We start from the raw sequence: 136904 nt of genomic DNA, 5'->3' as shown, positions 1-136904 counted from the left end.
TACCTAACTAAGTAAAGGTTTGCGAGGAAAAAATGTATTATATATATAATAGATTTTTCTACTTAGAATAGATTTTAAGGAAGTAAGCAATTTAATAGTTTTATCTATTTAACTACTACTACTTATTATTACTACTTATTACCTATTATTACTATTATTAGTATTATTTCTTTTATATTAATAATAACTATTTATACTGGCTATAAATGGTTATTCTTAATTATTAGGAATTTTATTATAATAACCAATAAAACGAAAAGTTTCCCCCTTTTTGCAATATTATCTAATATTACTACCCCTAATAATATTACTTTAATTATATACTCTTTTATAATATTTAACTATTAGAGGCTTACTAAAAAACCTATAGTTATAACTAAATACTACTATAGTAAATAAAAAGCCCCCTATATAAAATAATAATAATATAGCTATAGAGGCTTAATATATATAAGAGGATAATAATAATAATAGTATATAATATATATAAACTTAGAGCTTAAAGATCCTACTATTTATTATACCTATACTTATATATATATAAAAATAAGACTATATATTACTATTTAGAAAAAAGACTAAATTTACCTATTTAGAGAAGAAAAAGATTAATATAAAACTAATAAGCACTATTTTATATCTATTATAAAGCTTATAACTATAATAATTAACTAGCTATATATATATAAAATAGTAATAATAGTAATAAGATATTATATCCCTAAGCTATAAATATATAAATCCTACTTATAACTACCCTAATATATATTATACCTATAGCCTCTAGCTATTATATTAGTAAACACACTCTTTTTATTATATATAAAGAAAAAAAGAAAAAATAGTAAAGAGGGTATTAAGTACCCCTTTATACCTATTCTAAAGCCTAAAACTATAAGTATATATAACCCTATATATATAAAATAATAATAATAATAGTAAGATATAATACTTATAAACTTTAACTATATAAATCCTATATACTACTATATATATATATATATATACTTACTAACTTAAGCTATTAATTAGTAGATCTATACTTTTTATTATATATAGAAAAAAGAGAAAAAGAAGCTTATAGTATAAGGGATTTTATCTTTTATATATATAATAGATAGTTTCTATAGATAGAAACCTATAAAGAAGGGGGGGGTACTATTATAGCGTTAGCGCTATACCTACCTCAGAGCGTATTATATACTTAAGTAAATAACTAGTAGTAAGCGCGCTAGGTGTACTTATAGAGCCCTCACACGCTTATGCCCCCTACTTCTAACTTTTCCCTTCTACAACTTAATGTTAATTAATCTAGGTTATCTATTAATACGTATTAGCTATACTTTATAAGCCTGTCGTTATAGTTAACTTAGCTTATTATAATAGTTTAAGTTAAAGGAGTATAGAAATAAAGAAGATATCTAAATCTATAGTTATATAACTTAAAGGTTATTAATAGAGAGCGAGGGGACTAGTTTAGCTTTTATAGTTAATATTAGTTAAATTTTATAATATAAAGCTAATAGCCTTTATTTTATTTTATTAATAAGTAATAATAAGTAATAGTTTTTTTATTATTATTTTATTAAGTATATAGGCTACTAGCCTTATATTATGGAATTTGACTAGTATTAACTGCGAAAGCTAGACTGGTCCCCTTGCCCTCTACTAACAACCTTCAGGTTATATAACTTTTAGACTTAGATATCTTCTTCACTTCTACGTCTCTCTATTAGACTTTAACTATTATAATAAGCTAAGTTAACTATCTTCCTCTAGCTACCTCTATCTCTATTAGTCTCTTCTATCTCTTAAGGCTCCTCTAAGCTATACCTGCTCTTTATACTATATTTAATCTACGCTTATTTTCCTCTCTTCTACTATTTAGATATCTATACTGCTTTATTAGGTATAGTAGCCTTAAGGCCTCTATGCTATCACACTATTTAGATAATATCTTTTACTTTACTATATAGTCTTAATAGCCTTATTACTATTAGCTATACTTTTAATATTAGATTTACCCTTCTTAACTTATTAAGCTTTTAAACTATTTTAGCTATCTTAAGGAAGTTTATAAAGTAGTTATAAGTATTAGAATTATTATTAATAGCTTTAACTATCTCTATATTAATCTTAAAGTTATATAACTCTAATATATTGTATTTATTAGCTATCTTAAGTAAGTATTTCTAAGTGAATTTAAGTAGAGTTTTCTTATTAGTATAAAGAAAGTTATTATATTTAAAGCTTTTAATTTTAATAACTTTAGTATTATAGATTAAGTTATTTAATATAGCTTTACTTAGCTTATATATAGTTATAATAAAAGGGAAAAATATTATAGTTATTATATATATAAGAGGATATAAAGAATAAGCTTAAAACTTTATTTAAATAGTTAAGTTTTTATATTATAGCTATAAGAACTTTTTTAGCTATATAAAGAGTTATATTATTAAGTTTATGCTTTTAAGTATAAGTTTAAGTTATCACTAAGTTCTAGCTACTATAAGTGCTATTAGCGTTTTATATTATAGATAATACTTTTATAATATTATAAATAACGTTCTTATGAGTAATAGTATTATAAATAATATACTTATAAATAATAGCGTTATAAATAATACTCTTATTAGTATATTTTGCTACTTTACTGCTTACTTACTTACCTTCTTTTACTAGGGATAAGTTAAGCTAAGTATTAATAACTAGTTATATTAAGATTTATTTATTTGCTTTATTAAGATTAAGTATAAGTTAAAATACTACTATTAGGTTTTAGTATTATGAAAAAAAGTATAGAGTGAATTATAATACCTACTTATATAGGTTAACTAAACTGCTAATATTTTATTAAGTATATAATAATTAATATATAGTTATAGTTTTCTATTTTTCTTTAGTATAAATAAGACTAAACTTCTTATTATTAATATTAAAGGTCTAATATATCTTTTTTTAAAAGTTTCTTTAAGATATTTATTTAAAACTTCTATTTCTTTAAAGTTAAAGCTATAGATTTTATTAAATTATAGTTTTTTTCTTTCTTTAAGGGGGATTTTATAGTTAAAGTTTATATATTTAGGTAGTTTAGTTTCTTACTTAGCTATAAAAAGTTTCTAATAGATTTTATATTCTTTTAGAATAAATAGAAGTAGATTATTTTTTTTACTTAAGATTTTTTATTATTAATAGTTATAATATACTTTTCTTTACTTTAAAGTAATAGATATACTATTTTACTATTTTTTATTATATTAGCTTATTTAAAGCTTAGTTTTTATAAAGCTACTTAAGGATTAAGTTATTATAATTTTAATAAAGTTAGTATAAAAGAGTATATAATTAAAGTAATATTATTAGAGGTAGGAATATTATATTAAGTTTATAGTTATAATACAGCCTCCCTATAAAAAAACTATAGCAAAATTCACCCTATATATAAATATAATTTTAGAAACACTATATAAGCACTTTAACTTATACTCTCTACTAATTAAGGAAAATAATATAGAAACCCTATATATTCCTATTAATAAGTAAGCCCTTATATAAAGTTAAACGCACGCCTTAGCTAAATAGATTAATAGAATAATAATAACGCTAGCTATATAGCGTAAAGCTAGTAGTACTATATATAGTAAGGCTAAATATATTAAGGCTAAAGAGGTTACTAAGGCTCTTATAGCTTAGTAATAGCTATACTAAACCTTTTAATAAGGTGCTATAAATACTACTAAATAGAGATAACTCCTCAACTAAAGAGGTTATTATAAGAGGTTCTTATAGCTAGAAGTATAAAAGGTTCTATATATAAAGCTTTATACCCTTCCCTCTTCTTCTTCCTTACCTTTAAACCTATATTAATAACCTATTTTTATAACCTATAATAAATCCTTTATAATATTAGCACCTAACCCTATATATAGATACCTTAAGCTTTATAGCATACCTATTAATATAAATAATATATAAAAGCTTACTATAAAGTTTAATATTAATTAGATTAATAAAACCTACTCTTTCTTTATATAATCTAAAATATATAGAGAGTATATAATTAAAATAACACTTAAGAGAGCTTTTATTAATACCCCTATAGGGGACCTTAAGATATATAACTTAATTAATAGTAAGTATATAAACTTAGCTATAGAGGTAAATAAAATATTTATATACTTTATAGAGTAGCTCTTCTTTAAATAAGCTCTCTATAATACTAAAATAGAGGTAGCTCTTCTTTAAATAAGCTCTCTATAATACTAAAATAGAGGTAGCTCTCTAAAGTTTAAATATTAATAAGTACCTCTTATACTAAATAGAGAGAATGTTACTAATAACAGTATAGCTATTATTAAGCTTATTAGCTTAGCATATTACTTTATTTATAAATAATATAAAGTATACTAAAGGTATTAGCTAGCCTAATTAAATAAAAAAAACTATAATAATAGTAATAAATAATAGATAGTAAAGTAGTAATAGGGATAGTATTAATAGTATAAATAATATATAAGAGAGAGGATAGGTTAATAGTTTAGTAGTTAGTAATTAAATAATTAAGTAATTATAAACTATATTATTACTAAAGTGAAGTTAAAGATAGTAAAGTTATATATATATATAAGTACAGCTAAGGTTAGGAGAGTTATAATTATATAACTAAAAGCTATATATATTATTAAGAGGTATAGAGTTAAGAGGTTTATTGCTCTAAGCAGGTAAAAATCATAGTAAATAGCTAGAGGCCTAGGAATATTATATAACATAGTAAAAAGGGGAAACTTTTCGTTTTATTGATTATTATAATAAATTCCTAATAATTAAGAATAACTATTTATAGTATAAAAGAGTATATAATTAAAGTAATATTATTAAGGGTAGGAATATTATATAATATAATAAAAGGGGAAAACTTTTTATTTTATTAGTTATTATAATAAAATTCCTAATAATTAATAATAACTATTTAAAGCTAATATAAATAGTTATTATTAATATAAAAGAAATAATACTAATAATAGTAATAATAAGTAAAAAATAATAATAATAAGTAGTAGTAATTAAATAGATAAAACTATTAAATTACTTACTTCTTCAAAATCTATTATATATATAATATATTTTTTCTTTATAAACTTTTATTTAATTAAGTAATTACTATAATATGTAATTAACTATAAAAACCTTACTATAAAGTTAATTATTATAGCTTTATTTAATCTAATTTAATATTTTAGATCTATAGTATTATTATAGTTATAGTTTATAGATTTATTATAGATTATTAGTTTCTGTTGTTTTAGTTTTAAATCTTAACTTAATAGTTAACTTTTATTAATAATAACTGTATTATTAACTTTAGGGATTATTAATTCTATTAATATATGCTTTTTATAGTAATTAACCTAATAAATAGTTTTTATTTATTTTAGCTAATTATAGGAATTACTATAATAGGTAACTTATATAATTATATTTTTTGTTCTAATTAGATAAAGTTATAGTTACTTTATTCCTTTTAGTTATATTAATATATAATTAATAGTTATAAGGATAGTTATTTAATTATTAAGTATAGTTTTACTAGTTATATTAGTATTAGTAATTTTAACCTTATATCTTTTTTATAGCGCTAGTTATATTTAGTTTTACTTAAATTCTCCTTTAGGGGGTACTTAGTTAGGACTTAGTAGTTTTAGAAATATAGAATAATATTATTAATATCTTAATAAATTAAAATACTCTTAGTAGTTTTAACTTATATATTTTATTTATCTTATAGGTTTTATATTATTCTATATATTAAGTAACTTTTTATTTAAGGTTATATATAGAGAACTAATAGACTAAGGAGTTATATATTTATTAGATTTCTTAATAATAATACTAATTATATACTTTAGTAATAAGGGTTTAATCTACTAATAATAATATATATAACTACTACCTTCTATTAAATTTAATAAAATATAATAAGTTACTATTAAATATAAAAAAGATATATAGATTATTAGTAATAAACTTAAGTTACTTAATAATTATTATCTATTTAGTATTTATTATATATATTTTAATAATTTTATTCTTAAGAGGTTTATCTATAACTACCTTTATAATATAGTTAATAGTTTTATTATTTTATATTTTATTTAGCTTACTTTTATCTTTAATTAAATCTTCTTCTTTAAGTAACTTAGATAATATATTAGCTATAATATTAATATAGCTTAAGATATAGTAATATACTAATTAGAACTAGCTAAAGTATTTTAATACTAATATTAAGTCTAAGTTTTTATATTACTCCTAAGTTATAAATAGTAAAACCTATTTTATAATTAATAAAGTAGTAATATAGTTAGTAAGTATATATATAGGATTTATTAATATTAATTAAATAATAGTTTTTATTTTATAAACTATCTATATTAAATATATAATCTTTAGCTCTATTAGCTAATACTTCTACTCTACTTAGTTAATAACTTTACTAAAGTATATTATAAGAAGAATATCTATTTTAAGGATTAACTTTATTAATTATTATTTTAAACTATCTTTAAACTAGAAGAGTATAGTATTAAACTTAAGTTTATAGGATATATTAAATTAGATAAAGAATAGCTTAGCTAAGTTATAATAACATAATATTATTTCCTCTATAAAAGTAGTAATAATATTATAAAGTATAATTAGCTTTTTATTTATTACTATAAATATAGTATTATAATTAAAGTATTTTTTTATTAAACTTAAGTATTTACTTTTTTCTCTTATTTTAATAAGAAGTTTTATTTTCTTTTATTAGAATAATACTATTTAAATAGAATAGCCTCTAGCTGTTCACTATAATTTTTACCTACTTAAAGCAATAAACCTACTAACTCTACGCCTCCTAATAATATATATAGCCTTTAGTTATATAATTATAACTCTCCTAACCTCAGCTACACTTATATATATATATTAATAACTTCACTATCTTTAACTTCACTTTAATAATAATATAGTTTATAATTACTTAATTACTTAATTACTAATTATTAAACTATTAACTTATCCTCTCTCTTATATATTATTTATACTACTATTAAATACTATTTTTATTACTACTTTACTATTTATTATAGTAGCTTCTTTAGAAGTAAGTTATTACTATTATTATAGTTTTCTTATTTAATTAAGCTAGCTAACACCTTTAGTATACTTTATATTATCTATAAATAAAGTAGTATACTAAGCTAATAAGCTTAGCAGTAGCTATATTATTATTAGTAACACTCTCTCTATATAATAGTTAGTATAAGAAGTACTTACTAATATTTAAGCCTTACTAAGCTTAAGCTTAAGTTACTTCTACTTTAGTATTATAGAAGGTTTATATAAAGAAAAGCTACTCCTTAAAATAGCTAGAAATATATATAACCTCTATATAGAAGTATATAAAGCTATTATTTATTACTTTAATTATAATATATAGAAAGTTCCCTCTAAAAATATTTATAAAGGTTTTAGATATAGCTACTTTAATAATATACTACTAATTAGTAAAAAAGTAATTACTAAATTTAAAAGCTTTATTTAGTATATAGATATTATTTTATATAGTAATATTTTTAGCTATTTATTTATAGAAAGGTATACTTTATAAGAAGTTAATATTCTTATATTCTTTATATAATATAGATATTATAAAGGATTTATTATAAGTTAGTAAAAAAGAAAAAGAAAGAAAAATATAAAGCTTTATATATAGTAGTAAAGCTTTTTATATTTCTAGCTATAAAAACCTCTTATAATAACCTCTTTAGTTAAAGAGTTATCTCTATTTAGTAGTATTTATAGTATCTTATTAGAAAATTTAGTAAAGCTATTACTGTAAAAGCTTTAATAACCTCTTTAGTTTTAATATAATTAGCTTTACTATATATAGCGCTACTAGCTTTATATTATATAGCTAGTACTATTATTATTCTATTAGTCTATTTAGCTAAAGTATATATTTAACTTTATAATATTTAGAGGGTTTACTTATTAGTAGGAATATATAAGGTTTCTACACTATTTTCTTTAATTAATAGAAGGTATAAGTTAAAGTGCTTATATAGTGTTTCTAGAATTATACCTATATATAGGGTGAATTTTGCTATAATCTTTTTATAGGGGGGCTATATTATAACTATAAAATTAATTTAAATAGAATAATAAGGGATTATAAATTCAAAGTATTTTATTATTTTTATTTATTATTTTAGTTCTTTAAAGTTCTAATATATTTTTATCTATATTAAAGCTATAATTTATTTTTTAATATTAGTTAATACTAAAGTATCTACTTTAAAGTTTAGTAGTTAAACTAATAGGAATCTTAAGAATAATTTAGCTTTTAATAAAGAAAGACCTTTATTAATAAATAGCTTAAAATAATATTTAGATATATAAAATATTCTTCTATTATATTAGATATAATAATAATATTATTAATAAAGATATTTATATAATCTTTATAAGAGCAAAATAGGTTATTTATATACTATTAGATATATATAGGTGAGTTATAAAAACTTATAAAGGCTACTTTTATCTTTTTTTATCTTCTATAACTAATAATTATAAAACGCTTATAATAAGGTTTATAGATTAAGAATAAATAGAAGAATAATCTTATATTTACTATTAAAATAAATTTCTTATTATATAGCTTCTAAATAACTTCTAATTATAATAATATAAAGTATATATTTAATATTATAACTTTATTAAGAGTATAAAAGTTAACTACTATTTAGCTTTTATATTTATTATTAATAGTATATTATACTATAAAAATAAAAGCTCTAAAAAGTATTAACTATATAATAAACTCTACTTTTCTTTTAGTATAGAGAGTTTAAGTTTATAGTTATAACGTAGCCTCTCTATAAAAAGACTATAGTAAAATTCACCTTATATATAGGTATAATTCTAGAAATACTATATAAATACCTTAACCTATACTTTCTACTAATTAAGGAAAATAATATAGAAACCCTATATATTCTTACTAATAGGCAAACCTTCTAAACATTATAAAGTTAAATATATACTTTAGCTAAATAAACTAATAGAATAGTAATAATACTAGCTATATAGTATAAAGCTAATAATACTATATATAGTAAAGCTAATTATATTAAAGCTAAAAAGGTTATTAAAGCTTTTATAGCTTAGTAATAGCTTTACTAAACTTTTTAGTAAAGTGAATACTACTAAATAGAGATAACTCTTTAACTAAAGAAGTTATTATAAGAGGTTTTTATAGCTAGAAGTATAAAAAGCTCTATTATATATAAAGCCTTATACTTTTCCCACTTCTTCTTCCTTACTAACCTATAATAAATCTTTTATAATATTTATACTATACCTATATAGCGTAGTAGTATGCGCCTAGCAAGCCTATATATTACCTAAACGTATAGGTGTCAGTTTAATCCTAGCTATAGGAACCCCTTTTCCTCTCTTCTAATTAGTTAAGGACCTGCTATAAAATATAAGTCCCTCTCTCGAGGGACCTATATACATAGTAGGGTACTAATAGCCTCTAGCTAATTATTATATAGTATAGTATACGTATTATCTACTTTATTATGTACTACGCTTATAGCTTGAGTTTTCTTCCTATAAAGGGTTTCTTAGCAGTGCGTAGCTTAGTATTGAGTATTAGTATAGAGTATTAAGGCTATAAGCCCTATAGTATAGATTAAATAGAGGGGGAAGTACCCTCATACCTACCTTTAATATTTATACTATATAAAGAATATAAGAATACTAACCCCCTATAAAGTATACTTTTCTATAAATAAATAGCTAAAAATATTATTATATAGAATAATATTTATATACTAAATAAAGCTTTTAAATTTAGTAATTACTCTTTTACTAATTAGTAGTATATTATTAAAGTAGCTATAGCTAAAGCTTTTATAAATACTTTTAGAAAGAACCTTCTATATATTATAATTAAAATAATAAATAATAGCTTTATATATCTCTATATAGAGGTTATATATATTTTTAGTTATTTTAAGAAGTAGCTCTTTTTTATATAAACTTTTTATAATATTAAAGTAGAAGTAGCTTAAACTTAAGCTTAATAAAGCTTAAATATTAATAAGTACTTTTTATACTAAATAGAGAGAGCGTTACTAATAATAGTATAGCTATTATAAAGGTATTAGCTAGCCTAATTAAATAAGAAAATAATAATAGTAATAACTTACTTCTAAAGAAGTTACTATAGTAAATAGTAAAGTAGTAATAGAGATAATATTTAATAGTAATATAGATAATATATAAGAGAGAAGATAAGTTAATAGTTTAATAGTTAATAATTAAGTAATTAAGTAATTATAAACTATATTATTACTAAAGTAAAGTTAAAAATAGTGAAGTTATTAATATATATATATAAGTGTAGCTGAGGTTAGAAGAGGTAGTTAGAGACTTAAGAGGTTATTAGGTTATAATTATATAACTAAAGGCTATATATATTATTAGGAGGTGTAGAGTTAGTAGGTCTATCGCTCTAAGCAGGTAAAAATCATAGTAAATAGCTAGAGGCCTTTAGTATAGAGAGTATTTATTACTTTATTAACTACTTTTTAGTTTTTAATCTTAATAGGATAAGGTTTTTAACTAATATTATAGTTTTACTATTTATTAATAAGATTAATATATATATAGTTTATTAGGTCTATTTTAATAGTTCTTTAATCTTTCTAAATAGTAGAGTATTTAGCTATAATAGCTTTAAGTTTAGTTACAAAGTTCTTATTCTTATTAAATATATAAACTCCTTTAAGTATTTAAATAGTATTAGCTATTAGATCTTATTTTAGCTTAATTTTACTATTTTAAGTAAGGCTTTTTAAGAAAATATTTAATATCTAAAGTAGCTTTTACTTAGGATTATTTTTAGTTAATACTAAGAATATATAGTTTATTTCTAGAAGTATAATATATTTAATCTTCTAGCTTCTTTAGATATAAAGTAGTTTTATTATAATATTATTAATAATTATAATTAGTTACTAACTTATAATAAAATTTACTACCTCCTCTTATTTAGGTTTAAATAAAAAGGATTTTATTTTAAACTTTTTAATAAGGTTATTAAGATTATATAAGAGGTTTTAAATAGAATAATAATACTTATATTAGTTTTTATATTATAAGCTATAGTTAGTTTTTTAGTATAAATAGTATATAAAACTTTTATATTATTATAAGATTTTAATATAATTAATCCTTTAGAGTTTAATATATTAACCTTATTTAAGATATTAAACTCTTATTTTAAGAGAAATCCTATTTAAAAGCTCTTTACTACTTATATACTAATATAAATATATATTATTATATTAATACTATTAATATATCTTTTAATTTATAGAGAGAAGGTTAATTATTCAAGTGTTTCTTAGTTACTAACTTTTATAAAAATAATCTTAGTTTTATAGTTTAAAGTATAATTAGGAATAACTTAAAATAAAGCTTTAGAGATAATATAGCGCTATACTTTTAGGTCTATATATCTTATAAAAAGTATACTATTAAGTATAGCTCTAAATATAATTTTAGTATATATAATACTATAAAGTTTTTATTTTAGATTATAAATAATCTATAAAATACTAGCTACTATTAGTTCTTCTTAGTTATATTTAGTTACTAAATAAGCTTAAAAGTAATAATAAATATATAAATACTATATTATTTTAAATCTTATATTATAGCTATTATAAATAGCTATTAAGCTATATATATTAATATATTTATTAAAAAAGAAGTTTTTTATAGAAAGTAAAATATATTTAGTAATAATATTAATATATTTATTATTAAACAATTTAAGGCCTCTAGCTAGCTACTATGATTTTTACCTAGAACCTATACTATAATAACCTCTAACTTCCCCCTTTAGCTAACAGCCTACTAGTTATATAATCATAGTTCTATAGATCGCTATCTCTAGCTTTAGCTCTATTTCCCCTACGCGCGCTAAGGTGCACTATTATTAATAATCTTATTACTTTTAATATCACTTTAATAATAACTTTATAACTTTAATTAAACTTAATTACTATAAACTTTCTATAACTTTTTAATCTATCTTCTAACTCTTATATATACTTTTTATTACTTAGCTTTCTTTTTTACTACCTACCCTTTTATAGTTATTAGTAATATCTATAATATTATTCAGCTAAGTTAGCTTATTAGCTATACTACCCTACTAAGGATATTATTAAAGTAGGCGTAATAATTAAGATTAGTAGTAAATATAGCTATATCTTTTAGCTGAGGTATATAAGTGTTTTTTATAGCTATGCTACTAATATTAGCTTTTAAGACTATTAAGTATAACTTAGCTATAGTTATCTTATCCTTAAAGCTTTATAAGTAGAAAGGTATTAACTTACTAATTATAGTAAGCTTAGCTTTATAGTTAGTATTGATTATTATATCTTAAGGTATGCTTTAGGTAAAGCTTTATAGTATAAAGCCCTATAGATTAAGTAGGATAGAATATATTATAAAGGAATTTAAGTAGTTTATTTATAGGATAAGGGATAGGCTTAAAGCTTAGTAAGTAGTGTTTTAAGTATATAGCTAAGATAAGCTTTTCTATAGTTAAAAACCTTATAAAGCTATTACTACGTAGTATAAGTTATATAGGTGAGGCTATTAACCTTACTAGTAATAAAGCTATTATTAATAAGGCTAATAGCTATAATAGGTAAGTTAAGGTTAGCGTAAGCAGTTGTTTTGGACTTTTAAGTATATATACTGTGAAGCTACTAGACTAAGCACTAACTGAGGTGCTTTTACTGCTTTTTCCCCTACTGTGAAAACCCCTATTAGGTAGGCTTAAAACTTCCTTAATATTATTAAATAATTTACTCTTAGAATTTATATATAGTTTATTATTTTCTTTATTATTTTAATAATTTTTTATAAAAAAGATTTTAGTAATTTAATACTTCTTATTAGTTATTAATAAGTAAGTAGTAAAGTTATAATCTTTATTATTATCTTAAGCTTTAAAAATAATATTTCTTATTACTAAGTTAGATAAGTTAATACTTTTTTTTAATATATATTAATAATATATTTTATTATTTAGGCTTTTTCTTATTAATAACTAATTTACTATTTAAGCTAATAGCTAGCTATTTTAATCTTAAGTATTATATATTAATAACTTTTAGCTTTTCTTATTAATAAATAAGAAGTAATTAATAAGTTTCAGTTAGATATCTATCTTAGTTTAACTAACTAGCTAGTAATTTTATTATTAATTAAATACTAAAGTAGCTTAATATATATCTCTATATTAGCTAAAGCTAGTTATTTAAAAAAGCTTTATTATAGAACTTAAATATAGCGCTTTTTTATTATAATATATTAGGTCTTTCTATTAGCTATCTTTATAATTCCTCTACTATCCCTCACTCTACTTATAAAATATTTCTATAAATTTTTTATAATTAATAAATAATATTAGCTACTTTATATTAATTATAAATAGTAATACTAGCTTATTATATATTATAATTATATATTTAAATTATAGTTTTTTTTAGCTATTTTAATTAAGTATATAACTTATATTATAAAAATATATATATTATACTTATTTAAGATATCTTTTAAAATATATTATTCCCTTTTAAAATAAATCTCTACTTCTTTATAAAATAGTTAAAATCTTTTTTTAAAAAGGTATTTTTAGTAGTTAATAGCTATATTTTTATAGTATAATTAAAAGTATATAAAGTTATTTAGATCTCTATTATATTATTTTATAATTAATCTTAGAAGATATTAATAGAGGTTTAATACTAAAATATTATAATAATTTAATTTATACTCTATATAGTAACTAATAAAATTTAAAAATATAAATACTTCTTATTAAACTATTTTTATACCCTCTATATATTAATAAGTTTTATTTTTAAAATACTTTAATAAGTTAAACTATTTTATATTTTCTAAATAAAACTTTACTTATTTAGTTTAACTTATAAGTAGTAAAATAAAAGTTACTTAATAACTATATATTTTTTAGTTAAGAAGTTAATTTAAGTTTTTAAAAATAATAATATAAAAGTTTAATATATTTCCTATATTACTTTAGTTATTTCTATATTATAAAACTTCTTTAGTTAAATAGTACTTTTTATTTTATTATAAAGGTTTTATTACTTAGTTACTCTTATTAGTTTCCTCTTACTATTTATACTAATTAAGCTTTTCTTATTAAGTATCTATAATTTCTATAATAAGTTATTATAATATCTAATTATATCTAAAAGAGAGAAAGTTAAGTAAAATTAAAATTATAAATAGTTAAAGTATTATAAACTTAGCTAACTATTAAAATTTATATAGGAGATATAAAAACTAATAAACTTATTAGTATTAAGAATAAAGAACTAAATTTATAAATAAAGAAACTTCTACTAAGTATAATAAGAGGATTCTTATTAAAAACAAAGTTTTTATATTAATAATACTAATAATTTTAGATCTAATAATATTAGATTATATTAGTTTACTTAGTATCTCTTTATCTTTAGTTATTAACTTAAATATATTAAAACTTAAGTATATAATATATATTAAATTAAACTATATCTAATAATTATAACTTATATATAATTTAAATAAGATATCTATTTATTTTTTAAAGGTTTTAAGCTTTCCCTTAGCTTTTAACTAAACTATATAGTTAATATAGTTTATTAACTATTATAAGTATAAAGCTTAAAATTCTATTTTAATCCTTAAGTATACCTCTTAATATATATAGTAGTATACTACCTCTAATAAGGTCTTTTTATTTAATAATAATTAGTTAATAAATAAGCTTAAGTCCTTCTATAAAGCTATATAAAACTTTATTATTTAATTTAAATCTTTAAGTTCTAATAGCTAATAAGCTAAATATCTAACTATATAAGAGATATTACTAAAGCTTATAATTTTACTAACTAGTTAGTAAAGAGTTTAGTATTTAATATAACTTAGTTAGGGTTATATTCCTTAAGTTAGGAGGGATATATAAATAGGGGTTAGCTATATATATATAAAGGCTTCTAGTTAAGAGAATTAATATAGCTATAGTTTTTAGGTTATACTACTATTTAATAAATCCTATATTATAAATTAGATTAATAAGTATATATAAAGATACCTTCTTAATAGCTATACCTATAGCTATAGAGAAGGTTATATTTATAGCTATACCTATAGCTATACTTATAGCTATACCTATAGGTATACTTATAGCTATACCTATAGCTTTATTTATAGCTTTATCTATAGCTTTATCTATAGCTTTATCTATAGCTAATATAATAGCTATATTAATACCTATAAGTAAGGCTATTAATTAGGCGTATTATTTATATTCCTATTATTATTACTTACTTTTTTTATATATAGTTTTAGCTACTACTATTATAATCTTTAATTAGTAGAAAGACTATAATAATTTTAAAGAAGTAAGTAATTTAATAGTTATATTTAATTAATTACTACTACTTATTATTATTACTTATTATTATTATTATTATTAGTAGTATTATTTCTTTTATATTAATAATAACTACTTATATTAGTAATAAGTAGTTATTATTAAATATAAGGAATTTTACTATAATAACTATTAAAATAAAAAAGTCTCCCTCTTTTATTATATTAAATACTACCTTTATTCTTAATAATACTACCTCTATTATATATACTTTTATAAGCTATAAGTTTAAAAGTATACTGTTTTTAATAGAATACTACTAAATAGTTTAAAATCAGCTAGTATTTATTTAAAACTAAAATATTTTTTTATAAAATAGACCTAACTATTATAAAATACTATAATTCTATAATATTTTACTTTTATTAGGTTTTTATTAGCTATTTTAAGAAAAGAGACTTGTTTCTAGTTACTACTTAGCTACTAAAAAGTAAGCTAAAATTCCATCTTTATTCAATATAGACCCTAACTGCGTTATTCTCTTAATCCTAGATGCTATCCTATGACATAATCTAGGTTCTACGCCGGATAAGTATTTCCCTTCACATCTACACCCAGGTCTAGTTTTCATTAGTCGGCTCTGATTGCACACTGCCTGATGATATCCGTTGAGCATATATTAGTTTGAGACGCTGCAATGTCAAAATTGTCTATAGATTTGAAATGACGTTTCTTAGTTGGCTCTTATCAGCACCACCTCCGTTTTCGCACGATCCCGGTTGAATTGAGATAACCCCCCCTCGCAGCATAAATCAGCGATCGAATTGTGCTTGAACCCGTTAATCTGCAATCCACATCATGGACATCCTTCTAGGACTGACTTGGGCCTCCTGTAGTGCCATCTCCATCGTAAGCAGTCAGCTATCTCACGTTGACGCCGACCCCTGATGTTGGCAGGTCATTTTGTATACTGCTTGGGCATGCATATACAATGTCTTTATCCACCCTCTTGCTAGATATCCCGGGCCCTTGTTGGCGAGAATCTCACCAGTAGGTAGTCTCAAACACAGTCTTGACACTTCAGATTGATCCGGGTATAGGTATATAGCATCTGGGGGCTTTTCCGCGGACGGTGGCCATTCGATGTCCACCAGCTGCATCTGAAATATGGTCAGTTACGTACCTGCATGATCATGGGAATCAGTCTTGACAATTGATAGGCCCAATCGTCCGAATCATGCCAAATGAGCTTTCCTTCACGGAGCCACAAGCATGGAAGGACATATATGGCCACCGCCAGGGGCACCCCCAATTCCATAAAGACCGTACGTCAAGTTGAGGCACCACATTCGTCCAGAACCTAGGAAACTGGAGAACTAACATTCGGTAGCTATCCAGTGAGATACCTGACGTTGACCTATGCGGGAAAGGCTGACACGGGACGCGTGCGCTAATCAGTTCCACAGCGTCGGATCTGTGCAGGACATACCGGGATCTACAACATTGACCATGGCTGATGATACAAACCATACCCGCCAAAGGCGAGCGCTCTCGCACGCCTTTAGCCAGAAGGCATTACTGGAGCAAGAGAGCATCATCCGCGGCTATGTAAATCTCTTCGTTGATAAGCTGAGACCGTTCTCTGCCAGCCACACGGCGATCAATATTTGCGACTGGTTCAGTGGGTTTTCATCGATTGATTCCATGGAAAAATCCGTCTAATCGCCTGCGTTCAAGACTTCACAACGTTCGATATCATAGGTGACATGGCTTTCGGCGAACCATTCGGGTGTCTCAAAGACGGTGTCTTCCATTCATGGGTATCCCTCATCACACAGACCATCAAGGCTGGGGCGTACGAGCAGGCTACGAGGCGGATGTTCAAGACCGGAAGTCTTCTGCAGAAGGTACTTGTTAATCTCATTCCAAGTGACCTCAGGGAGAAAAGGTTCCGCCACTTGGAGCTGAGCAGAGAAAAGTGCCTCAAGTAAGGAACTTCCCAGACACCTGCCACTATAATTGCTGACAATAATGGTAGGCGAATCGACGAGGGCCTCCGGAGAGAGCACCGAGATTTTCTATATTATATTCTCCGCCAGAACGAAAGGGGCGGAGTCAGCCAGAACGAGATCATCCTCAACAGCGCCCTGTTCATAGTTGCTGGTTCCGAGACCACAGCTTCTCTTCTCTCGGGCCTGACGATGTGGCTTATGCGCACCCCACACGCGTATAAGAGACTCACGGAAGAGATACGATCCAGTTTTGCATCTGCCGAAGACATGAAGTTCCTGGATCTTCAGGAACTTCCTTACATGAATGCGTGTATTGACGAGGCGTTGCGCATCTTTCCACCTGTGCCGACGGGTCTCACGCGTACTGTGCCGGAGCATGGCGACACCGTTGCCAACCAGTTCCTTCCTGGCGGAACTACGGTATCTGTATACAGCTGGGCAGCGACTCACTCGCCCTACAACTTCTCCCGCCCCAATGACTTCGTTCCGGAGAGATGGATGGAGTCTGCTTTTGCTAGCGAGAACAAGGAATCCAGTCAGCCATTTTCTCTCGGCCCACGAGGATGCATCGGCAGACATCTGAGCTACCTGGAGCTCAGGCTGATACTCGCGAATTTGCTGTGGCACTACGATATCCAGCGCGCGCCTGTTCCCTTGGGAGAAGAAGACATGTGGGATGCAGATGGGGATTTGAAACATGTGAAGGCTTTCAACACATGGAATAAGCCCCCTCTTATGTGCACACTGACCCTTGCACAGAGGTAGTATAGCGTAATATCTTCAATTGAAAGCCCACCCGTACCTTTCGCGCAAACTCATAGTCTCCAAGCGCGCCCTCCCCATTTCTGGTTTGACGCAGCACTGCACTCATAGAGCAGTGGGGAGTATTCTAATGGATCACTACGAGTGTCTCTGATAGACTGCCATGTCATCCATGGTCAAACGCGTTGGAGTGATGGAACACCGCCGTTAGATGTGTGCTGCCGGAACCTGGATATCTTCGCACGGATTATCTCCCCGGAATAGGTGGCCTTTGCCTCCCTTGCAAGCATAACTTCGACGCCAAGGTTCCCGGACTACTCTCACCGGAAGATTCGTAGAAACGCATGTGATAGCGATGGGCCCGAATACATGCAATGCTACAGTTCCGAGAGTCAAACTCAACGCACGATCCGGTGTGTTTGGGTGATCATCCCGCTTCAAACCACAGTGATCTCACTGGATCATGAGATACCTGCAATGACGAAGCTCGCTTTCTGGCAGGGAATATGGAGATGGAAACGAGCGAAATGCTAGAAGTTCATCGAAATGGACCCAAGCCTGCTGGAGGGCAGGTCCGAGGCATTACCATCACTAGACAATTGTGTCAGCCCACGTTCTTCACGATACGCATGTTCTTTTGTGGAAGGGCCATGATTCGGAGCAGCGATCTGGAAGGGCCTCTAAGCCACGCTGTGAACGCATGAGTGCAGATAGCCAGATTGATGCCACCCTCGATAGTGGCACGACATAGATGGAGTTACGTCGTTAAACTCTCTGTGCCGCTTGTATGTGACCAATGCCTTGACCGCGATGCGCCTCATTTATGCCTAACCCTTCCTATGCAAATGTACGTAATGTCCAGTGTCTGTTAAACTCCTCGTCAAAGAAAAAGGAAGACGACTACATGGTAAGCCGTACCCAGAAACACGCACAGAATGTGCTGGCTGAGGGATCGAATATGAATGAAAGAAGTCGAAGCAAGTGCCATGTAATAGTGCTGTACCAACACTTTTGGGTATATTGTACCGGTCTAAGTCTTCTAGTTATGAAAAATGGTATCAAGATTGATGAATTTGAACAACAATGAAAGCCGCAGGAACCCCGAGCACGTAACCGTCAATCATCACCTTTCCATACGCTCGTCATGGATAAGGGTCACATTATACCGCTCCTCTCCTCTCCATACCCTACTCACTGAGTTGCACTTCGAGACCGCAACACGCATGTCGGACATCAAGCCACCAGGGCCACTGGCAAATACGGCCGTTCTGCCAGAGGCAGTATTATCCACGAAGTTCCGAACAATGGTGTCCAGCTGGGGATGCCCAGAGGCTTCGCCGCTCATCGTCTCCGTCACAACGCGTGATAATACTCGAGCCTGCTTCTCATCGGAATCAGCTGCGTCTTCCGACGTAGATCCAGATTCGGAAGCCTCAATGGCCTTGCTAAATCGGCTCGGGGGTTGACTGCGAGCATCGCGCGTTGCAAAGATGCGGATAACCACCTTTGGACCATCACTGGTCTCTAGGGCATCAAGTTCGGGTTTGATCCAAGCAACGTCGCTCATGTGTCTTACGACCCAGACAAGCTCGAGCTTCCGAGAATTCCCCGAGTGCCTCTTGAGGCTTATCAAAGCCGGAAGAACGTATGTCACTCCAGTACCACCAGCGACGCAGAGAATGTTGACATCCGAGGTAATATTTCGAATGATTGGGTCTCCGTATGGCCCCGTCAGTATCACTGGCGTCGTGGGCGCAGCATGTTCCTTGTCGCCGGAGAGGGCGGCAAGCTTTCGTGCGGCGATCTCGGCCACCTTTCTGGTCTCGCCGCCCTTGGCACGGAAAATGTACGAGTGCTTCGTCTTTCCGTTCACCGTCAGGGGCGCGTTAAGAGGAGTGAACGGGTGAGACTGCCAAATACTGCTTTCGGAGAAACACAGATAGAAGTGCTGGCCGATGTGCCATGCGTCATGAGGATGTTCGAAGTCGAGTCGGACGACATCGCCGTCCTCCGCGTCCGGGAAAATCGTCAAGGCAGCCTGGGCAGCAGAGAAGCCCATGCCCTTGCCCTCGATGAAGTTATGGTGTAGTAGAGCCGTTCTGATACCACGGGCAGCGCGATCCAGGAACCAAAGAACGAGAGATGGAATCATAAAGCACTCGAGATTCTTCCAGTGACCGATACAAGCTCCAATGTATAGCATTGCAAGAACATAGTGGGACTTCCGGAAGAACTCATATCCTGTCAGGCGAATAACCGGAGGCAGACTTAGGACGTAGAGTGCCATGAGGAAGAACAGGGCGATGCAGCCCCAGATCATGTATAGCTGGGAGATCCACTCATTTGCGACGGACGGTTGAGGCTGGTACAGTCGAACCTCGACCACTAACCACGCGATAGTATGCAGACTTGACTGAATGACAATGATGTATCCTAGCCAGCGGTGAAGGAAGTTGAAGTTCTGGTAGGGGACTCCGGTGAGAAGAGAGAGGATCGACTCTCTGGTAGCAAAGAGAACGGTCAAGGGCGTGAGAGCGTAAGCAAGGATTCCGAGACGATCAGACCAGGGGCCGAGAGTAGTTCGAGTGTTGTAGACCCCTGGCATTTTCTTGACGGGCGTTACCCAAGTGGTGTAGATCATGCCGACGAAGGAGAAAACCAGAAGGTAACCAGCCAATACGGTCAGGATTAATACCTGAAGACGCGTGGTGCGTCCAAAGATGGGTCGGACACAGTCGGGAAGGAGATAGCGGTTGACCGCAGACGAGGTGGCTTGGCGGAGGCGGTGGATGAAGCTCTTGCTCGCGCGTGTGTCTTCTAGGAGGGCAGCACGAAGGACGTCTTCCTCGGAGAGGGATGGAATGGCCCGTCTTCCAATGGCCCAGATCAAAAGAATACCGCCAATGATGATCCATAGAATACCAACGTATAACATACCCCGGTCGTGGGAGCCGTAAACAAGATCAAGATATGCGCATGATCCAGCATCGTTGGTACAGGGGACAGCTCGGTCTGCATAACCCCAATGAGGCTCTAAGGACGAGGCTTCGCTCAGGTTCTGGATATGGCGAGCTGCCAACTGGCTCCTAAGATGATAGTCCATTCTGTAAGAGATGCCTAGCTTGTCGGTAGGTCGACGCCTGAAATGGGGGCAAGCTTGCGAGACGTCAGCGCTCAGCGCCGTCTACGTAGGTTGACTTCCAGCGCAATGTAGGGTTGCATAAAGAACGAGGCCGTTCGCGTGTCGTTCTGCCGTCGCGAAGTATTGCCGAGGGAAGGAGGCTTGATGGCGAGATAGTGAGGAAGTAGGATGACGATAATCGAGCGAGGACTGTGCTGTATTGCCGATGATGGTCGTGGCGTGGGAAAAACCTAATACGGAAGCTGTTGGTCGTTCTGGGACGAGAGACTTTGAGATGATGGTGGACCAGACAGCGACATCCGGCAACGCATTTCTCTTAAGGCCCAGGGGACGATGTGGCAACGGTACTAGGTAAGTATCGTCGCATTCTCTGCATGGGAAAAAACGGGACGAGGCGGGATTTGAGAGAGTTTATGGGGTTGGTCAGTTAATGTAAGGGTCTTGGTATGTTTCCGGTTTGGGGCAGCTCCGCGGTGTTTCGATCCGGGATGAGAAGCGGAGTTATCTGGATAGCCAGATGCCCCATACTAGGGCCGCTTCGGCGGTTGTTGACTTTCTTTTTGAGCAAGTTTGTGTGTCATCAAGAATGGGAGAGCTATGACGAGCCAGTTGGCTAAGGTCCAGACCCAGGCTGGAGCCCGCGGTGAAGGGAGAGATAGGGTCTGGCCATGACGAGGTCCATGGATGAAAGCCGTGTGGTTCTGCCTAGACGCAGAGCAACAGCGGGGTTTATCCACGTCCTCGCTGAGCAAGACTTGAGGCCATATCAAGCACATGAAGCAATATCCGGCTAGGGACTGACCGTAGTGAAGCAGGTGAATCCACAGGACGCACTGATATGTTGCTGTTGGTCTTGAGATGGGAGCCAAGAGGTTAGCTGACCCGATCCAGAAACACGGAACTTGAAGTGAAGGAAACGTGGAATGAGCAAGTTCGAGGTGAGCATCTTTGAGCAAGTTTCTGCCGGAAAGCGGGCCCGGGCCGGGGGCGTCGATCCACTAAGGAGGCCGGGGCGGGGTTGGCACGGACACCACACTACGGGAACACTGAACAGGTGCGGTTCCAAGGCCCACTTGTTCTCCATAAAAGAAGTTGAGGCTCAGACACTGACACTGGAGCGCATTCGCATTTCTTCTTGCACCTTGATAGCATCAACATAGGGATCTGTCAAGATGCGCCATGCCAGATTCCTGCCCCTACCACTCTGCTCTAATTATCCCATGGTGGTGTTTGAGCAAGTGCATCGCGCTGCATTTTTCAATTGCAGTTTGAATTGTCAACTGTGAATAGGTTGCCCGGCGGGAAACGGTACCCACCCGCATCTGTCCACGGGTTTTCGTGGTACCTTTTCCGTACTATATGGAGTTGAGGTACCTTACGCAGTTAGTGTAACCTCCGAACCGGCTTAGCGTGAGCAAGTTAGAGGGTCCACTCCGCGCTCACCTCATGATGGCCAGTGGCAAGTCAACTTGGCAATTCGACTTGGCAAAGCACCTGTCACTGCCACCTCAACTCTGATTTCTTCTGCCACCAATCATAAAGTTACTTCTCTTAGGGCACGTCAACTCTTCAGTCCCAAATCTGGACCGTCTTGAAACTTGCGCACCACTTAGCTTACCAGGATTGATTCCCCCGCGACCCAAAGCTTCTGCTGGTCGCGTTTCCCACTGTTCGGTTCACCCGAACCCACTGCATATCTGCTTGCTGCCGAGCTCGCCCGTGCATCTTTCCTCTCGTTGCGGGGCAATTTAATCCTCTCGCTCACCCTGCGCTCCAACCTCTTAGCCTTCCGTCTTCGCATAGATATTAAGCCACCCCGGCCCTGACTCCTCCCTGCGGCGCCGGTCGTATGAGCTGCCACCGTCCCCGATCGAATTGCGCTTTGCTACCACCACTCAGAAACCGAACATCGCAACCTTCTGGGGCTGAAGTTCCTGCAACTTCAGAATCGACACGCTACGGAAATAGAGCCACAGACCTCGCGGCATAATGGATCACAGCTCTATGAGCAGTTCCTCGGCGGACTGCAAGATGTCCATGTTGTGGAACTGGTACACAGTTGACGCTTGTGCGTATAACCAACCTGATGGGCACTGACTGCCTAGCCTACCTTATACAAGCATGCTCGCAAATGTGTGACATCTCAACCTTGAACGAATTCTGGCTGACCTTTGCCCCTGGTAGGCTTCCTTGCCGAATCGTGGCAGATCAAAAATGCCGGCATGTTCGCTGCCAGCTGTATCGGCGTCGGTCTTCTCACCGTTTTCCTCGAAGTCTTTCGCAGATTGGGCAAAGAATACGATGCCCTCATTCAACGCCAGTTCCAAGCACGCGCTGCTGAGCTCCAAGCTCGCATCCCGAAAGAAACCAATTGCTGCGACCCTCCCGCCGTCGTGGCGCCTCAGACGCTCGTCTTCCGCGCATCCCCCCTGCAACAATTTATTCGCTCAATAATTCACGCCGCCACCTTCGGCCTGGCCTACATCGTCATGTTGCTGGCAATGTATTACAACGGATACCTCATCATCTCAATCATCATCGGAGCCGGCCTGGGCAAGTTCCTGTGCGACTGGCTTGTCTGCCGCATCACCCTCGACGCACCAACAGCGCCAGGTCCAAAGGCTCCAGGCATTGAGGAGCCAAGCGTGTGCTGTGGCTGATATATCCTGCTACCCTACATGTTGTATGCATCTTTTCAGCGGTGTTGTGGCGCATGATCATAAGGCACTGTCGCGTTGCGATCGGTCAGGCTGGGACGGGGGACTGGGAAATATTTTGCTGTCTAATGCTCAGCAGACACTTGGGTTGGCTACGAAGCAAATAATGAAAATATACCCTTCTTTTTATTGACAAATGCCTCGGCGCAACCTTGTTGTATCATAGGATTCTCACCCCGTCAGATCCTCAGTAGGCAGTTCTCCACTGCGCAGCATCCGCCCGCCCCAGACTAGTGACACAACTTCAAACCGATCAAAAGCTTCGGCTTCAAATGCTTCTTCTTCGAATTTTCAACAGCTGTTGGACTGAGACCAGTCGCCCAGAGTCCGAGACAACCGTGAGATCCGTCATTATCATACACACATACTTGCATAGTCCACCCTTGATTGAGTCAACCCATCTTACATACAAACACAAAACAGACAGGTATCGGGCCAATGCAAGAACTAAAATAATTACCTGGCCATGCGTTACGTTGCCAGAACAACACTCAACCAGCAGCACGCTAATCGAAAACCAAACCCCTAAATCCAATGTTCGGGTGTAATTCATGTGAGAAACTTAGCTCCCTCCTGCTTAAAGAGCCAGTCGCTGTTCGCGTCCACCATAAAATTCGTAATGTTGAATTCGTTGCCCGGAGGAGCTGGTCCGCTGGAGCCGCCGTTCTCGCTGTTTGCATCAACCCCTGATGATGCTCCATTTTGCCCACTGGGCCCGCCAGCCGCATGCTGGATACCGGCTATGTTCTCATTGCCTACCGGCAAACGTGGCACATTGAAAAAGTCAAAGACATCCAAATACTCGAGCTCATTAGGCGCCGGTGTTCGTGCGGGCGTAACGCTTGGTAAGCGGCTGTGGTTGGGCACCCCGTTCGCGCGAGGCTGCCGCGAAATCAGAAAGTCGAGGTCAAAAGCCGTCCGGCGCATGTCGGCTAGTATCTTGACTGAGCTCGGGGTGACGCCGTCTCCCTGTCGCTCGCTGTCGCGGTGTTCGTCCAAGACGCGTTGTAGAAGGCCGCAATAGCGCGCTGCCACTGGCCAATATCTCCCCATCTCGCGAAGGGTTTCCACGAAAAACTGGATTTGAGGTGAGAGTTTGTGTTCTACGGTTGACCCGTGGACTAAGAGCAAACGAGAGGCCACCCAGAGTGTAAATGCGAAAGGGGGACCCAGCTTCGCCAGCAGGCCATTGTTCACGACGAATTCGCCTAGTGCGGCTATGTTCTCGACTGCGCCGTGGCATCTCTGTGAAGCACTGTAAGAAGGGGTGAATATAGGAGACCGGGTCGTTGGATATGCCGCTGACGAGTGCAATCGGATGACTGCTGTGTGGTACGTGGCGTGTAGCATGACCCAGCCACAGTTGAGCGTCTTATTGCCGGGCTGGAACAATTTCGCCATATTGCCGTATTCACCGGGAAGACCGAATTTCCACGATGTGAGCATGTTGTCCAACTCCTTGTACCGCATTTGCCACTGCTCAACATCGCTCAACGCACTGATATCCACAGGCTGCTTCAAGAACTTGTGGATCTTGGAGAGGATGGCCAAGATCTCAATGTAATACGAGAAAGCACCGAGATTCTCCGGCTTGTTGATGTCATACTCAGGGTTCGTATCCTCAGGATGGTCTTGCGTACGAAACCACCGCGTCTCGACCTTTTGGTTCTTGATCCACAAATCATCTCTGCAGGGCAATGTGCGGTCGATTTCTTTATCATCAAGTGCGAACTCGAAGGCGGTTGCCAATGTGGCATAGCGGTCCAGAAGATATATCATCCAGAATAGCCGCCGTCGTGACTCTTCTTCGATGAAGTCCTTTGGCTCCGGGAGAATCATGGCCCTCAATGTATAAATTGATGTAAAGTTGGGCGAGACTGAGAAGGATGTGCTCTCAACAGCCAAACCCAGTTGCACGACCGATCTTGTGATCAAAGCCATGATATTCCACCCTGGCGGGCCATTGCTGCTCCCTACTAGATCGAGGGCCAGAATCACCAACGCTTGGAGAGCCTTAACCGAAGAATTTTCCATGCCATACAGCAAGACTCTTTGTTTGGATATGGAATGATAGTGCTGCCGGCTGTCCTCCGTGAGTCTCGAATCGGTTGAGTAGCGCAGGGTGGTGGCTACTATGGCGTGGAGAAGGATGCGATCTGTCTCTTCAAGAGTGGAGGGTCCGAATAGAGAATCAAGGGTCGTTTTCCTGTGCAGAATCGGGCACCATGTGTTGATGTGCTTGAAATATAGGTCTACCAGGGCATAGAGCAAGTCGTAAGGTGGAAGCTCTTGATCTGGTGTAGTTGAGGTCTGACTCTGGGCCATTGGAACGTCAGGCGAGTGGAGTTGCGTCTGGTTCGTGCCGTAGTACTCTTGAGCCGCACTGCTTGGGTGGGACATGGCAGCCACATGGCTCGGAGGTGCGGGCATACTGCTCATGGGCATCTGCCCCTGAAATTCATGCATTGAAGGCGTCGGGGGAGGCATGCCAAACTCCATGGACTGCGTTGAGGGCGGATAAGTGGACGGCTTTTGCAAGAAGAGGGCAGTCTCAGCCTGTGGTGTCCTGATCGACTCTGACGGGCGAAACAAATTCGCGGTTTCTCGTGGAGTGCCGTGGTCACTGGGTAGACTTGGGTTGCTGTTCCGTATACTTGGCGCCGTGCCATTGTGTTGGCTGGAAGTCAGAGTTGCCTGAAGGATCTCGGCATGCGCTCTGAGGATTTCCTCGAGCTTATCCAGGCGTTGCTCAAGTTCCCGGCCGTAGCCTGCGCGAAGTCCAGGCTTCTTACGCTCCTTGTATTCGCAAAGAGCACCATTGCGACTACACCAGCCGCAGGAAGGTTGGCCACGGTCGCATTTTACCTGTAAAGCCGAGGTCGGTCAGCTGCAGCGCCCTTGCGTTTTCCGACGGATGCCTATAAGGCCGCAAATCAAAATGAATAACGCGGTGTACGCTCTGAGCTTGCCAACACTACAGTGGTAATGAAGGTACCACGACGGAGGATCGAGGAGAAACTGGGGACAGCAACTGTGGAGGTGGGTAAGGGGGAAATGGAGGGGAGCAAAAAAGGAAGCTGAAGTGGACGCAACGGTACCTTTCTTTGCTTACAGAGCTCGCACCTTGGAATTGGGTTGTTAGCTTCGGTATTTTGCTCGGAAGGCACATGCTCTGGAGACGGTGACATGGGGAAGACGGGGACGGCAGAGCACAAGGGGCATATCAGAGACAAGCAGGCGGGTAAGAGCAGGAATGAGGCGGCGAGGTGTGGGGGGGATATCAGACAGAGAGGCGAGGCAGGTATCCAGAAAACGGGCAAGGCTCTGACTTGGTTTAAACAAAGACAAAGCACAGTAAAGGTAGGGCAGGAAGGGCGGAGCAGAGCGAGTACGGGACGGCCAACCTAAGCAAGGTTGTTGTTGGGCAGTGACGGGATTGGGATAGGGATAGAATGGAGACAGGACGGAAGGAGAAGTAAGTGGACAGGCAAGGGGAATGGAACGGAACAGAACAGTGAATGACTTACGAGACAGATATGGGTCTCTTGCGCTTCCCAAGACGGGTAACATCCTGATCGTCCTGTTCGAGATCGTTTTCATCAGCGCTATGCAGCTGGTTGCCGTCGTCAGAGTCCTGGTCGTTCAGGGACTGGGTCTGGAATTGGGTCTGCGACTGGTTCTGGTCCTGGTTCAGATTCTGGAGAGACTTGGTAGTGTTGGCTGCAGGCGGTGACCGGCTGCTGAGAGCGTGTCCGCCATTGTGCTGCATCCTCAGGTGCGCGGGTCGGATGGGCGACGCGACGCAGCGCAAGGCAGTCGTCGGGTGCGCGGGTGCAAGGCAAGGCAAGGCAAGGCAAGGCAAGGCAAGGCAAGATGCGTGGTTGGGTATGACGCGCGCAGCGAGGGCGGCAAATTCGCTGGAGTTGCAGGCGTTTGTGCGATTCGCAACGCAAACTTCGGGAGAAGCTTGGGAAGCTCGGGGTAATGTTGAGCAGAGGGTGGGAAAAAAAGGGCACAGGAACAGGAGGCTGGGGCGGAGGGCAAGAGGAGGCTCGGGGTATTTTGTTTTTCGTCCCACACGTGCCGCAGGCCGAACAGAAGGAAGAAAATGATGTGACAACCCCGGACGGCAGCAGTGGACAGACAGACAGACAGACAGGCAGGGCCAGGCAGACAAACGGACAGGACAGGGAATGGAATGGCGGCGAGGGGAAGGTGGATGGGGGGAGGGAATTCGGGGGAGGGGAAGCGAAGCGGAGAGGCCCGCGAGGGGTGCGGAGGTGAGTGTGGAGGCGGAGAAGAAACGGGCGCCTCGGATTGGACAGACTCCAACAGATGGAATGCCAAAACTCCTGGGTACGGTGTACCTACGCGGTAAGCAAACTGTGGAGGCCACGCGGACAGAATGTGGAGGTGGCTTGAGATCCGTGATCTAGCGGCTGCGCCAGGCCGAGGCAAGGAAATTCCATTGCCTACCTACGACCACACTGCAGTAGCATACCCGCAAATGGCAGGCTCCACGTGATCAATCGCGACATCTCCGCCGTGTGCGATCCGCCGGCGCCGGGCAGACCTGGACGGGAGTCGTGGTGCGGAGACGGCTACCGCCGGCCTCCCAAGTCGGGCTGCGACCGGACCTGGAGTCCTCCGCAGTGGAGGAAAGCACCTGTTGATGCCTCAGGAGAAGCAGCCTAAGGTACCCAAAGCTCCCGGACTAGATCTCGGGCAGAGCTGTCCCATTCCCCGAATGCCAATTGTCACGAGACCATGGCTGGGATTCGTACGGAACAGAGCTCACCCGAATTGACTCTGAGGTGAGAGCAACGTGGCTCGGCCTTTCCCGTTCCACGCAACCCAACCAGGATTGCTGTCGTCGACCCAGAGACGCAGACTCATCCGCCATCGCCTTCCGCAAGCCCAGTTATACATTGAAATGTCCGATTGGCGAGCGCCTGCAGGGCAATTAGTCGAGCCTTGTGCTACTTACTCGATTGAGTTCGTTGTTGGTCGAGCAGAGAAGCTTGTGTTCCATGCCGTGTTCCATACCGAACCCGGCGCGTCTTGCATCCGCCGGAACGACATCAACCTCGCTGGTCATATCCTTCGAGTTGCTGCCCACGCCAGCAGTTGATCGGAGCCCGGCCGACGCACGGAGAGGGAAGGACTCCATACCTACCTAAGCACACTGCAGTGGAGGTAAGGAGGGTCCTTCGTGCCCTGAGCGTACGCTGGAGCTTCCGAACCCCCATGCCGAGTCTCAATGGATTCCGCCTGTCGGGACATTTGACACCGATCTCCAAAAACCTTCCCGTCCACCGCTCACTACCTTACCTCAGTCAGTGAGGCAGCACGAGCTGAGCCCACGAGACTCTCGGCCCAGCCATGCCTTGTTTACCCCCACTAACCTGATCATGTTGCCGTTGCCGGTTTTGCCCAGTTGCTTCTTGCCTGGCCGCCTAGGTTCCGTCGTCTGATAAGCTGTCTCCTGTTTTTTTTTTTTTATCCCCTCCCTTGGTATTCAGCTCGGCTTGTCTGTTTCGTAAGCCCGCCCGCATACCGCATGGCGACTTCCTCCAATTATTCTTAAAAAGACGCTGGTGTATTTCTCTTCCCCTCACATCTTCTCCCCCCCTCAATCGCTTTTCTTCAACCGCATCGTGGCTCTCGTAATTGTCCCTGCAGCGCGTCACTCCCTCTTCACCACCACTTCCACCTCCTCAGCAAGAGCCATACAGTGAGTGACACAATGGCGTCCGTGAGGTCTTTCCCGTCCATCAAGGAGATTCGGACCTTCGTTATTGGCGGCGTCGGCTCCGGAGGCGACTACCACAATGTAAAGGGCGGCCACTGGTAAGCTTCCCACCACGTCGCTCCGACTGCAGCGGTACGACGTGTCACAGAAGCGCGACTGACACTGATTTTCAACAGGTTGATTGACAGCCCCATCTCCACGCCTTGCTCGCGATGGGAGCAATACCGCAATTCCAGAACGAGTTGGGGCATCAACGTCCTAGGCTCGTTTCTCGTCGAGATTGAATCTTCAGATGGCACCGTTGGAATTGCTACTGGCTTTGGAGGTAAGCTGGGTGTATTCGCGACGCCTTTCTTGGGCGAGACGACGGAGAAACTAATTTGCTAATACACGACGCACAGGTCCTCCGGCTTGCTGGCTCGTCCATCAGCACTTCGAGCGCTTCCTCATCGGTGCCGATCCACGCAACACGAACCTGCTGTTCGAGCAGATGTACCGAGGCTCCATGTTTTACGGCCGCAAGGGTCTGCCCCTCGCCGTCATTTCCGTCATTGACTTGGCCATTTGGGATTTGCTGGGCAAGTTGAGAAATGAGCCTGTCTATAGACTGATCGGTGGTGCCACCAAGGAGCGACTCGATTTTTACTGCACCGGTCCTGAGCCGGCTGCGGCCAAGGAGATGGGCTTCTGGGGCGGCAAGGTTCCTCTCCCATACTGCCCAGACGAGGGACACGTTGGGCTGAAGAAGAACGTCGAGTTCCTGCGCAAGCACCGTGAGAGTGTCGGCCCCGACTTCCCCATCATGGTGGACTGTTACATGAGTCTGAACGTGCCCTACACAATCGAGATTGCGAAGGCGTGCGAGGACCTTAACATCAACTGGTGGGAGGAGTGTCTGTCCCCCGACGATACGGACGGCTTCGAGCAGATCAAGCGGGCACACCCGACCATCAAGTTCACAACGGGCGAGCACGAGTACTCACGGTTTGGGTTCCGCAAGCTTATCGAGGGCCGCAACCTCGACATCATCCAGCCCGACGTCATGTGGCTGGGTGGCCTGACAGAGCTGCTCAAGGTTTCGGCGATGGCGTCCGCCTATGACATTCCTGTTGTTCCTCACGCCAGTGGCCCGTACAGTTACCATTTTGTCATCTCACAGCCCAACACGCCATTCCAAGAGTACCTGGCCAACTCCCCAGATGGCAAGAGCGTGCTTCCCGTGTTCGGTGATCTCTTCCTGGACGAGCCCATTCCCACCAAGGGATATCTTACAACGGCAGACTTGGATAAGCCTGGCTTTGGCTTAACGTTAAACCCCGCCGTGAGGTCAAAGTTGATTCCAGGCAAGGCGCTGCTCAGCACCAACATCGTAAGAAACTAGCTACCCACCCACATGCGATTGTATCAAGACTAACAGTAAGATAGGAGAGGCCTTTGAAGACGGCAGAGGAGCAGGCGGCTGCGAACGTCACGAATGGCGCTTGAAGTACAAGGAGAGAATACAGGCTCACGGCATGCACGGTCATGAAATATAGAGGCGAACGGTGGTGGAGTGCGAAGTACTGTCCTCGGCGGGGAGCCATTGCAAACGAGACCCTTGGGACAGTGCCGCAACCAGCGGCCATGAATACTCTCATAATGCTGTAGCAATGGAATGAATTGGATGTTAATGTCGGCTCACTGTGTTCTTCGTTCCCTATGCCTTCGGTCTCTGCCGAATTTGACATCAGAAGTGTTACTTGATCTGGACGGCCAGCAGCAGTCTAACCATGGCAGTGATTACGTGGTTGAGAGAGATGATATCCATTATCGGGACACCCGAAGGGCATGACGCACCGGAAAATCCGAGACAGGCGATGAATAAATGGCGTCGGGTCGCCCAAGGTCGCGGAGCAAAGGCCGTGTCAGCGGCGTGGACGTTGTTAGAACGAGGGACTCCCGACTGTGCTTGGTGGGGTTGGCTCGCTGTAATGAGGCCCGAGGACGCGGGGTGAGTGACTAGGTAGAGAACGGACACAGCTCGTGGTGGGTCCATGGTGGGGGTTTTAAGGGGCTGACGTTCAGTGAATGAAACCTGACATAAGGTAGGTACGGTACCTAAGGTAGGCACCTTATGGAAGTGATCTGGGGGAAGGGACACTGGAATAGACGGGCTGTGTGCCTGGGCACCTCAGACACCTTCCGGGGACGGCACTATCTTAAGGGTACCTTAGGTAGGCCGAGTAGGTAAGGTAGGTAAGGTAGCCCGGTAGCCTTGATGATGCTTTCTGACGGAAAGACACGATGCCTGCGCATCCTTTGCTACCCACCTACCTACCTACCTTAAGGTGCATTCCTACTGGCAACAAAGATTACCAAAAGTCCCGACCTGCCTCACCTAAGTTTAGGCACCTAATTAGTACCTACCTTACCTTAGCTTACCTATCTTACCTTGTATACCAACTTGGGCATCGTGACTCGGTTCGTCGGTGCTCCAAAGAACCGGCCTCGCTGCACATTAACCCCTCGTGCTCCTCCCGCGTCTCCGCCTCCTCCACCGCCGTCACCCACACCACCACACGATCGTCCGCAGCTACAAATACTCTGCCGGCCAGCCACTCGTCCACCCGTGTCAGAACGTACACGCTTCGATCGAGAAAAGACAGCCGGAAGAGAGTCAACGAACCATCTTGCACGCCATCAATTTGAAGTAGGCTACGATCGATCTTGTCTAACCCCTCCGGCTTCTCCTCACCCGTGTCGCCGTCCCCTCGCCGTCGAACCAACTAAATCCTCCGACACCCTTGCCGCCCAAGACAACCCCGCACCCGACATAAAATCAACCTCACCTCCTCCAGCTTCTGTGCGACGTCCCGGACTACCGCGCAGCCATCTGACATCAATATGGCTCCAACCAACCTTCTCGCCGGCAAGACCGCCATCATCACTGGGGGTACCACCGGTATAGGACGTGCCATCTGTCTTGAATACCTCAAACAAGGAGCCGATGTGGTCGTCAACCACCTGGGCCTTGAGAAGGACCAACCTCATCTCGATTCTCTCGAATCCGAGGCAGCTTCTTTGAGAACGGCGAACCCCAACGCCGGACGCTTCGCTCATCAAGTGGGTGACGTTCGCGAGCCCGAGACCGCCGCCCAGCTGGTGGCTCTCGCTGTTAAGCACTCGGGCAACGGCCGCCTCGACGTCTGTGTCTCTAACGCTGGCATCTGCACCTTTGCCGAGTTTCTCGACTTGACGCCAGACCTCTTTACCAAAACTGTCCGCACCAACCTCGACGGTGCTTTCTATGTCGTACAAGCTGCTGCTCGCCAGATGAGCCAGCAGTCGCCCCCGGGAGGCAGCATCATAGGCATTTCATCCATTTCTGCCCTCGTCGGTGGCGGTCTGCAAACACATTACACTCCCACCAAGGCCGGTGTCCTCAGTTTGATGCAGAGCACCGCTGTTGCTCTGGGCAAGCATAAAATTCGCTGCAACGCGTTGCTCCCTGGCACCATCAAGACCCAGCTGAACGATGAAGATCTCTCAGATGATGCCAAGCGCACATACATGGAGTCCCGCATTCCTCTGGGCCGCACCGGAGTGCCGTCCGACCTTGCCGGCCCGGCCGTCTTCTTGGCCTGTGAAGAGCTCAGCGGTTATGTTACCGGTGCACAGTTACTCGTTGATGGCGGCCTCTTCGTCAACCTTCAATAAGCGCCATGACCCCTGACCTGTTCGGGTTTCCATTTTAGTGTTTGGTATCGGGGAATCCTGCCCGAAGGTATCGTAAAATAGGAATGAGGAATGAGGCATATTGCAAGACGAATGAGGGATAAAAGGGAGATGCACACACACCTCGCACGCGAAGGCGCTTTGGCTACTACCTGCCGGCCTAGCCTGCGTTGCCCATTATCATGGGTGAAACGCAGCTCCAAGGATGGATGGATGTATGATTGATTATTAGCAAGTGAGCGGCGTCTCCCAGAATCCACCTTCGTGCTCTGGCCATCCAGTCACGCCAGCCCATTGGAACCATGACCCTCCATTATTCCCTCGTGGAGCCCCTCAGCCTCCTTGGTGTCTGCAGAGTAGTAGTACCATGGGCTCCTGGTACTTGTTTCCCTCCTCTCATTCTCGCCTGTCGTTGTCCATGCTGTTTTCTGCCCAACGAGCTGCAGCAGGCGAATAGGATCTGGCTGAAACATGCAGCAGGTTTATGAGGAATGACAAGGCCCGTATGTCCAAACTGTCTCCGGTGGACTTACGGCAGACAAAAATGGATGGCAAGGGGAGTTGCAAGGGGGGGCGTGCATATAAGTACAGAGACGGCGGACGGTGACGGCATCACAATGCGAATGGCGAGTAGCGCGCGTGGTGGCAGCGGGACGCGATAGCGATAGCGCCGGACCATGGCCTGTTTCTGTTCGGCCAACGTCCTGCCTCGTCTCGGCAAAGCTGACCGATGGCGTAGCTACGCAGGAGAAGACGGCGAGGCGCAGGAAAACAGAGAGACAAAAGGCTATGGATGATAAAACGCGCATCAAGAGGTCGTCCCGAGCCTGTGAGAATGCCCACCATGCCCACCATGCCCACCATGCCCACCATGCCATGCCTGCCTGCGGCCTGCCTGCCTGCCCACCCTACTTGACCTTACCTCGCGCAGTGAGCCTGCAATGCGTCGCACATGTCGCTGGGAACGCAGTGGATACTTGGGGAATGTGTCGAATTGACCAACACATACTGTACGAGTCGAATATTTGGCCATATGCTTCATTGTCCCGTTGCCTATGCTCCATTGTCCCTCGTGCCCTCCCACTCCTCGGACCCCAAGAGGAGATACTGTGCGTATTGCGCCCGTCCCTCAACAGGGAGGGTGGGAGCAGCCAGTTCACCCACAAATGTTGATGAGGGACAGACCGCGGAGCGACGTGCCCGTGGCGGCGGGTACAACGTATGTGGATGGCCTGGAGATGTTGTGGATTTGTGGTCCTGTTCGCAATGACATGGAGAAGCCGCAACGAGACGTCATTCGCCGAGTCAGTCGCTGTTAGCCCAGATACGTTGGCAGGAAAACGGCCTTCTGTGGGCAGTTGCCAAGGACCAGCATTGCTGGACTCTCGAATCAACTTTTTTCTTCAAGGCCATGCCAGCCGTGCTTAATTAGCAGGCAGTGAGACAAGCCCTATCATGCGGAACCGGTATCAGAAAAACCGTACCTTAGGTAGACACGCCCGACCCCCTTTCCAAGCGCCCGGTTCATTGCCGCCACAAGCGCATTACCTAAGCCAGCCGATGGTGCGGAAGTTCCTTCGGCCCGTCTTGCGGAGCCCTCCTGGTCCAATCACCCGATAATCCGGCCTGTCACATCGGTTTCTGAACCCTTGTCTGTACACTAGTGTCTCGAGTCGGTATCCATCAGTCTGACGTCACTGCGGGCTCTCCGGACCCGCTCTGATGGAGCCCGCTTGGCCACCACACGGCCAGAACTCTCACGTCGAGGCCTGCGCTACGTATACACTTTTCCAATTTTCCTGACACCGACGCCCTCGCTCTCACCTCATGGTGCGATTGCATTCTCGCATTTGTGGACCACAATCTGTGCTATCACGGCAGGTTACTGGCACCATCCCTGTAACGTCTAGGCGTATCGCAAGGAACGATCGATAAGGAGCAGCACCTGGATCCAATAGGAGCCATGGAAGGGGAAAGGATGGGAGGAGGGGGAGGGGCAGTGGGGGGGCATCCTCACAGTGTTCTCTGCCCTTTTCAAGTGAGAGGCATCACACAAAACCTGCACCGATGTACCATTTGTACTACCTAGACACAAGGTGGCGGGGCATATACTTTGAAAGATACCGGATCAAACTCCTGGCTGTCTTTACCTTTCGTTGGCCCGAGGCGTCCTTCTCTCTGACTGCGTGTCGCTTCTTCTCTCGCTTCCCTTGTCCATCTTGGATGTCCCTCCCTCATCATTGCTGTTTTTGGCTGACCATGCCGCAAGCCGCAGCACCCGTCCGAAAGTCTTGAAAGTTTGCTTATTTCAGGGTCCAACGGGCGTGATGGCGGCTTGCATGTGCACTCGCCAAGGCCGCTTCGGAAAGGCGATCGCTGCCGCATCAGTCCAGTTATCATCATCCCTCTCGGGACATTTCGAGGGCCTCTCCTTGCTTCTCGGCGGAACCTTTCGCAGCCGCAACGAGGAACCAGAAAGCCAAGTCTCCACCATGACGGTTGGCAAACTGGGGCCGGATGGAGCCTCGTTCACCATGCTCTCTCTCAAACTGCCATCTTGGTTGGCGGCTCGCTGGGTGACTCGCTCATTTCTTTGCCCGGCCCAGCCTTTGCGCCGACCCCAATCTGAATCTCACCGCCGTCGCTCCGCTTTGTGCCCACGTTTCTTTGCTTTCAAACAGGCGCACACACACGCAGGATACTTTGGAGATTGGGCACTGAGCCTATCCTAAACATGTACTGCTGTATCCTGTAGGAATCAGAATTCTCACCACCAGGTAAGGTCCTTGTGTCTCCCTCAGTGGAGCACTCAGGTCTAGGATCCAAAAAAACTTCTCATGCTACTTCGCCTCCACGTATCCACGGACCATGCACGACTCAAGAAACTCATCCCAGGGGTATCAGTCAACAAGGGCCTGCGTTTGCCTGGTTTTTGCGGAGACATCCACACGTTGGAAAGAGAGTGCTCCAGAAAGAGAGGTCAGCTATTAGAGTGAGACGTCAGCGTCAAGTCAAGATGCTCTCATACCTGGACTATATAAGCCGGTGGTTCCCAGGACGCATTCTCAAGATGGTGCTTATTGTTGCTTCATCATCTACTTTTCCGATTCATCAGCGCTTTTGACCGCTGTTTATCTTTGAAAGATTAAGCTTGGGTGCATTCTACTACTCATCACCTCACTTGATTGCGCACCAGGAAACTAGTCTGCTCCCTCCGTGTTCGACTCCCCTCACAACGGTTATAAAACATGGCTCCCAACCACCGAGCTTCGTCCACCGGCAGCTTCATTGAAAGCATTGTCGCAGCCCGCAAGGAACTGGACAATCTTGCTCTAAGCACTCCCGAATCCTCTCTGGATGGCTCCGCCGGCGGCTCTGCTGGATCATCAGCTCTGGGTAGCCCTGCCGGCGCGCTGTCACCAGTCACGCCCACAATCGACGCCCCTGTCGCTGACAGCTTTGCTTTCGCCTTCGACATCGACGGTGTCCTCATTAGAGGAGGTCGGGCAATCCCCGAAGCAGTTGAGGCGATGAAGGTGTTGAATGGCGACAACGAATACGGTATCCAGATGTAAGTTGTCACCCCGCCCACATCGCACGGCCCCACTTGTATCCGCCGCATCGTGGCTTTTCTGCTCGCCAATGATGGATGCTAACATGCACGTCTAACAGTCCGTACATCTTCCTCACCAATGGCGGTGGTAAGACGGAAGAAGAGAGATGTGGTGATCTGTCTAAGCAGATGCAGATCGACATTTCGCCAGCGCAGTTTATCTGCGGCCACACTCCCATGAGGGAAATGGCCGAGCGCTTCAACACTGTCCTTGTTGTTGGCGGTGAGGGCGAAAAGTGCCGCGAAGTTGCAGAGGGCTATGGCTTCAAGGATGTCATTACACCCGGAGACATTATCAAGCATAACTCCGCAACAACCCCCTTCCGCAAGCTCACTCAGGACGAACTTACAAATTCTCGCGAAAGAGATTTCACGGATGTCACCATTGAAGCCATTTTTGTCTTCGCTGATTCCCGAGACTGGGCTGGCGACATTCAAATTATGCTGGATCTCGCCATGTCCAAGGGAGGCCGTCTCGGTACTCTGAGCGAAACTTTCGACGAGGGCCCACCGATCTACTTCTCTCATAACGATGTCGTCTGGTCTGCTGCCCACGATAATGTTCGTCTTGGTATGGGCGCTTTGCGCCGCATGTTGGAGGTCATTTTCCGCGACGTTACCAAGAAGAAGGGCAAATTGCACACCCACGCTTTCGGCAAGCCCCAGGTCAGTACCTTCGAGTTTGCAACGAGATTGCTGCAGCAATGGCGTCGTCAGCAACACGGCTTGGACGCACCTCCCGACACCGTCTATTTTGTTGGCGACACACCGGAGAGTGATATTCGGGGCACCAACGCCTACGATGAGTATGCGGACAATGAGTGGCACAGCATCCTCGTCAAGACCGGTGTCTACCAAGATGGTACGGAGCCGGCTTACAAGCCCAAGGCGACTGTCGATAACGTCCTAGACGCTGTGCGCTACGGCATCCAGCGCGAGATCCGCAAGAGGGTTGTCACATCGCTGAGAAAGGACATTCTCGGTGAAGAGGAGTGTTTGAAGGCTCTTCAGTCGAAGGACAGCGCCGTTTTCACTCCTCTGGAGGAGCGTAACCAGCCAATTCTGGGCTAGCGTAGCCATGTGAACTTCGTGATCTAAGACTTTGTTTGCTAGCGAGCCACTTCCTTCTTTTTCTTAGTGTTGGGGTTAAGAGTTTAGGGTACTTGTTTAGTTCGGGGGAAAATTGTGATACCACTGGCGTTTTCCAATCAACGAGGTACATGACCGCAATCTAGAGTTGCGAGACTAGCGACAGCAGAATACACGATACACAGGCGCCATTTGACGCCGAGGGATTTGAGCACTTGAACCTGTACAACCATCATGACACACACTTGGCTTGATTTTCGCGCCCAGCACCTGGCAATTATCGCCAAGCTTCGAAATGCTTGTTTATGGCACGATTAAGGAGGTCCCTGAAGCTAACTCATCTCTTGGCCGGCTTCGTTACAATTTTTCACGCCGCTGCCGAACCATGTACATGGTGATTGATTGGCTTTGGGAGACATGAAAGGTAATAAGACGGGATTGAGATGCCGAGAGGGATCTGGTCCTACCCGTTTGGGCCGATGCGTAGCCTGCGCATCTCCGTCATGCTGCGGCCTCGCGCGGCGCCGTGTTGTTGTAATACATGCCAAGTCCGGCCGGTGTTGGCGTTGGTGCATGTCCCCCCCCCTTCGGCTACCTGGGCCGCCGATCCCTTTCCGCTCCGTGTTTTCCAAGTACACCAGCTCCGAGGTAACATGACTTGGAGTGCTGCAACGGTGGGTTGTTGTAGTAGGGTTTGTCTTCATATGCAAGTGGAACATGTGGGTATGGTGGGTTCAGAGATGTTGGTCAAGACACAGAAAGAGAGCATCCTGAGCATGTCCTTAAATGTGCAATGTAGCACGTAGTTGCAGATGTAGTTGCACTGGACATTACGAGAAGCATGCTCGCTCCACTCGCATCTCCTCTTTTGTCTCCTCCTCCGCATCCTCCACGGCCCCATCACTTTTAACTGTTTCCAGTCGTCATTGCATTGCTGTGGTGAGATTCGGGTGCATGAGGAAAGGATTCCGTGAAGGTAAAGCTTCCCCACCTCGCAGAGGCAACCCACAGTGCCGCGTCAACGGCTTCTTGACGCCTTTGGCGATCGCTGATGGCCTCCTCTGCGCTGCACGCGATGGAGAACCCGGGAACGTTGGCGCGTTCGACATCCAGCCAGCCTCTCCAAGCGGCCACTATGTCGCCGGCTCCGATGGCTCCGATGACCACAGTCCCCCACAACTCGCGTGCGCCGCTATTGTGCTTGCCGTAGAATATCCATTGCTCGGCCGCAGCGACTTGATCCCTAAGTTGGTCTGGGGAAATGCGCTTTGGATCGGCAGGGCCATTGGTGCTGCCGGTGATACCACGGCGCGCCGGACGCTGAACGTACACGTGACGGATGTCGTCGACACCGCAGCAGAGGCGTGTTACGTCAAAGCGGCCTTCTGTGTCGAAGATGAGAACCGTCTTGCAGTGGGGCGCGGACACGAGGCCCGACACAAGCCGGTAGATGAGCGGGAGTTGACGGCCGGTGACGGCGAGAGGAATAGATTGTGTAGCACGAAAGTTCTTGACGGCGAACGCATTCAGGAGTGGGATGGGAAAGAAATTAGGTCGATTCTTCCTTTTCGTGGGGTTGACGGGCTTGTGTTCTGCGCTGAAGACGTCCAAGACCTATCGAAACAAAGTCAGCTGTATGACGATGACAAATGTGCGAAAAAGAGATCTGCTGTGACATGCCGAACGGAGCCTGGTGATGGTTTGATGCAAATAGCCTGGGGGTTGAGGTGTGTGAGTGGTGAGCTGTCTGGCTCCTCCACGGACCAAAAGTTTGCGTCCGCCGACCCCCCAAAACACCGACCCCATCCACCGTCCACCATTTACTCAACCTCACCAGTCCAGACTACTTATCGCCTCTCATCTTGTGGCACACCAACCTGTTCTAGCGTGGTCTCTTTGGCGTCGCCCAAGAGCCTCCTGCCCCTCATCGAGAGCCGCGAATACTTTTTCTTGTCCAGATATTTCTTCATCCTTGCAGTTGGTTTCGACGCCGCCTCTGCAGCCGAGATGACCCCGCCCTGCCTTGTTTTCGATGCGTCGGATTTGCCGCGACATGTGCAGGCGGACCTGAGAGGCAAAAAGCGCAAGCTTGAGAGGGGTGCTGATGTCGATTTGTCCAAGTGCGCGTTGCGGGCGATGACGCAGTTTAGATGCACCGTCAAAAACCCCGACCGCAGAGACAGCCCCATTGGATGTTGGCCTATCATGCGGGTTTTCCGGCAGTAAGTCCGTTCCCAACTTTGTTCTACTTGGCGAATCTCATGCGGCACGAAATCGGCGATATGATTCATTCCCATGGCATGCTTAAGATTACTGAACATTACCTTCAATAGATGCCAGGATAAGAAGGGTACATTTACTGTTGAAACCACAGCATGGGAAGGGCTGAATGCTGGACCCAAAGATGGGCACACCAATACTTTGGGCTTGCGCAGTACAGACGTCCGCCAGGGCCATGGCAGAGAGGGAAATGGTGACCAGCGGACGTATCATGAATGGCCAGAGTTGTGGGAGAAATAAAAATGTTCAGGTGCTGGAAAAAGGCAGGCGATCCAAAAGCTACGAACAGAATTCACGGTCCCTTTAAGACATGAAGTCCTTGGGAGCTTTGTATGTTAGACGGACTTTTGAGTTTTTCGTCTTTTGAGGCATTGGTGACAGTATCATGTTCGCGACAAGCAGCACGTCTGACTGAGCGCCTCACACGCCTCGCAGCAATAATTTCTGCACGTCACACCATTGAACCGTTGCCCTCGACGTAAGAATAGTTCTCGACTCGATTTGCTGGCGTGTATGGTACAATCGGGGTCGGTTGACCAGCTGATGAAGCCCGTATCTTGTCTATAACCACGAATGCTCTCTCAATCCCATCGCTAATCGAAGAAAGTGCCCTCGTTTTCTGCCGCCACCGCAGTCAATCGTCGTCGTTGTGGTCATTTACTGCTTCTGGCCACGAGCCTCAGCCTTCTGCTGCTCCAACTTGGCGTAATAGGCATCGCGAGCGTTCGTGCGAGGCATGTGGAAGCCGTACCTGACATACGGTTAGTTCGAGCATGTTTGCGTGAAGTATCGGGCGAATATAATCCGGTGTTCGCATACCAGTAGACGTTGGCCATAGCAAAGCCGAGACCTGCGAGTAAGTTAGGATACTGGTCCGAAGGGTGGGTGACTGCTGGGTAGCGAGCGCATCGATGCATATCCCGAGGATGGCCCATGAAGGAGCGCAATGGGGCGGCGCAATTCCAGCTGCGGACCAAAAGAGGGTTTCGGGGAGAACTCACCAAGAGCGATGCCAAGGTCGAGGACCAGGTTGCGTCGCAGCATCTGTTGTCCGCTGTTAGCCAACAACTGTTCATGCTCCGTAGGCCCGGCGACTGCGGCTCAAGGTGCTCAATTGATTCGGGAAACGTACGCCCGTGATGGGCTTGACAGCAGTAGTGCCGGCCATTGTGATGCGGAGTTGAGTGGGAGTTGTGAGGGTCGATTGAGGCGATATTTCGTGTATCCGAGGGTGCTTTGGTGATGCTCAAGTCCTCGGGTAGCTCGAATGGTCTGATGAATTCGCGCGATGGAGTCATCACGTGATGTCAAATTCTCCCCATCCGTAGGTGACTTGTTCCTGACCTTCCCGCACTTCTCACATTACCTAAGCCAGGCAGGCCTGGGTCTTTGAATCCCCCTCCATCTGGTTGGCTGCTGGTTGGCGTCATCGTATCCTTACATAAGCGTCCGTGTTCCTGGCTCGGTGCAAACGGGTCAACTCCGGCTAAGGACTAATGTAGATCCACAGAACGACGGCCCGCATTGGCCCGGGCGCAACTCTCTGCATATCAGATGTTCTGATCTAGCAATTTTCTGCAGGAACGGGAATGGCGACGTAGGATTGCTGGTTTAACGTCCAGCAGACACAACAGCAGCCATGAACATCCATCTCCCTGCGAGGAGATTAACCTCTTCCGGTCAGTTTCGAGGATTATGTGTTCCGTTCGTGAAGTTGCTACTTCGACATGGCACTGGCGGATCGACCAGCTAATCTCTATCGTCCATTAGCTTCTTCAACCCTTCAATCCATCGCACGACCAACGAGGCCTCTTATTCTTCCCTTGCGCCCGGCCACTCAAGTTCGAAGCAAATGGGGCTTCTCTGGCATGTTCGGCCGCAAGAAGAGCAATCCTGTTGAGGATTCCTTCAGCGGTGGCCAGAACCTTAACGACCCCAAGATCCGCGAGCAATTCGCCAAGAAGCAGCAGGCTTCGCTTTCCAATTCTATTTTCGAAGAGGAAGTTGAGGATGCTGTCGCCGAGGGCGGAAAAACTGCCCCCGGGATGCAAAGCTCTGTGAAGACGGCAGAAACTATGTCGTACCGGGTTGACCCCGACCCGCGAGCTCGTCTACGATGGGAGAGGAAGAAAGTCATCCAGATGGTTCGTCGCAACGGCCGCGTCAGCCGCTCTGAGCGCATCGCCCAGACGGAGAAGGAGCTCCAGCATAAGAGTCCCTTCCTGGAGACCAGCGTCAAGAAACTTGTGCACCTAGCTCGTCAAGTACAGGGCAAGAGTGTGGATGAGGCGATTCTGCAGATGCGATACTCGAAGAAGAAGATGGCCCGGGAGGTCAAGTATCAGCTCGAAGAAGCTCGAGATCTGGCCATCGTCAGCCGCGGCATGGGTCTGGGTAAATCACATGATCCAATCAAGATCGAGACCAAGGACGGCAAAGCTTTGAGAGTCGACAACTCATCGAAGCTCTACGTCGCGGAGTCTTGGGTGGGAAGAGGACCCTGGAGATCCAAGTCGATGGACTACAAGGGACGAGGCAGATTTGGCATCATTCAATCACCGTCAACTAGTAAGTCCCGACCCGGTTCAGGCCCTTTATCGACGTTTATCTTCTTCATGTGGGCTGACCAAGCCATTTTTAGGCATTTCTGTCGTGCTGAAGGAGGAGAAGACGAGACTACGCGAGTACAACGAGAGAGAGGCGAAACAAGCGCGGAGGAAGCCCTGGGTCCACTTGCCTGATAGGCCGGTGTCTGCGCAAAGACCCTACTACTCTTGGTAGACACTTTTCACTGTGGCTACAAAACTCCCAGTCTTGATGTCTAAAGTCGATTGGTCGACAGAGCGTGCAACACCACTCTCTGGAATTGTAAGAATATGTACAATGAAAGATGCCATGGAAACCATTACGCCATATTTTTTCCCGGCTGTAGCCATGATGTCGCATGTGTATGCGAAGCAAATCGAACTCCTAATTGGTATAATCGCGAGCAAGCTAGGCACCACGCTCCACACCGCACCCTACCTACGCCGTACACCAAACAATCGTCAATCGTTAATCATAATGTGCTGCCGGCCGCAATCACCAAACGTCTTGTACGCCAGACGGTGTTTTTGTCAAGGCATCTACCACAGCTTGGCCTGGCACAAGCCCAACCACGATCTCGGTGCCATCCCCGTCATGTTGTGACGAGTACTGTTCGGACAAATGAACGAGTGGCGGTGGAGGGTAAAAGGATAAGCCACTCAGATCATCCGTCTCGGGGACTGGCGTGGAACCATATCTTCATACCTTCGAGACCGCATTTCCAGCTCCGAGTAATTCTTGCCAGTCATGCCCACAATGCCGTAGTCTCTCCCAGAGCCTGGCATCGGTCCTGAGATCTGCATGGAACGTGTCCTGTTCTGCGGCCTTCTCACTAAGAGGTAGAGAGCAAGGGCGATTGCAAGGACGCCCACGCCAGCGCCAACGCCAATTCCAATCTTCGCTGGTACTGAGAGGCCTGCAGTGTCATTGGAGAGCTTTCCTGAATCGCTCTCTGAGGCGGATCCGGATTGCGAGCCCTGGGAACCTGTCGAGGTCGAAGTAGTTGACTTGGTGGTTGATTTGGTAGACGTTGACTACAAAGATGTAATGTCAGTTGTGTCAGCCTTTCTGCGGCTTCAGGAGGGATTTTACCATAGTTGTGGGCGCAGGAGTTGAGACTTGCGTAGTCTGGGCAACCTCAGAGATCGCCTTGCTTGTTGCATCTGCCGGTGCCGAGTTGACGGGTTGGGACGAGGGTTTCTCTGCACCGTTTGTTGCGACAGTAGCCGCTGGTTGAGCTGGCTCGGATGATGCTTGGGCTGGTGCGGGCGTGGTAGGTTGTGGCGGCGGCGAGGAAGCCGGCTGGGATGCAGGCGGTTGTGTCGATGCAGGAGGAGCCTGGGTCGCAGCTACGCCGTCATGTTAGTGATCGCGTTGCTTACTCTGTAGATCCAAGGGGCATCATACTTGCACAAAGAGATGTAACGTAATCGTTCACCTTGGTAGCGACGTCGGCGCCGCAAGACTGGGATGCACAGTCACGAACGCCAAACACAAAATCTTGTTGCTTGCAAAGGCAAGAGTTGTCCTGAGATGCGCAGCCAAATCCCTTTGCAATGACAGTGTTGACACATGAGATCTGAGAACTTGAGTTAGTTGAAAGTACAAGCATAAGGAACATGTCATTCCAGTCGACGAGTCTCAGCCACGATCATGCTGAAGAATCGAAGCAGCATTTTCGAGGCTGGGTATGACGTTAAAAAAAGGACTTACACCACATGGCGGTAACGAGTCTAGCTGCGCGTGAGCAGCACCGAGAAGAACGACAGAAGCCGTGGCCTGAAGCCAGATACGACGCCTCATGATGGCACGGGGTAGCAGAGGTGAAGTCTGGCGAAGGGTATAGAGGAACGAGGGCGTGACGGAGTGTTTGAACGGCTGAGAAATACAGCCTGGCCTGTGGGAAGTGATGAGACACTGGTGTGTGTATGACCAGACCCGTCACAGCGTCACACAGCAGCTCATGGTCTGTCTTGAATCTGAAGTGGTAATCTCGGAGCTGAGCTGCCCAGAGTTGGAGGTGTTGGTGGCGTGTGAGGGCGTCAACGTGGCGAGGCAAGCCCCAAACACGCAGGGGCACGTTTCGAGGAGCCAAGAAAAGAAATAACGAGACAGCAGCTGGCAGTCCAAGTCGAGAGAGGGACGAGAGGACGAGCAGGGACAGACGATATCGACAGGTAAGGAGTAGACAGGTGTCTGGAATAATGAACGACGGTTCAAGTGGTCAGTCGCAAGGCAGTTGTATGTCGAGGGCGGGCGGTCGAATGAGGGATAGACGAGTCAGACCGGGCGAGAAGAGAAGAAGTCTGACAGAAGCTGGAAGGAGAAGGGCTGGCCAAGACAAGAAACGAAGGCCAAGGCCAGGCGGGAAGAATGGAAAGAGAGGGAAAAGAGGCGCCCGGCGGGGTGGAAGCGAACGTATGTGAAGAAGCACAAGAAGAAGCTAAGAAGAGAAGAACAGAGGCAAGGTTCCGAGAGGGAACAGGGCCAACCGCAGAAAGAGAAGGAGATAGAAGGGAAGAAGCCGGTAAATGAGGCCCAGGAATTGAGAAGGGAGGGCAGAATGGGGATGGAGGGAGGGATATCGACATGTTAAAAAGGAACACTGGAGGAAGGGACTAGACGAGGAGTGGACGGGGGCCGCCTGCGCCTGCGCCGTGCATTCAATTCTCCTTACTTCACCTTCCTTACCTTGCCCACCTCACCTCATCATAAGGTACGGTACTAGGTCAGGTAGGGTAAGGTAGAATGGTTCACATTTGGGGGCAGGACCTACGTTGGGTAAGGTAGGTAGGAAGAACAGACGAAGCCGGGGGCCAGGGGCCTGCCGTCTGGAAAGGGACAGATGGGATGGCAGGGGACACCCGAGCCGACGGGAAGGAAGTGGAGGGAAATCGGAGGCCAGGGGGCAGGGGCGGGGATCATGGACGTAGAGTAAGGTAGGTACCTAGGTATGTACACGGCCACAACTTCGCGACCTTACCTACCTAGTAGCTCACCTCCTCACCTTGCGTTCAATACCTTACGGCCCAGTCAAGATATATTGGCGGAGGTGTCAAGTCGATTGATTCCCCTGCCCTGAACTTGGAGGTCGGGCTGATCTTACTACCTAGGTGTAGTTAGGTGTGGTGTTGCTAGGCTTGGTCTTGTCGCGTCAAACGTGTTCTTGAGCGGGCCATCATCTGGCGGCGGACGGTTGTGTGCGAACCTAGCGAGGTGCCAAAGGGGGCGATAGAGGATCGTGCCGAACACTAGGTAGGTACCTTAAGCACCTTAGGTAGGTGAGGTAGACCTGCAAATAGTCTGTTTGAGGTGGGCTGGGTCGGCGTTTAGGAGGTAATAGGAGAGATGGAGGAGTGGAGGGCTTTAAGAACAAGTCCTTTTCTCGGAGGGCCAGCGAGTAAGTACTGTAGGTAGGTAGGTATCCAATTCAAATCGGGAAACGGCATGGAAACATTCGACGAGAAAGGAAGGGTTCAACGTGCACAATTTCACCTTGGGTTGGTTCATCCTGCAGCTGAATGCCGCTGCGGCTAGGGCCGAGGTTTCCCATCGCAGACGATCCCGTGACGGTCACGGTCACGAGGACTGAGGTGTCATCGAAGACGACGGGACGGGAGTCCGAGTCCATCCAGAAAAGACTGGACCATGATGGTGTCTGAGCGATGGGGCGACAGGTCAAATTCGGATGGAACACTAATTAGTGTGCACACTGGGTCTGGATCGGATCTGAAAGACTCAAAAGTCAAGACCACGCCGCACAGCAAACATACAGAAGATGTCGACAGCATAGGTACATACATAGTAGTACGAGGCCGCCGTAAGCGCATAATGTTGGCTCATTTTGCGCACCTTAAGCCGGGCCTCTATAGCACCAGCCGCCCTATCAACGCACGCGATGCCATCCCCAAAAAGCCAGCCGCGCAAGACGAGCCCCGATCTCTAAAACAGGACCCGGTCGACTGTTGAGTAGGGAAGACACGTCGGGCCCAACCAGCGTGCCGCACTAACCTTGACCAGGGGGCTGGCTGGTCCCGTCCTGTTCGTCGCAGCAGCCGCGCCAAGGCACCTAAGGTAGGCCACCTTAGGAGGCGCAGCCAAGGCCCGCTGCTTCCTGTCCATTACCTAAGCACCTAAGGTACCTCACCTACCTATCTAACCTTACCTACCTTACCTTAGGTACGGTACCTTACTTAGGTTATCTTCCAACCTGCCTTTTGACGGCAACGGCGACAGCGACAGCCACGGCGGGGGCACGCTGCAACGGTGGAACGGAATTCTTATTCAGAATGGATGACCCGATCAGGTAAGGTAGATTGCTGGCTGGCTCAGCGGTGCCCTTGCGCTGCCGAAGATGATCTGCACCAGGAACTCGTGTCGTGCCGCCGTAAGCCACCTCTGACACCTACCCACGAAAGGTAAGGTAGTTACTAGTCCCTCACCAAAGGTACCTAAGAGGGGGGAAACGTCTCGACAGGCCATGGCCGAAATGCAACAAGTGCGGTCCATCACTGGCAAGTCCATCACCCATGATTCCCGCGTGTAAACGGCAGAAGTGTGCTCTCGTCATCTTCGTCGTCTACAATCGGATGGAAGAGGACAGCTTGTGGCTGGTTAAGGTACCTGAAATGGAAAGCTGGAAGATGTTCCACCCGACGTTCCACTGGGCTGCATGAAGGGCGGAAACCCGGGGCGGGAACCCCGTTGCTTCGAATAGATAGGTACGGAGGTGCCGTTCAAAAGTTTTAACTAAGGCCCATGCTACCTCTAGCCCTATATACGCCTAGCGCTAGTTATTAGTTACCTCTACTATACCTAAAACAGCTAGTATACTAGCTTATTACTTTTTTCTAAGGGCTTACTAGGGCCTTAGTAAACCTTCTTAATTATATTAATAAAAACATATTATATTAATATTACTACTTTTTTAACCTCTTTTTTTTCTTTATTAATAATATTACTTAACTTAGATCCTATTTAGAGAGTAGTTATTATTACTTTATAATCTCCTTATAGTAATAAAACTACTAAAGAGATCTTATAGATTACTAACTTACTTATTTAGTTAATTAACTATATCTATATATATACTATAAAAGCTAGTTTTAAACTAAACGAAAAAGCCTTTATTATCTTACCTAACTATATTATTAATAAACTTTACTTTAGTTAACTTAAAAAGTAAATTATAGCTATTATTAATATTATTATCTTAAAAGTATCTTAAGATTATTATAATTATAAAAAGAATTATATTAATATTATTAGTAATTTTATTAGAGAGGGTATTAAGGTTTTAGTAATTATAATATAGAGGATCTTTTAAATAGCTAAGTATTAGAAGACTAAGCTTATTTATAAGTTTAGTTTAATAGCTAGAATAAAAGCTAAAAGGTTTATTTAGTACTTTTACTATAAAGATTAAATATTAGAGGACTAGAAAAAGGTTATTTAGTTAGATAAGATTAATATTATCCTATTTTACTATTAAGAAAGATATTATCTCTAATATTATCTTAATAAAGCTTATACTTACTTTTATATTTATAAGTAGTAAAAAGGCTACTCTAAGTTTATATTTTAGAGGTGTTTTTCCTATAAATTAAGAGGTTTTTATTACTATTAAATATTAAAGTTAGTAAAAAACTTTAAATTAGCTATTAAAGTGTGAGGGGCTAGCCCTTAGTTTATTCAACTTAGGGGTGCCTTAATTATAAGAATCTAAGCTAAAGAGGGGAGGGTTCTAAGAAGCCCCTTATATAGAGGAAAAATAAGTATAAAGTAGTAGTTAAGTAAATATAGTTACTAAAGGCAGAATTCTCCTAGGTTTATAGTACTACTTAAATATTAATAATAAGCGTAGCTTATAATATATACCTCCCCCTTTAGTCTTTACGTAAGTATAGTTATAGTATAAACTAAAGGTAGTTAGTATAAGCTATAAATAAAACTAGTATTATATTAATCTAAGCTACTAACTACTCTATACTTTATAAGTAAATAATATAATAATAGGATTTTTTACGCTTAGTTTACTTCCTATTTTTCCTTCTCTTATTAACTTATATAATAATAAGTTAATTAATTAATTATAACGTTATTTTAGCTAACTTTTTATCATTCTAGTAATATTTCTAGTATACTCTTAGCTTATTATTTATATAAGTTAATTAGCTTCTAATCCTTATTAATTACTAACTTATTTAGATCTAATTAATTTACTCTCTCTATTTCTATAATAGCGCTACTTATATAAAAATATCCACTTTTTTCCTATTATTTCACTATAATTAACCTAATATAACCTACTTTATTAGACTCTAATATAGAGATAGAGTCTCCTTCTATTATTATTAATAACACTTTATCTTCTAAGTATTCTAAGTTTATTAGCTTCTCTAACTATAAAGAATTTATTCTTAAAAAGTTTAACCTCCTTAATAACCCCCTCTACGCTCTAAAAAGTTAAGGTTTATATATTTACTTTAACTAACTCCTCTCTCCTTACTTTATTATTAAGATACCTATTTTTATATATTTCTATCTTATTCTTCTATTACCTTTTTAATATTCTATTAAAGCTTTTACTTATATTAGCTTATTTTTAGTAGTATTCCTCTAAATAATACTTAAGGACCTCCTTATAAAGTCTCTTACTTAAAATATATATTTATTATAGCTAAAGCTAAGAGGCTTAGTAATATTATAGCTTATTATAATATCCTTAAGTAAGGTGTATTATTCTTATACTTTAAGCTTATTTTAAAACTAATTATTTCCTTAAGTAATATTACTTAATATGTTTACTACTCTAATAAGTCTATTAAGTTAGCTTATATTAATATAAATACCTATCCTCTACTATTCTAATACTATAAAACTAATAATTTATTAGAATAATAAAAGTATAATCTACTATTAAGAGGAGTTTACTTCTCTTAATTATAACTATTTTACTTATTATAGTATTAATAAAAAGACCTTAATAAGTCCTTATTACTTTATTATTCTAATAAAGTTATTAACTTTTTTACTAGCTTTTTATATAAATTAAAGCTTATATAAAGCTCCTCTATACTACTTCTATTTAGAGCTATAAGATTTATACTAAAACTAAGGAGAAATATACTACTAAGGTTATTACTAAAGCTATTATTAGTACTAATACTTCCCTTACGCTTTTTACTAATTCCCTAGCTACTCTTATCCTTAATACTCCTATTACTACCTCTATCTTAATATCTCTCCTAGTTAAACTTAATAAAGCTTAGCTATACTATCTCGCTTAAACTTACTTAGATATAGCTAAAGTCCTCTATAAAGTTTATTATACTTCTATTTTACTCTTATTTTTAGTATTCTAACTCTTTTTAGTTTACTAATATTATTACTACTATTTATACTAAATAAGAGGAGTAAAAGGTTTATTTCTAGAGTTTTTATTTTACTTATTTATTTACTTATTTTAGGCTTATCTTAGCCTTATTATACTTTTCTATAGCTTTATATTATAATAAAGTCTTTTTACTACTCTTTATCTTTTTACTTATAAACTACTTTATTACTTTTCCCTTTATTCTATTTATACTTACTTATTATTATTTAACTATAACGCTATATACTAAGAGTTACTATTATTTTTATTTATAAAGCTATATTTTTCCTTAAATTTATTTACTACTTAATTATCCTATAAGGATTATAGAAGTTTCTAAGTAGGCTAGCTATATCCTAACTATTTAATTAATAACTTATAGTATCTACCTTTACCTATATATTTCTACTATATTATTAGAATAGACTTAACCTCTTATTTATCTTCCCTATCTTTAAAGATAAGTAGTAGTTAGAAATTATTAACCTTTTAACTTAAAAGTAAGTTATTTATAATATATTATAATAAACTAATATAAAAATAGTTATAAACCTTACTTAGAATATTTAACTTAACTATAGTTAATAAGATTACTTTAGTTATTTTATACTTTAGATATAACTAATCTAACTTCTTATAAAGTTATTCTATATAGAAGTTTATTAATAATAATTAAACCTTATTACTTACTTTATAGCGCTTTACTAATATCCTTTTAGTGTTTACTAATCGCTCTATTATCTATTAAGCTACTATAATAGTAGCTTAAGCTAACTTTATAGTTAACCTTAATTTACTAATAAACTTATTAGTAGCTAACTTATATAAGTTTACTAGCTTTAGTATAAGCTAAATTATTAATACTAAGTTAATATAATACTTATAAGTAAAAAAAAAAAAACTTACTCTTATTATAGCTATATTATAACTATTAATTACTAATTAAATAGATAATAAGTAAACTTCCTAGTTATCTTAAGTAAAGTTAACTATTATCTATAGGATTACTTAGATCTCCTAGTTAAAACGTTTAGTTACCTTATCTATCTATAAATAGAAAGTAGTACTTAAATATTATTTAATCTTAATAAGTATATAAAATTATCACTAAAATTAGCTTATCTAATTACTACCTCTATAACTAATAATTAACTTTAGCACACTATAGAACTAATAATAATAGTTTATAAAGCATTCTATATATACTTCTATATTTATTAATATTATCCTTTTTAGTATTATTATCTTTAAAAGTTTATTAACTATTACTTAGAAGTATTTAGATCTTATTTTTACTATATATAAGAGATCTATTATAAAATCTATAGTAAGGTTATAATATAGCTATTTTACTACTAGTAATAGCTAAAGGAGTCTATATTTTACTTATTATTATATTATTTCTTAGCTATAGTTATTATAATTCCTTATAAAATAATAAATAGCTATAAACTATCTTAGTTAAAAGTATTACTAAGCTAAGATAGCTAATATATTATTTTAACTAGAGTAGCTTATTATTATTAAGTTATAATACTTCTAGATTAACTATATTTAGAAGGTGTTCTATAAGTAGTTTTTATTTATTAATCTTAATACCTAAATTTAATCCCTAAATATTAATTAATTAAGGGTATCTATACTATACTTAGCGATTTATAATTTTAAGCTTAACTAAGAGGAGAAATTTTAATCCCCCCTTTTTACTATAGAGTAAGCTTCTTAATATTAATTATTACTTACTTATACTTTATTCTAAGTATACTAAAGGGCTAAATCCTTAAATACTAATATTTTAGGGGCTTCTATAAGTATTAATCTATATACTTTTCCTAAAGTAGAGTTAGGAATTATTTATATTACCCTTCTTTTTTTTTATTTATCCTCTTAACTTTTTAGGATATTTTATTTATAATATAAAAGTATATTAGGTATAGCTATAAAGTAACTTAGTTAGTATTCTAAGAAGAAGTTATATCTTAAAAGCTATTCTACTTAATAACTTTAGCGTTCTATTAAATATTACTTTTATATAAAATATTTAAAGCCTTTATAATTAATTAAAACCTTAAATCTAAAGTAGCTTCTTAATTCTATATCTTATATACCTAAGTATATAATTACTACTAATAGCTCTTTATTATAAATTAAGTAGTTATATTAAGCTAGAGTTAGCTTCTATAAATAGAAAGTAATAAGATATTATTACCCTTATAAGTCTTCTTAGGTTAATACTCCTCTTAGTATAAACTTTAAGTAATCTATCTTAATAGTTATTAAAGTTTATAAGTTAAAGTAGTATAATATTAATATAATCTAAAAGTAGTATTTAAGCGTTTAAAACGTATCTTCTTATTCCTTACTTTAAATAAATAAAACTCCTTTCTTTATAAAGAAAGTAAAAAGCTTAATAACCTCTAAATACTTTAATATAAAGATTTAGTAATAATTAGTAAACTTAAAGAAACTTTATAGCTTTTTTATAGAAATAAGTATTTCCTATTTAATAATTACTTATACTTTCTCTATATTATAAATAATACTTTCTCTTATTTTAAGGATAAACCCTATATATTTTATTATTTTTATAGAGAACTTATATTTTACTAAGTTAAAGTTAAGGCTAGCTTCTTTAAGTACTTAAAGGACCTTATAAACCTTCTACTTATAGTCTACTTAGGAGCTACTACTATAAACTAATATATTATTAATATATATTATTATAAAGTTATTAAAGAACTCCTAAAGTATACTATTAATATATTATTAGAATATTACTAAGGCTTTACTTAGCTTAAATAGGTAGATTAGCTACTTAAAAAGCTTATATTATATATAAAAAGTAGTCTTCTCTTAGTGCTCTTTTATTATATAAATTTTATAGAAAGCTACTATAATATTTAGTTTAATATATTATTTTATTATACTAACTCTTTAGAAGGTTTTTTAGATTAAAAGTAGAAAGTAATAATCTTATTTTATAATTATATTTAATACTTTATAATTATAATAGAACTATAATCTCTTATTTAGTTTTTAAATAAAGAGGACTAGTATACTTATAAGTAACTTACTAGCTTAAATAAACCTTTTATTAAATAGGTTAGTAAGTATCTTTTTAAGTATTAATAACTCTTCTCTTAATATATTATAGAAGGAGCTTTAAAGTAAGAGCACTTCTTAACTAGAAGTATTATAATTAAAGTAGATTTTATAATCTACACTAAGGTAACTTAAAAGTAGAGGATATAATTTAGTAGCTTTAAAGAGCTCTATAAATTCTTTATAAATATATTATAGTAGTTTCTTAGAATAATCTTCTAGTTTCTTTACTTTAAACGCTTTTTTAATATCTTTTAAGCTTATAGCTTATATCTTTATTACTACTTTAAATAGCTTATTCCTACTAACTTTTTAATAGATTATTATAAATAAAGTAGTATTTAATTAGTAAGCTTCTTAGATTTCCCTCACTTTTTAAAGCTCTTCTTATCCCTATAAAGTAACTATAACCCCTACTTTCCTATAGAATATATACTTCTCTATTATATTATAAATAATATTATTTTATTCTATCTATAATTTCCCTAAAAAGAGGTTAGTATTTAACCTTCTTATTATATAAGTAAAAAGTTACTATATATAGCCCTTAATTTTAAAGTATAATATAGCTACTCTTTTTATAATAGTTTAAGCTAAATTATTAGTAAAGCTTTATAATTATTATACTTAGTAGTTAATATATAGTAAATAGAAGTAGTAGGTATATTAGTAGTCTATTATTATATAGATATTATAGCTATAGTTTATTAAAGCGTTAATAAGAGTATTTTTATTAATTCTAACTACTAATATTATAGAAAGCTTACTTATACTATATTTTAATTAGAACTATTTTTAATTAGCTTACTCTTCCTCTATTATCCTTAATACTTAATTTTATATTAAGATTACTTATTTCTTAAGTTAGAAGTATTTTCTTTTTTTTTAATCTTTTCTAAATCTAAATATATTATTTCCTTAATAGCTTTTACTACTCTAAAGTTATCCCTTAACCTCTTAGTCTTTTAGTAGTCCTTCTATAAGTAGCTAACTTAATTATACTTAAAATAATAATATATTTCCTTATTAAAGTTTTTACTTATTCTTTTATATAAAGTATATATTAAACTTATTATCTTAATATCTCTATCTATATCTACTTTTAGAGGTAATAACTTTATTCTAAAGGTCTTAGGCTAGCGTAAAACGTTATAAACGTAGTATAATCCCTCTAATTTCTATATAATATTCTATATAAAGCTTATATACTTAGTATACTTATAGAAGGTTAGGTAGTTAACTAGATAATTAAGGAGCTTATATAATAGTACTTTATATAAGTAATTAATCTAAATACTATCTAGTTAAGTTATACTACTTATCTCTATAATAACATATTTAAAGTAGAGAAGGAATAAAGTAAAAGTTTTATTATATTTTATCTTAAGCTCTAATAGTTTTCTAAAGGCTTTACTTTCTATATTTAGGTTACTATAAGTATAGTTTAGGTATACTAAAAAGGCGTTTAGCTTAAATAAGCTATTATTACTTCTTAAGCTATAAAAAGCTATAACTACTAGTTATACTTTAGGTTTTAAATAGAAGTTAATAAAATATTATGCTTCTTAGTTATTTAAGTAGAAAGTTTAATCTATTCTAATTTTATTATATATCTATTATACTTATATAGTATACTTATTATAACTTCCCCTAAACTTAGGGGGGTTAGGGAGGGGCTTTAAGCGCTAAATATTACTTATTTCCTAAGTAATATCTAGTTTAAAGAGTAGTAGTAGTATTAGTAGTAGTACTAATAGAGTTACTATAGGGTTTAGTATTACTAATATTAATATATTATTAGCTACTATTATTTATATTAGATCTATAGCTAGCTTATTATTAATCTACTATAAGATTATTAAGTTATTAAGCTAGTTATTAAGCTTATTAATAGCTATATAGATTGCTTTAAATACCTCTTTATTTACTAATATTAGTTTTAAGCTAGCTACTTCTAGCTTAGTTAGCTCTATTTTCTACCTATTATCTATTGCTCTATATAATTAGTAAAGTAAGCGTTTAAATTAAGCTTAGATATATAAGGGGCTAGCCTTTAGTTTATTTAACTTAGAGGTACTTTAATTATAGGAATCTAAACTAAAGAGGGGAGGGTTCTAGGAAGCCTTTTAAATAGAGGAAAAATAGGTATAAGGTAGTAGTTAAGCGAATGTAGTTACTAAGGGCAGAATTCTCCTAGGTCTATAGCACCACTTAGATATTAATAATAGGTATAGCTTATAATATAAAGAAGTTATTACTCTAAATATTAAGCTAAAACTTATTAAAAAAGCTAAATAGGAGTTTATTACCTTCTTTATATATTTAAGATTATATAATAAATTTAGGCTTTATTTAGCTTAGTAATAAAATAAAAAAAATAGTAAACTAATATATAAGTTTAAAAGTAGTATTAATTAGTATTAATATTAAAAAGAGATCTTACTACTTAAGCTATTCTTTTATACTTACTACTATAGCTAAGATATTATTATATAAGAAAATAAAGTATTATTTTATAACTATTAGTTTAATTAAAAAACTTTTAAAGTTAATAATATTAATAAACTTCTCTAGCTAAGTAACTCTCTTAACTTTAATTTTATAAAGCTTTATTAGCTTTAGATAAAGCGATATATAACTTAGTTAAACGCTCTTAAAAGCTATACTAAAGCTATATAAGTTTAAGAAATATATTAAAAAAAGCTTAAACTAAAACGTTTTTAAACTTAAATTAAGAAGATCTTATAGTATATTTAAGAGATTATTAAACTAGAAAGTAGTAATAAATATAAAGAGGGCTATAATACTAGTAAATCTTATAGCTAAAATTTATATTTTCCTCGCTATTAATATAGTACTAAAACTGCTCTTAGGGCTCCTAGCCTTAACCCCTACCGCTACCCCTACCTCTGCTAGGTAGCGTTTTTAGCGCCTTGGTTAAAACTTTTGAACGGCACCTCCGTACCTTGAGGCCAATCGCAAACCCCTTTTTGCCCTCTGCTCGGTGCGTGAATGGGCTGCACCTTGAGTCGGCCTGCACGCACTCGTCGTCCGATAAACTTGGTGGTCTCGTATCTAAATGCGAAATGCTTCTCGTACTCCTGCAAGCCGACAGTGGTGTGCGTGTGTCTTCCCGACTAATCATTTCGAGCCTACTTCAACCTTTTGTCGCAGCGTTTGCTGCCCGGATCCCTCTGTACCTGACCATTTGAGCTTTCGAATTTCCAACTGCCGCTTCTTAAGTAGACCACAGGCGGCTTCATGCATGTTCCCTCGTCGGTAGTCAGTAGCCGTCATGGACTCGCTTCGGGCTTCCATCAGTATCGTGCTTCGTCACACACCAAGTACGCATGGATTAGCTAGATCAGCCGGCTTGCTGTGTGCTTGCGCGCAAGCTTGAAAACTCGACGCGAACGTATGCCTATGCCTGTACGGATACTGCAGTGCAGTATTGCGGAATGCGGACGCGCTGTCCGATGCCAGCATCCCCGGCGCATGAAGGTGCTGGAGCCAGTGCAACATCAGACTGGGGCACTGAGGAGGTTGGCAGGGCTGATTAGCGACACCTGCAACGGCCGCCAGCCTTTGAGCCCTATACCATGTCCATCACCATGGGGCTGCCCCCATTTCTGTCTCGAGTTTGATGGCTGAGCCGCTCGGTCAATTTAATTCGTTATGCAACGCGTTTCCTGCTGATGACCGCGGAAAATTTTCTGAAGAACAAGCGCCTCACAACAAACAATTGCTTAAACGGAGAGTCCTTACTTGCAAGTTTGCGTCCGAGCTCGACGACTCACAGGCCACTGCGGTCTGTTGGAATAGGCACGAAGAGTCTTTTGCAAACCTCTGTCGGGCCGGGAGAACACAGAATTTCAGGCATGCCGACCTGGCACATCTGCAATTCAAATGCTCCCCCAAGCAGTGCTTGACTTGCTGTCTAGACAAGGCAACATATGAAATGTGCTTCCCTGTAGGTTCCGTGTCAAGTCGATCCTGGGCCGGTGTAGACCCGAAGACCGGAGTCCATTGTTCGGAGCGGCGGGGCCAGCCGGATCGAAGAGCCGCACTTGCTCCGCAACGCCCGAGCTCTGGACGAAGCACACACATCTGGAGACTTTCGATTTCCTACCTTATTCTATTTGCGTTATCGGAAACACTCTGGGGAAAAATCACCTGGATGATTTTGCTCTCATGCAATAGACAGTCTTTATCACGCTGCAATGCACACCAATATATCTAGCCTACTATAGGTGCCCGAGCATGCTGTCTCAGCCTCTTCTTTCACTGACTTCAATTTTTTGTCTGAGCCAGAAGACTTTCCAGCTCATATCTTGGGGACGAGTGTGTGCTTGTGCGCAACAAAAATGAATGTAGTGAAATGAAAAAAATAGCCTAGAAGTTGTTGAAAGAGGAGAAACGTCTTGCGTCGGAAAGCTGGCAATGATGGACGACATTGTGAAGCATTCCTTCCATTCATCTTACCCCCCGTTAACTCAGTTAGGTTGAGGGTCCTGGTTTGGAGCCGGAGCTAGTTCCGGGGCATTCACTCATCCGGGTCGGCAGCTTACATAAGGCAAACCGGTCAGAGGTAGGTACGACTTGCCAGTGTCAGTGAATGCGGAGGAGCATGACTAGCTTCATCAAGATACCTACCTACACAACTACCTCTAAGGTAGGCAAAGCAGGAGGAGATGCACAGTGCGGTCGGACGATGCTGTGTTTAGAGAAGACGGTTCGGCGATAAACCAATGACCTCATGTCGCAGAGAGAGCTAGCGCTGGAGATCTCTCGCGTTACCAATTATAGCCGGCTGCGTCAGTTCCCCCCCCTCCGTCTCCTTTTCCCCCGAGTGGTATGCGGGCAACAAAAGGGGATGGATACGGCAGAGGGAGAAGCATCCATGCAATGGAGTTGGATGATTTCACGTGCGAATACATGAGGGACTGAGTTGTGTCTTGTTCTTATAGAATTGGATGGATATAGAACGAACATGTTGAACGGCGCTGGTGCAGACGTAGACGCGATGGTTGTCTTGCCCAATCTGAGGTACCAGCTAAGACAAACAAGATAGAGTTCAGCCACCAAGGCTTCTGAATGCCTACTTTAAGGTACGATGTCATCCGCCAGATTACCTTAGGGGTTCTGTATACTGCAAATGCTTTACAGCGCGCATGTTGTCGAGGACGGATGCCCTCCAACGCAGAGACATTATCGACTACCTGGCTAATTCCCCTTCTAGATTCCTGGTGCAGCGGGCATTCCATACTTCACTTGTAGGCGATATTTTACGTACGCATGAGGTAAGGAGAGTCAGTCGGTTGAGCTTCGTTTTGTGGAATACCGCTTTGGAAACCCCACAGGTAGGCTGTACTGCGTGGGTAGAATACCCTACCTGGGGAACAAATCAAAAGCGTAGGCAGGTACAGAGTAGATACCTATCTTAGTAAGGCACCTTGCCTCAAGGTTCTCCATGGACTGAAATCCACCAACCAATGGAACCTTTGGTACGCTGGACCCTCCAACGCCGAAAACGCGCACGTCTGGACCTAGGTATGGACCGTATCGGGCTTAAGGATACGCACCGTGTAAAGCCCGATGCCGCCTGAGGCCCCAATCCAATCCCTCTAGCATCGACGGTGGATTCAACCGCCTAGCCTCAAGCAGGTTTTGCATCTTCTGAGCCTGTCCGCCCCACGAAGTCTGCTAGGTCGGCTCCCATCCTTATTCGTACAGCTGCAGATGCCGTACGGTACCGCACCGAACGCCCAGATACTGGCACTGGCGTCGATAACCCGCCCCATACCTTCAGCCTACCTACAGGCCCGGTCCATCTGCTGAGACGGGAGCCTCGCACTACCTGCCTACCTCCTGACCTCACCGGGCGCCTGACGAGAATTTAAAAAAAAAAAAAAAAAAAAAAAAAAAGGGAATCAGAGAGAAAGGGAAAATAAGGGCCTGAGGATCGACAAACGGATTGCTTCTTGGGGCCAAGAAGGCTGCCTTCCCAACCTTCACCACCTTTCCACTCACTGCCCCAAGCGCCTAAAGGGCTTCTTACTCCTGCAGTTCCGTCAGGTACCTTTCCTCCTTTGACCCCGTCACCTGCCGTGCAGCATCTACCGCGACCGGGCCCTGTGGTGTTTAGGTTGGTCCAAGTATCAACCGCCTTGCGTCCGTACCACTCTGGCGCAAACCAAATTTCTGCTGGCCACTTTTCCCCCCCGGCAATCCCTTCCCCCTGCCTTACCGCGAATCCATCAACGGTGCGTCTGGTCGAGTCAACAAGTCAATACCGCATCTGGTATTGCTTCATTGACCTGTCGCATCGCCGTCACCTTCTCCTGAACATTGTCGCCCTCGACGGAAACCTTCCGATCATCACTCCGCGTTGCACCCACCTACCCACCGACCCGATCGCGACTCTGTTCGACACCTGCCCTTCGTCACGCACGCAGCTTGCTTCAATTAAGCCCCCAAGCCGACGGGAAACAAGGAAGCAATAGGCAACCTACAAGTTCAGATTGCCATCGCCGCGTCTCCCATGGTTCGTCTGTTGACGGCCGCCCGATTGCAGCAAGATGGCGACCCTGCCGGTAGGGGAGGACAAATGGGTGGACTACGTCGCTGAGAACAGGAGACATGCCAACGACCTGGAAAAGCGCGTTCACGTAATCGAATTGTTCAAGCTCGCCATCGAAGCAGAGCCCAACAGCGTCAGGGTTTGGCGCGCATACTGCGAATACTTTTGGTCCCTGTACGTTGACAGTCAGACCCCCGAATCCGGATGGACCGACGAGGAACGCCTTATGGGCCGCGAGCTCTTCTCTCTAAACGCCGCCCTCAGCCTTTGGCAGCAAGGTTACGAATCCATCCAGTATCGCATCAACGACAGCCATGAGCTGTGGAATCAATGGATCTCTCTTGAACGCGCCATGCTTGCCGGCACACGCACCGCTGAGGGCATCCGGCGCATTACCTTCCTCTATACCGATCGCCTCCAAGTTCCTCACGTCACCCGCGACGATACTGCGCAAGCCTTTTCCGAGTTCCTTTCCACCTATAACAAAGTTGCCTGGGAGGAGACCATGCAAGCTGTCACCGCCAAGTCACAGGAGGCTAAGAAGCTCACCGAGGATCGCGACATGTTCGAGCTGAAGCTCAGACAGGCTCGCCAAGAGGGAAAGGAAGACGTCTACCGCGCTCTGATGAAAGAATATCTGGAGTGGGAATGTAATCAGAGCAAGAGAAGCAACAAACATGCCGAGGCTACTGGTGACCTTTGCAGAGGCCTCTACGCAAGAGCTTTGACAGGGGTTTTCGCTTTTGACGACACCATCTGGAACGAGTACGTTCGATTTCTCTCCACATCTGGCACTTACGCTCAGTCGCCTCAGGGCATGGTTGACGTCTTACGGCGAGCCGTGGACCATTGCCCTTGGTCTGGTACCATTTGGTCCCGGTACATTTTGACTGCAGAAGATGCCAGACTGCCTTTCAACGAGATCGAACAAATCAAGCACAAGGCCACCAGCAACCCCGAGCTCTATAAGAATGGCATGGCCGCTCTCCTTGACATGTATGCTGCGTGGTGTGGTTTCCTCAAACGAAAAGCCATGGATCTCAACGCAACCGACGAGGACGTTGATGTAGCCGACATGGGCTTGCGTGCCGCCCTCGAATTCGTCGACCAAGCCAAGAACCGATATGGCGATAGCTACAGAGGCGATCCCAACTTCCGTTTGGAGCGGATTTACATCCAATATCTGACTGAGAAGAAGCGCAATTTGGATGAGGCGAGAGGTCTCTGGCACAAGCTGGCTGAAAAGCAGCTGTACGCTGATAGCTACGACTTTTGGTTGAACTACTACCTCTGGGAAATGATGGTATTTGCTTCCAGTGGCAAGGATCGCAGCCCGACCCCTTCGACGGCTGCGATAGGTCTGCGAGTGCCATCTGTGGCTACGGCGGTGCTCGGCAGGGCAATAAAGAGAAAGACTCTGGACTGGCCCGAAAGAGTCATTGACGTGTATGTGCAGCATTGCAACGACTACGAGCTGCCTAGCACGGTACGCAACGCTATCGATACCGTTTACGAAACGCGCAAGGAGGTTGCGAAGCGGAGAGAGAGAGAGGCCGCACAAGCGGCGGAATACTATGCGGCCGCCCAGGCGCAGGAACAACAGGCTGCTCACGCAGCCCAATCGGCAGATGACGATTCGTCCTCTAGCTCCAAGAGAAAGCGAGACGACGAGACTGAGACTGTCGACGCGACGGCGAACAAGAGACCCAAGAACGATGCCGCCGAGGCAGAGGCTACGGCGCTGAAGCAGCAGCAGAGTCTGAAGAGAGATCGGGAGAACACGTCGGTCCTGGTTAGCAGACTTCCAAGTGAAACCACAAAAACCAAAATACGGCAGTATTTCAAAGAGTATGGCCACATCGTCGAAGTCACGGATCCCGCTATTGACCCTCAAGACAACACCCAGACCGTCATGGTAGAGTTCAGGACACCGGAGGAGGCGCAATCGGCACTTCTCAGAGACGGGAAGTACTTTGGCACAGCCCAGATCAGCGTCGAGCCTGGCACTGATTTGACGCTGTATGTCACGAACTACCCCCCTACCGCGGACAAAACGTATCTCAGCAAGCTCTTCCAGGACTGCGGCGAAATCTTGAGCATCAGAATGCCCAGCCTAAAAGGCAACGTCCGCCGAAGATTCTGTTATGTGACGTTTCGCGACCGAGCCGCCTCTGCCAAAGCGACTGAAATGAATGGCACTCTTCTCGATGGCAGGTTCAAATTGGTGGCGATGTACTCTGATCCCTCGCGGGCAAAGAAGCGTGAAGGCGCTGTTGAAGAGGGTCGTGAACTCCACATCACTGGCCTTGACCCGGCAGCCATCGAGGAGGACATTGAAAAAGTGTTTTCCAAGTATGGTACTGTCAAGCGCACCAACATCCCGAGGAACAAGGGTGGCAAGGCCCACGGTGTGGCTTACGTCGAGATGGAGACCAAGGCGCAAGCTGAGGCTGCTGCGTCCGAGTTGGACAAAGCCAAGCTACGCAACAGCATCATGTCCGTGCAAATTTCGACACCCAGCAACTTCAAGAGGACGGCAATTGCCTCAAAAGAGGACGCATCCCCCGCACCAAGCCGGGACAGCGAAGGGGACGAGACTATGACGGACAGCAACGGTGACTCACGTCAAGTTGGCCCCAACCGAGCTGAGATTGCCTCGCGGACGATTGCCCTCCTCGACATCCCCGACACGGTCAATGACGCACGTATCAAGGAAATTGTTGAGCAAAAAGTCGGGGGCTTCAAGAGTCTCGTTTTACAGCCCAGCCACGGCGGTGCCAAGATCGAGTTCGAGGACGCGGCCAGCGCGGGCCGCGCTGCCCTTCAACTTGACGGTTACATCCTGGATGACCGTAGATTGCGAACGGGAACCGTCGAAGAGTTGAAGCAATCCAAAGGGGAGATTCGCACTGACAAGATCGTTTATGGTACAGGGGGGAAGAAGCAGAGCGACAAGCCTTCCACCTCTAAAACCACTGGAGCGACCTTGATTCCGCCGTCCACGACTGTCAGGCGTCCGGTTCTGGGCAAGGGTGGTGCAAAACGAGGATTGGGATTTCTTCCGAAAGCGGTGGCTGTGGGAGGCGCAGGTGGGAATGGAAAGCCGCAGCAGCAGTCTGATACCAAGGTGAACGGTGCTAGTGTTGGAGAGGGAGAGACACGGAAACCAATGAAGAGCAACGCCGACTTCAAGGCAATGATACTGGGATCTAATGCGACCAAAGAAGATGGCGAGGGGAGGAACGGTAACGGGCAGGCTGGGGAAGGCCAGCACTAATACTTACGGCGTCCGACGGAATGGGTATGTAACTCTCTTGTTGCATTTGGGCGCACGGTAGCCTCCCTGCCTTGCTGAATTCATGACACCGGGGCCTAGTGCCCGGTGTATACCAGCCATCTGCTGTCTTTAGCTTATATATTGCAGCTGCTCACCAAGGGACGGCCAACGCAGAGTGTAATTGTTATGATTCTTGCATTGTATCTCTACCACTTGGTCTATGAGGTCTATCGGCTGTGACATGATGCCAATCATGAGCCTCTCCTTTGAGAGGAAAAGAGCTTTATGGCAAGGGCCTTTCTACCTCGTGCGTAATTCTCATTCCTTGATCCCACAACACGTTGACAGCTAACAGTATCTAGCTGCCCATACATCATTTGGGGGCAGACACATGCCAGCACCTTCCAATCCTTGTGCCTCTCCAGCTACCCATCTCATTAAGTAACCTGTCCTGTATCCACAGAGACTTTCTCACCGGTCTAGCGTTGTGGATTTTCGAGGCACCACCTACCAATGTGCATACTATGCCTTGGTCACGGGGGTGTTACCGTTGTTGTCCTTGTTCGCGTCTTGTAAGAATATCTTTTGCCAAATGGCCAGCCAGCGCTCATGTTGGGCAGTTGGCAACTTTCCTGGTTGCTTAAATGAACGTGTGAGGAGCTCCCGAAGCCGTGTGCGCAGGACTTTGACGACGAGCATGGTCTTCCAGTCAGGAAGGGCAAATCTACAGCGATTGCCATCCAGGACAAGCACACCAGAAAACATCTACTCAGGTTAGATTAGATATAATCACAGGAGGTACTGCAGGGAGGCGACTCACATCAGCTCTTACATCACCACAAAGGAGAGCAATGGCAAAGGGATCAGCTGCTGTGGTTTCATGCGCGTGGTAGACACTGTTTGAACTTGTTAGTCTATGCTCATCGAGCTATTTGGAGAAAGGGGCCCTACCTCTTTGACTGCATTATGTGGTAGTACGACATCCACTTGATCTCATTATGGCCTTTGTTGACTGATGATGGATGCAGACTGATGGATTGGTTGTTGCCAACATTTCGCAGGCCTCGACTGCCTGGGTTGTCACGTACCAGAAGTTTGGGGTAGAAACTCCAAGCAATGACCGCTGTTGTGATAGCGTCGTTTTCGCTGTTGTTATTGACTCTCTGGGGGACATCAAAGAAGTTCTGATGGCGTCGGCCCCGCGAGTTTGCTCCGTACCGCAGTCGGTTCAGTGCCCTTCTCTCGTCGTCTGTCAGCTGCAAGAACCCAGAGTCTGCGACCGAAACCAGGAGTTGGCCTTTCAGATCTTCAATGTTTGCAAGTGTTTGCTGGCTAAGAAAATTCTTGCGACAGAACTGGTAGTCTTTGCCACCAGACGCACTCGTCGACTGGCAGACTCGCTTCCAGGCAAGGTAGGCGTTATATATGGTCAAGAGATCCGAGTCGCCTCTGCGGAATCCCATTCTCACAATATCTGCCTGCGCCCGCTGGCCAAATGGCGCCGAGAAAGGCGTCTTCGAGGATAGAATAGCCGCCACGGTAATGGCCATGTCCAGGCACTTGAAGATGGCGCCCATAAGAATTAGCTTTCCCAGAAACACGTCGAGAGGAAGTCGCGCGAGCTGGTGACCGAGCGGAGTCAGGTCCTCTGCGGGGGTCAAGGCTCGCACATCAATGAGTGCGTCCACGGCACGGCGGATGTTTTTGGCTGACGGAGGGTCCAGAGCCTCGCTCAGCGTCTCCTCGATGCCGCCGATCTTGCAAATCTTGACGCGGATGGCGAGGTCTTGGAGTGATAGTCGAAGCATTTCTGGTGTTTGCTGGTCGCTCATGAGCGAGTCGTGCCTGTGCTTCGTGAAAAGGTGGAAGCAGAGTCCCTCCTGGACTCGACCGGCTCTGCCACGTCGCTGCTTGGCGTTCGCTCGGGAGATGAAGGTGTCGATGAGCCGCGAGAGCTGTCTTCTCTCGTCGAATCTCATCTCACGATGCTTGCCGGTATCGATGACGCAGGTAACGTCTGGGATTGTAATGCCAGTTTCAGCGATGTTGGTGGCGAGGACAACCTTGCGAAACCCAGGAGGAGGGACAAGAAAGGCAGCTTCTTGATCTTCGGTTGCAATGGTTGAATGAAGAGGGTAGATCAACCAGTTGGAGGCGAACGAGGGGTCGCCGGATAGGAGGTCGTTCAAAGTTCTAATCTCGGCGATACCGGGCAGGAAAACCAGAATAGCTTTGCTGTACGCTGTATACTCCGTGTCAGATGCTACTTTGGCGATGAGCTGCACGATAAGGTCGAAGTCGATCCGGTACTCGTCCATCTGGGCGAGAGTTGACCTTGTCTTTGCGGAATAGGCTGAGAGGTCGGCCCCAGACGTAGACTTGGGCGTCTCGGTGTCTACATCTACCATGTCGTCGTCTAGGTCGATCATCTTTTCCTGGTTGGTCTGCCCAACCATGTAGCCGGTCGTCTCGATGGCATCCTCCAAGTAGCGGACCTGCACGGGAAATGTTCGACCTGGCACAGTCAATACTGGTGCTCCACCGAGATATTTGGAGAAGCGCTCCGCGTCGACTGTAGCCGACATCAGAACCACCTTCAAATCCTTTCGCCTCAACAGGAGCTTCTTGAGGATGATCAACAAGAAATCGCTATCGATAGACCTCTCGTGGACTTCATCGAGCACGAGGTGGGTAACCTCTCGCAAGTCATTTGAGCCTTCCAGCATACGCATGACTATGCCAGTGGTCGCATACACCAGGCGTGTCTCTCGAGACGTGTTCGCCTCCAGTCGAATGGAATAGCCAACCAGGGACCTGTTTGTTCCCACATCACCTCGGTTTTCTCCTAGCTCCTCGCTGACGCGCTTGGCCAACGAGATGGCCGAGATACGACGTGGCTCGGTGCAGTAAATCTTGCATGGTTTGCCCTGGGATAGTTGGTGCTCCAGCAGGAACGCTGGCGTCTGCGTACTTTTTCCACAGCCCGTCTCGCCGCAAATGATGACCACTTGCTCTCTGTCGACGGCGTCGGTGACCTGCTGCTTGAAGTTCCACATGGGAAGCTGCATGCGAGACTGGAGCATGGCCTGATATCTGGGGGTGCTGCTCTTCCGAGACCAAATGTTCTGGTAGTACTCTGGGCCACCAGAGAGGCGCTTGGCTGCCTCCAGGCCAGCTTCATCTCTGTTGTCATTCCCACTTCTACCAGCGCCCCGGCCCTTGAAAGCGCCTTGGATGATGACTCCGTCTTCAAGTTCCTGATCTTGCCTTTGGCGCACAAGACTTCTTAGCTCCCGGATAGCGTCTCGGTCCTTGGAGTCTAGGAGGCTCTTCCTGGTGTCGGCGAGCTCATCCCATAGCTCACGCCAGACAGCAGGAAGTCTCATGCCGACCTTCTCCTCCTTGGACGACGTGCCAAAAATGTGAAACAGTGCCCAGGTTGCAATGAAGGCCTCTGACTGCTTGTTGTCCGGTGTGGCAATTGATTTCATGCTGAAGTTGAAGCTCGTCGGGTAAGCGATGGTCTCTACGCTATCGTCCTGAGATTGCGGGAGGGAGCCCTGGGGTTTGGCCCAGGACACGGAAACAGAGTGACGGTTGGCAAAAGGTACCTCCGAAATAAGTCGGTACGTAATCTTTACCGAGGCGTCCCTGTAATTCTGTTAGCTTGTTGTAGCCTTCGAAGCATGTCCCGGAATACACACCTGGCTCTGCAAGCTTCCTCGAGGGCCCTCATGGGGGTGACGCCAGTCCATTTTCCAAAATCCCGGATCGTAATCTTCACGCCGTCTGCGCCGTTGACCACGGTACTTGACTTCCCAGTGGCATCGACCTCAGTCACAGGCAGGTTGGCAAAAAGGTCAGCAAGAGCGCCGTCGCCGTCATCGTCGCTGCCTCCCTCGGCGAGAATTTCGGCCGCGATGCGGGTGGCCTCATCGTTGACGTCTCCGTCAGATGACACAGCAGGCTGCTCGGTGTCCGTTCCAGGCTCCTTCGCATCTTCTTCCTGTGCATTTTGTTTTCTCGCCTCTGCAAGCTCTCTCTCCAGGACGATCTTTTGAGCCTTCCATTGCTGCTCAGCCGGAAATTTGTCAAACAATACGTCCTTTTCAATTCTGTCAAGTTTCGCACGAAGCTTGACCTTCTTCTCATCGTCCTCGTTCCCGCTGCCCTTACTGTTCTTCTGCCGCTTTCTTCCTTGCTGGTTCCGTTCAATTTCGAACAGCTTGGCCTTTGTTTCGAGGTAGGCAGGTACTAGGTCGTCAGGTTCGATGTCGCTGTCGCACGTCACCGCAACCCTCTTCTTCTGAGCCACTTGAGCCCCTTTCTTGGATGTTAGGGCAGGTTTCTGGCGACTGTCTGGCTCCAATACTCTAGGTGTAGTTGCACCCGAAGGCAGAGGGCTTTCAGCAGGCGTATCTGAAAATTCCTGTTAGCTTGATTTCCATCGAGATTGTGAGCTTTGGGTTCCTCATTCACCCAAAGGCTTGTTGCCATGTCTTCCCCGACCATCGTAGTCGGGTAACTCGTCGGTTGGGCATTCTCTAGCCAGCCAGTCAAGGGCTTCTTCCAGTCCCCACAAACTGTCTCTGGCGATAGCAGGTATATTGGGAGCAATGTCCAAGATATAACGCATGACGGACTGGACGCGATCTTCTGGAAAGCCGACGCTGCCGAGGGTCTGTTGTAGGGTCCAGAGCTTGATGGTCATATCTTCCTCCGGCAGCATCTTGCCGCTGGCAGCACTTTCCGTGGACACGCTAGAAGAAGCAAAACGGCTTTCGGCTTGGATGAGGTCCAAGATCTGATCCATAAGCTCTTGGGGCAACCACTTCCTAGAATTGATGGAGTCGGCCTGGCTTCTGAGAAGTCGCCGATCAGTTTCAAGCCGTGTGCGCTGACGCTGAGCATCCCTCTTGGTCTTCTGAGCGTATTTGTCAACAAGCAACTGCAATTCATCTTCTTCAAGCTGCTTTTCATATTCTTCCGGGCTCAAGGTCTTCTGGGCCGACTGGTCACCCGGGGGAGTAGACTGAGATGCAGCAGAAGCATCTTGGGCTGTGGCAGCATTAGATGCGGCATTGGCGGCCCGGCCGTTGGCGGCATTATCAGAGCCCCCAGCGGGTTCGGTGCGAGCCTTGGATGAAGCAACGGAGGTGGTGGCGAAACCTCTAGCCGGGTTGACAGCGGCCTTCTTCTTTTTCTTGGCGCCAGCCATGGCTGGTCGCGTGGAAGGGTAGACTTCAGGATTGAAAATAAAGACTGGATTCGCGCTCGATCGGAGTAGATGAGATCAGGGCGACGAGGACAGGCAGATAGGCAAGACGTGTTGCAGGGCAAGTCAGGCTCGGGGTTTTTCCAAAAAGACCCAAGCCGGGCCTAAGTTGATCGGGAGCGACAGAATGAGGAGCCGAGCCGAGAAGCAAGAAGTGAGGACAGGCGTGGGGCAAACAGAAATGCCGCTTTTTGCTGTCCGCGGAAGAGATGTGCTGGTGGGCTCAGGGAGCCAAGGCCTGAGCGAATTGGGTCAGTGAGTAAACGAGTAAACGAGTGAGTGAGAAGAGGTAGTAGATGTTGGGTGGAATGAGGCAGTGGATGACAATGTTTTACCCTTTTATTTTTATTTTTTAAAGCCAAGTGTGGTAGCCAGGCAAGGAAGATACCTTAACGATACAAGTGGACACGGAGGCGAGTTTGATGGCCACAAGCTTCAGGTGAAGTGCCTGAAGGCAAGGTAAGGTTGTGTATCCGCAGAGTGCAGAGAGAAGTGCTGTGCGGGCATGAGGGTGAGATGTGTGGTGAGTTGTGATGATGAGGATGAGGGTGCGAGCGTGAGCGTGGCAGAGTGATGTCAGTAGTGGGCTCGGCTGCCAAGGGTAATGAATATTTTTGCTTCTGCGTTTGTGAAAACGGGCTCGATTACCTATGCCAGGTCATGGATGTTGTGCATGTTGGGCGACAGGCAAATAGAAAGTATTTTTGCGGCGGAATGGGGGCGACAGGGTGCCTGTATGGCTGGCTCTCGAGGCAAGGGACGGAGGATGGACTTGAGGCAGGACCTGGACCTCAGCAACAGGCGGGTGGTATTGCCCGGCGTTTGAGTCTAATTGGACACTGTGGATGTGATTTTTAGAAGTGGATGTGGATGTGGATGTGGACGACAAAGTGCTGCTGAAGGTGCAATCGACGTTCAAATTGGGTGTTGGCTACCTACCTTACCTCTGGCCCGAAGAATTAGCGCCAAGGTAGGAGAAGAGAAAGCCTATCTAGAGCGAGAGGTCTTTCACGTCGCCCATTAGCACCTTCCCTCCCGTTTGGCATTGAGTCACCGGCGAAGCTCGCACGTCGGGCCCTTTTTTTTTTTTTTTTTTTTTTTTTCCCTAGTTCCCCTTTGTACCGGTCAATTGGCCTGCTATTCAACCAATGCTTAAACCTGGATCCTCATTTAACGTACGAAGATATTAGCACAACTTCACTATGAGTTACACAATTCGTAGACACCTTAAATCAAGACATGTAAAGGAATTTCTCCTTGCACACCTGCGCTTCACCATAACTAATCCGTGCATCCACGCCCACCTGATGCCGACGAGTGCCCCGCGGTGGAAAAGTTGACCATGACTTGACCGCCTTCCCTATCAAGAAGCACAACCCCGCCAATCTACCGGGCTACGGTACCTACCTAAGGTAGGTAGGTACCTTAGGTGAGGGAAGGTACCTCCCTACCTAAGGTGCCAGGCCCAGACCACGGTGCACAACCCTAGAGCCGGATTCTGCCCACATCCGACTGGGGCATGGGTGCTGTGTGTCCACTGAGTTGGAGCTACCTACGCCGCCAAGACAGGAGGAGCGCGCTGTACTGAGGTGTATCTCAGGCTTTGCCTTGCCTTGCCGTGCGTGCCCACTGCCTCGAGCAGCCTCAACCACACCATCGAAATCTGCCTCGCATTTTGGCACCAACGGCGACAGTACTCAATTTCTTCTCCGTCCGTCATTCAACACCACTGCATCTGCGCCTATCCTCACTTCCGTCGGTGCCACAAGTCTCCGAAACCTACCTGCTCGCCGACCATATCGCTGGCCGGCTTGCCCCCAATGATATCTTCTGTCCGCTCCCAATCCCGCCGAAATGACTGAAGTCGTCGTCAATGGCTCCGGCTCTGCCCCCGCCCCTCTCGATTTCCCTGCCACGAGAACGGCCCTGACCTCGTCTTCCACCAATGTCAGGATAGCTCATCTGAGAACTGTCGAGGACAAGATATCAAATACAGGTGAACCGCCTCCTCGGCGCCCCCATTGATCCTTCCAGCTGACCCATTGCCATCTGTTGCAGAACTTGACCCGCCATTGGTTCGCAGACTCGTACAGTTGCTCTTCTGGACACACGCTTTCTACGCCGACCGACCCTCTCGACTCGCCGTACAGAGATGTCTCTCCGCTCTTCTTTCCAAAGGTCTCGACTTCGACGTACTCTCCGCTTTCGTTGCTGCTTTGCGCGCCGAGTCTCAAAAGCCTGGAATCGCCTCCAGTAATGCATTCGTTCTTGTCGAGTGGTGCAGCTTGCTCATGCAGCATCTCGCCAAAACTTCCAACTGGGACAAGCTGGCTTCTCAGATCCTCCAAAGCTATGTCGACGTTTTGGACAAGTGTCTCCAGCCAGCTGCCAAAGGTGGCATGACCCATTCCGCCATCATCGTGATTCGGAGAGGCTTTCGCAAACTCTTCTCTGCTCATGAGAACCCAGACAAGGCTCTCAAGGACGCTGTTCAGCTACTGACGACCAAGTCGGCGCAGCCTTCCATGAAAAATGCCCCGCTACTTGGCGTCATCGCCGGCGTGAGCTCTCGAATCCCCGCAGTCAAGTCGGTCCTAGAGACCCAGAAGTCGCAGTACTTCACCTTTTATACCAGAGAGATCATTGGCTCACGGACTTCTGTTCCCCAGCATATCGCATCTGGGCTCAATGACTTCTTCCTTGACTTTGTAACCCTGGAAGATCTTGCCAAGGAGGTTATTCCATCTCTGGAAAAGGGATTGCTGCGTGCGCCTGAAATCGTTCTCAGCGATGTCATCATCCCCCTGATTCGCGCTCTTCACAAGGATTTCGACCTTTCGCAGATCCTTTTGGGAAGCCTGCTGAAGCCTATCCTCTCCAATGTCAAATCCAGCAATGTCAACACTCGGAACGGCGCTGTTAAGGCCTTCAAGGCACTGGCTGCTGCAAGTCGGGATGATAAGGCCCTGGAGAAGGTCTCGGAAGAGATTGTTGGTCCCGTCAAAGGCGGGAAATTAGCATCCGCAGACCACAGAATTCTGCACTGTGAGATGCTCGAGGCCATTCCTCTCTCCAATACTATTGCGGACAAAATTGCCGCCGCTTTGGCAGTCGTCTCTGCAAAAGAGGGAAACGAGGCTGCTCTTGCCGTCGAGGCTTCTGCTCTGGCTAGATCTACAGGATTCTTGCTTGGAAATGACACAGAAGTTGCCAAACCAATCGTGGATGCGTGCATCAAAGGCATTTCTGACAAGAAGTTTACATCTCGTCGCATTTGGCTGCTTCGGGTCGGTGAGATCTTCAACGCTGCTACAAGCTCGGGTGATATTTCCCCTGCCGTCGTCAAGTTTGCTGAGGCTGTCCTACCGAAACTTTTGGACACCTACAATGAGGTAGTTGCTAATCCCCTCGTTGCCGCTCAAAACAACTTAACAGTAGGTGCCTTCATTGTCACCACCCTCACCTCCTGGTCTCAGCAAAGCAATGTGACTGCTACTGTCAAGTCATTATTGTCAAAGATTTCTATTGCGAACCAGGTTCTTGCTCTTGAGCCCAAACCTTCCTTCCTGCTCAATCCTCGCATCTATGGCAAGATTACCGTGGAGGACGAGCTTATCTGGTTCTCCCGTGCTTTGTCGGCCGCGTCAGAGCATTTGAGTGAGGAGACCACCAAACCCGTCTCGATTGCCTGGGCAGAGGCCTTCATTTTCGCCATCTCCTCATCCGGGGCAACTCCCAAGGCCAGACAGGTCGCCACGGACAGCTTGTCTCGCGTCTATGCCAGTCGTCCAGCTTTGGTCTCTCAGGCTGTTATACATGGCATCTGGCGCTGGATCGACAGCTTAGAGACGGCAGACAAGGACAGCGCAGCAGCATTGTCCAAGACCGAGAACAGCAGCCTACACCAAGTTTTACGCACCATTTGCATCAACCCAAAGAATGTGGAAGAAAGCCAACAAGAAGCTGTGCGAGCAACAATTGATCAACAGCTTTGCTCCCTACTCGTTCTTGCTCGGCAAGACCTCGTTCCTCGCTCTAGTTGGATTGACCTCTGCCTCCGCGTAGAACGGGATCCTGGAGACTTGGCACGCAGGTTTGAAGACAGCCTCATAAAAGAAATCACAGAAAGCACTTCGATCGAGCAAAAGTCCGATGTCGTCAAGAGGGCTGCCTGTAATGCCGCTGCGGAACTGGCTTTTGTTGCCCCAGAAACAATGACCAGCCGTATCGTTCAAATTATACAGCAAGACCTGGAGCCGGAAGAATTGCGAAACGTTGGGCCCGTGGAGGCTGCTATCTTCAGAACCCCCGAGGGCACCGCCTTCGTGGACGTTCTCGCAAAGAAGGCCCAGACAGCTGTTCCCGATAAGAACAACAAAGATTATGACATCCTAAAGTGGGAGGCGGAACTCAGGGCCCAGCTGGACCAGAAAAAGGGGCAGCAAAAGAAGCTCACAGCAGAGGAGACGGCCAAGGTGAAGGCTCAACTGCACAAGGAGGCAGAAATCCGCAAATCAGTTCGCCAACTCGAAGCCCGTTTGTTGCGCGGTGTTGGTATCGTTCAAAGCCTCGCTACTGGTCCACCCACTGAAGCCAGCCACTGGATGGGCCCGGCAGTAAAGGCCCTCCTAGACGTCATCGACGCTGGATCCAGTCTTCTCACCGGGGACGCTGCGTCTCTGGCTTACCTGGCCTGCTCTGAGCGAACCACCAGCCGTCTTGGTCCGATGAAATCTTTTGTTGGAGTTGCGACGTTGCGCGCCCGGGGCGTCACTTCGCTACCCGAAGATTACAAACAGGAGCCTGTGGATGAGCTCGTCACCAGGGTACTCTACCGTTTGCGATTTGCTGGTGAGCAACGACCCTTCGATACTGTCTCGCTTGTATACGCTCTATCGCTGGTCTTCACCGTCCTGGAAAGCGGAGGTTTCGGCCCATCGGCTGATGACCGTGATGCTCAGCTTGTCCTCGCCATTGAATTCCTTTCTTTCCACACCATCACCTGTGAGGACCCTGCAACTCCTCGTATCCAGGTCCTGTCTTCCCTCATATCTTCCATGCAACAGTACACGCAGCATTACAAGATTGTCAAAGACTGTTTTGCTGACATGTGCCGTTGCGTTGCACCCAACATGACCCCGGAAGAGATTGCGGTGCTGGCTAAGGGAACTATCGTCCCTCAGATAAGCGTCCGGACTACAGTATTGCAGGCAATTAGTGCAGAAGTCGACATGAGCGATCTTGACTTCTCCGACGAAATCTGGCTAGCATGTCATGATGATGTGGAGGAAAATGTCGAGCTTGGTCGGGAGATCTGGGAGGAAAGCAACTTCAGCCTGTCCCCTGAAGTTCCTGCCAAGATGCTACCCTACCTGTACAGCATTGATGGCCAACTGAGGAGGGCAGCTGCCCGTTCACTTGCGGAGGCCTGTAATTCACACAAGGCTACCCTCGAGTCGATCTTGGATGCTCTCAAATCTTCGTATGTTGAGCTCGCGAAACCACGAGTCCCCGAGCTGGATGCCTACGGTATGCCCAAGAAGACCAATCTCGCCGATCCCTGGGAATCACGACACGGTATAGGATCCGCTTTCAAGGAGCTTGCGCCACACATGGACAAACAACAACTGGACCCGTACTTCGAATTTCTCATTGAAAGGGGGCCACTAGGCGACCAGAACGCGAACGTCCGTAGTGAGATGCTCGACGCAGCCATCCGCGCCATTGACATTCATGGCAAGGGCATGGTTGAAAAATTGATGAAGGTGTTTGAGCGCACCTTGGAAGGCCCAGATAAGAACACGGAGGCTTCTGACCGTGTCAATGAAGCTGTCATCATCATGTACGGTGCTCTTGCTCGGCATTTGAAACTGGGAGACTCAAAGCTCCCCGTCGTCATCGAACGACTTCTGTCAACCCTCAGCACGCCATCGGAGACCGTTCAATACGCCATTGCGGAGTGCTTGCCGCCACTGGTGCAGGCTTATGGCGACAAATCGTCGAAGTACTTCCAGCAGGTCCTTGAAACGTTGCTGACTTCCAAGAAGTACGCCGAGCAACGCGGCGCAGCATACGGTCTGGCCGGCCTGGTTCAGGGTCGTGGAATTTCATCTCTGAAGGAACAGCGCATAATGATGACGCTGAGAGGAGCCATCGAGAACAAGAAGGAGGCGAATCAAAGAGAAGCCGCCCTCCTCGCGTACGAGCTGCTCTCCACTATTCTCGGTCGCCTTTTCGAGCCCTATGTCATTCAGATCGTACCCCAGCTTCTCACTGGATTTGGCGATGCAAACGCCAACGTTCGCGACTCTTGTCTGGCTGCAGCCAAGGCATGCTTTGGCCAGCTCAGCTCCTATGGTGTGAAGAAGATCCTGCCTACACTTCTGGATGGCTTAGACGACCAGCAATGGCGTAGTAAGAAGGGTGCCTGCGACCTGCTGGGGGCTATGGCCTACCTTGACCCCCACCAGCTAGCCCAAAGTCTTCCCGATATCATTCCTCCTCTCACAGGAGTTCTCAATGACAGTCATAAGGAAGTCCGTTCCGCAGCCAACAAAAGCTTGAAGAGATTCGGCGAGGTTATCAACAACCCTGAGATCAAGAGCCTCGTCGACATTCTCCTGAAGGCGCTCAGTGACCCGACAAAGTACACTGACGAGGCTCTGGATTCTTTGATCAAGGTCCAATTTGTTCACTATCTTGACGCCCCTTCTCTTGCCCTGGTTACACGAATTCTCCAACGCGGCCTTGGCGACCGTTCCAACACCAAACGCAAGGCTGCACAAGTCATTGGCAGTCTTGCCCATCTTACGGAGCGAAAGGATTTGGTCTCTCATTTGCCAGTCCTTGTTGCAGGACTTAAGCTTGCTATCGTCGATCCGGTGCCGACTACCCGTGCTACGGCTTCCCGAGCGCTGGGTTCTCTAGTTGAGAAGCTGGGTGAAGATGCTTTGCCGGATCTTATTCCTGGCCTTATGCAAACTCTCAAGGCAGACAATGGTGCTGGCGATCGTCTCGGCTCTGCCCAGGCTCTCAGCGAGGTTCTCGCCGGCTTGGGTACCACCAGATTGGAAGAGACACTCCCTACCATCTTGCAGAACGTCGAGTCATCGAAATCTGCTGTTCGCGAAGGATTCATGTCCCTCTTCATTTTCCTTCCCGTCTGCTTCGGCAACAGCTTTGCAAACTACTTGGGTAGAATTATTCCTCCCATTTTGTCAGGTCTTGCCGATGATGTCGAGTCAATTCGTGAGACCGCTCTTCGGGCCGGCCGTCTGCTCGTCAAGAACTTCGCCGTACGTGCCGTCGACCTACTTCTTCCTGAGCTTGAACGTGGCTTGGCCGACGATAGTTACCGCATTCGTCTCAGCTCCGTCGAGCTTGTTGGTGACCTGCTCTTCAACCTGACAGGCATCAGTGGCAAGACTGAGGATGACGAGGAGGATGAGGAGAGTGCCAAGGAGGCTGGCGCTTCCCTCCGCGAGGCACTCGGAGAGGAGAAGAGAAACAAGATCCTTTCTGCTCTCTACGTGTGCCGATGCGATACGGCTAACGCTGTCCGTTCCGCCGCAATCAGCGTCTGGAAGGCCTTGGTGTCGAGCCCCCGCATCCTCAAGGAACTTGTGCCAACTCTTACCCAGCTCATTATCCGCCGCCTTGGAAGCTCCAACATGGAGCACAAGGTTATTGCCAGTAATGCTCTCGGCGAATTGATTCGCAAGGCGGGTGATGGCGTCCTCTCTACTTTACTGCCAACTCTGGAGGAGGGCCTGCAGACATCGACGGATACAGATGCGAAGCAAGGTATCTGTCTTGCCCTCAAGGAGCTTATCTCTTCAGCCTCTGAAGAGGCTCTGGAAGATCACGAAAAGACACTTATCTCCGTTGTCAGGACGGCCCTCACCGATTCGGATGGAGATGTCAGAGAAGCCGCCGCAGAGGCCTTCGACTCCCTGCAGCAGATCCTGGGCAAGAAGGCTGTGGACCAAGTTCTTCCATACCTGCTCAACCTGCTGCGCTCCGAGGAAAACGCCGACAACGCATTGCAGGCGCTGCTCACCCTCCTTACAGAAACCACCCGTTCCAATATCATTCTCCCGAACCTTATCCCTACCCTCATCACTCCTCCCATTTCAGCGTTCAACGCCAAGGCCCTTGCTTCTCTGTCTCGGGTCGCTGGTGCTGCCATGAACCGCCGTCTGCCGAACATTATCAACTCTTTGATGGACAACATTATCAACTGCCAAGACGAGGCTTTGAGAGAGGACCTCGAAAACTCTTTCGACACAGTGATTCTGTCCATTGATGAGTACGATGGTTTGAACACGGTAATGAACGTCCTGCTTCAGCTTACCAAGCACGACGATCATCGCAGACGTGCTACTACCACACGTCATTTGGCCAAGTTCTTCGCGTCTGCCGACGTGGACTACTCACGTTACAACCAAGATATTGTACGGTCCCTCCTCATCTCGTTCGATGACAGAGACCAAAATGTACTCAAGGGAGCTTGGGCCGCGCTCAGCGAATTCACCAAGAAACTCAGGAAAGAGGAAATGGAGAGTCTCGTCACCTCAACCCGACAAGCTCTTCAACAAGTTGGCGTTGCTGGCGCCAACTTGCCAGGCTTTGAGCTTCCGAAGGGCATCAACGCCATCCTACCGATATTCTTGCAGGGTCTCATGAACGGCACCCCAGAGCAAAGGACACAGGCAGCTCTGGCCATTTCTGACATTGTGGACCGGACCAGCGAGGCTTCCCTGAAGCCGTTTGTCACACAGATCACGGGTCCCTTGATTCGTGTCGTATCTGAGAGATCTACAGATGTCAAATCTGCGATCCTGTTGACCCTAAATAACCTTTTGGAGAAGATGCCTACAGCGCTGAAGCCATTCTTGCCCCAGCTGCAACGTACATTTGCCAAGTCGCTTGCAGACACTTCCAGCGAGGTTCTCCGAGCTCGCGCAGCCAAGGCCTTGGGTACGCTCATCAAATACACGCCGCGAATCGATCCGCTCATTGCCGAATTGGTGACTGGGTCCAAGACTGCGGACCCAGGTGTCAGAACCGCCATGCTCAGCGCGCTCTACGAAGTCATCAGCAAGGCTGGTGCCAATATGGGCGAGACCTCACGCGCTGCTGTCCTGGGTCTCATTGATATGGATACTGATGAGAGAGATGATGCGATGACAATCACCAATGCCAAGCTGCTCGGAGCACTCATCAAGAACGTGCCCGAGGAGGCTGCGAACGGGCTGCTGAAGAACCGGGTGGTTACCAGTCATTGGAGTCACTCATCGGCTCTCGCCCTCAACGCGGTGTTGGTTGAATCACCGCAGAGCCTCCTGGAAAGCTCCTTGGCGGACGAACTGCCCGATCTCCTTTGCCAGGGCATGTCGAGCAAATACGTAAGTAAATGGTGCTTGCAGTACGGTCATAAGATGCTAACGCAAGCTATGCAGCCTTACATCGCGGACAACGTCATCCTGGCCACTGGTAAATACCTATTGTCAGAATCGGTCAAGACTTTTGATTCGAATAAGAAGATCTTTGAGGCCCTGGCAAACATCATCCAGCCAGGTGGTTCCGTGGACTCTCGGCGGTTGGCATTGGTTATCGTTCGCACAATGAGCCGTACCAACATGGATATGGTTCGCCCGCACGTGGGGTTGCTTGCTGGCCCCGTGTTTGCCAGCGTTAGAGACCCGGTTATTCCCGTCAAGTTGGCTGCGGAAGCCGCTTTCGTTGCTCTCTTCAACGTTGCGGACGACGAAAGCAAGGTCTTTGACAAATTTGTGGATGGTGCGAATCTGCCACCCAACACCAAGAGGAGCATGCAGGACTACTTCAAACGTGTCACCCTGAGGCTCGGAGCGCAAGTACGGGAAAGGAGGGAAGCAGAGGGAGGCCAGGGAGGCCTGGGTCTGTCCAATGACGAGGTTGAAGATGAAAAGGAGATATGGAGTGTGGGCAAGGTTGACGTTGGCGAGGATGTGTTTGGCAAGTAGGCAGGGTTAGCATACAGGATGGATGGTAAATGTGGAAAAGTTACAATTCACTTCATGCCATGACAGTTACTTGCAATTCTGGGAGTGAAAGGTGTGCGCAAAGCGCGGTGCGAAGATGAGGTATGGAAGAATTGGGGAGGATTCCTGAATTGGTATCCGTACCTTGAAGAAGAAGAGAGCGTCGATCCTCCGCGAGGTAGGTACGGTAGATAAGGCTGTTGTTGGCACTACAAAAAGATGTGGCCGTCCACCCCAGCCAGGCACAGGCACAGGCACAGGCACAGGCACAGTCTCCAGCGCAGCGAGGTGAGAGCGGTTGTTGCACACTGCGGTACGTACCTGCATTTTTGCTGTGTTGGCGTATCACGTGATGGCATGATTCATTCGGAGCCCTCGCTTAATCCTGAGTAGCTGGCTCAGTGGCCCCACTCGAATCCGCACCGCTTTCTGACTTTCCTCCAGAGAAATATTCGAGTGTCAACCCCTCTCAATTTTCCAACACCTCGACTCCCCCGGTAGGTACGACCATCGACTAGGACAACATTCAAGATGTAAGTTATCACGACCGCACCTAGCAACGCTCTGCAACACCGATTCTAGTGAGATTCCCGTCGTCCTGTGTCCCGGCAACGCCAATTCCCGGCCGTTGTGGCGTCGGGGATTGGCGGAGTCGAAACGAACCGAACACACGACGACCGGCACTTGGATGGAATCGAAGGAGGATGAACACTTTTTCCTCCCACAATGTCTTGATGTATCGGGGACAAGGGCTGATTGCGACTGCTTCTCTCCAGGGTCAACTTGCGAACTCAGAAGCGCCTCGCCGCGTCGGTCATCGGCTGCGGTGAGCGCAAGATCTGGCTCGACCCCAACGAGGTCAGCGAGATCTCCAACGCCAACTCCCGCCAGACCGTCCGCAAGCTCATCGCCGATGGCCTCATCATCCGCAAGCCCGTCACCATGCACTCGAGATCCCGTGCTCGTGAGCTGAACCTTGCCCGCCGCATCGGTCGCCACCGTGGCTTCGGTAAGCGCAAGGGTACCGCCGAGGCTCGTATGCCCAGGTTCGTCGACACCAATACTCCCGGCAAGCGATCTGTGGGATAGCCTGTTGTGAAGGAGTTTCCTCGTCACACGACATTTGTCCTGGCGAGGAGACTCTCATCTCAGTTACACCACGGCTGCATGCCCTTACGTGGAGATTCTGTGCTGACTCTCGATGAAGCCAAGTCCTCTGGATGCGCCGCCTCCGTGTTCTCCGCCGTCTCCTCGTCAAGTACCGTGCCTCCGGCAAGATCGACAAGCACCTCTACCACGAGCTCTACCACGCCAGCAAGGGTAACACCTTCAAGCACAAGCGTGCTCTCGTTGAGCACGTAAGTTACAACACCCGGACCCTTCATAACCGAGACCACGACTATGCGTGGACGGAAGGGATGTGTGCTAACATCTTTGTTTGCAATAGATTCACCGTGCCAAGGCCGAGAAGGCCCGCGAGAAGGCTCTCAAGGACGAGATGGATGCCAAGCGTGCGAAGACCAAGGCTGCCCGCGAGCGCAAGCAGGAGAGAGCGGTGGCGAAGAGGAACGCTCTGATGGGCGAGGAGGAGGAGACCAAGTAGACGACTACATCTCGATCTCGGTCCTTAGGCGGCTGCATTCGGAGTCATCGGGTTGGGTCTTCTTTTTTTACGTCCTACTGGTCCTAATGTCGCAGCAGGGCTTTGGCATGTAGCATTGAAAAATGGAAATCGATGACATGGCAAAAACAACGGGCATGAAAAATGAGCAGCAGCAATCTTTACACGGTTATAAACTTTCAACTTCTTTGTGATTCCCACATGGGTGTGCGTATTTTGTGAAGGTTGTTGAGGTTCCTTAAGCGGCCTATCTCTACGCGTTGTCTACCAGCAGCCCAAGGCCACCAGATAGCATAGGAGCGCAATCAGAGACAGACAAGGTAATTGCACAGGGCCCATACAATTCGCGTCATGGGATTGTCGGGAACTAAGATAGCCCCAGGGCTCGGCAGTTGCGCTTCCTACCTACGAATACAGCCAATTCTCGATATTCCTGTGTTCGGCGGATCGGGTTCAGTCTAGGGTCCGAATGATGCGATCCGTCATACGGCGTTGGCCCGTCTCCATACGGCAGCGGTATACGAGGCAAGCTTGCGTAGGTAGCTGTGGGCAGCATGCAGAACCAACATTGAGGTCATCCACGGACGCAAGGCACAAAACCAGCCGTTGGGAATATTGATGGAAAATTCCATCACGTACTCAGTTTTGGTCAGCAAGCAGTCGACAGGAACAGCCACAGTGCCGCAATACATTGTCGCAGGCATGGTTTGCCTATGGACAAACTACCTAACGCACTTGGACTACCTAACAGCTTCCAACACGTACGCAGCATATTTAGTTTTGAATCCCTGAGCACACTTGTGCGTTGGGGAGAGGATGGCCGACCGGCGCAATGAAAAGAGTTTGAAGAAAGAAGCACAACCATGGATTGGATCAGATTATTTCAAATTGTCCCTGAAAAGGTGGTGATGGTGCCAGGACATTTCATCATGCACCCGCCGAAGCGGAAGAGCTGATGTGCGAAGAAAGCGTGCTCGTCATCTCCAATTTAGTTGTGTAAAGAAGAGAAAAAGAAAAAGAGTAAAATTTTCGGCCGCGATGCCGCGTAAAAAGGTAGGTCGGGACAGGGTCCACCATGAGGCGGGACCTTGCCGAGGGCCCGTGCACTGCTTACTGTTCCAACTGCCAACTTCCAGCGCGGACCTGCTCTCGAGCGGTGCCTGTAACGACATGACGGGGCGGAAGGTGCTGGAGTCTGGAGCGCGGTCCCTAGGTAAACATCGGCGAACCACCATGCAGGCCGATAAAGCTGATAAGGTCGGTCATAGTGGGTAGCGCGGAGCCGAAGCCGGCGCCAACCGCTGAGCAGCTCGGTCGACTTACCGCTGGACGACGGATGAGATACCGAGCAATGGTCACTGGTTCAGCGTATCCGCCAGCTTGGCTGGTGCCATATGTACCGGCTCCCCCACCGACTGCGCATCGCTACATCATCTCCTCGTGGTTTGTAGCTGCTGGGGTCCATACTAGCATCGGTAACTCGATCCCTCCCTCAGGTACTTGCCTGGCTGTTGCAGCTGTCCTAGCCTTACCTTACATCAAGCCTCATCCTGCTCATCCTGCTCATCCTCCATCCCCTCTTCACCTTTTCCCTCGTTGCTTTCGCTCCAATTCTCCTCGTTTGACACTGCTTCCACGACAGCCAGTCGTTATTGCTGTCATCATGTCTTTTTCCGTCTTCCGAGGTACTTCTCGTGCCCTGCGCTGCTTGCCGAAAGGGACGGTCCCGGCGACTCGTCCGCGCATGAGTGGCGTGAGATACATCTCGACGTCCAACTCTGAGGGCCAACAACAGGTGCGCCGTTTGGCTTTCCGACCTTTCCCTGGCTTTCGAATTCCGTTGCTGACTTGGGTTGCCCTTTAGCTGCTGTCTGCTCACCTCCAGCAAGCCGATCCCGCTGTCTTCGACATCATTGAGAAGGTACGACTTCATAGGACGACATCTAATGTTGACACCGACATTTGCGACAACCTCCTTTCCCCGTCAACACAACGAGCAGTGCTGCGATGACATGAGGTCTTGGCGAAGGGAACCAGCCGCTGACTCGGGTATACTTGCAGGAGAAAAACAGACAGAAGCACTTTATCAACCTCATCCCCTCAGAGAACTTCACTTCCCAAGCTGTTCTCGATGCCTTGGGCAGTGTGATGCAGAGTATGAGCAGCTTGTCCCCAGTACTGAATTTATACTCATTAACTGGCTAGACAAGTACTCCGAGGGTTATCCGGGCGCGAGATATTACGGCGGAAACGAGTTCATCGACCAAGCGGAACGTCTCTGCCAGCAACGAGCTCTCGAGGCTTTTGGCCTCGATGCCACGCAATGGGGTGTCAACGTGCAGGGTGCGTATTGTTTTCTTTCCCTTCTCGACAATCCAGCCAGCCAATAACTCATGGTGCAGCTCTGTCCGGTGCCCCCGCCAACTTGTATGTCTATTCTGCTTTAATGGACACCCACGATCGCCTCATGGGACTGGATCTGCCTCACGGCGGTCACCTTTCCCACGGCTACCAGACGCCGACCAAGAAGATTTCCGCCATCTCCAAGTACTTCGAAACCGTCCCCTACCGGCTTGACGAGACTACCGGCCAGATCGACTATAACAAGCTGGAGGAATTGGCCATGTTGTACCGCCCCAAGGTCATTGTTGCCGGTGCCAGTGCCTATAGCAGGTTGATCGACTACAAGCGCATGCGCGAGATCGCCGACAAGGCCAATGCCTATCTACTCGCTGACATGGCCCACATCTCTGGTCTGGTCGCGGCCAAGGTGATGCCCGGGCCCTTCGCCTACGCCGACATTGTAACCACCACTAGCCACAAGAGCTTGCGTGGACCCCGCGGTGCCATGATCTTCTTCCGCAAGGGTGTGCGCCGGCAGAACGCGAAGAAAGAGGATGAGATGTACAACCTCGAGGGCCCCATCAACAACTCCGTCTTCCCTGGTCACCAGGGAGGCCCCCATAACCATACAATCACCGCCCTGGCCGTTGCCTTGAAGCAGGCGCAGGCTCCTGAGTTCCGCGCATACCAGACGCAGGTTCTAGCAAACGCAAAGGCGTTTGCACACAGACTGGGCGCTCCTAAGGAGAAGGGAGGTTTGGGTTACAAGCTGGTGTCAGGCGGCACCGATAACCATCTCGTGCTTGCAGACCTGAAGCCGCAGGGTATTGACGGTGGTCGTGTTGAGCGTATTTTGGAGCTTGTTGGTGTCGCGGCGAACAAGAACACCGTTCCCGGTGACAGGTCAGCACTGGTGCCTGGTGGTCTGCGTATGGGCACACCGGCCATGACAACAAGGGGATTCAGCGAGGAAGACTTTAGCCGTGTCGCTGATGTCGTTGACCGGGCCGTCACCATTGCCGTCCGTATAGACAAGAGCGCAAAAAAGACTGCCGAGGAGAAGGGAGAGAAGAAGCCTGGTCTGCTGAGACACTTCATGCAGCATCTTGGCGATGGAGAAACCGACCCAGAGATCGTGCAGCTGAGATCTGAAGTGGCTGACTGGGTCGGCACATACCCGTTGCCGTGGGACGTCCGCTCTTGAGCAATTGGGGCCGCAGTTCATGAAGGAATGATGGGTGAGCACTTGGACTCGGGACATGAGGGGTGCTGATCCATTTCGGCGTTTTATTGGGGTCCTTGGCTGCTTTCAGGCTGTGCGAGAGCGGTCGCGCCTCCCCACGTTTATCGTTTATGTGTTCTTTTTATATCAAGGGCTTTCCACCAGTCCTAACAGCATGTTGCGCTGACATGTTGCATGGAGCATGCGTCTCCATTTACACAAAATTCATCATCCTCAACGAGATACGGAAATAAAAAAAATGATATGTAAACATTTTCAAGATTTGCCGACCCAGATAGAGCCAAGCTTCGATGACTGTAACGTTGGCCTGCTTCACCAGCAAACCTCACATCGCGCCCCTTTTCTGGTTTGCTTGTGTTATTCGAGGCATTTTCTTTTCTTACAAGAAGGTATCAAGCAAATAATACACTCCGAGGCTTTCCCGCACATCATGGACCTATTCCTCAGATGCCCAGGAGCTGTAAGATGAATCCGTCCCTGGGTATCTTCAATCACCAACGTGAAGTGAGGATAATTTCAAGGCGTGCTTGCGCCCTCCGGCCGGTCTGTTCCCAGCACTTTGGTAGTCGAGTCTCTGCTCTTGAACCTCTCGTAATACTCCTTCAACTTTCCAGTCGCGACGAGTGCCTCAGCACCATACTTCTCCACAATGGTGTGAAGCACTGGCCAAACGGCGAAGTCGGCCAAAGAAACTCTCTCTCCCGCAATAAACTCCGACTCTCCGGAGTAGCCTCCCCAGATAGCCAGCTCTTTGTTTAGGGGTTTCAGGTCACGCTTGCCTTCGTCGTCTCGCTCGAGTTGGCGCCATTTTTCGAGCAATGCGAGTCCTTGCTGGAAACGGGTCAGGATCCTCGCCAGATCTGGGTGCGACTTGCCAGCGGCTTCTGCTCTTGCTGAGCCATAGATGCCGTCAAGGTACAACATGATTGCCAGCTCGCCCTGTACCGTGGACTTGACGGCGTCGTTGTCGATGAATCTGATCGGCGGGCTTTCAGGGATCGTAAAGGTGTTGTTTACACCTTCGCCGTCTTTCCAGTTGAAGGACGAAGACATGCTGCCCTTTGCGTAAGAAATTCCATACTCGGCTAGCATCAGGGCGATGCGTGTATTGACGACGGAATCAGCTGAGACGCAGAGTCGAGGTGAGTGGTTCATGTGAAGAACGTCGAACCCCTTACCGTAGTGCCGGTCCCAATCGAACGTGGTAGAATGGTTCTCCGTACCAAAAGCGTGCAGCATTTCCACCGCCTCAGGGCTTTGCCCATTGATAACGGGCTTGGCCTCATCTCGGGCCTTGCATGTCGCTCCTTGGCCCCAGATCACTGTACTATCGCGATCCAAAAAGGTACCAATCTGTCGGAAGGTGAGGGAGATGCGGCCGCCCGAGAAGGCTAGTTCAGCAGGAGTCTTGTCGCGCTCCATCCTCTTGTCCTGCCTGATGGCGTGCAGCCAGCGCATGTTGGTCTTCAGGCCCATGCGGCACAGAGAGTTGTGTGGCAGCTTTGCGCGGGCGATTTGGCGCTTCTTTGAGTCTTCTCCGGATGGTGACTCAGTACTAGACGGGTCCTTGTCCCGTCTTTTAGTCCTGAACACCATCGTTCGTTCCGCCCCAAGGCTGACGTTGGCGATGTAAGATCCCTTGACAATATCCAGGGTCTTATCACTGTGCTCGGAGATGTAGTCGGTGCCGTCACGATAGAACTGAATCAGGGCGTGGTTCAGCGGATGGCCGAGCTGTTTCTCGACCTCGGTCTTGATTTCGCGCACTGTTGGCGAAAAGAACAGAAGAGGGGGCGATTCGTCAGATGGATGACGGTAAACTGGCATGCTACCATCGCCAGCCACTTCCCCCTGAACGGCGACTAGACGAGGGACTTCGCCGCCTTGGTGCGACATTCTCTGCCAGCTGACTTCATCTCTGACTTTCTCAAAGATGCCTTCAGCCAGAGGCTCGGGGATGATGTTGTGGATGACAGTGGTGTCTCCCTCACAGAGAGGTTCCGAGACCTTCAGGGCGTCTTCGTTGTCGACTTCTTCGCTGCTCATGGTTCCAGTCCCTGTGGAGGCTATTGTGGTATCTACTTCAAGTTCTGGGTCGGATGCAGGTGTTTTTTCATCGTCAGAGGCAGCTTCAATTATTTGAGGGCCGTTTGTGGTATCTTCCTCCGGTTGAATAGCAGTATCCGGGTTGCGAGAAACCTCTATGACCAGTGACTCACTGATGATTGGTGCTGCTGATGATGGCTGTGCATCCGGGTCGACTTCCAACATATCGGAGATGGTTGCACACTCTGAGTCATCCGGGTACCGATACCTTGCGGACCTCGCAGGCCTCGAGGCTGGAGAAGGTCTACCAACGTCGTTTTCGAGTTTGAGCCCGGCCAGCTTTTCCTCGAGGGACTGGGATTTTGGAGTTGAAGCGTCACTGGCCACCAGAATTTCATCATCGGCCGTTTCTCTGAGCCTTCTTGGTACAACAGGCGAGGAAGAACTGGAAGCGGCCGAAGCTGGGCTTTTCTTGGCTTGCAGTTTCTCGACGACGGCTGTACCTTCAAGTACATCACAGCCGGTTAGATCAACGAGACTTCGCATAGTATTACTTAGGCGAAGTTCGGATATGAAACCACAGCAATCCTCGACGAGAGTGATGGAATAGCCGTACTTGACAGCATCGACGGCAGTGGCATGCACACCAACGTTGGCGAGGGAACCACAGAGAAAGAGCTCGGTGACGAACTTGAAGCGCAGCATCTGCAACAGCTGGCCCGACTTGAAGGCAGAATAATGAGACTTGAGGAACTTGATATCGCGGGGTGCGATGGCGTCTTTGACGGCAGCCGGGAATTGGGCACCTGAGGTGGATGGGCGAACGACGGGGGGGCCAGGCTGGCTGAGAAAAGCCTCGTGATCGCGGTCCGTATCTGGCTCTTCAGACTCTTGTTGGACGGCGGGTCGGCGGCGGTAGCGAGATGTCAAAATGGTGGGCTTGGGCATGACATCGGTAGCCAGGATCTGTTCCGCGGAAGAGGGGCGGTGCTTTTCAAATTCGGTGTGTACCCAGATGATTTCGCCAGTCTTTCGAAAAGCCTTGACGAGGTCGAGGGTGCGCGAAACTAATGCATCAGGCTCAGCAACGGGGAGAGCACCGTCGGCGGCAAGGAAGTCGTTCTGGAAGTCGATGACCAACAGGCCCTTGCGGGTAGGCAACGTCGGCATGACATTTGGGTCGAAGGGAAACATTGCGACAGTGGGAGCAGTCTCAAAGTATCCAATAAAAGTGCATGTTTGGTGGGTGTTGGTAAGTTTGAACCCGATGAGTGACGTTGCTGCGGCAAGGTCACGATGATAGTAAGTGAGCGCAACCGAGGAGATGAGTGGTAGCAAGGATGCAAATTGACGATGAAAGAAGTCGGTCTGATGCTGTCTGTCTGTTCTTTAATGCCGTGTTTCGTTTCCTACTAGGACGAAGGGAAAGAAATATGGATGAGTCGGTGGGATGATGCCTGGCAGTCGGTTCGTGAAAGGCGGTGTTGGTGTTGGTGTTGGTGTTGGTGTTGGTGGTATGTAATTATCAGTATTGAGGTTGTCGGCGTTGGACCCTGCGTTGCGAGGGGAGTTTGAATGGAACGGAACGACTGGGGTTAGTGGTGAGGGGAGCGCAAAGCCCTTCTTTCCCCTGGCTCCCGCCCTGCTCGAATCGGATCTCGCCCGATCCGTGGGCCTCGCAGATAAGGTACCTTACCTAGTACTCACCTAAGGTACCTACCTAGGTAAGTACGAATAAGGTACCTACCTTACTGTGGGCAGTGGAGGGCAGCCTCCCTCCAGGCGGGCAGCCTCCAGGAAGCAGCATACCTGGGCGGTGCAGGTGCCATCGGCCTCACGCAGCCCTACCAGGAAGAACATCCGCCGCCAACCAACCAACACTCGAATAACACCACCCACACGACCTCAACGCACACATCGTTACCCAACACCGGCTAGATGTTCAGGCATCCCCAGTAAACTGACTTATGGACATAGGTACATTCTTTTGCAGATTACCCCCGCCCGCACTCATCCGAACGTCAACTCCTGAACTGACTCCGCATCGCCCAAGGTTTTTGAATGCCTAATCATTTCTGCCCATGTTTATAGGATGACATCTAGTCTATATGGATGCCTCTTGGTTTATTTCCATGTCTATCTATCCCTCCACGTTTGAGACTCGCCGTTTCGCACCCCCATGGCTGTAAGAATGTTGATATTTCCAATGCAAATCTTCAAGTATCTGCACAACCTCCACGAAACGCGGTCTGTCTTCGACCACAGGGGTCGAGCATCGAGCAAGCAGCTGCTGTAGTCCCTCGATCGTCCGCCGCTTCTTGTCCATCTCCAAATGGCCCGGGCCCGTTACTCCCAAGAGGTCCTCAACTAGATGACCGAAGGCAAGAATCTCCAACCTCTCAAAGTCGAGGCCGTTGAGATTTTCATACACCGTCGCCGCTCCAAAGTCACCGAGCAGGGCATGTCCCGCCTCGTTGGAGAGAATGTTGTGGGCATAAAAGTCGCAATGGGATACCTTACGACCGTGCAGGTGGAGAGCTGCCGCTGCAACGCCAGCAAGAATCTCCAAAACATTGTCCAGCGGCAGCTTTCTCCCGTCTTCATAGCGGTCCCTCGTACAGGTCTGCAGGGAAGGAGGAAGCCCCAGAGTCTGGTAGTGAGGCGGTATGAGCTGCATAACGAGGCCATGCTTCTCTGGGTGCCCATCAATGCTTGCCAGTGTGCTGATTAGGTTCTTGTGCGATCCTGCAGCGAGACAAGCTGACATCTCATCGAGAGGTGTCCCGTCGCTTGTTACTTCGCCCTTGAACAGCTTGATGGCCACTTCCTCTACGACGGAGTCGGCCAACATCCATCTCGCTTTGAAGATGTCACCCGAAGCTCCGTGACCGAGCAAACCTTCGACCTCTAGATCATGCCAACCCACTTTGCGAAGCTGAGCCACTTCGTGTTCGAGGGTGATGGCGCAGCATGGATTACCAGCCACCGAAAAGAACGCCAGCTCAGGCAGCTTGAAAAGCCAGGGTGGCAGATGGTTGAAATCGTTGGCGGAAAGACGAAGCAAGCCAAGCTTCTTGCACGCAGACATCTCGTCGGGCAGGTTTTTCAAGCGATTGCCTGCGAGCATGCATTTCTGAAGACGCGCGCATTTGCCAACACTTCTCGGGAGGTTTTCGATGCGGTTGTTGGTGAGGATAAGCCAGCGCAGGTTACGGGGCAAAGCATCCTCCGGGATGGTGCTCATGCCGTTGGAGCGGAAGGCCACCATTTCGAGTTCCGGGCATTGTGCCAGCTGCTTGGGAAAGGCTTTGAAGTTGCAGTCCGAGAAGAAGGCAATCTTGAGCTTATGCAGTTGACCGATGCTGTCAGGTAAAGTGGAAAGCCCCGTGCCAGAGAGATCCAGATGCTCAAGCGTATCGGCGAGTTGAAGAATCTCCGAGGGAAACTCGCTCAGGGGGCCAGCGAGCTTCAGCTTCTGTAGGCCAAGATCACGGTAGCCACCGCTACGCAAGGTTTCCAGGCTCTGCATGGTACCGCAACGATCGATAGTGGACTCGTTCTGTGTATGAGGTACCTTAGGGACTCGTGATCGAGGGCGTTGGGGGATCAAATGATAAAGAGTGCGGCCCCCTGGCTTGAGATTCCGTAGAGACTCGGGCTGAGATAGGGACAACTGCTGGCGCTTGACTCAGACACGCGAGGATGGCAATGAGAACTGAGCGGAGGGCGGCGTTCTCTCCCGCTATCTCTCCAAATTCGGCAATATTTATTTAGTAGGTGGAAGCTGCATTGGACAGCTGGTCATATCGTAGCGGGAGGGAAGACGGGATCGGGCATATTAAAGGTACCTTAGAGCGATGTGTGGAACACCTGGAACACTGCTTCTTTGACTGCTACGCCTGTGTCAGATAAGATCCATGGATAGTAGCACAGCCCGCCAGCGATGGGTCTCGACTCGAGTTGAGCTATCCGTAAATTGACACACTAAAAGAAACTATGGAGTTTAATAAGACAAGGGCAAGTCGAGAGCCATCCTGAGACCACATGGACGAGTTTCGAGTCCCATATGAACGCGAATCTACCTAGGTACGCCATTAAACGCAGGGAGACGGCGACGAGTGAGGCGAACCATTTGGCTGGGATCGCCCACTGTACGACCTTATTTAGCAACAACCATGGAACCTGTGAACTCCCAAGAGCCGACGCAAGGACCACCTGCCCCAACCTACCTACCTCCTAAGTGTACGGTACACTACCTAGGTATCCGTAGGTAAGCAAGGTGCCTAGGTAAGGTGTGGATACCCTCCGTACGTGCTTACCTTACTAGGTACCTAAGGTACCTTAGGTTCCTTAGGAAGAGCCTCAACCTCCGGTGCTTCCTCGCTAATTTTGCTGCTGGAAAGTACGTACCGACCAACAGTTTCCGTCCAAACAGCTGCAACTTCCATATCAAAAACTGCGACGATCTATCAACTCTCTCGCGCCGGCTGGGTCATCTGCTTCAACAACAGCGCCCGGCACCCATCGCCTGTCGCCCGTCCTTGTTCCGCCGAACTTTCGCAGACGAAACATCCTAAAATTCGAAAGCCAGCGCGTCATCGACCCGCGTCTCGATACGCGGGCTTCGCCTGAGCTTCGCGCCATGTCCGCACCTGCCTCACCCGCTGCGGCCACGAGCCCATGCAAACGAAGCTCGCCCAGTGACGAGGAGGAGTCCAACGCGAAACGGCAGAAGACCGATCTTGGGCTTTCCGCGACACCCGCCGAAGACGACGAGTCGTTACTCCCATGCGCAACCAAAGTCATCATCCCTTCCCTCGACTACCAAGCAAAAAGCGGCCTTGAACGTAGTATTGGCTTAGCATTGCAACATGTTGGCTTTGACTCCGCCACTACCGAGGCTATGGAGAGCTATTTGGTGACAGTTGAGACCTGTGAGAATCCATAGGGGATCCTGACAGCCGCACATTTGAGCTAATCTCCAGCCTAGACATGGCTTCTTTCATCGAGGACCTCAAACGAGTTTCTCTCGCCGCGCGCCGCGAGCAACCAACGCCTGCCGACTTCGAGTCTACAATGCAACGCTTCACCCTCAAGACGAAGGCTCTCAGACCTCACGCTCGCCAACCCGTCCCCAAATCTAAGCTCGCCGTCGACTACTTTGACCCGATGCCCGAGGACCCCGATGCGCATATTACCCTGCCACTTCTTGGAGAAGAGCTGAGTGGCAGGCCAGAGAAGGAGGCCAAACCATACATTCCCAAATCGTTTCCTGATTTCCCGAGCAAGCACACGTACAAGTACACGCCAAAGGAGGACGATAGCGGACGAGATCCTCAGAAGATGAGGGACGAGGCTGCAAAGGCATCGAAACAAGGCGAGGAAGCCTTGCGAGGCTTGGTAAGGGCGACTAAGATGCGGAAGCAGAAGGAGGTCAGATCACTGTCGGAGCGCGACCCTATGACCAAGGAGCGCTACTCGCTATGGGCCGCGGCTATGGAGGGGTTCATGAAGAAGGAGGGAGGGGCAACCGGACAGCTCGAGATCGCCGACCACAGTATGATTGTCAATTCGGATGCGCGACACTTGCGCAGAGAGGTGCAGCGTCAGGGGAAACGGGCTGCGGGTCAAGGTTAAGAGGGCAGATGTCGGCAGGGGCTTGTTTTTCCCGCATGGGAAGAATCGGCAACGGTAATGGTGGCCGCAGATGTTCTCCACGGGCGTGCCGGCACAATCGTCGTTTACGGTTGTCGCATTCAGTCGGAGGGTGCGAAGAATTATCTCGCATCAAAATGCATTCAGCAGCAAGGCGTTTAGGTTTGGGAAATATGCCGTTTAAACCACCAGGCAGGAGGGCAAATCAACAGGGGCATGGGCATGCTCACAGTAACAACCAAGGTTTCCGAGGCACCTGCGACTATGCAGTTGATCAAGAAAGGAGAAAGGAACGCCCAGGCAGGGACAGACTTGCAGGGCTCAGCAGCGGTAGGAGCAGATAAAAATCCATACACAGGCTGTGAGAGACCCTATGTAAGCTTTGAATCCTGCACAACTTATGTTCTGCTCCGTACCTTACCTACCTTAGGTCCAGTCGTTCCCGACCCAAGTCCCATTCCACGTCTGCAGGCGTGCCCGCCGTCGCCCCTGCACAGTGACATGCAACTCTGAGCGCGCAAAGTGGAGCCAATCAGCCTCGTCGCAGCGCTGCCGCCACGCAGGACGCCCATTGGTTGCAGCCCCACCGACAGCCTCTTCCACGCTTCGCGTAGGATACCTTAATCCGAAGAGGGCTTTTTTTTCGCCCACACACAAATTCCTGAATTCAGCAAGAGCTCCAAGGGTCAAAGGTGTGACCTCAGAATCAACTCCAACCTTCCTCACCTTTCTCTCACCACTCAATCGACCTGATTGCCTCATTTCCCAATGGCTGAGCAGTTGATTCTCAAGGGTACCCTCGAGGGCCACGTAAGTTGCTGCTTGCCCACTCTCCGCGCCGACGCCGTTGCTGCTGCTGCTGCCGCCGCCGTCGCGGGCGATTTTTGTCTGTAAATTTTGGACCACCAGGACTGACGAGCATGCTCTTTGCAGAATGGCTGGGTCACCAGCCTGGCTACCTCCATGGAGAAGTACGACTCCCATCGATGAATCCCACGGTGCTTTCTCGACACGGAACGGGTTCCAGAAACCGAGACGAGGAGAGAGATGCGCTGGTGGTCGAATCTGAGGCTTGAAAGCTTTGGTCGCTAACATTTGTCGCCAGCCCCAACATGCTCCTGTCTGCTAGTCGTGACAAGACTCTGATCATCTGGAACCTCACCCGTGACGAGTCCCAGTACGGCTACCCCAAGCGCTCCCTCAAGGGCCACTCCCACATCGTCTCCGACTGCGTACGTCTCCTCGACCCCTCCCGGACCCCGCGAAAATTCTGCGCCGTCTAGGGGCTGTTGACCAACTTTGGGCTGATGGAGGAGTGAATACAGGTTATCTCGTCGGATGGCGCCTACGCCCTTTCCGCCTCGTGGGACAAGACTCTTCGCCTCTGGGAGCTTGCCACCGGCACCACCACCCGCCGTTTCGTCGGCCACACCAACGACGTCCTGTCCGTCTCCTTCTCCGCCGACAACAGACAAATCGTCTCTGGTTCCCGTGACCGCACGATCAAGCTGTGGAACACCCTCGGTGACTGCAAGTACACCATCACCGACAAGGGCCACTCCGAGTGGGTTTCCTGCGTCCGCTTCAGCCCCAACCCCCAGAACCCCGTCATTGTCTCCTCCGGCTGGGACAAGCTCGTCAAGGTATGTGGAAAATTTCCCCGTGGAACCGTTCTTTTTTTTCTTGGACAAATCTTCGACATGATGTTTTGCAACCAAAAGTATTTGCTACTTCAGAGCCTGTTTTTTGCAGGCCATGAGACCACTATTCACCAATGCACTGATCTCGCACCCTCGAATCCATCATTTTTTTGCTTTTGTATCCACTCTCGGAATGGACGTTGTGGGCTAACACTGGCAATTCCAGGTCTGGGAGCTCTCCACCTGCAAGCTGCAGACCGACCACATCGGCCACACCGGCTACATCAACACCGTCACCATCTCCCCCGACGGCTCTCTCTGCGCTTCCGGTGGCAAGGACGGAACGACCATGCTCTGGGATCTTAACGAGTCCAAGCACCTCTACTCCCTCAACGCCAACGACGAGATCCACGCCCTCGTCTTCTCTCCCAACCGCTACTGGCTCTGCGCTGCCACCGCCAGCAGCATCATCATCTTTGACCTTGAGAAGAAGAGCAAGGTTGACGAGCTCAAGCCTGAGTTCACCGCTGTCGGCAAGAAGAGCCGTGAGCCTGAGTGCGTGAGCTTGGCCTGGAGCGCCGACGGCCAGACCCTGTTCGCCGGTTACACCGACAACATCATCCGCGCCTGGGGTGTCATGTCGAGAGCATAAAGGGCATAAAAGCTCTCTCTGTCTCTCTTCTGGGTTATGGATGGCGATGACGATGTGTGGTGGGGAAAGGGCTCTGAGATGGTAGATCATGGCGGGCGTCCTAGGCTGGCTTCCTCGTTTGGTCTTTCGGGATGCGCAGGGTCAAATCGATTTGTGAAAAATGGGGATGAGACTGCATTGCTGGCTTATAGGTAGCCTACGAAAGGACTCTGGACATGAAACCCACGTAACGCCCAAATCAAAAGATCCTGGCAAACAAAATATGCTGTTTTCTGTTACAATTCTCGGTGAAGCCGACCTCATTTTGCTGTGACTGTTTCTGCATGCTGCCCGTGTTTCTATGTTCCTTATGGCCGGGATGGGTGATGCACTAATGTGGTGTGTGTTGGGACAACCAATTCGCCAAATTTCGCTGTGGTTAGGAAGGAGCAGCAAGTAGCACTAATTCCTACTCGCCTCAACCTACAACTGCTCACCTCTATTTCCACTCCGGGCCTTGTTCGTGGTTTCACCGTCAAGATCGTGGGTCCAGATGCTCTAAAGAGTGTGACGTTTAAGTACGAAATTGATTGCATATGTACTGAATATGGCTAGCTGTGTATCCAAGATGTTGAATATATACAAATAAAGGGAGTGTTGGCTCATCACGTCGGGATGGGAGTACGCAAGGGCATTTCCCCTGTTTTTTTGCCCTCCTCACTCCGTTTCCTGCTTACAGTGGGACTCTGCCAAGATACCGAGCAAGAAGCCTTCAACTCGCCATCTAGAACGCAGGCTTGGCATTCTTGAGGAGCATCTCAAAGTAGGCCTGGTTCCAGGTTCCGGCCTCCGGCGAGGGCTTGTAGGCGTCGGGCTTGCCGCAGAAGGAGTCGTAGCGGACAGCGCTCGAGTCGCTGGTGCCATCAGACTCTCCGCCGGGCTTGACCCACACGAAGGCATCGGCCAGCTCGAGGCCGGTGTTTGCGCTGGGGCGGAGACCGAAGCCGGCCCCGTTGACGTTGCACCAGTTGCCCCACTCCTCGCGGAGGCCCTGGACGCCGTTGCGACCGGTGTCGACGATGGCGTGGTTGGGCATGCCGGCGGTCTGCAGAGCGGCACCGAAGAGTGTGACATACTTCTTCTCGTTCTGGGCCTTGTTGTACTGGGCATCGGGGTCAGAGGCGAACTCACCGGGCTCAGCGTCCCTAATCATGTCCAGTCAGCATCCTTTAACCCTTGTGTAAGTCGTCTGAAAGGAGACTGAATGCTCACCAGGAGTTCCAGCCGGCGACGTTGGTGGCGAAACCGCGCAGTTGCGACGGGCTGCCGGCGGCCTTGTACGCCTTGGCGAGCTCCTCAGCGCCGGGCTTGAGGTTGTCGTTCCAGCCAAGCCAGCCTCCGTGGCCAGCATCCATGTACATGACGACGTTGGGAAGGTTGAGGTTCTTCAGAGCGTAGGCGACGCCGTCGCGGTAACCCGCGGCCGAGTTCTGGCAGGTTTGCAGGTTGATGTTGGTGACCAGGTTGGGGAGGGAGTCCGGCTCGATGACAAGGGCAAAGGCCGTGTTGGGGTTCGCCTTGATGATCTTGACGATGGGGTCGATGTACTGCGACTGGTACTTGGAGAGTTCGCCGACCGCGAGCTCGCCGTTGGAAGCCTTGGCAGCGCAGTCACGGCCCGGGAGGTCGTAGATGACGACACCCAGAATGTGGTCACAGGGGGTGTCAGCAATGGCAGGATCAAGACGAGCAATGTTTGCAATGGTGTCACTGAACGGTCATCGTTAGTCTCCCTTAATGTTCTCTCGGGCGGACGGTGAGTTTTGGGACGGCTTACACCCATACGAAGGATCCGACATCAGCGACCTTGAGAGCCTGTTCCTTGAGAGTGCCGCTCATGCCTGCGGCGGCAGCCTGGATCTCAGCCCTGTAGAAGTTGTTGGGGTGCAGGGTGTATTTAGAGAAGACGTTCGTCTTCGCATCCAAAGAGACGGCCGAAGAGCACGCAGAGACGGCTTCCCGGGGTTGCTCCTTGCGTGTGGTCGAAGGCGCAGCAATGGTCGTCGAGGCCAAGGCCGCCAGAGTGGCGGTTGTGAACTTCATGTTGATGCAAATTCTCTTGGTTTAGCTGTTCTTCTTTTGTGATGCTGAGTTGTCTGATGAGAGTCTAAGGGTGAAGGTAGACAGTACCATATTTATACACCTCAAAACTTCAAGGCCAGCCAGATTGTGAATCCCATAGACAAGATCACGTACTTACGATCTTCAAGAGCACTCGCCTTCAAAGCGACATCAATCAGGAAATAGGCCCGACAGTTGCGAAGGCTTCGGCCAGCTCTCTCCGCGTTGCGATGATGCAGTTGCCTTGAAGGGCAAGCCAAGGCTGGTGGAAGAAGACGAGCCGTCTGGGAAGATTGATCTTTCGAATTGGCATGTCTGGGCAATTTTACTCCAGGGGGGTCGATATGAATCCCATCGTCAGTTAAACAGGCAACATGGGATGGGCGTCCTGAAGCGGCTTCTTCAATGGTGATCTTCCAGTCAGATGGTCTCCCAGTGTTGCCCTGCTTTATTGCTTGCAACCCCCGCAACATGAGAAAGCCTTGGATGCTTCCATCCGGGCTAGCCGGAGGAAAGTATCTAAGCCCTGTAAGCATTTCATGATCCACGAGTGGCGAGACAGGGTATTGTAGTGCTGGCGAGCCTCGACTGGCACTTTCGCCCAACTCTCGTAGTCAGGACATGTTTACCCGCTTTCGTGTAATCGCTTTGCCATCACCAGTGCTGCCTTGTGAGATCTTCAAACTACTCGAAGCGTGAGAAAGAGCAGAAGCCAGTGCCAGTGGACAATATCAACCTGGCATTTCTTTAGTGTGCTCGTGCCCAGTTCGATCTGATCTGTACCTGCGTTTAAGTCGTCGACTAGCGGCCGCCTCGACAATAGATGCAATCAAGCCAACCCAAGTAGGGGCGAGGATATCACAATGCAAAGTAAACTGTGAATGAAAGGAGGGGGCCGGGAGAAATGCCGTGGCGGCAATCCCACATCGGGAAGCAGGTACAGCAAACTCCCTGCCACTAATTGTCATCCATTTATTGCCGCCATGAATATGAGTATCGTTGAGTCGACTTTAGCCGGCGAACCCCAGATCGACAGCACGAAGTTGGGTGCCGGCGCTAAGCTCGTTGCTCAAGCTTCTCTTGGCCGGCTAAAATATCCGAGCAGGGCCGCAGCTTTTTGGCTGTCTCGCTAACCAATTTGCCAATCGTTGCCGAATAGGACGTTGCCCATTCGTGCAAAATTGACGATGTATCGTAGCCCTCTGTTATATTAACTACACTCCCCCCCCCCTCGCCTCCTTGCTAAGAGCAGCGTGAAATTGAGCACGACACACGGCGCGGACCAAATGGCCGCTGATCCTCCAACTTACAGCAAGTCACAAGAGCGGAGCTGCCCGGTAACATTGCAAAGCTTTCAAGGTATCACGAGATTCAAGTGGACGTCTCCAAGGTTCCTGTCCGAACTTCATTCGTAAACGCGGGGTTAGGTCTTGTCGCGGAGCAACCTTCCGACCAGTGCGCATCCAGATTGCTTCCACATTGCGCTTAAGTACCCGATACCACCATGGCGCTTGGCGGCAATGGGACGATGGGTGGTGGGAGGAGCAAATTTGTCAATTTGATTGTCTCCTGCCTGAATTGACCTCTGTTTCTGTCGCAGGAAAGTATCTGGAGCTCGTTTCTCATGGGGTCATGAAGAATGTATTGGCCGGGTGAGGCGAGAATGGCATTGACTACGACAGCGGCATTGCGGCGCGACGAAGCGACACAGCGATGGCAAAGACGCGGATGGCAACGCGGGCTGACCACGGCAACATGTCAGTCGATGATATCTGGAGTGGGCTTAGTATTCGTCCTTACAGCAAGACCATGTCGAGGTAGAATGGCAAGGTAGACTGCGTCGTGTCATCCCAACCACAGTGCAGCAGAAATTTGGACCAGTCCCGAACACTCGACTTGAGCATGCCAAGTCTTCCGCCAATGATCACCCCAGGAGATCCTGTCGTAGATTTCCGAAGTCCAACTTGTACATTGTCATTGTAGTGGCCATTTCGTCGTCTGTGACCACTTTCTATATCTTTATTTTACACTCCTGTCAACGAGGACATTGGGTCGTTTGGCTGCAGCAATAAAGCGTGCCGAGCAACGATGTAGAAACGGCCCATTTTGTGGCGGTGTTGCTTGGAAGTATACCTCCAATGCGTTCGGCTTAACAAGTTCCTCCTTACATGAAAGGAGGAAGAGAGAAGGGGTAGCCGCCGTTCTTGATGCGGAAGACGCTGAGGAGGAAGCTGTACATGAGGAACAAAACACCGCCCCAAGCCAGCACAGCAACCTGCTGCGTCTTTGAGTCGCCAATACGAGGAACCTTGACGGTAAGAGAGATGGCACAGAAAGCCAAGACACCATCTAGTAACTGTCAGCTGCGATGCACAAGTTTGGAGACAGTTGCGAAGCTTACAAATGGCAGCCACGATCTGGGTCTCCAGGCCAAACTGGTTCTGGAAACCACCGGCAAAGTAGCTGATACCGCCGCGGCCATCTCCGGCAACATAGGGAACCTTGCGAATGTGGTTGAACATGTGTCCGCTGGTGAAGAGAAGGATTGCAATGAGGCTGACGGCGGCCCAGAGATTGCGGTTCTGGATGATGGGCAAAATGTAAGGCGAGGCAGTGACGACAACCGTGCCCAGACCAAGAATGATGGTGATTGAAGAAATCCAGCGCATCCAGTTGATAGGACGCTTGACCGGAGGGTGAGGCCGGTCAGCCAGGTGTCGCGAGAGCCATGCGTGGACTTGATCGGCAGACTGAGGTCTACGTTGTGTGTCAGTTTATTTCTTCAGTGACAAGGATTATTCAAACCAACCCGCTGGTGAAATCGTATTGCAAAGGCTCCTGGGCAGGGACAGCGTGAGGGCCGACGGTGGGCTGGAACAGGAGGAGGACGGGAGCGGTTTGGAGGCCGAGCTGGTCGTCGTGTTAGTCCATGTCTTGTCTCGGACAATGGGGCGGTAGTAAGGTGAGAACTTACCGACATGAAGACCTCACGACCGTCAGAGAAGTCCAGAGTGCCGAAAATCAAGCGGGACTCGCCCTTCTTATCGCCCTTGGTCCAGGACTTGCCGAGAAGATCCCATTCCGGCTGGAACTCTCTGCAAAGCTGGCAGCCAAAGCGAGACTCGAGAGCCGTCAGGAGGACGGCAACGGTGTAGTCGCGGGGGGTGGCGGTCAAGGACTTGTAGCTGGTGTCGGCGAGCTTGATTGGGGAGGAGGAGAGGGCCTTGGTGTGGAATTCGTTGAAGCGCTCCTCGGTGGTCTTCTTAGCAGCGAGAGAACCGGCCGCCAGGAACGAGGTCGCGGCCAAGAGGGACTGGAGGAAGCGCATGGTGAGTTTCGTTGCGGGCCCAGAAGCTATCGTCAATTTCGTGAACGCTCGCGCGGGAAAGTTGTGTTTGTTTCGTGGCCAATTGGCCTAGGTGGTGCAGTTGAATCGGCGTACGTAGCGAGTGGGTGCGCCGCGAGTGTCGTTGAGATGCGGCAAGCTGATGCAGCTTGAACTGGACAGCTCTCATCAGCGTCGCCAGCCCACAGTGGTGTGGGTCAACCTACCAGTGCTTTGCCGGGCAGGTACGGATAGGAACTCTGTACGTACGCGCTACAGAGCAACCCCTGGACCTGGGAACTGGGGCCCGGCTCTACTGGCGGTAGGATGACCGGGGAAAGTATTTGCCGCTCCGTCGAGAGTCTTTGTCAGCCCGATACCTAAGTAGCTAAGGCAGATAACCTTACCTAAGACTCAGTGACGTCGGGGCTTTTCACTGTGTGTAGTCGCAACAAGCACGGACTCAGATCGACCAGGCTGGCGGCTGGCTACCTTACCTACACTACTGGCACAGTGGGACAACACACCTGTGACCTGCTTAGAGTGGGGTCATCCCATGAGGGCGAAGCTAACCCTTTTCGGCATCATGTTTACCTCTTCAGCGTCCACATCGAAAGGCACCCCCCAAACACACCGCATCATCATCGCCAATTCAACATCGACATTGCGAATCTCATCAGAAACAAGTGCGGGCACCCCTACTACTGCTTTACACTTCAGATATCAGCCCTGAGACATCAACGTCGAGGACTGATCGCGCCCTATTTCTACTTCAGAGATTATACGGATTCCGACCTGGCGACGCGCTCACGCGCTGAAGCAAAAACAAGTCCTGCAAAATGCCGTGCAAGACGAGAAATATGGACTCGGAGGAGGTAAGCTACCTGCGACACGCGGAAAGCGCACACGTTCAAAGTTCACTCCATCCTGACCGTCGTTCGCAGAGGATGGCGGCCGCCCACGAGCTTGAGATGAAGCACGAGAAACACATCCACCAGGCCCAACTGATCGCCAAGGAGGAAGACGCGCGTAGACAAAAGGTTACAAAGCAGGTGCTTCTCGCAGAAAACTCGACATTACGCGAGCAGCTCGCCGAGAAAGATGCTCAGATCAACCAATTGACCGACAAATGCGACGAGACGCGCTCCGAGCTGGACTCCTTGAAGGCCACTAGTCACGATCAACAGACCCAAATAAAGTCACAAACACGAGAATTCGCCAATATCAAGGTTGGTCCCTGTCGCGAGCCCGCCCATCAGTAAGAAACGCCATAGCTGATGAAGACAGGCCGAACTTGAGTCACTCAACAGTTTGTCCCAAGAGTCAACCAAGGTTCTTTCCGAGAAGCTTGCTCTTTCTCGAGAGCTCAACGCTTTAAGGCCCGAATTGGAGCATTTGCGGTCACAAGTGGCTCACCAGCAAACAGCCATCGCGGAGAAGTTGGCGTTGGAACGGGAACTCAACATGGTCGAGGTGCAATTGGCCAACGAGAAACGCGTACGGGAACAACAAGCAGCCCAAGCGGAGGGCAACAAGACAACCGAGGACGAGCTGAGTCGCAAGCTAAAGGACACCGAGAAGAAGTTGGCCGCCGAGAAGCGAGAAAAGGAACAATTGCAAAAAGAACTCGATTCTGTCGCTGCCGCTGCGCAGTCGGGCGAGGACAACAAGAAAGCGGACCAGGAGCTTAAGAAGAAGCTTCAGGAGGCAGAGAAGATGCTTCTGTCCGAAAGGCGTGAGAAGGAGAGACTTCGTAAGGAGAACGAGGTGGCACTGTCGGAGGCTCAGGCACAGAACGAAATGCTGGAGCAGCGTCTTGACACCCTGAGATCAAAGCTACGGATTACTCAGGAGGAACTCAAGTCGATGCGATCCGAAGTCGTCCACACAAGTACCGTGCCTACGAAGAAGGCAGATACCGCCGCGCGGGTTGGCGGTGCCAAGGCGCAGAATGCTCGCAAGCGTCGAGTAGAAGAACTCAGCATAAGCGACATGAGCATTGGAACGCCAGAGGATGTCACACGAGGCAGGCGACAACTTAAGAAGAAGGAGCAAGCTCTTGTGGGCGAAAAATCGACATTCTCCATCACTCCTTTCTTGGCCAAAAGCAAGACTCTTACCGTTGAGGACGCGGTTGCCGAGGAGGAAGAAAACGAAGCCGATGTCAGCTACGTGCCTCTTGCACACCAGGCTCAACAGGCCGCTGCTGAAGCTGAGGCGGAGGCCCAGGCAAGTGCTGGAGAAGATGATGGGGCTGAGCCCGAAACTGCAGACTCGGCAGAAGCGGAGCCCGAAAAACCCGCCCTCGCTCCCAAAGAAACCAAGACTAAGACGAAAGCCAAAAGCAATGGAGAACCCAAGAAGGCGCGTGGCAGGCCCAAGAAGGCATTGGCTGAGGCATCCCCGAACATGCCTGTACAGGCCCCCTCCGCGAGCAATGATGTGGCCAAGTCAGGTTCTCTGCTTGACAAGGTTCTCGAGGAGCCCGAGGCCGGCGAACAAGAGAATGCAGTTCCTCCCGCGAAGACCACTGCAGCGGAGAAGAAGGCGACGGTGACGAGTACGGGTGGGCGCGAACAAGAGGTCAAGAGAAAGAAGCGCAAGCTCGCCGGCGACTCAACCACTCTTTTCGACGACGACGGTGAGGCGGAGACTGCGAATGTCAAGCGACCTGGTGGTAAAGTTGCGCCAGGAGCCGGCAAGGCCCTTGGCAAGACGCACTTGTCCTTGGTGCGTAACGCAGGCGCATTTGGCAAGAGGTCATTCTCTCCACTCAAGAAAGATAGGAGAGGTGTTGGTGCTAGTTTCCTGGCGTAAGACAAGGCCGGCGATGGATGTGTCTTTATCCGAGCATGCAGGTATCATATGCGGGTTGCATGGGCGGCGTTCTAGGTGGGAACTGGCGTTGGTATTGTTGGGTTTATGTAGGTATGGTATTCAGATCAAGTTGCATTTTCCTGAATGAAGAGGTCTTGAGGGCTGCAAATCTCGCCCAAAGCTTTCCATCCGATGTGCATCCTCTGGGGTCTACGTGTGGTTGTGTAATTGTTGAAACTGAGACGTAGTGACAACACTGTGAAGCTCACCTAGGCTGTTTGCTACCCCTGTTTGGGTGCGACTAAAGCTTGGGCCAATCAGCATGTCGAGTCAATGGTGGATGCAGAAAGCTTCACTTGAATAGGTAAACATGCTACACAACAACGACAGGCTTTGGTTGGAATACCTCCTTATACTCGGCTTTTGTCCCTTCAATCCAATCGAAAGCGGTACGTGATCCTTGACGTGCCAATCTCTGAGACATACGCATGTGGAGTGGTACAGAGGACGGCCGTTTCCAAACAACTAGTACGCTCATGACGTCTGCCGCCTGCGGCACACAATGACAACAATGTCCAAATCACCCGCCCGCGCTTTCATGAGAGTTTCTAGACGCCAGTCTTTTCTCATGCTTTCTACAGCTTGTGCGGAGTGCCGAAATACACTCAATGCTGGCGCCGGTCAGACGCGGGCATCTTCGTCCAACTCGAGATGGAAGATGAGGCAGGGCAAGGATATTTTCGCGCGCGAGGCCAAGGTCCAGGGTCTCAAAAGCAGGGCGGCGTTTAAACTTCTAGAGGTTTGCACATTTTTGGGTTTGTCTTCGTGAAGATTTCCTCCGGTGAGCTGACGAGTCTGCCAGATGGATTCAAAGTACAGAATTTTCCGCAGGGGACAGACAGTAGTGGACCTGGTATGTTGCTCTTGCTCTCATGCAAAGACCCCTCAAGACCACGTAAATGACAGTTTGACACAGGGATATGCTCCCGGGAGCTGGTCGCAGGTATGCACATATTTCATGAACTCGTGGGAGCATATGCAAAGATGTGTTGCTGTGTATCTAGGTCGCCGCCGACCGGACGAAACCCCACGGACAGGTTTTGGGAATCGACATCATCCCGGCCCAGCCACCAAAGGGTGTCTCGACGATCCAGGGTAACTTCCTCTCGCCTGATGTCCAGGAGATGGTGAAGGATTACCTCATCCGGCACAAGAAAGGCCGTCCGGCCCGGCCACCAGCCTCGACGACCTCATCCGAGGGAGAGGAGAGCATAGGCACAGACGAGTCCGCCATTATCGAGGACCAGCCGAGCTATATTGACATGGAGAGGGCGGGTTCAGAAACGCCCGACAAGTCCGAGTGTGTTGCTGAGACAACGAAGCCAAAGGATGGTCGGTTGGTTGATGTGAGTAATCGTCAACCAAGAGAAGACTTCTGCAAGGACTGACAGAGAGGTCTAGATTGTATTGAGTGACATGTCAGCACCTTGGGACCAGACCACCGGGTTTGGAGTGAACAGTCTTAGTAATCCCTATCATAGGATGATGAACACGAGCGGCATGGCCTTTCGAGATCACGCCGGTAGCATGGTTCGTGTTCGTCTGGGATCAGGCTTCACATTTCATGGGGGCTGACGAGGTGTTGCAGGACCTTTGCATGGCCGCGCTCCAATTTGCCAACGATACGCTAAAGAACGGCGGCCACTTTGTTTGCAAATTCTATCAGGGCTCCGAGGACAAGGCGCTCGAGATGAAGTTGAAGGCCCTTTTTGCGAAGGTGTTCCGCGAGAAGCCCGAGTCGTCTCGTAGCGTATGTTGGACGTGTCTACTGGGTTGTGCGACGAGGCTAACGCATGTCAGGATTCGAAAGAGGCGTACTTTGTGGCTCTTAGGAGGAAAGGTGAAGTAAAACTTCAAGGGGACAATGATAGCTTGTGAAGGCGGAACGGTCGTTACACAAGTGTAGGAGGGAGGCACACATTTTACAAGTTCATACACACACAGCATATGCCAAACCAAATGAGATCACACAAGCAGAAGGGACTGTACGATATGAAGATGAAAAACCAGCCCCACGGCCGCCCAAGAGATGCCATTTGACGCCATGCGAAGTGTGTAGATCGTCAATTCTTTTTTGGATTCCTAACCACGCCAGTACCATGCAGAAAGTTCCCTGTGAAGCACGATGAGAGACCCTCATCGGCAGTCCATAGCCGTGATAGCGTGTCCACCAGTGCGACGAGAAATCGCACGACCAACCCCGAAAAGGAGCATGATGAAAGTGGTCCCGCCAGAGACCAATAGCACCACACAACCCGTTTAGACCTTGAAGCCGCGAGAGCGTCTGCGACCACGGGCACGCTCGAACTTGCGACCCTTGGACTCGACGTAGGGCTTCTGCAAAGATTGTTAGCACTCACGTATTGTGGCAGGTGGTGGGGTTGGATGCGGACCTTGTGCTTGTGGGGACCGAAGCCGAAGTGCTTGACGGCCTCGCGGGAGTTCTTGGGGCCGCGGAGGAGCAGGGTGTTGCTTCCGGTGGGGGCGCGGAGGGCAAGCTGGTCGAGGGTGATGGCCTCACCGCCGGCGGCAGCAATGCGGGCACGGGCGGTGGAGGTGAAGCGGAGGGCCGCAATGGTGACCTTGGGGACGGTCAGGAGACGGTTGTCGTCGGTGACGGTGCCAACGATGACGACGGTCTTCTTCTCGTTGCCGTTCTTGATGTTGGCGGCAACGCGGGAGAGGGAGACGGGAGGGCGGTTGATGCGCGACATGAAGAGGCGGCGCAGGATAACCTTGTTGAAGTTGGACTCCGTGCGGCCTGCGAGATTGGAAAGAAACCAAGATCAGCAATTCATGCTTGACATCGTTGGCGACGGTCGAGGCGGGGGGGAGAGAAACTCACGGGTCAGGAAGCGGTAGAGCTTCACCAAGAGCTTGAGGTAGACATTGTCGCTCTTGGGAGCCTTGCGGTGCGTGCTGCGCACGTGGTGGCGGTCGAGATCAATACCTATAAACGGGGTGAAGAGCCCATCGTCAGCCTTTTGGTTCAAGCATGCTCTGAATGAGGCGGGAATTCCGTCATCCACAATCCCGATTCCCCAAGTCCCAAAGACTCCTCATCCTCTGCTCGCACTCGGCGAGGGGACAGGCGGCCATTGGGGTGGGAAAACAGGCAGGAGAGGATTTTTCTTTTCCGCGCGCCTAGTTCGCAGAATAGCAACAGCAAAGATCCCAATGAAGGGTTTTGCGTGCACATTCCACTCGCATGTAAAGGCTTTGGAATGGGAATTCCTACGTACCCATCTTGTCGTTGGACTCCCGGAATTGGCGATCTGAGTCGATGGGTGGCCGTGGTTTGTCGTCGTCGTGTAGATGGGAAGACTGTGGAAATTTCGCAACCGGGCCAGACAGAAAGAGTGGCAGCAAACTTGTGGGCGCGAAAATTTGCCCTAATGCACCGTCAGGCCGTCAGGCATCCAGTCTCCTCTCTCTTTTTTTTTTCCACCTTTCTTCTCTCTCGGCTTGAGTGGCAGTGGGGCCGTGCACCTCAAGTGCCCACCTCAGTGGACCGTACGCTGAGTGCCCTGCAGGAGCGACCGGGGCCTGGACCCTGCAACGCTTGCTCCTGACCGACAGGCCTCGGTGTGCCGGTGTAGAGTTAGGTGAGGGCAACCACTCGTTAAATTGCCCCTGCCTAGGTATCTGCTTGCCGTATTCTTTCACATGCCACAGCACGAAGCCAGATGGAGGGACCATGTGTCTCATGAAAGAATCTCAATTCATGCCGGTGTATTCAGACGACCTGCGGTCTAGCTTGTGCGAAAGCAAAGGTGGTGCTTACTTGCCCTTCCATGACGGTAGCAGCCATGAGGTCCAGCTCCCCGTGACGCCCGGGACAGTTACTGGACAACTCCCTGCCCGTCTTCTGCATACTCAAGCTCGTCTTCTTCTTCTTGTTGTTGTAATACATTATAAAAACACTGATGGATGAAATGCCGGGTTGAATGAGGCAACCCGGGCGGCAGTCTCTCTGCCCCATCGTGACTACTACGCAAGCCACTGTCTAGTTGTAATCACCCCATGCTCAGTACTGAGGCTTTTTGTAAGCCGCCCGCCTGCATCTTGCGGCCGCGGCGTGTCGCTAAAGTGAAGTTGTGGTGCATGGCATCACCTTTTCAGATGTTGGCCTCCGAGTTGCCATCCGGCCTCAGCGACACCAGATAATCGCGAGAGAGCTCAAAGCTGAGCCAGCTGGATGCCATGCTTGGCGCAACCTTGAGGAGATTGGGCACGATGCCCTTGTAAAGGCCCTTGATGCCTTCGTGGGCGATGATGACCTTAATAGCATCGAAGATACCCTTGTACTGGTAGCCCATGCCCGTCATGGTGTTGATTTGGAATCTACGACGTAGAACGTCACTGTGATAAAGTCAGCACCGCGACCGATGCACAACGCTCCAGCGGGAATAACTTACAAGGGGTAAGTACACGTCTGAGCGACAGCTCCCGAAACCGCTCCGGCGAGCAGTTTCCTGACGGCGCTGGGGTTCTTGTCACCCTCAGGAGTCAGGTATTTACGAACCCATTCGTAGACCATAAAATTGAGGCCAACCTGAAGAACTGTTAGCAATGAAGCCACCGAAAACAGCCTCTCTCATGAATACGTACGTAGGGGGCGACGCCTGCAACCGTCGGGATGATGCCACGGTAAAGCGCAGAAAAACCACCTTCCGTCTTGTACATCTTCCCCATGGTGGCCCACATGCCAGGGAGCTCCTTGGGTCGGTCACCCAGCTCGGCAAAAGAGGCAGACTGGATGGAGAGGCGGGTCCGTACAATGTCGAGGGGGTAGGTGAAGAAAACGGAGGTAATTCCAGCAATGCCGCCGCAGGTCAGGCGGGCAAGGGGGGACAAGTCTGCACCAGGTTGCTTCTCGAAGAAGTTCTGCTTGCGGTCAGTTGAAAGTCACATTTACATGCTCAAAGGCTGTGTGCGCGGTATGTATGTATAACAAACAATTTGGAAGAACTCACCCTCTTATAAAAATTGTAGCTGCCAAACTGGACAGCTGAGTACGGAACGATGCGGACGCAATTGGTCCCATTGCCTCGCATGAAGCCTCTCCAGCCTTCCTCCCGCCACATTTTGGCAAGGCCTTGACCGACAGACAGCTTGTAGGCATCGCGACCAACACTCTGGACTTGGAACAAGATTTTGAGACGTTCGAGGGGCGACACGACAGTCCGAGAAACGGCACCAGCGACGCCTCCAGCGCAGAAGGCAGCCACAACGGGTTGCGAAAACGTTTCGCGGACTCGGACCATACCAGCAAGGGCAGCTGGTTCCGCTGCGGCAGGCACAGCGGTATTGCTTGGGGACTGATGGCATACTCGCGTCAGTTTCGATGCTTCCCACGCCCCCAGCCGGCTGAATACAGAGCGGCATGAGATTTAGGTGCAGAACAGAGAAGACTTACGGGCGACATAACTTCAGACTACCGGTGGTCAACAAGCAGTGCGGGTGTGCTTTTTTCTCTCTATTTGCATGCGCAAGACTGTTGGTTCAGAGCAACCACACTGCTGAACCTCTGAAGCCGCCTTTGTACTATGACGTTGCTTGCATTTAAAGCTCTTGGGGTTGTTCTTTCGAGAGTCGTATCAAGAAACTCTGCGACTCTGGAGCAGTGGCTGAACACAGATGGAAGGATGCTTTCAAAGAATGACCCAAAAAAAATGGAGAAGGGATAACGAGAAATTTAGAGAGAGCTCGACAACGGCAACGGAGGCATAGTAAATGGGGTATCTGGGATTGAAATTCTGGTTTCGACCATTAAAGGCAGCTTCGTCGTCGGGGCGAGGGGGCGGAAGCGTGGGTGGTTTTCGAGGGTATCGCGGTTTTTTGGGCCGAAGTTGGTCGTCGGGAAAGGCAATCTCCCATGTGCCGCGGCTATGGCGTGGATGGGTCCGACAATGATGATGACGGAAAGGCACGGGTAACAGACGGGTCGGTCGGTGCACTGCTATCAATCGTCAACGAGTGCTCGAGGAATTGCAGGTCGAGTCGGGGTGACGAGGCGGATCGTGTAGAGCGAGGGGCGCGTGGTGGGAGTCGAATACGAGAAGGACAGGTCGAACCTTGCAGAGGGAAACGTTGAGGAAGAAGTCGGGCAGATGGCGGCGCAGTCGACAAGGCAGGGACGGCGACGAGATGAGAGACTGTCAGAGGTGCGCGAGATGCAACGGAGCGGTTGAGATGTCGTGATCTTCGTGCGTAGAGACCTTTGAATGTTGCTACAGTGTTCAATGAGGGGCGGCAAAGGTCCCAAGTCAAGTTCGCGAAAGGAAATGCGGACGCGGACGCAGAGACGCAGTAGGCGCAGGCGCAGATCAAGATCCGGGCCAGATCCAATTTCAGCTTCCAGCAACAAGTAGGTCAATCCCGTCGCCAGTGTCATAGCCTGGCACCTGGCAGTTAGAGGGTCGGGCGGGTGGCGGCGGGCACCTCAATGACAGTGACGGGACACTGGACACTGAGCTTCTCAGCTTTGGGAGGAAGCCCCCCGTCGGAAGGTGTCCGTCCAGGTAAGGTACCTCACCTAAGGTACCTTACCTACCTACCTCTTCCCCAGAGCTACTTACATGCCCAGCATCACCTAAACCCCTCCAAGCTGCCTGGGCCGGGGAAGTTCCTGTACACCCAGACAGCTGTCGGGTAGTGGAAAGCCAGAGACGTTGCACCCCTAGAACCCAGTGTCCTTGGCTCGAAAAAGGCCGCCCTTTGGTGTGGATTTGCTCGCACACGAGATCATTCCGGGTGCGGCCTAGGTAGGTTGCGATGCTTCTGTTGCCAGTCGCCAGTGGAGTCACTGGAGTGGCCTCCGACACTCTCTCCACACAAATGACGACAAGCCGGGGGGAAATGGGGCTCCTCACAGCCACGGACGCCCGCTGCAATTCGTGACATTTCAAAATCTCAAGTCATGCTCATGTGCCTCACGTGCCAAATCAGGTAAGAAACAGATGCAGTGATTCCGGCAGATGACAGGAAAGGAGAAAGAAAGACCTGGGTCATGGGGCTTAACGGTCTGCCAGCCCCGACCAGGCGGAGGAGGCAATGCCCAGAGTTCCCAGATGGGCGTTTATGGACTTGACGACTCTGCGATAGCCAACTGATGCTACTACCTAAGCCACACAGCACCCAGCCAGCCAGCCAGCCAGCCAGGACCGGTCTGCAGACGCCAAATAGACTACATAGTAATTGGACTCGGTTTGTGTTGCCGCATCATCTCATCCAGTCCCGACAATGAGGTCCGGGCCTTCTCCCACCGAATGTCGGCTTCGTCCGGGTTACATCGGGGCCAACTTGCCGAAACTTCACCTCTCTCTTCTTTCCGAGCCTCCGGATCCTCCCTATCAACACTCCCAGCATCGACAACCGCGCATGTACCATTCTCAACACTGACACCCCGCCTTGCCTGCCGTCTTCCCCGCACCGAAATCTACACGTCCAAGACAGAATGGCCACCGGCCCAGCTTCGCCAAGCCCACGCGTGATCGGCATCCCTTGAAATGACCCCCACGGAAGGTAGGTGTTTGCCCGCATGAAAACATCACCCAAATGCCACAACGGACCTTAATCACCCGAGGCCAAGCCCACTGGTAACATCTTCTCTTCAAGACCACGACAGACATCTCTCAAGTAGCACCGCGGAACAAAGGGACTCACAAATGATAAACAGACATCTAAACCCATATAATTCTGTAAAGACCTACATTCAATTTCTCTAAAACTACGAATTGGGAAATGCTATCAAATGGCCGCCGCCGCAACCTTCGTCGTCTGAAGCTCATCGCCGAGACGGAGGTTCCGCCCATTATCACTCCGATATGACTAACAAAGTTTGAATGCTGCCTACGTCGGGCAGCTCAGCCCTCGCATTCCGGGTCCGAAGCCGAATCGGTCGAATCGAGACTAAAAAGCTCCCAGATGGTGAGGACACTTTACAGATCCAGGTTCAACAGGTGAGGGGAGAACCGGGTAAGAAAATCAGAAAACTTTTGGCACAGCCGCGCACAACCCGACAAGATTTTGCCAAGTATACTTATCACTCCGCAGCGACATCCAGGTCGTCGTGAGCAGGGGGAGGGCTGTCAATGGCTGTAGTGCGTTCTCGTCAGCTTGCGGACTCCATGGCTGTCTCCTACGATTGAATACACGTACCCTTTCGGTCGTCGCCGTTGGTACCGTTCTCACGGTGGTCGCGCTCATCACGATCGTCCTTGGTATCCCGGTCACTAATACACAGCTGTCAACATCTCCATCGGGTGGGTCTGGCATCCCGGGGGTACGAACCGGCGGTCAGGACTGCGAGAGCGGTCACGAGTGTCGCGGCGTTCGCGGTCGTAGTCACGGTCGCGGTCACGACGATCGTCCTTTCTGGGGGAGTAGTCGCGGGTGCTGCGACGGGGAGAGGGAGAGCGGCCCCGGCGGGGAGAAGAGCGGCGGGGGGCACGCTCGCGGTCCCGGCCAGAGTCGAAGCGCCAGGAGGCAGAAGGAGGAGTGCGAGCCCACTGCGAACATGTCAGGATCGGACGTGTCGACCGGTTGTCGCGTCATCATACCTCGATCTTCAGGATGTCGTCGCGGCCGATGCGCTTGTTGTGCATCTCATGGTAAGCATCGTCAGCGTCGCGACGGTCCTCATACTCGACGAAGGCAAATCTGAGCAAGATTTAGTACGCAGGCATTCGGCGGAAACATGGTCAGAGGGGGGAAACAGTGACAACTTACAGTCTAGAAGAAGCCGAACGAGGAGCTGGGATGTCACAGCGGACTAGATGACCATAGCTACAGGGGAGCCAGAACGTCAGCATCTCCATACATACTCGGGATCTTGTTTTTGTTTTTTCAAATATTTGTTTTCTCGATTTTGATCTTTTTGTTTGTTCAACGAGACAAAGAGTCGGGCGCCGGGCGGGCTTGGCAGAGCCAGGCAGGTAGCCTCGTGAGTCTGTTCTCGCTGGGACGGAAGGCCGGCGGACCAGGGCGGCGCGGACAACAGGCGGCGGGTTGGTCGCGCGGGCCGAGGCGAGCGAACGAGGACTTGACGACGCATCGACGGGGACGGAGGGCGAGGGAGGCATATAGTATTGATATGCTGAGGCAGGAGCAGCGGAGGAGGACGGGAGGACGAGGACACGAGGACGATGGGCGGGAGGGGCGAGGGAAGGAGATGAAGAATCGGAAATCTCGGAAGGCTCTCGCGTGCCGGGCAAAACAGGACGGACGGAGGCATCGACGTGGGAGTTTCTGAGTTCAGTTGACATACCGTTCGAATTCGTAGGCGAGGTCTCGGGCGCGCGTGCCGTGGCTGAAGCCAGTCACGTAGAGGGTGGTTCCACCGCGCGACATGATGAGCTGTGTTGACTGGTTACGTAGAGAGAGGAAACGACTTCAAAGGCTAGGAGAAGAGGAAGTGAGGCTCTCGAATGATGGGCAAGATGGAGGAGAAAGGACAATTGAGGGCTGATGGAGCAGCTCCGTTGACGAGATGGATGCGCGTTGGTGGTTTGTCGTGGAGTGGTGATGGTGATGATGAAGTGGTTAGAGGAGGAGGAGAAAAGACAAGACAGGCAAACTGGAATGGGTTGGTTCGGGATCGGCCTGGCGCAACAAAAAGATTTTGGTATGGCTCCGGGGGGGGGGGGCCACTGGCACTGGAACGAGCTCGGGTTCCTCACGGTACCTACCTTAGGTACCTCAGGTACGTGTCCGAGAAGGAGAGCCCCATACTTAGCTTGTGACTGGCTGAAGGACGTCAGTGGTCAGTCCTGTCAAGACCGCGCTCGGAGCTTGGAAACAAAAGCTTACGTAACGGCGGATGCCCAGCCAGGTCAGTACCTTACACTGTGCCTACCTAGGTAGGTACCTAAGGTAAGGAAGGTATGGATGGACATGGCAGAGGGTCGCGTTTCAACGCCGACGGGCAGTTGCCGCTAGATTGGCAGCTAACGCAGGTCAGGTCAGGTTGCCTGTCTGTCCTCACTCCTCAGTGTCCTGTCCTGCCCTGCCCTGGGCTTCTCTCCTCGCTCTCTCTGTCTCCCAAACGGAACGACAGGAACACCCCCCCGGCCCGCTCGACCACGGGTGATGTCATTGGCAGCCAGCACGCCAAATTTACTTTGGCACTTGCGGAAACAACTCCAAGGTCACCGTCTACACTCACCGAGCGGGAGCCCGCCCCGTCCGTTTCCCGCTTCGGCATCCCGGTCAGCAAGCCTATGAATTTGCACTCCACCACCAACAACAACAACCTTTGCTGCGCGACGTGCGTGACCAACGAATGTTTAGCAGATAGACAGACCGACAGACCTTCAACCGAACGAGCCCGGACACTCGACAGAGACAGCCCGGTGCGCACCGACGGATGATTCGGGCCCCAGGGTCGAGCGCGGATGCACACTGTCTCTCCGCTTCCGGCCACACGATGCGACAGCTTGATGTCAGAGAACACTTCGTCTTTCCTCTTGCTACCTACGCGGTAGCCAGTGCAGTAGGGTTTGTTCGCCTGCCGAGCTTCAATCGTCCGATCACCACATTGGAGGCGAGTTGGATGCCACCCTGAGGCTCTCCAAACCTTTTGCTCCTAGCACAGTTGAGGCGACCAGGCTGCCTACACGCACCCCAGACTCACTCTCTCCTTCTCTTGTCTGGCATCTCCAGGGTCGTCTCCAGGGCATGCGAGACATTAATCGTCGAGGCAGCGAGTGGATAGAGACATGCGGGAGATGGTCGTCGCGCTTGTCTTCCATGTCTTGACCATCTGCGCCATCCATCTTTCCTCCCTTTCGTCTCTTCACGTGTAAATCGACGTCGACCAAGGAAACTCTTACAGGTCCAGTCGGAGGGCGTCAAGCCACCTCATTCGAGCATACTACTCGCCTGCTAAGAACATTGCCAACTGGGGTTGCCTGTATGGAGACGACCACCACACCGTCCTCATCCACTCGTTTCTCCTATGCCAGCGCCCATTTGCGCTTCGTACTGACTTCATGGAGCCCACACCTTACTCCATCCAACGTGTTCTTCTTACTCAAGTCGCCTCTACATAGTAAATCCCAACACCCATGTCCACGTACACCACGCCTCCGTCCGTGGTCCTGTGTCCTGTGTCCTCTCGCTGTTCCAACGGGATGCGCGGGATCTCGCAACTCGCAATCCCTCGGAGCTGCCTTTTGTCGTATTACTCGCACTACGCGACACTCCGTTCCCTCAAATGCCCAGACGCTTCCCGGCTTATGGCGCCCGCGAAGACGAGAAACCCCCTTCCCCCCCGGAAACCTCGGCCGCAGTTGATCACCCGCCGACGTCTTTGTCTGGCCATCTCAGATCATCTCGGATCGATGTCAGAGGCGGACGACCCGCGATGAGCCCGGCAGACCCGTAAATCCTTCACTGCACTGCACCGCGCTCTCAACGTTTTTTTAAACCGCCATCGTCCTCATATTTCTGCTCTTCCCACTTGACGTTTCATCCCGACTATGGTTCAATTCTGATTCGCTTTACTTGGCCCATTTCCATTGATGCTTTTTGGGACTTATCTCGTACTCGACCCGAGTCATTGGTAGCTTCTTGCAAACGTACGTCTTCCCGGTCGCGCGGGCTGAATGACATATACTTCCCTGTCCCGAATCGCGCCGCCCTACTTCGCCGTATCGCAGTGTTACATCGACCTCGGAATAAGCGTTGTCGCACGTATACACGCCACAGCAATATCTCACACTCTGTTCATCCTGACGATAGTTTCAAGTATTATAAACAAACAACACTGGCGCTGACATTTGTTGACGTCGTCAGAGCGCCTCAGCATCTCGACCTCATCTTATAGCTTTCGCCGACAGAACCGTAAACATCGTATTGGTGCTTCTTTTCATCTCAAGTGAGCTGTGCATAGCATCGTTCCCGCTGTGCCCGTGCGAAGACGCAGGAACGCATTGAGAGCCCTCAGATTCTAGAATGGCGGCACGACCGGTGGCCTCACGGGATTCACCCCATGCATTGCGAGACGCATTACGGGCGGCCAACGGAGGCAGGACAAATTACTCAACCCCGTCCGAGACCACGAGTGAGGAGGACTACGACGAGCCCAAGCTCACAAGACGTCGCCATGACAGAACGGCAGCCAAGAACACATCGTCGCCTCTAAAGAACTCATCAAACCATGAGAGGAAGTTGTCTCTGGACGGCTCGACCTTGTCTGAAGCCTCGAGCATAGACGAGTCCACTGGAGGAGCTGACAGAAAAGACCTGAAGACGTATGTGTTGTCCGCTGATGATCGAGAGCTTCGCGATGTCATCAGACGGGGTCTCGAACGGGTATGCTCTTAGTGACTCTGTCCTGACAGGGACAGACTACGCACAAACTGAGGGCACAATCATTGACACAAATTAACAGGAAAAGGACCCGAAACGACCACGGCGGCCGGGGAAGTTCAGCGACCTAGTGTTTACTCGCCAATTCTCTGCCTTTGACCGGCAGAACCAGCAGACGGCAAATAGCCCCTTCCATGGGTTCTTCACGCTATTTTGGCTAGCCGTGGCGCTGTTCGTCGTCAAGATCGGGGCGGCCAACTGGAGGGCCACCGGCAACCCTTTGGGGACCAACGAGATTATGAAGACCATGTTCCGGCGGGATGTAATCGTTCTGTTGGCTTCCGACGGTGTCATGTGTGGCATCACCGGCGTAGGCTGGATTCTGCAACGACTCATCTTCAGCGGTTATCTTGACTGGAATCGGTCTGGCTGGATCATCCAGAATGTAAGTCTGCCGTAAAACATGCTGTCCTTATGTTCTTTCTTACACAGGGGTTTCTCATAGGTTTGGCAATCGATCTTCATCGGCAGCGTCGTCGGTCTCACCCTCATCCGAGATTGGCCCTGGACACATACCGTCTTCTTCGTCCTCCACGGCATCGTCATGCTCATGAAGCAGCACTCGTACGCCTTCTACAATGGTCACCTCTCCACAGTATACAAGAAGCGAAAGTACCTCCTTTCGAAGTTGAAAAAGCTGGAACATGTTGCCCCCATCAACTCGCCTTCCACGACCAGTCCGTCGGCATCCACCATATCCGTTTCCCACCTGGACAATCCCCCGTCTGCAGCCGAGATGAAAGGCCGCCGACACTCCGTCACCCACACTCGTGGCTCTGAGACGACGGACGTCGACCGCATCTCCCACGCTATCGAATCCGGCGAGCCCCTCGACGCCGACCAGGTCCGCGTGTTCGAGCGCATCATCAAGTGGGAGATTGACGGGCTCACCGACGAGCTGAGGGGCAAGGCGACGAGCGTCGCGCGGGCGTACCCGAACAACCTGACCCTCGCCAACCATTACGAGTACATTGTGTTGCCGACCGTCGTGTACGAGCTCGAGTACCCCCGTTCTGACTCCATCGACTGGTACTATGTCGCCGAGAAAACGGCCGCTACCTTTGGCATTATTCTTGTCATGATCATGGTGTCTCAGGCTTTCATCTGTTGGTCAACCCCCGCGCCCACGACTTTCAGACACAGGCCTAAACTGACGACTTTGACAGATCCCGTCGTGATGCAGACTGTGGCCATGAAGGAGACGGGCATGCCCCTCGCTGAGAGATTCCGCTACTTCCCCTGGATGTTAAGCGACCTCATCTTCCCCTTTATGATGGAATATATGGTAAGCACTCAGACATCCGAACACACCCCCTAACATTGATGCAGAGACTAAGGGAAAGTAGATGGCCTGGTATCTAATCTGGGAAACGATTCTCAACACCCTGGCGGAGCTTACCTACTTCGCCGATAGGAGCTTCTACGACGCGTGGTGGAACAGCGGTAGGTTGACCTTTTCCCAAGCCGACTCGCTCAGAAACTGACAAGACACTTCCATCAGTGTCCTGGGACCAATTCGCGCGTGACTGGAACCGGTAACCTCTGACCCAAACCCTCGAAACCCCCTGAACCCCAGCTGACGATCGCTAGCCCGGTGCACAACTTTCTCCTCCGCCACGTCTACCACAGCTCCATCTCATCCATGAAGGTGAACCGCCACACTGCGACGCTCATCACCTTCTTCCTCTCAGCCTGCGTGCACGAATTGGTCATGTGGTGCCTGTTCAAGAAGCTCAGGGGCTACCTCCTTTTTCTGCAAATGTGCCAGCTACCGGTATGTGGATCCTTGTGCCCTTCTTCAATCAACCTATCTCAAGATTATTCTAATGGGAGGGGAAAAAGCTTGTGCAGCTCAGCAGGACGAGTTGGATGAGAGGTCGCAAGACACTGGGCAACATCATGTTCTGGTTCGGCATCTTTACCGGTCCCAGTCTGCTCTGCAGCCTGTACCTCATCTTGTAAACTTGAGTCAAGTATAATGGTCGGGACAAAATTTGTACCATACTCACAAGACTGCACCACGTGAGACGTATTACAGAAAGTTTCAAACTACAATTTCGAATTTAGAAAGTTCTACATACTCTCTCGAGGGGACACGAGGCAGGCAGGGAAGTCTTTGGGGGATATTCTGATGACTTGGATTCATTCAACTACAAAACACGCAATCGACAAAGCCTCGCCGAAGTTTTGGCCTTTTTCTATCCTCATTGACAAAACATAACGTTCACGCCGCGTAACAAATGGTCGTCAAGTCGGTTTACAGCCCCTGCTTCTCCGCAGTGGCCATCAAGGAGCCTGAGTATGGGTTAGCAAAAGTATGCTGAAAACAAGCGTTTGCCAAAGCACTTACCGATGAAAGTAGTCACCAGACGGCTGCGGACCTGGCAAATATCCTCAGGCACCAGCCAGATGGTCGCTCCCATCTTTCTCGCGATACTGATGCTGAGCTTGGCGTTGAGGTAGGCGTCGTCATCCGTGTGGCCAGGGGTGACGAGATCGTAGTCGACGTAGCTGCTCTTCATACCGTTGAGCACATCCAACAGGAAGACACCGGTGCCGATGGCGGGGTCCTTGAAGGAACGGATGCTCGAGGATTTGCCGCCCTTGCGAGCCATGTCGTTGGCCCATCTGACCATCTCCGAGTCTGTAATTTCACGCTTTCCAAGACGCTGTGCCAATGTGGATAGAGTGACAGTGATGTCCTTGCGCATCAGCTGCCAAACCAAGCCGAGCGTCAAGGTGCGCTGGCCGTCAGTGATATCCGCACCCTGGATGCCGACAAGCGAGAAGCGATTCTGCTTGCCCAGCTCAATGGCGTAGTTGGTGTTCTCAACAGCCTTGAAGCGCAACATCTCTCCACCGTGAGCCGGAGGCTTGTTGACATGACGCCAGTTGACAGATCCCTTGATGACCTTGTCGTACGCTTGCAGAAGTACAGTGCCATCGCGCAAGTCGTCGAAAAAGGACTGAACCGCGGGCTGCACGTCCAAGCTGTTGAGCCAAAGAGTGAAAACGCGAGCTTCCCTCTCTCCTTCGGCGTCAAAGTCCTCAACCTCCAGCTTCTCCTCCTCGGTGATGGGGTCGAGCGCGGGGTGGTTGTTGAAGAGGTTGGCAACGAATGCCAGGTTCAGTTTAGGGTTGCCGGCAACCAAAGAGGTTGGCGTAAGGAACTTGCGGCAACCCATCCTGTCGGCCGTTTGCAGAATCTCTTCGGCTCGCTGCAAAAGATCGCGTGTCTGGAGAGGGCCTCTCGTCGCGCCGTACTCGGAGCCGATTTGTGCCAAGAGCACCGTGTAGTTCTCGCCGTCCTTGATATCGGTCGAAAAGTTGTTGACCCTGTCATGCGTCAGTCACAGTCTCCCCTGAATTTGGGCAATTGACATACCTGCGAGGCCAGTTGGCCGCCTTCAAGTGGTAGTTGAACCATCTCAGAAGAATCTGCTCAGGGGGAAGGCGCAGGAACTGCTCCAAAGTCTCGTCCTCCTCGAGCAAGCGGTACAGCTCAGGGTGAAGCTTGATGTCAATCTTGCTCAGCAGGCCACGACGGATGATCTGCCAGATCAGACCAAGAATCAGATGCTCTCGGCCTTCGATAATATCACCACTGCCAATGTTGACAACGGACAGACCGATACCCTTGGAGGACTCAATGACGATGTTGTTGTTCTCCGTCATTTGGAAGGCGTTGAGGTTCTTTGCCTTCTTGGGGCGGTTCAGGACACGCTCGTCGATGGTGTCAGGGACACTGTCGTTGATGAGCTTGGCGAGCACCAGACCATCCTTGCACTCGTCGAACATCTCAAAGGTGTCAGTGGGAAAAGGTAGGCGGTTGCCAATATCTGGGTCGCCGGCCAGAACGGCGTTGATGTGGCGGGTGAATTCGGTTCGCTCATCTTCGTTGATGGTGTGGGTGACGTTGGCGTTTGAGCCCTGAACGTGAATCTTGCCAATGCTGGCCTTTTTGGCATGACCGCCGGTTGCTTGCGCGACAATGCCAGCGGGCGCAGTAGGACCTGTTGACATGCGTTTTTGGGCAGGAGAAGACTCGCGAAGCTTGGCAATCAGCTGTAAAAGGGTCGGTCAGCAAAGAGGGGGAAATTGGAGGGCTGGGGCAAGGACGAGGGGTGGGTGGGATGACGGCGACGTACGGCGACGTAGTCCTCGAGCTCGACACGGCGAGACGAGTCGAGGTCAACCTCTTTCAAGGCCTGTCTGACGACATCGTATGGCTGGCGCTCGCTCTGTTGAGTAGCTTTGATGGCAGTAGCCTCGTCAACATAGCCCTTGTCGTCAATGTCGAGCTTGCGGAAAGCGTCGCTCAGGCCGTAGATTTCGTTTTGGGGGAACTGAGGATACTTCCTGTCGGCAGATGTGCGTCAGTAATGGCCAACCCCCTTGGTGATGAATCACGGGGTGCGGGGGTTTGCAATGCGCACCTCTGGAGCTTGAGAACGTTCATGATGGCGGGTGTCTGAAGGAGGCGCGGCGGGAGGAGAAGGGAGGCACAACTCGAGGATCGAGAAGGAGAGGTTGAACTGGGCAGGACGGCAGCAAGGGCCTTGGAGTTGGAGAAAGTGCGCTCGGCGCGGGAGGAAACCGAACCACGAGATCAGGGACCAAGCGGACCTGGGAGCGGTAGATGCGCAGGAAGCTCCGGAACGCACGGACGCTGGCGGAGGACAGTTGAGGAGGTAAGGTGCCTCACGGTGAGGGAGGAATGCGAGGGATTGTGCTCGATGGGTGGGCAGGTAGATGGAGCTGCAATTGCCGGGCAGCAATGGGTGAAGAGGTGAAGAGACGACGATTCCTTGTGGCGGCGATTGAGGTTGTGGTTGTGGTGTTTGGTTGTATGTATGTAATGGGGAGAGAGGCAGAGGCACAAGCAGCAGCAAGGCAAGAAAGATCAAGCAAGGCCGGGGAGGTAAAATGTCAGAGGCAGCGCCCGAATGACGGATGATCGCAATGGTAAAGGAAGGTAATGAGTGGATGGGATGGACACTGGGCCCAGGCGAGGCGGAGCGGAGCAGAGCAGGGTGCAGGGCAATGCGGGGGCCAGACAGCAGCAGCAGCAGCAGCAATAATACGGCGTACCTACCTACGTACTGCATAGTACGCACCTCAGTGTGAGAACCCGAGAGACCTACCTTACTCTGTACACTCACTACCTTACACAAAGGTATTCGTACCTCCTCTCCTCCAGCAGCGACGATAATACTTGTTGGCGGGGGCGGGGAGGGGCCATTGATGTAATGATACAGGCATTAGCTGACCTGGGGATGAGGATTGGCTGCCTCGAGCATTCCAGCCCGGTACCTTGCCTCTCCTGTCTTGGCTAGGCGTCGACGAGCGTCTGCCATGAAAAGTACATGTGCTCTCACTGCCAGCGCTGCGAACGAGAGGTATCTTGCGAATACTCGATGGCGCTTACCTCAGCTCACGGTACGTCTCCGGCCCTTCCGCCGAATCGAATGGCACCGGGTGCCCCCCCCCCCGGGCTGCGGTCGCACAGGATACGCGGGAAGCCTGTTTCGCTGCGGCCTCCAGCCGCATGGACTTGCGTAAGGCAGACAGACAGAAAAGACAGACGGTCGTGTTAGTGTGTTAGTGAGCCCACCCCGTTGTACCGGTCTTGCGTAAAGACCAACGTACGCCTTCACAGGCACCAGCTCTGACTGATTCTTGGCTTCTCGATGCTTCCTCCCTCATCTTGGGCTGCAGCCTTCAAGCTCAGGTCCTCCTTGGGCTTCGGTCGAAGCCATCCCTTCCTCCATCCCTGGATTTCACATTTATGCCGCTAGGTACCCAAGGTATGGTATTCAACCAAAGTAGCACAACACAACGGACGGACTGCCATGCTTCTCCCCCGTCTGGCTCCAACAGGCAGCCCAATGCCGTGGGTTGATGCCCGTTAATGATTAGCCCCTCTGGGCAATGTTCTGGAACATGTGCAAGGGCAGGGAAGCCCACGTAAGGTACCAAATGCGCAGAACAACCACGGCAGAAATTAGTGTCGACGCCAAGGGTGGTATCCGAGACTGGAAATCAGTCACTTCAAGATGCACGGTGCAGGATGGCTCCCAATTTGCTATCTGGACCGTGTGCATCTACAAACTAGCACAGTCCCCGCTCCTGGTTCTCCCCCACCTCGAATTTTCTGATCTCGATGCCTTCATCGCGACATTGAAGCTTTTGTGTCAGGACAAGCGGCTCAATCCCCGATTCGCATACTTCAGACCGCATTCACCTGGCTGTTTCTGACTTACGGTGCTGCTGCTGCTGGTGCTCATATCATCACCACCCCCTTTGTCGCCCCCTCACTTTGGCTCTCGCAGCACCAAACCTCATCCACCACAACCACAAGTCGCCTTGCACACATCACAACCATGGCTGCCGTCTGCAAAGCCTGCCAAGACCCCCTGGTCATCAGCATCGAACCTGATAGTGAAGATGAGGGCCAGGGCACCGAGGAGACCCAGAACGTGCCCGATGACTTGGAGCTGCCCTGCGGATGCCACTTCCACTGGTACGCAACCCAGTCTCACTAACATGATGAGATGACCTAACCAGACTTACACCATGCACCAGGCAATGTCTCTTGGACCAATCCGCAGAGATCGCCATTTCTCTCAACTGCCCATCCTGCCAGAAATACCTGCCAACAAACCAGCAGGGCCCCTCCGTCACCAACCCCTTCCTGTCCACCACCCCAGGTGCTGCCATCTTGACACGCTACGTCAACGAGGGCGGACTGCAGGACGCCCTGGACATCCTGCCCAACATCACCGAGGAGGCCTACCTTGACGCCCATCCCGAGGCCCGTCCCGCCCGTGCCTACCACCTCATGTGCTCAGAAGGCGATGTTCAGGGTATCGTGGAGCTCCTCCAGGACGCCAACGAGGAGCTCAACGGCGACATTACTCAGCTGGGCCAGCTGATCCGCTACCAGGACCCCCTGGCTGGTGGCAAGAGCCCTCTTCACGTTGCTGTCGAGAAGTCTCAGGAAGAGGTCGTCTGGCTGCTACTCTGGATCGCCTCGCCCCTGCCCACTGATCTCTTTCCCCAGTCGGCGCGAAAGGCTGCCGAGGCGCTGCAAATCGTTCGCCTCACAAATGACAACGCTCAGGACATCCGCGCGATCCAGAACGACGCTGGCCAGACGGCCGAAGATGTCGCCAAGGGCTTGCCCGCTCGCTGGACCGCCCTCGTGGACGCCGGTATTTTGCATCCATAAGTAGTTTGACAAGTCCGTGATAATGTAAAAGATACCCGTGGCTGTTCACTCGAGTAGTATGCACGCGCAATGTATCATATTCAAAGTGAGGTGACGAGCTCATCTAATTCACCAGACAACCCACCCGCCCATGTCGAATCTAGTCTATCTCCGGTTCGCCCGTGATCTGTTAGAAAGAAGTTGCGACAGAATAAAGTGGCTGACGTCCTCATCAGACCAATAACTCATGTGCGATGCGATCGTGTTCATGGGATTGAAATCGAGCACACTCCTGCCACACGTTAGCATACCTGAACTTGCATCATGGACATCACGTAGCACTTACTCCTGGATGCTGTAGTCGACACGTCCGTTGCGGTTGAGAGCTCGCACTTTCATCTCCTCGCGCCGCAACTTCTGAGACTTCCGTTCCGCCTCTATCCAGTCCGCCGCGTCGCCGTCGTCATTCGTCTTGGCCAGGTCCACCCGCTTCTCCTGGAACTTGGAGTAGAGTGTCTCCAGCTCATCGTCGATAAGTGTCATCTCGTTACCGCTCAAGCTCGTGCGGCCCATCATGGATTTCGAATCCGCCAGCTGCTTCTTGCGCTCATTCGTCTTCTCCCCCAGCTTGGATGCGTCAGAAATCACGCTGCTGTCCGCCATGTTTGCTCCTTGAGCGGAGACTTGGGGTTGCGCTGATGCCGAGTTCATCTTGGCCACGTCCTCGTTGCTCAGACCGAGACTCCTGTTCAGTATGTTGCTGGCGATTCCCGCACTCAAGCTGGACCAGAGACCGCTGACACTCGCGCCGACCTTCATTCCGATACCACTCAACCCTTGCTGTGCCACATTGCCGAATATGCCCTTCTTCGTGTAAGGCAGTACTTGGGGCTTGAGAGTGGACATGGCGGGAGAAATGAGAGGCTCGAGCCTGTAGCTTATCGGGTCGGAAGGATGGAACACGTTGAATAGTTGTGCGACTTTTGGCGACGAGACGGAATATGGTAAGCCTGTGATGGCAGACACCCGTTGGGATGGAGATGTCGGCGCCGCTGCGAGGAACGGATCGTCCATCAAATCAGGATTTAGGGGACTTTCCGAAGGAAGTGCATGGGGAAGGTGGCGTGCTGATATGGTCCTTTGCGGAGTTAGCACGCAGCCGGGCAGAGACTTGAATCGACTTACCGGCCCTTGAGCATCTGGAACAGGCCCACCGGCGATCCCAGACAGTAAAGGTCATCGACGTCGAACTCAAACTTGAGCTCATTCGCTTCGCGATCCCTGGCGCCCTCGGCCTTATCTTGCGGCTGCCAGAAGCGTAGAGCACTCCTTGGTGTGTCCGGGGCCTTGACCTTTTCCTTCTGCCGGCAGAGGATATCGAACATGATGGCAGACCCGAGAGAATGCCCGATGACGTGCACCTTGCCTTTGAACTCGGGGTTGCGGGCCATGAACAGCTTGAAAATCCTATTCGACTCTTTAAGAACGATCTCAGCGATCTGTTCGCGGTACGCGCTCTGGTACAGTAGAACGTCGAGGGCAAGGTCCGAAATCAAAGACCTGGCAAAGGCAACGCCCTCTATCGTTATGTCTTCTAGAGACGGGTCTGCATCACGCTCGTTAGCTGTGTCCTCTATGGTGCTGGTTGAGGTTTACTCACATTCATCTTCATCCAAGGCGCCGTCTCCAATGTCCCGTTCATTCTTCTTCTCTCTCTTCTTGGGAAAGTCCAACAAGTGTCTCCAGCAGACAGGCAATACCTGCACTCGACAGTTCCTCGGCCCATCTTCCAGTTCCGAGTTCAAAGCCCGCAAATCTGCGGAACTCGAGTAGACCGATTTGAGGTTCTTGCGGAGGATGTTCACGTCGTGTACAAAGTTGACGCTCTCCATTCTGTTGCCGTTAGCCATCGTAACTTCTCCGAAATGCCAAACCAACCACGTACCGGATCCCGAGAAGCTGGCCAATTCCATGAGTCACGAGCACCAAGTGCTCAATGTCACGTCCTTGCGTTTCGCCAAACTGGCCGTTGTAGTCGTTTTCGATCTCCTTCTCCTCGCGCTTCCTAATCTCTTCTTCCTGTTCCTCTTGGTTGCGATGTTCGGCCCCTTCCATCAAGGATGAGATCTGCCTCTGCAAGCTAGTCTCTCTGGTTTCTTCGTTCTCTGCGCGCGTCAAGTCATCGTTGGACTGCGATGGTCTAGAGGTTGGTGGTGCGGATCTTCGCTTCAGCTTCTTTTGGTCTTTATCGTCTTTCTGCGCCGGGGCAGCGGCCTCGGTGGGCGTAGCCGGCTGTTTCTCCTTTTTGTTCTTGGAGACATCAGAGTAACCTCTCACCAGCTTGACACCGCTCATGAAGCCGCCGCCGGAGAATCGTTCGTACATCGTCGAGGTCACCCAGCCCAGCATGCTGTCGGATGTTATCCAGGCTGTCGTGGAATCCTGGTATGTCGCAATACTGTTCATCCATGTGCCGAATAGCCTATGAGATGAGGGTTGATGTTGATTCTGCGGCGGTTGCGGCTTATCCTTACCCTCCGCGGCCGCAGAAGCCGTTGCAACGGCCCGCAAGTTATCAACTGACGCTTTTGGGGTGACGTCTTTCTTGTTTGAGTCGCTTCGAACTCGAGGCTTGGGATACAGCCAAGGCTTGACCTTGAGGTATCCTTCCTCAAGCTGAGACGCTAGATTCTCCTCGCATGGTCTCAAGGACGAGCCTTCGTCGTAGAACCAAGTACCGCGGCGAACCTCATACACAGGCCCGAGCCAGTATACGGGCTCCAGCTCGCGTTTCTCAATGTCCACATCGAAGAGGTAGTCCTCGTTCACCGGAACGCGCGTTTTAGGGGCGCTCTCAGGGCTCGTCTCTAAGCTACTGTGTGCCCCATCATCGCCGGTGGTCTTACGGCCTCGCCGAGAGCCGCCAGACACGTTGCGCTGCGATCGATCGCCTCTTCGCTTCTCGGAATCCTCCAGTAGACGCTGGTAAGCGAGTTCTATGGCTCTCGAATCTCCCTTGGCGAAGGGCAGAAACTTCTTCGGTTGGGGCGGAGGCTTAGCATCGTCGGTGGGTTTCGGTTTGTCTCTCAAGAATTGCGGCTTCCGCTTGGGCACCTGGGACCATGATCAGCCATTTCAAGAAGTTCAAGGCATGGAGCGACTGCTCTTACATCGGTAGCATGATACCACAGGACGTTGAGCGGAGGGCAGTCGGCGGGGTAGCTCTTGGTGCTCTGGCCATATAAGTGAGTGATGCTATGATCACCTGGACGGGCCGCTGGCGCAGGAACAGGCTGAGGCGGAGGATCTCTTGGGGTGGGCGTTGAGCTCCGACTGCCGGACCAGGGATTAATAGAGTCGACGGCTGACGACAGGTAGGACTTTTCTGTTTTGCGGTCAGCGCCGCTGGGAGCCATCGTTTGCGACTGGGCAAAGGGCCATTCGGGGGTTCTCCGGGGGGCTGTCGAATAGCGGCGGGAGACAGCGACAACAAGACTGAGTGTTTTGTGGCCTCGTCTCCAACGCAGCGGTGAGTGCGGGACAATGAGCGCCAACGTGGGAGAGGCCAAAGACAGGACTTATATAAGTGCGTCACCAGGTTCCGGGTGGATGGCGGGGAGAACGGGACGAGTTGGAGAGCAGTTTCGGGGAAGCTCGAGCTTGAAGGACGAAGACAAGGAATGCCAGTTTCAGGATCGAGCAAGAGCCAGGTCGACCAGGTTGCAGCGCTGAGCAGCGAAGTAGTCAGGGACGACGACGACAGCAGGTAACGAGGTATGGCAGCTGTCTGGACAGGTTGTGGTGGGTGTTTGTGGTGCTTGTGTGTATAGTACCTAAGGTAGTAGTAGGTAGAGGTGTGTTGTTCAAATGGAGGTGTGCCGGGCCTGGATCCGCAAGGTGAGGAGGCTGCCTTACCTAGGTGCGGGAGCCTTCATTTGGGGCGGGAAGCAAGGGATGTTCCACCTTCTTTTTTCCTCTTGAGCAGGGGAGACACGAGAGCCGGAGCTTCAGCCCGTGATCGAGGCAAATAAAACACCTTAAGGGTCGGGTGTGAAAAGAGGACAGACATGGAAGCGAGTGCAGCTGTGATGAGGGCGCAGAAGGCTCCAGTAAGGACTCAGCTGCCTTGCACATGGCAGGGAGCAGCTCCGGTCTTCAGGGACCCCATGACGCATCTCTCGGTCCCGTGTAAATGGAATACGACGGGGGATCGATCGCTTAAGCTCTGGCGAATGATTAGACCCGAGGACTCGTTGGAAGGCGGTCTGGGGCGAGCCGCGGGGCAGAACACTAAGGGAAGCTGCAGCGTTCGTCGTACTTGGTACCTCCACTCACTAAGGTATGGTACCTAAGGTAGGTAGGTAAGTTAGGTAGGTAAGGTACCTATTTTAGGTACCTCATCACGTTCAGCCACAGAGAACTCAGAAGTGCCGTTTTCTTGAGGTGGGCGGGCGGTCGGTGGAAAACACCCCGTACTACCTTAGGTAAGGTACGTTCCTGTGCTTCTCTAAACCCAACGCCAAAAAGGCGCCCAGTCACAGGCAAGAAGACTCATACCGAGTGATGCTCACCATCGCACTGTGTCTTCATGATTCATTCCACCACTGGGACCGTGATAATCTCCCCCCAAGGCGTACTTCACACTGTACGCGCACTGGTGGGGCAGAGCTGCTTTTTTGGATGGTGGGGTACGACCTGCAGACCACACGCTGGACACTGGAGAGTCCCTCCCGCGCTAGGTACAGCACCTTTTGCCGTGCCTCCATCACAAAATTTCCCATCCGTCTGCAACACCCCAAGCCAGCCTCCGACTCAAACTCAACAACATAGATACATACCCGATGACTCCGTCGCCCTAGCATCCCGTCGTGTCGACAGCACTAGCTCTTGCGATTGAATCAACACCACTTCTCGGGCCTCGAATATGACCCTGCGGCGAATGCGCAAACACACCAACTTCTACTACGACCGGTAGACTTAGACTGCGACGAATTTCAATCTTGACTCACCTTGCGCCACATCCTACCACTTTCCCCCCCAACCAAGAACTCAGAACCTCCGCCGTCAGCGGATTCTCAAACATCGTCGCAATGGCGACCACGACGACCGTCACCCCGGTCAAGTCGCAGCTCGTCGACAAGCTGCCAAAGCGATTCAAGGGCATCAAGTTCGGCATCCAGTCAGTCCCACCCCTCAGCCCGCCTCGCACCATGTGCCATTGCTAATCTTTCGGCTCCGCAGGTCCAACCAAGACATTGCGAACCAAGCCGTTCTCGAAGTTTCCGACCGACTCCTCTACGATATCGAGAAGAACAGAGCCCCATACCAGCATGGTCCCCTCGATCCCCGTCTGGTAAGCACCGTCGACCCCGTCCATGATGCCGCACGAAGCTGACTCCGCTGCTTCCAGGGCACTTCGAGCAAGACTGGCAAATGCGCCACATGCCAGGAATCACTACAGAACTGTACTGGTCACTTCGGACATGTCAGGCTTCCATTGCCTGCATTCCACATTGGCTACTTGCGGTTCGTCATGATGATCCTGCAGGACATCTGCAAGGTAGGCCTCTACTCTACCTCTTTGCTCAAGTTGACAGCAGCTAACTATTTAAAGGATTGCGGCAAAGTCCTGCTCACCGAGTCCGAGAAACGCGCCTTTCTCAAAGAGTTGAGGCGGCCGCTGCTGGATAACCTGCGCCGCTCCCAAATCTGCAAGCGAATCAACGAACAGTGTCGCAAGGTGAAGAACTGCATGTACTGCGGCTCCGTTCAAGGCCAGATCCGCAAGGTTGGCGTCCTCAAGCTGGCACACGACAAGTTTGTTACCTACAACAAGTCCACCTCCGCTAAGAAGGTGCCTCCCGAGAGCAAGATCAAATTCGACGAGTCGTTCAGTGAGGCCAGGAAAAACAATGCCGAGTTGGACAAGCATCTTCGTAAGGCCATGGAAGACATGAATCCTCTCAGGGTTCTCAATCTGTTCAAAATGATCAGTCCCACCGACTGCGAACTTCTCGGCCTGGATCCTGCCGAAGGTCGTCCGGAGATGTTCATTTGGCAGTTCCTCCCTGCTCCCCCAGTATGCATCCGACCCTCGGTCGCCCAAGACAATGCCAGTAACGAGGACGATATCACGACAAAGCTCGCCGACATCGTTTGGGTCAGTGGCATGATTCGCTCTGCGCTACAGAAGGGTTCGCCCATCCAGACCATCATGGAGCAGTGGGAGTACCTCCAATTACAGGTCGCAATGTATGTCAACAGCGACGTCCCTGGACTTCAGCAACCTGGTTTCGGCAAAGCCGTTCGTGGCTTCTGCCAGAGATTGAAGGGAAAGCAAGGTCGCTTCCGTGGAAACTTGTCTGGAAAGCGTGTCGATTTCTCCGGCAGAACTGTCATTTCACCTGATCCGAACCTTGGAATCGATCAGGTTGCCGTTCCTCAGCTCGTAGCTAAGAACCTAACGTATCCCGAGCGCGTATCCGACTACAACATCAAGAAATTGAAGGAGTGCGTTCGCAATGGACCCAATATCTGGCCCGGCGCACAGCAAGTCATCAAGAACGATGATGGAGGCTACAAGATCTCACTGAGGTTCGGCAACAGGAATCAGGTCGCTCAGGATCTCAAGATTGGTGATGTCGTTGAACGCCATCTTGAAGACAACGACATTGTTCTTTTCAATCGTCAACCGTCTCTTCACAAGCTCAGTATCATGAGCCATTTGGTTAAGGTGCGGCCGTGGAGGACGTTCCGACTCAACGAGTGTGTCTGCGGCCCGTACAACGCAGATTTCGACGGTGACGAGATGAATCTTCACGTTCCCCAGACCGAAGAAGCTCGTGCAGAAGCCATCAACCTCATGGGCGTCAAACACAACTTGGCAACTCCAAAGAACGGAGAGCCTGTCATTGCGGCAACGCAAGATTTCATCACTGCTGCCTACCTGCTGAGTGGCAAGGACAGATTCTTCGACCGCAAAACATTCACCTACATCTGCATGCACATGATGGACGGAAACGTTCACCTTGATCTCCCGCCACCAGCCATTTTGAAGCCCCAGGCTCTCTGGACAGGCAAGCAAGTCTTCAGCATAATGATGCGTCCCAACAAAGACAGTCCTGTTAAGGTCAACCTTGACGCCAAGTGCAGAGAGTACAAGGCCAGACCTGGACAATGCCCAGACATGGACCCGAACGACGGATGGCTTGTCGTTCGCAACTCGGAAGTCATGTGCGGTAGAATGGATAAATCTACTGTAGGATCTGGAAAGAAGGACTCAGTCTTTTACGTCATTCTCAGAGACTTTGGCCCGGATGCCGCCGTGGTAACCATGAATCGCCTGGCCAAGCTCTGTGCTCGCCATTTGACAAACCGTGGTTTCTCTATTGGTGTTGGAGATGTCTTTCCCACCCAACTTCTTCTTGAAAAGAAGAGCAAAATGATTCAAGACGCAAACAAGGATGTCGATGAGCTGATCGACAAGTACAAGAAGGGCAAGCTCGAGAAAGCCACGGGTTGCAGTATGGAAGAGACACTCGAGAACTCCATCTCAGGACTTCTCAGCAAGGTCAGAACTCAAGCAGGTTCTCATTGTATTGAGACGCTTAGCAGGAACAACGCGCCGCTAGTCATGGCAAAGTCCGGCTCAAAGGGCTCAGAGATCAACGTGGCGCAGATGGTCGCTCTCGTCGGTCAACAGATTATCGGCGGCAAGCGTGTTGCCGATGGCTTCCAGGACAGAACGCTTCCCCATTTCCACAAGAACGCTCCTCAGCCTCCCTCCAAGGGCTTTGTTGCGAACAGTTTCTACTCGGGTCTGCTTCCTACCGAATTCATCTTCCACGCCATGTCTGGTCGTGAAGGTTTGGTTGATACTGCTGTCAAGACCGCAGAGACTGGATACATGTCTCGTCGACTGATGAAGTCGCTGGAGGATCTTTCCACACAGTACGATGACACCGTCCGAACGTCAGGCGGAGGCATTGTGCAGTTCCAATTTGGTGCCGACAAGCTTGATCCTGTTGACATGGAGGCATCCGCGAAGCCTGTCAACTTCGATCGAACCTTCTCACACGCGGAAAACCTGACATGGAACAACGATGAGGCCGCCCTTCTCCCCGATGAGATTGTCAAGTATTGCGATAGCATGCTCTCTGTGGAACGAGCCCGATATCCAAGAAAGGCGCTTGTCGGCGACGATGTCCTCGACTATGATAACGAAGAAGATAAATTCACCGACGAACATGAGGGTGCCAGAGATTTCCTAAGGTCACTTGAGTCTTATGTGGCCGGCCGCGCCAACAAACTCCGCCGCGTCATGGAGCTCACTGGCTTGACAGCTGGTGCCGAAAGCATGGAAGTTGATGTCGACGAGAGTGAGATGAAGGCGAAGAAGGCTTTCGCAGACAAGGTTGCCAAGGTTTCTGAAACGACTCTGCGGATGTTCATCCGACTTTGCCTAGAGAAGTACAAGAAGGCACACGTTGAGCCAGGCCACGCCGTCGGAGCCGTCGGAGCTCAATCGATTGGTGAGCCCGGTACTCAGATGACGCTTAAGACTTTCCATTTCGCCGGTGTCGCTGGTATGAGTATCACGCAGGGTGTCCCACGTATCAAGGAAATCATCAACGCCTCCAAGACAATTAGCACGCCGGTCATCACGTGCCCGCTGGTGCAGAACAGGGAACTGACTGCCGCCCGAATCGTCAAGGCTCGTATTGAGAAGACATATGTCGAAGACATCCTGAGCTACATTGAAGACGAATGGTTTGCAGAGTCTGGAAATGTTGTCTTGCAAGTGGACATGGATGCATTGTCGAACATGCAGCTGGGCATCGGCTTGGGCGACGTGGCCGAAGCCATTTGCAAGCACAAGAAGATGAAAATCTCACGGCAGGATATGCACATTGGCCCGGGGAGGATCGAAATCCGCGTACGTCTTGACGAGTCAGCCGCTTCGAAGCGGTCCGTCAAGGCTAAGCCCGTGGATGAACATGGCGATCTTCTGGTACGGGCCAACTATCTCCGTCGGACGATCCCAACCGTGTCCATTTCGGGATATCCAGAAGCGACTCGAGCAATTATCCAGACGTCAGAACAGGAAACGCACACCGTTCTCGTTGAAGGCTATGGGCTCCAAAAATGCATGAACACGGAGGGCGTTGAAGGGCGGAGAGTCAAGTCAAACAATGTCATGGAGTGCCGAGATGTGTTGGGTATCGAGGCCGCAAGGACAACAATTGCGCACGAAATTGGCGAAGTCATGGGAGACATGGGCATTGACCCGCGTCACATGCAGTTGCTCGCAGATGTCATGACATACAAGGGTGAGGTTCTCGGTATCACGCGATTCGGTCTCTCGAAGATGAGAGACAGTGTGTTGCAACTGGCTTCATTCGAGAAGACGCCGGACCATTTGTTTGAGGCTGCTGCAGGCATGAAGACGGATCAGATTGAGGGAGTGAGTGAGTGCATTATCATGGGACAGACCATGTCGGTCGGAACTGGTGCTTTCCACGTTGTTCGCCGCCTCGCTCTGGAGAAGGGAGACGTTGGACAGCGGAAGACAATATTTGAGGATGCGTGGGCGGCCCAGACGGCGGTGAAGCGGAAGTCGCGTCGAAATGTCTAAAACGGGGACAACAGGAGTTATCACGGTATGGCGTCCATCAGCACAAGGACTGTACAATTCTGTAACGGATCCCATCAAGGATATGCTTTAGATTTTAAAGTAAGGTCAATTCAAGACGATTAAATGGGCTCTCTCTGCCGCAGATGCTAGGGAGACTTACCGATGTCGGGATACGTCCGACACGCCGCCTGTGGGGTTTTGTTTATCCAGGAAGCCGCCCCAAGGTTGCATTTACAGGCAAGCTTTTTATGATATTGAGTGAATTCCACGCAAGATGTTCATCTGATCAGTCTCTAGGGGTTTAGCGCATTGAGAATGCGGGGTTGAACAACGCTCCCCACAGGCTTCACCCATACATTGTGGGGTTCAATGAGATGGGTTGCGGAGACTCCAGGAACATGAGCAGGCGGAATGGAAGCGACATCCCAGTAATGGCCCGACGGCCGCGCGCGGTGATGGACGCTGCCCCTTCCCTATAAAGGAGACGCGTATGGAGGTGCCGAGCCGAGCTGTTGGGCTCAGTCCAGCTTGGCACATCGTCCTTGGTGTTTTGTTCACGATGCCATTTGCGCCGCGTCTGCTTGGTCTCACGCTGTGGGCGGCCACACACGCCGTCGAGGTGGTGGCGCAGAACACAACGACCCCCTGCTCAGTTGACGGCCTCAGTGGCCTTTTTGGCCAGGATGACAGCGCCCAAGTGTTGATGGCCAACACCATCAGCAACAACGGGACATTCGGCGAGGCAGGAAATGTGGCATATCCCAAGTACGCGACCCACTTGCCCTCCCTCTGCGTCGCGACAGTCAACGTCACCTCTTCGCCAACATCGTCCTATACCTTTGGAATCTTCTTGCCAGACGAGTGGAATAAGCGATTCCTCGCCGTTGGCAATGGAGGCTTTTCCGGAGGCATCAACTGGTATGACATGGGCACCGGCGTCAAGTACGGCTTTGCAACCATCTCGACGTCAACCGGTCACAACTCGACAAGTCAAGACATGAGTTGGGCTCTAAATAATCCCGAAACGAAAGCCGACTGGGCTGGCCGTAGTCTGCACGGCTCGACGGTCCTGGCCAAGAAGATTGTGAAGGGGTACTACGGGAACACGGCAAACAAGTCCTACTACTCGGGCTGTTCGACAGGAGGAAGGCAGGGCGTCAAGTCGGCGCAGGCCCACCCAGAAGACTTTGACGGCATCCTCGCTGGCGCGCCGGCTTGGAAGTCGACGAGCCAACAACTGTGGCAGCTCAAGGTCGGCGCCATCAATCTGCCGGAAGACGGGCCGGGCTATCTCCCAACTTCCATGTTCGAGGTGATTAGCGACGAGGTCCTCCGGCAGTGCGACGGCTCAGATGGTGTTGCTGACGGGGTCATCATGGATCCTAGACATTGCAATTTCCGACCCGAGAAGTTGCTCTGCACATCAAGCTCGACTAACTTGTCGGCCTGTCTGACGGCGCCGCAAGTTGCGACGCTTAAGCAGCTCTACCTGCCCCTGATCCAGCTGGATGCGAATGTCCACAACCTGACATATATCTACCCCAACTTCGGACTGGGGTCCGAAATCCAGATGCCGTCTTCATTCGGTTCCAACAACGAGCCTAGTCTGTACGGAACCGACTACGCCAAGAACTATCTGTTTGACGACCTGAACTGGGACTGGACAGCCAGCTTCAACTATTCCACATTTGTCGAGGCGGCAAGGCTCAACCCGGGGAACGTCAACGCGGACAACTTCAACTTGTCGGAGTTCCGAGGTCGAGGCGGCAAGCTAATTACATATCACGGGTACGCCGATGGACTCATCCCCACGGATGTCAGCCGGGTGCTCTACGATGAGACCTGGATGGCGATGGCGGAGCAGGGCGTGGACCTGGACGAGTTCTACCGTCTTTTCTTCGTACCGGGCATGCAACACTGCTCGGGAAGCGTTTACGACGCGCCGTGGTACTTTGGCGGCAGCGGACATGCGTCAAACCTGGAGACGAACGGGCAACATGCTTTCCCTGTACCTGGACTGGACGACACCCAGCATGATGCTTTGCTTGCGCTGGTTGCCTGGGTGGAGGGCGGCTCAGGAGTAAACGAGCTTGTTGCGACAAAATATACCAACGATACCGTCAGAAATGGCATCTTGAGGCAACGGCCCATCTGCAAGTACCCTGGATATGCAACGTGGGACGGCAAGGGGGATGTGGATGCCGCGTCCAGCTGGAGCTGCATCGGATACGACTCCTGAGTGGTATCGTGTAGATACCAACATACATGTTTGGTAACATATTGCCTTTTTGCGCAACATAGTAGAGCATTATGTACAGACCCAAATCCAAGAATACAAGATTACTTCAGAAACAGGGTGATTTAGGAATGAATTGCAGCATCACGTGATGTCACTGAAATGTGCTGGCGCGTCTCAGGCGCGTAGATTAGTCCAATGGACCCTGCGTCGGCATGACGACATACATCTTAACTTCGTGAGGGTAGCGGACATTTCACAGGACCAAAAGTTGTATCCTCCAATTGAAGAAATCTCGATTCTGGCTCCAGCCTCACCATAGACCATGTGTGGACGATATGCACTAGCACTGGTGAGCCCATCCGCCCGCCCGCCCATCGTTCTGCGCCGGACTTTGGTGAGCTAACATCCTTCGGCACAGCGGCCATCGCAGATCCGGCGCATGTTGCAGGATGAGGACATGCCTGTTGACGATGCGCCGGAAGACGAAGGCCAGGGAGCTCCGCGTCAAACATACAACTTTGCGCCGGGATACCATGGCGTCGTCTACCGGGCCGACGTCCCAGATCGCGGTGCAGGTCATCGCCGCGACCACGCAGCCAAGAGCCAGAATCAACCACCGGCAGAGGCTTCCATGAGCCAATCCCACCCTGAATGTGATTCCGTAAAGTACAAGATGCAGTCAATGCAATGGGGTTTGATTCCGTTCTGGACCAAACGCGACCCCGGCTACTCTCAGCTTTCAAAGACGATCAACTGCCGCGACGATTCACTGAGCACATCCGGTGGCATGTGGGCAACCATGAAGGCGGGAAAGAGGTGCATAGTTGTGGCGCAGGGGTTCTATGAGTGGCTCAAAAATGGCAAGGAGAAGCTCCCCCATTTCGTGAAGAGGAAGGACGGCCAGCTCATGTGCTTCGCCGGACTGTGGGATTGTGTGAAATACGAGGGTGAGTTAACATGTGTTTTCAACGAGCAGACGAATTGCTCTAATATCCCCATTCAGATTCCGACGAGAAGCGCTACACATACACCATCATCACGACTGATTCGAACAAGCAGCTCAAGTTCCTTCATGACCGAATGCCGGTCATTCTCGATCCCGGATCGAAAGATATCAAGACCTGGCTGGACCCCAAAAGGCACGAGTGGTCAAAGGAACTGCAGGACCTCCTGAAACCCTTCAGCGGCGAGCTCGAATGCTACCCGGTCACCAAGGACGTGGGCAACGTCGGCAACAACTCGCCATCGTTCATCATCCCTGTCGCGAGCAAGGAAAACAAATCCAACATTGCGAATTTCTTCGCCAACGCGTCGGCCAAGAAAAAACCGCAGGCCTCCAAGGTTGAACCCACCGTTGCGGTCAAAGTAGAGCCGGAGCAGTCACAAGAAGGTGAATCGCAGCCGATCCCTGAGGTGATTGCCAAAGCGGCGGATGACACAGAAAGCCGGGAAAAGGCGGGCATCAAGCGGGAGGCTCCTGCTGCGGATGAGGACGACGAGCCGCCACAGAAGATCCAGTCCAAGGGGCCGACTACGAAATCAAGGCAGAGCCGCATCAGCGCGACGAGCAACGGCAGCAAGAGCCCTGTGAAGGCCAAGGACGGAACTCAAAAGATTACCAAGTTTTTTGCAAACAGTGCTTGATGCCTGGAAAAGAACGGATACGGGGTTTGGAAGTTTAATGATCCCATGATTGATGCCTGGGCGTTCGCTGGTGTTGCGAGTCACAATTCCACAACAGGATTGGTTTTCTACTTCTACACTTTGCACCATAAGATATTTGTCCCTCTCGTGTCCACTGTTCATTGAAACCAGTTTATGCGTACGTCCTGTTCTTACGTACGTCTGCCTGATTTTGGTAAAAAACTCTGCGCGTCAGATGCCCATGTTGACAAGGTGGAGGGGATACCTCCAATTCCATTGGCGTATATTAGGTTCGCTCACCAGATGAAGGCGCGGTTAGTTTTGTTTCTGCTGTTTTAGCTTACATATTCGGAAATAGCTGCCTCATGGCCGTCAGCCGTGATAAGCGCATCTGCAGCTCATGGTTGCAACCTGTCGTTATGCACGCTCGTTGCCTAGACGGATATCGGAACCGGTAGCCGCCGCGGCTCGAGTATAAAATCGGACAGCGCACTGGGTTAAAGCTCCCCGGACCGCGGATATGCGGGGAGATTAGCTATCAGCGGACGGATGTCGATACTTTGTGGTCCGGCTGTACGGCACCCTCCCCCGGATCAGGAGGACTGGGAGACAGGGTCTTGGGACGACGAGGTTCCGTGGAATGGCATCACTGACTTGGGCTCGGATCAAGGCGGCCAGGCCTTGGAATCATCGAGGGCAACGACATGTTAAAACATCGGCTCGAGTATCGCAAACTTTGCTCCAGCCCGGTGGGTTGGAGGCAGCCAACGCCTTGAACACGGCTGAGGAGAAACAGGACCTGAGAACAAGGAAGCCGATGACGGTCCCATCTCTTGCCGAAGCTACGCAACCGATTTTGAGGGCCCTGGTTCCCGCCTTACGAGGAGAATGACGAGTCGCGATGGTGCGGTAAGTGATTTGCGGTTCACCCGTATAATAGTAGATCTAGCGAAGTTGGGACGAGATGGGAGGGCAAGATGGACCATTGGCCCCGGCAGGAATACCCCAGATTTCATGGTTCAACTTGTCAAACATGAACACATGTGTGGCTTGGCCCTCGGGGCCAGATTCGCGTCGCGAAGGTGAGAGAAGGTGGGGGAGGGGGTAGGAGAGTTGCGGCGGTGTGGCGGCTGGCGCGGTCCAACGCCACCCAAAGACGAGGGTGATGCGTCTCTCCTTCGGATGGTGGCTAATTTTTGGTCTGATGAATCTGACGGCGGGCAAAAAGCCAAATCACGAACGAAGGATTGCGTGGTGTTTACAGTTTTCTGTCGTTGCGGGAGGGATGGTGGGTGGCAGTATTTCTCCTCGGAGCCGTTGGGTGAAACGCACCAGGCAGTATGTGCCATGTCGCCCTACTCCCTATTCGCTCGCGCCGTCACGTACTTCACAGCTTCTTGTCCTTTGGGCTTGGGGATGAAGGCGGAGATGCAGGAGACGCTCCGTGCGGGACTCCGCACCATCGGCCGT

General features: G+C 48.3%; 35 protein-coding genes across 35 annotated transcripts; 19 read left to right on the top strand and 16 right to left on the bottom strand.

Moving 5' to 3' along the window:
- Positions 1–16766: 16766 nt before the first annotated feature.
- Positions 16767–18306, top strand: avnA-1 (Averantin hydroxylase; the record flags this gene model as incomplete). Its single annotated transcript, XM_036644724.1, has 5 exons — positions 16767–16854; positions 16920–16926; positions 16996–17210; positions 17267–17516; positions 17568–18306. The coding sequence occupies 5 exons, from the start codon at positions 16767–16769 to the stop codon at positions 18304–18306; spliced, it is 1299 nt and encodes a 432-aa protein (XP_036490065.1).
- Positions 18307–19426: 1120 nt separating this feature from the next.
- FRE2-1 (Ferric/cupric reductase transmembrane component 2) lies at positions 19427–21406 on the bottom strand (the record flags this gene model as incomplete). Its single annotated transcript, XM_036644723.1, has 1 exon — positions 19427–21406. One exon carries the CDS (start codon positions 21404–21406, stop codon positions 19427–19429), a length of 1980 nt encoding a protein of 659 aa, XP_036490064.1.
- A 2028-nt stretch (positions 21407–23434) lies between these two features.
- ctr4-1 (Copper transport protein ctr4) lies at positions 23435–24105 on the top strand (the record flags this gene model as incomplete). The annotated part of the gene is made up of 2 exons (XM_036644722.1): positions 23435–23513; positions 23630–24105. 2 exons carry the CDS (start codon positions 23435–23437, stop codon positions 24103–24105), a joined length of 555 nt encoding a protein of 184 aa, XP_036489649.1.
- A 606-nt stretch (positions 24106–24711) lies between these two features.
- On the bottom strand, positions 24712–27931 carry CGCS363_v012872 (putative transcriptional regulatory protein; the record flags this gene model as incomplete). Its single annotated transcript, XM_036644721.1, has 2 exons — positions 24712–26986; positions 27690–27931. 2 exons carry the CDS (start codon positions 27929–27931, stop codon positions 24712–24714), a joined length of 2517 nt encoding a protein of 838 aa, XP_036490063.1.
- A 1977-nt stretch (positions 27932–29908) lies between these two features.
- Positions 29909–31399, top strand: rhmD (L-rhamnonate dehydratase; the record flags this gene model as incomplete). Its single annotated transcript, XM_036644720.1, has 4 exons — positions 29909–30012; positions 30091–30239; positions 30316–31283; positions 31340–31399. 4 exons carry the CDS (start codon positions 29909–29911, stop codon positions 31397–31399), a joined length of 1281 nt encoding a protein of 426 aa, XP_036490062.1.
- Positions 31400–32797: 1398 nt separating this feature from the next.
- DHG2-1 (L-rhamnose-1-dehydrogenase) lies at positions 32798–33610 on the top strand (the record flags this gene model as incomplete). The annotated part of the gene is made up of 1 exon (XM_036644719.1): positions 32798–33610. The coding sequence occupies one exon, from the start codon at positions 32798–32800 to the stop codon at positions 33608–33610; it is 813 nt and encodes a 270-aa protein (XP_036490061.1).
- Positions 33611–36876: 3266 nt separating this feature from the next.
- On the top strand, positions 36877–38312 carry CGCS363_v012869 (putative CDP-alcohol phosphatidyltransferase class-I family protein; the record flags this gene model as incomplete). The annotated part of the gene is made up of 2 exons (XM_036644718.1): positions 36877–37199; positions 37301–38312. 2 exons carry the CDS (start codon positions 36877–36879, stop codon positions 38310–38312), a joined length of 1335 nt encoding a protein of 444 aa, XP_036489485.1.
- A 924-nt stretch (positions 38313–39236) lies between these two features.
- On the bottom strand, positions 39237–40300 carry CGCS363_v012868 (uncharacterized protein; the record flags this gene model as incomplete). Its single annotated transcript, XM_036644717.1, has 2 exons — positions 39237–39944; positions 40208–40300. 2 exons carry the CDS (start codon positions 40298–40300, stop codon positions 39237–39239), a joined length of 801 nt encoding a protein of 266 aa, XP_036489486.1.
- A 37-nt stretch (positions 40301–40337) lies between these two features.
- On the top strand, positions 40338–40850 carry CGCS363_v012867 (uncharacterized protein; the record flags this gene model as incomplete). Its single annotated transcript, XM_036644716.1, has 2 exons — positions 40338–40552; positions 40664–40850. The coding sequence occupies 2 exons, from the start codon at positions 40338–40340 to the stop codon at positions 40848–40850; spliced, it is 402 nt and encodes a 133-aa protein (XP_036489481.1).
- A 417-nt stretch (positions 40851–41267) lies between these two features.
- Positions 41268–41778, bottom strand: COX9 (Cytochrome c oxidase subunit 7A; the record flags this gene model as incomplete). Its single annotated transcript, XM_036644715.1, has 4 exons — positions 41268–41361; positions 41430–41460; positions 41612–41654; positions 41743–41778. 4 exons carry the CDS (start codon positions 41776–41778, stop codon positions 41268–41270), a joined length of 204 nt encoding a protein of 67 aa, XP_036489482.1.
- A 471-nt stretch (positions 41779–42249) lies between these two features.
- CGCS363_v012865 (54S ribosomal protein L22) lies at positions 42250–43391 on the top strand (the record flags this gene model as incomplete). The annotated part of the gene is made up of 3 exons (XM_036644714.1): positions 42250–42289; positions 42381–43178; positions 43252–43391. The coding sequence occupies 3 exons, from the start codon at positions 42250–42252 to the stop codon at positions 43389–43391; spliced, it is 978 nt and encodes a 325-aa protein (XP_036489483.1).
- Positions 43392–43855: 464 nt separating this feature from the next.
- Positions 43856–44999, bottom strand: CGCS363_v012864 (GPI-anchored CFEM domain protein; the record flags this gene model as incomplete). The annotated part of the gene is made up of 4 exons (XM_036644713.1): positions 43856–44230; positions 44289–44545; positions 44604–44775; positions 44910–44999. 4 exons carry the CDS (start codon positions 44997–44999, stop codon positions 43856–43858), a joined length of 894 nt encoding a protein of 297 aa, XP_036489484.1.
- Positions 45000–60251: 15252 nt separating this feature from the next.
- CGCS363_v012863 (putative RNA-binding protein) lies at positions 60252–63530 on the top strand (the record flags this gene model as incomplete). The annotated part of the gene is made up of 1 exon (XM_036644712.1): positions 60252–63530. The coding sequence occupies one exon, from the start codon at positions 60252–60254 to the stop codon at positions 63528–63530; it is 3279 nt and encodes a 1092-aa protein (XP_036489478.1).
- Positions 63531–64052: 522 nt separating this feature from the next.
- Positions 64053–68748, bottom strand: DHX29 (ATP-dependent RNA helicase DHX29; the record flags this gene model as incomplete). Its single annotated transcript, XM_036644711.1, has 5 exons — positions 64053–64295; positions 64351–64426; positions 64482–67181; positions 67235–67949; positions 68010–68748. The coding sequence occupies 5 exons, from the start codon at positions 68746–68748 to the stop codon at positions 64053–64055; spliced, it is 4473 nt and encodes a 1490-aa protein (XP_036489479.1).
- A 1911-nt stretch (positions 68749–70659) lies between these two features.
- Positions 70660–80433, top strand: GCN1 (eIF-2-alpha kinase activator GCN1; the record flags this gene model as incomplete). Its single annotated transcript, XM_036644710.1, has 6 exons — positions 70660–70801; positions 70864–78212; positions 78267–78808; positions 79607–79876; positions 80038–80188; positions 80278–80433. 6 exons carry the CDS (start codon positions 70660–70662, stop codon positions 80431–80433), a joined length of 8610 nt encoding a protein of 2869 aa, XP_036489480.1.
- Positions 80434–82114: 1681 nt separating this feature from the next.
- Positions 82115–83998, top strand: CGCS363_v012860 (putative serine hydroxymethyltransferase; the record flags this gene model as incomplete). The annotated part of the gene is made up of 5 exons (XM_036644709.1): positions 82115–82246; positions 82316–82372; positions 82513–82606; positions 82657–82794; positions 82854–83998. The coding sequence occupies 5 exons, from the start codon at positions 82115–82117 to the stop codon at positions 83996–83998; spliced, it is 1566 nt and encodes a 521-aa protein (XP_036489648.1).
- A 555-nt stretch (positions 83999–84553) lies between these two features.
- On the bottom strand, positions 84554–87277 carry ALKBH2-0 (DNA oxidative demethylase ALKBH2; the record flags this gene model as incomplete). The annotated part of the gene is made up of 1 exon (XM_036644708.1): positions 84554–87277. The coding sequence occupies one exon, from the start codon at positions 87275–87277 to the stop codon at positions 84554–84556; it is 2724 nt and encodes a 907-aa protein (XP_036489572.1).
- A 946-nt stretch (positions 87278–88223) lies between these two features.
- gefL (Ras guanine nucleotide exchange factor L) lies at positions 88224–89612 on the bottom strand (the record flags this gene model as incomplete). Its single annotated transcript, XM_036644707.1, has 1 exon — positions 88224–89612. The coding sequence occupies one exon, from the start codon at positions 89610–89612 to the stop codon at positions 88224–88226; it is 1389 nt and encodes a 462-aa protein (XP_036490110.1).
- Positions 89613–90725: 1113 nt separating this feature from the next.
- taf8 (Transcription initiation factor TFIID subunit 8) lies at positions 90726–91720 on the top strand (the record flags this gene model as incomplete). Its single annotated transcript, XM_036644706.1, has 2 exons — positions 90726–91017; positions 91074–91720. The coding sequence occupies 2 exons, from the start codon at positions 90726–90728 to the stop codon at positions 91718–91720; spliced, it is 939 nt and encodes a 312-aa protein (XP_036489963.1).
- Positions 91721–92506: 786 nt separating this feature from the next.
- On the top strand, positions 92507–94030 carry cpc-2 (Guanine nucleotide-binding protein subunit beta-like protein; the record flags this gene model as incomplete). Its single annotated transcript, XM_036644705.1, has 5 exons — positions 92507–92548; positions 92672–92709; positions 92844–92970; positions 93064–93381; positions 93605–94030. 5 exons carry the CDS (start codon positions 92507–92509, stop codon positions 94028–94030), a joined length of 951 nt encoding a protein of 316 aa, XP_036490113.1.
- Positions 94031–94793: 763 nt separating this feature from the next.
- On the bottom strand, positions 94794–96112 carry CEL6C (1,4-beta-D-glucan cellobiohydrolase CEL6C; the record flags this gene model as incomplete). The annotated part of the gene is made up of 3 exons (XM_036644704.1): positions 94794–95214; positions 95282–95779; positions 95847–96112. 3 exons carry the CDS (start codon positions 96110–96112, stop codon positions 94794–94796), a joined length of 1185 nt encoding a protein of 394 aa, XP_036489964.1.
- A 2182-nt stretch (positions 96113–98294) lies between these two features.
- Positions 98295–99458, bottom strand: magt1 (Magnesium transporter protein 1; the record flags this gene model as incomplete). The annotated part of the gene is made up of 4 exons (XM_036644703.1): positions 98295–98479; positions 98532–98887; positions 98940–99040; positions 99105–99458. 4 exons carry the CDS (start codon positions 99456–99458, stop codon positions 98295–98297), a joined length of 996 nt encoding a protein of 331 aa, XP_036490114.1.
- Positions 99459–100294: 836 nt separating this feature from the next.
- Positions 100295–102272, top strand: CGCS363_v012853 (uncharacterized protein; the record flags this gene model as incomplete). The annotated part of the gene is made up of 3 exons (XM_036644702.1): positions 100295–100330; positions 100400–100684; positions 100743–102272. 3 exons carry the CDS (start codon positions 100295–100297, stop codon positions 102270–102272), a joined length of 1851 nt encoding a protein of 616 aa, XP_036489961.1.
- Positions 102273–102843: 571 nt separating this feature from the next.
- Positions 102844–104238, top strand: CGCS363_v012852 (rRNA methyltransferase 2; the record flags this gene model as incomplete). The annotated part of the gene is made up of 8 exons (XM_036644701.1): positions 102844–103071; positions 103135–103185; positions 103249–103275; positions 103337–103678; positions 103734–103862; positions 103921–104082; positions 104133–104172; positions 104234–104238. The coding sequence occupies 8 exons, from the start codon at positions 102844–102846 to the stop codon at positions 104236–104238; spliced, it is 984 nt and encodes a 327-aa protein (XP_036490111.1).
- Positions 104239–104591: 353 nt separating this feature from the next.
- Positions 104592–106245, bottom strand: CGCS363_v012851 (60S ribosomal protein L18-B; the record flags this gene model as incomplete). The annotated part of the gene is made up of 4 exons (XM_036644700.1): positions 104592–104669; positions 104726–105093; positions 105178–105282; positions 106209–106245. The coding sequence occupies 4 exons, from the start codon at positions 106243–106245 to the stop codon at positions 104592–104594; spliced, it is 588 nt and encodes a 195-aa protein (XP_036489962.1).
- A 205-nt stretch (positions 106246–106450) lies between these two features.
- On the bottom strand, positions 106451–107760 carry CGCS363_v012850 (putative mitochondrial carrier; the record flags this gene model as incomplete). Its single annotated transcript, XM_036644699.1, has 5 exons — positions 106451–106694; positions 106751–106887; positions 106944–107219; positions 107309–107653; positions 107752–107760. 5 exons carry the CDS (start codon positions 107758–107760, stop codon positions 106451–106453), a joined length of 1011 nt encoding a protein of 336 aa, XP_036490112.1.
- A 461-nt stretch (positions 107761–108221) lies between these two features.
- CGCS363_v012849 (uncharacterized protein) lies at positions 108222–108729 on the bottom strand (the record flags this gene model as incomplete). The annotated part of the gene is made up of 2 exons (XM_036644698.1): positions 108222–108291; positions 108410–108729. 2 exons carry the CDS (start codon positions 108727–108729, stop codon positions 108222–108224), a joined length of 390 nt encoding a protein of 129 aa, XP_036489533.1.
- A 1650-nt stretch (positions 108730–110379) lies between these two features.
- Positions 110380–111686, bottom strand: srp1 (Pre-mRNA-splicing factor srp1; the record flags this gene model as incomplete). The annotated part of the gene is made up of 5 exons (XM_036644697.1): positions 110380–110432; positions 110496–110569; positions 110628–110845; positions 110897–110996; positions 111604–111686. 5 exons carry the CDS (start codon positions 111684–111686, stop codon positions 110380–110382), a joined length of 528 nt encoding a protein of 175 aa, XP_036489534.1.
- Positions 111687–114290: 2604 nt separating this feature from the next.
- ARE2 (Sterol O-acyltransferase 2) lies at positions 114291–116669 on the top strand (the record flags this gene model as incomplete). The annotated part of the gene is made up of 8 exons (XM_036644696.1): positions 114291–114650; positions 114730–115092; positions 115153–115813; positions 115874–115992; positions 116054–116150; positions 116209–116242; positions 116298–116481; positions 116550–116669. The coding sequence occupies 8 exons, from the start codon at positions 114291–114293 to the stop codon at positions 116667–116669; spliced, it is 1938 nt and encodes a 645-aa protein (XP_036489536.1).
- Positions 116670–116964: 295 nt separating this feature from the next.
- On the bottom strand, positions 116965–119166 carry fim1 (Fimbrin; the record flags this gene model as incomplete). Its single annotated transcript, XM_036644695.1, has 5 exons — positions 116965–117002; positions 117058–118043; positions 118093–118772; positions 118856–119066; positions 119144–119166. 5 exons carry the CDS (start codon positions 119164–119166, stop codon positions 116965–116967), a joined length of 1938 nt encoding a protein of 645 aa, XP_036489537.1.
- Positions 119167–121090: 1924 nt separating this feature from the next.
- CGCS363_v012845 (uncharacterized protein) lies at positions 121091–121938 on the top strand (the record flags this gene model as incomplete). Its single annotated transcript, XM_036644694.1, has 2 exons — positions 121091–121230; positions 121293–121938. The coding sequence occupies 2 exons, from the start codon at positions 121091–121093 to the stop codon at positions 121936–121938; spliced, it is 786 nt and encodes a 261-aa protein (XP_036489535.1).
- A 144-nt stretch (positions 121939–122082) lies between these two features.
- Positions 122083–125333, bottom strand: CGCS363_v012844 (putative phospholipase; the record flags this gene model as incomplete). Its single annotated transcript, XM_036644693.1, has 6 exons — positions 122083–122209; positions 122264–123055; positions 123103–123523; positions 123578–123810; positions 123863–125031; positions 125088–125333. The coding sequence occupies 6 exons, from the start codon at positions 125331–125333 to the stop codon at positions 122083–122085; spliced, it is 2988 nt and encodes a 995-aa protein (XP_036489834.1).
- Positions 125334–127007: 1674 nt separating this feature from the next.
- On the top strand, positions 127008–131551 carry RPO31 (DNA-directed RNA polymerase III subunit RPC1; the record flags this gene model as incomplete). The annotated part of the gene is made up of 4 exons (XM_036644692.1): positions 127008–127096; positions 127159–127270; positions 127328–127477; positions 127532–131551. The coding sequence occupies 4 exons, from the start codon at positions 127008–127010 to the stop codon at positions 131549–131551; spliced, it is 4371 nt and encodes a 1456-aa protein (XP_036489540.1).
- A 559-nt stretch (positions 131552–132110) lies between these two features.
- Positions 132111–133790, top strand: faeB-1-0 (putative feruloyl esterase B-1; the record flags this gene model as incomplete). The annotated part of the gene is made up of 1 exon (XM_036644691.1): positions 132111–133790. The coding sequence occupies one exon, from the start codon at positions 132111–132113 to the stop codon at positions 133788–133790; it is 1680 nt and encodes a 559-aa protein (XP_036489541.1).
- Positions 133791–134112: 322 nt separating this feature from the next.
- CGCS363_v012841 (putative peptidase) lies at positions 134113–135434 on the top strand (the record flags this gene model as incomplete). Its single annotated transcript, XM_036644690.1, has 3 exons — positions 134113–134139; positions 134209–134737; positions 134794–135434. The coding sequence occupies 3 exons, from the start codon at positions 134113–134115 to the stop codon at positions 135432–135434; spliced, it is 1197 nt and encodes a 398-aa protein (XP_036489538.1).
- Positions 135435–136904: the final 1470 nt, after the last annotated feature.

This window comes from Colletotrichum siamense (genome assembly GCF_013390195.1).
Source record: "Colletotrichum siamense strain Cg363 chromosome Unknown KSG_Cg363_contig09, whole genome shotgun sequence".
Lineage (NCBI taxonomy): Eukaryota > Fungi > Ascomycota > Sordariomycetes > Glomerellales > Glomerellaceae > Colletotrichum > Colletotrichum siamense.
Note: the sequence above shows the minus strand (reverse complement) of the source record. Positions and strands in the feature narration are given on the sequence as shown.